This window comes from Ixodes scapularis, unplaced genomic scaffold (genome assembly GCF_016920785.2).
Source record: "Ixodes scapularis isolate PalLabHiFi unplaced genomic scaffold, ASM1692078v2 PGA_scaffold10__122_contigs__length_95168666, whole genome shotgun sequence".
NCBI classification, from domain to species: Eukaryota; Metazoa; Arthropoda; class Arachnida; order Ixodida; family Ixodidae; genus Ixodes; species Ixodes scapularis.
In genome coordinates this window covers 83,668,660-83,812,838 of record NW_024609836.1, presented here as the reverse complement: position 1 = coordinate 83,812,838, position 144,179 = coordinate 83,668,660, and the positions used below count along the sequence as shown (strand labels likewise).

At 47.2% G+C, this 144,179-nt stretch overlaps 2 protein-coding genes across 2 annotated transcripts; both read left to right on the top strand.

Annotated features, from left to right (window-relative positions):
• Window positions 1-33,426: 33,426 nt before the first annotated feature.
• LOC8035963 lies at window positions 33,427-45,382 on the top strand. Its single transcript, XM_029974278.2, has 5 exons — window positions 33,427-33,529; window positions 34,915-35,053; window positions 36,814-36,959; window positions 42,948-43,077; window positions 45,139-45,382. Exons 1-5 carry the CDS (start codon window positions 33,427-33,429, stop codon window positions 45,380-45,382), a joined length of 762 nt encoding a protein of 253 aa, XP_029830138.2.
• Window positions 45,383-65,568: 20,186 nt separating this feature from the next.
• On the top strand, window positions 65,569-127,486 carry LOC8035299 (protein pellino). The gene is made up of 10 exons (XM_029974238.4): window positions 65,569-65,710; window positions 104,066-104,320; window positions 107,016-107,145; window positions 109,320-109,421; window positions 111,983-112,183; window positions 113,712-113,897; window positions 114,558-114,656; window positions 116,243-116,461; window positions 119,410-119,525; window positions 122,415-127,486. Exons 1-10 carry the CDS (start codon window positions 65,691-65,693, stop codon window positions 122,539-122,541), a joined length of 1,455 nt encoding a protein of 484 aa, XP_029830098.1. The 5' UTR covers window positions 65,569-65,690; the 3' UTR covers window positions 122,542-127,486.
• The last annotated feature ends 16,693 nt before the right edge of the window (window positions 127,487-144,179 follow it).

The following is a 144,179-nucleotide window of genomic DNA, read 5'->3' as shown; positions in this document are numbered from 1 at the left end:
CGCCGGACAGTTTTTGCCCTGCCCAGTGGCGGCTGTTTCAGGCCCGGGGGGGGGGGGGGGGGGGGAAGGGGGGCAAAACATGCTTTGCCCCCCCAATCTGAGAACAGGGGGGGGGGCAAGCGGCCCCACCTTGACCCCCCCCCCCCCCCCCCCCCCTGTTGGTACGCCCATGATGACGACAGAATTACTCGCGGACACGTCTTAAGGCCCGTTCACACTCTTGCAACCGAGTACGACCGAGAAAGACCAAACCGGTTTTTAAGCCTCTTGCGATCTCTTAGGACCAGCTCCGCTCAGCGCATCCGGTCTCAAGAAGTCTTTCTCGGTCGTACTCGGTTGCAAGAGTGTGAACGCGCCTTTAGTCGCGTTCGAAAGATGTTTGCTTCACTCGTTTGTATGCTTTGAGCATATCTGCAGAGAGTCTTTGTATGGCCAGTGCGACCGTTCTATTAGCCCCGTGGATGGATGGATGGATGAATACGGCTGAGCCCTTTGGATCGGGCGGTAGCTTACGCCACCTAGCCATTTTGTTTTACCATTTTACCCGAGAAGTTCGCGTGACGCCACCTTACGGCGAACCGGGGTGACGTCGCGCCGAGGAGAGAATTTTTCCCCGACTCGGCCCGCTCGCCCTGTGGAGGCTGTGACGACGCTAGCCGTCGGCGCGCTTGTTTCTATTTAATTTTTTTTTTTGGCGTGTTTTTCGTAGGAAGTGTAAATTTTTATATGAGCCTTTATTGGGTATGGCCTGTAGCTACTGGCGAAACTTCAACCAACATTTTAAGCATGGTTGACAGGGCAAGCAACGCATGAATCACAGCTGGTATATGAAAATAAAGAAATATGTCCACAATTGCAGGAGCATCACTATAGATTTACATTTTGCACAATAAATGCTGCTGATGGTCTGATTGAATTGGCAGGTTATGTATATTATTTTTTTTTGTATCTCTGTTTTTAAATAAGATCGCCGAAGCAGAAAAGCTGCATGCTGCTCGAGCAACATGTTAAATACAGTCTGGTCCATGAAGAGATAATTACAAATAAGACAGCCCAAGTGCAGGGGCAAAGTAAAAAAAAAAAAAAAAAAAACAAGGAACATTTATTATATACATTGCTCGCATTTGACCTTTGCTGGATTCGGATAGTATTTCAATGGACTACACGGGTGGCATCTGTGGACTTGTTTGTATCAACCCTCAAGTAATGTATAACAAACGTAAGCGAAGGTGTCTAGCTTGTTATTAGCCCCTTTAGCCCTAAAACTGAGATTTTACTTAAATCGAATTGCCCTGAAGCGAAAATACCAGAAGCATTTCTCACGCAGACTGTCGCCCTTCACATGTTCCACATTTTCTGCTACTAGTGCTGCGTCTACCACTGGACACACGTTCGAATGCTTGCTTTTACTCCTGTTTTCCTCTGATGTCAGAGAGTCCAGCTCTAGGGAGTTTGGAGGCTGAGGAAGCTTTTGGGGATCTGCAGCAGTGTCCCTTTCAATTGGAAATGACAATTCAGACTAAACGGTGTATTTTCGGAATACCCAAGGCTGGAATAAAGAATGTCAGGAAAAAGTATAAACATTCCATATTACGGCACTATTGCCGTGCATAGTTTGGCAGTTCAATACATATCATACAGACAACTGGGGGCAATTCGACCGTTTTTAATGCTACCATACAAACTAACTTCCAGTAATAGTGCAGCTTCTAAGAAATATGCCTGCATGCGTGTGTAAACTATATAATTAATTCACGAAGAAGCTACATTTATTTAAAACAACCCTGTTCCACGAGCACTTTCAAGATCATCAGACGCAGGGCCTTTAAAACATCTGCGAACCAGCGCATGCGGAGTGGCAGCGCAGAGTCAGGGTCGCGAGCTAATTTGCCGACCACCCAAAGGCCCATGATATAAATGCCACTTCAAATGCCTTGAAAGCGGGATGTACTATCGTCTTAAATCATGAACGTGCAAGGAACAGAATTCCAGCGTCTGAAACACTCGCGCCACCGCTTCACCGACCCCTCGCAAGATTGCCTTGTGTCGTGTGGACGGACGGGGAGGTTCATCGGCGGAATTGCCTCCGCAGATAGCTTTCGAGATTTGTAACCCAATTTTAAAGGTAAAAGGGATAAGCAGGCTTATAAAATGTACGGAAGCACGTCAATATTGGCTTAACTGAACGTCTTGCGTACCAGGTAAACGAAGTCCAGCTCCTCGAAGAGCTTGCGGCACACAACGCCAAACCAGGAAACCGGTGATGGAAAGCGAGCCGATGCGAGATCGCGGAGCGGAGTACTCCCCCTGACGTTACGGTACACCTCACCTGCTTATACGCATCCGGGCGCGGCGACCGCAGCGACGCTTGTGTTCGCTCTCGGGGCTAATAAGGACGCCTCAGACATTGTCTGCTGTCTGTCTCTTGCACGATGAGGCTCTGTTTAAAGCCTCTGTGGCTCAGCATGGGTTCTGCATTTCTTGGCTCCGAGCTTCCGATAAATGTTCGCAGGGTACTGCATTCCACAATGTTCGGCTCGACCGGAGGTAGCAACGCAATCGAGCTTTCTAGTTGAGTGAGGTCGGCCATGTTGGCACCAGGAGAAAAACAAAAACAAATAGACCGAGAAATTAATGTAAGTCGGATACGCACGCGGGAGCTTTCCGCGGCCGGTGAATTACCACCAACCCCACTGGCGGTAATGAGCGTGCTGATTTTCGCTGATCTAGTCTTCGAAGGGAGAATTCCAGCACGTTTGCCCTCTACCCGCTTATGCCGGGGGCTCACAGATTCAACGCGCTAGTCCTAAAAACCCTAGATCTCGGCTTGGGACCCATATCGTTTTTTTTTTTTGTTTTTAACACATTTTGTGGAAATGTTTTCTTCATCGACACACGTTTCGTCGACACTGTGACGTTTCAAGCACACACATATACTGCGTCGTTTCGTCGACAACGTACTTTTGTTTTTAGTAAGTGGATTGGATTGGGGCTACTACTGGCTTCATTTCGTTCACCGGAAGAGATCTGACATCAGGCAAGGATGTCACGTGGGCGATTCATTACCAAGATCTGTTTTGTGACCCAATAATTGCCATTTCACCAAAAACTAAACAGCCCTCTTCTAAACAAAAATCTATGTATGCCTTCTTTTTTTTTTATAACAAATTCATTATTGAGAGGCTTAGGGGCCGGGGGGGGGGGGGGGGGGGGGGGGGAAGGGCGGACTTTTTGTACATCTTTGGATAGCCGGTATCTCTTCACTTCTCTGCTTCGCGTCTTTTACGCTGTGTGGCGTCGCCTCTTCTAGAGTTGCGAACAAAGGCTATTCACTACTGGACGCCATATTAAAGGCGCTGCTTAGAACGCACGATCAGAACAGGCTTACATTCATGGGCCGCTAATATCCGCAATCTTGATGGTGTGCAATGCACGTTGCAAACAGAACTGTAGAAGTTCCCCATCAGCACGCGCCCAGCAGTCGCGTATACAATGAGAGGTGTTGCTATCTCTACTCTCGGTTCGAACGGCAGTGTCCAGGGACGTCCTTCCGTTGCCCCGCCTCCAACGCGAGCTTCCTATGCCTTCGAAAACACTTGGACGTCTCGCGAACATCGAGCGTGCACGCACGCTCGATGCCAATGCACGAACGTGCGCGTGCTGAATGGAGGCCGAGCACGCGAGACAGACGCGCCCGTGTCCTTCTCATCCTGTAAACCGACACGCTGCTCGCAAACAAGTCGGCGTCTGCCCGCACCCTGTGGGCACTGCACGTGCGCATAAAGACCGCGCAGTCTGCGCATGCGCCGTGCCGACAGAGGCGCCACCAAAGCGGTATGACGTGATGGTGCACGGTGCCGTATACGTCTGGGCCCCGTGTTTTAAACGAAATCGGAAAACTCGCCATGTGGCGTGCGCTTCCGCTCGTGCATATATACAGCCGATTCACACTCGAAAACAAGATCGATCTGACGACTTGCGCATTTGCGATCCACCTGCTACTAAGGTGTCGATCGGCTGAAAGTCCGAGGCAGACATTAAGCCCCGGTCACATTGCTGTACATCGTGCAAAAGACCGTCCTGAGACATTGTTTGAGGCATCTTTCTTCCTCGTGACGGATCTGTCAGATTGATCGTGCAAACCTTGACTGCAGGCATAGTCGAATCCCACAAATGAATGAAGCAATCATGCTTAAGACGTGTCGGCAGGTACTTCTGTCATCCTGTCTGGAGCAAACACCGCGTCTTTTGCTTCATGGAGCCATCAAGGTAGAGTAGCAAGTCACTTACTAGCTTTCTTCCATTTCTCTCTTATAAACATACTCTCCTACTCTCGAAACAGAATTACGAAGAGGACTCGTCCCGGAAGACAAGATGGTGGTCACAAACTACCGTCTGTGATTGTCTCTTGTATTTTTTTTCGCTTAACAATAAACCATTACTACTAATACTACGTTGAAAACGTAATTCGCTAACGGTGCATGCAGCAAACAAATATCTTCAGAAATAAACGCGCTCGACGGAAGGGTCGCTGCTAATCGTCTTCCGGGCCAGCGTGCGTCTGGAGCCGCTCGAAGAACCGTCTGGAGGACGACGTTTTCTAAACGACCTGGGCGGACCATCGACTCATCTTCTTTGGCGATGGCCTACAAAGCGGACAAATGTCTCCCTGTAATCGCCCTCCAATTTTAGATTGGTTCCAGAGAAGTTTCTAGTAGGAAGAACGGCTGGGAGATATCTCATGCCGACTTGGACATCAGGCATTGTACAGCGTGGGCAGTGAGACGGCTTCAAAAGCTATTAAGACGCGCGCTAGTGTAAATAAACAAAAATAAATATTGTATACTATACGTGTCGATTACGATCATCATCAAACCTGGTGTATGACACCGCACTTCCAAGCGGGCCCTAGTGAAAGAAACGATATCAGACGCACTGCAAAAGCACTGCTATACAAAGAGCTTTATGGGGACTCTTTGTCGAGGACAGGTTTCCATTCGCGGCGACCAGCGACCCTTCTTCGCCTCCGTACGTCATTACCGTTGCTCGCGGAAATAAAGGTTATCCTTGTTGGGTCCAGCCACTGACCTATATTATGGGGGGTCATGGGCTGCCATATTGTGGGATGTTTACATGTAGTTGAGTCCAACGTCTTGCACTCGCAGAATCTATTACAGGTGACAGAAGAGAGGTCGGTGGATGATGAGAGCGTAGAAATGCTTAGACCTAAAAGCAGGGGTCAGACTGCTCATACCATCCTACAAAAGACAGTCTGCAGACACGAGTCACTGCAATATCCGTGGTTAGAATGCCGCCTGGCAAGTTTCCTCCTTGAACTCATATAGCCATGCGGCATTCGAAGCACAGATCTCGCGGTGACTCGCCTTCGAATCTGTATGCAAACTGCCTTTTGTATGATGTATAAGAAGTGTGACCCCGGTGTGACGTTGCTAATAGACCATACCAAAGACAATCTGCATACACCGTCTGAAGTGCCTTTCTTTCAATTTTATTATTTACTATTGTTAATCTCAGACTGCGACCGATTTGGTTTTTGAGCACCGCGGTCCCGGTTATACAGCTTTTACACCAAGATACGGCACCTTAAATCACTTGGTTACGTCCATAGCCAGTTACCCGACTACGTTCATTTACTTCTTATTTGCCTTCCTTTGCCTTTGACCCTCCCTCATCATCATTATGTTAGAGGAAGTTCGCGTAACATGTTACCATTTGTCGAAGGCGTCAAATGGCGATCGTATTTGGCGAGGACATCGACAGTCCCTCCGCGAAGGTCGCCAATTCGGTCGTCTCATTCACACCCGTCGGCTCCTTTGTGTACTCGTACTTCCCCTTGGGTCAGAGCGGTCAGAAACGATAAAAGAGACGCGGCTAGACGCGGCCAATGGGATGGGTCCGCCGTTTCGAAGCTGCAATGGCGTCCCAGAAGGCCTTAATTTAAACGAGGGAGCAACTCGAACCATGGACAGCTCTTGCGGTTTGATGGTGGGAGCCTCCTGTGCAGCTTGGGTGGATGTGCGCATGCGTGCGTTGTCAGACGGTGAGGAGAATAGCGGCCGGGGGACTCTCGCAGACGATGGACGCTTTCGCCTTCTCCTCGCCGCTTGAGATGCAAACGCGGCCCCCTAAACCACGTGACCCCGAAAGAAAAGTTGGAAACACTCTCGAATCCGGGTACCCGCCTACGGCGTCCCGCTGGCGGAAACGGCGTCTAGCTTCGCGGCAGCGGCTCGAAATTGGGTCACCGGGTCCAGAGGAGGGTAGATCAGAAAGAGAGCGAAATAAAGAAAAGGAGAATGAAAATAAAGACCGGGAATGGCTCGAAATGCACCGTATAAACTGGCCGAGGGAAAGTCGAGGAAAAGCATTTCTCCGCGAGCAGTCAGTGCCTTCGAAAGCTGGGCCAGGACAAGACGACACTTTTGGGTGTGCGCCGGTCGCCGCACGACTCGATCGCTGCTGTCGTAAGGACAAACGTTCCCTGTCGCTTTCGAAGACGGCCCTCCCTCGACAGAGGGACTGTTGCCTGCTGAAGACCGCCTGCTAGACCTGCCATTCGGCAGTACCTTTTTGACGGATCGGCTCTTAATTGTACGCGAAAACCGTTGTCCGCCGACAACCGTGCACCGGCACGTCTGAAGGAGCTGTCTTCCAATAAGGCCCTTCTGCTACGAGAGTTTCCGGCCACTATTACCAACTGCAAGCACACTCGCCTGGTAGGGCCACCGCCTGCCAAGCGTGCCGTTTCCCAAGCGTTGGTCTTCGCCAGAACTGCTATATTTCTAGGACTTTCGTCCGCTTGTATAGTGCCGCTACACTGACAGCTCCAAGCGCCGTCTGCTGTCGTGTCCTTCCAATACTGCTTGTCGTCGGGACTCCTGTCTTCCCGCGCTTTGCTGAGACAGACTCACCTCCTCCTACGAGTGGTGCTCTCTAAGACCGGTGTGGTGCTTGTTTTCTTCTATTGTTTTTCGTGGTCTCCAAGACGGATTACTCGCTTCCGGGACGTGGTGGTGAAGGTACGCGACAGTCACGACGCTGTGGTGTTGGTTATCGGACATCGTGAGGAAGTGACTTGTCCGGAAAGGGATCTTTGCCCGCCGTTGGCGCTTCGGACTTGGGAAGTAGCGACCGATCTGGCGAGGACGGAAGTCATGTTTCTCCAAGTCAGCCTCGTGGTTCTAGGTAAGTTCGTCGTATCTGCGGACAGAGTATCGCAGTCGTTTGCCGTCGCTGACAGCTGAAGAAACGTAAGACGTGGCGAGCTCCCATCGTATTATTATCACTCAGCACTCACTGGGATTCGGACCGATAAAAACGTTCAAGAATACATTACCAAGCAAGAGCGTGGAGGTAATGAATCACGCCCTGAATTTATTAATAAGCTTGTAGTGACTATGGAAGATCACAGTAAAAAAGAATATCTCGCGACAGAGGACGAGCAGTACAAATGCAGACAACTGAAAACTCTTAAAAACAAATCGGTAAATATATGTCAGTATAGTATGCGAATATTATATATGCAGCTGTGATAGAATAACACTTCCTAATATACGACATAAAATTGGACCTTGTCTATACGCCTTTTTCTCAAAGATAAAGTGCCGGAAGTAATGCAGCGTAATCGCTAGGTAATTGGTTGACCCGGAAAGGGAGGGGGGGTCTGCCGCTGAAGAACGACCATTATGTTTATTTTAACCGAGCTATAATTGGCTTTGAACATCAAAAACATTAAACAGGACAGCGGCGCGGTGCGCAATTTACCATCGACGAATTTGCTGACTGGGTTTAAAGCGACAAGAAAAGGTGCATTGAGTACCGCCAGGTGGGTCATTAGGATGGCATCGTTACAGCGTCGGCAAGTGGGCACGAATTCTGTGATTCATCACGAAAGTCTTTAATCTGCATACCAACGGGAAACAGAAATAAGGTGCAGTTTCTCTGGCGCAAGGAACGCTGGCGTTGAATCACGTGACGTCATGGGCTGGTTACAACAAAACGGCCCTAGCTCAGCAGCATGACGTCATGCACTCTGGCATTCAGCCGCCCTTGGTTCAAGGTTACCCAACTCGTGACGTCACGGCACTCGTGTTTCTCGAGGATCGTCTGTAGAGAACAGGAGACAGGTGGCAGCCATCAAGCAGCGGCCATCTTTGATGGATATATTTTCGGTTGTGTGTGTCACCCTTTACGTTTACCCTCCTCTTCAACCACCTACTTAAGAAATCCGCTATTCGTGATAAAAAGAAAAGAGAAAAAAGGAAGTTATCCTGCTCTAACCTGAAAAAAGCTAGAGCAGGGGTCGACAACCCTAGCAGCACAGATGTCCTATACACATCCACAGGACATCCCTGGAACGTCGGGACATGCTGAGGATATCCGGAGGACCATGTGTGCTGCTTGGGAACCTATGGCCCGCGGGCCGAACCCAGCCCGCGAAGCAATATTAAAGGGCCTCTGACACGCCAAAAAAACATTTTTTTTTTCATGCTGGCGTTGAAATGGCATGTCAGGACATTACAAAAAAATTGTTTCACTATAGAGGTGCGTAGTTTTTTCTATAAAAGATAGAAATACGAGGCCCGACTCAAAGTTCCCGCCAGTGCACTGTGACGTAACAGTGTACCGCAAGGTGTCGGGGCGGTCAGAAGGTTGGCATCGCCGGAAGTCACGTGAGTTGTCTCCCTCCTCGGGCTTACAGCCAGCGCGTGTAATATTTTTTTAAATAGTTTTGTTATTCTCCGCACCTCCACGAGCGATCCAAGCAGACAAGGTTTCTTTTGTTTGCTTTCCATCGCTTAATGTTGCTGTAAAGGTAGAAGAAGAGGAGTCAGTGAATTGACGTGATCAACTACAGTGCCTAGAAGGTGCTGTGTGAGGGACTGTCCCGGTATTTCAGCAACTGAAGAAGAGATCACACTGCATGCATTTCCGAGAGACGGGAGGCACCTTCAGTCTGGAGAGTATTCGATGATACGACGACCTCGGTGTCCGAAGCTTCAGCAATGCAATTGGACGTGTCGTACGCAAGCAATCCCAATTTCTGCGAGCGTTCTAATTTTTTTTTTTTTCAAAACTTGATAGCTTTTTTTTTTTGTGTGTGTGCCCAGTATAGCTCTGTATAATCGGACTGACGGCACGGCACTCGTACACTGGCTTGTACTCGCAACGCTTTCATCATTGACCTCCATCACGTCGATCCATTGACTCTGCGTCCTCAACTTTTACAGCACGCAAACTAACCAACGGTGCAGCGATAAAGAGCTAGTGGAAATGAAACTTCGTTTTCTACAATCGCTCGTACAAAGAGCAGAAAATAAAAAATAAAAGTCGTAGGCACGGTCGCGGAGAGCACGAGGAGTGAAACTCACGTGACTTCCTGCGAACCCACTTTTAGTGACGTATGTCGATGCCTTCCTTCTGACCGCCCCGACACCTTGCGGTACACTGTTACGCCACAGTGCACTGGCGGGAACTTTGAATTGGGCCTCCTATTTCTATTTTCTATAAAAAAGCTACGCACCTCTATAGTGAAACAATTTTTTTGTAATATCCTGACATGCTGTTTCAACGCCTAGCATGAAAAAACATTTTTTGGCGTGTCAGAGGCTTTTTAGATGGCCCCTGGCACGCCACCAAAAATGACCCTCGCCAAAACAAAACACACACACACACACACACACACACACACACACACACACACACACACACACACACACACACACACATACAGACACGCACACGCACACACAGACACGCACACACACACATGCACACACACAGACACACGGACGCACGCGCACGCACACACACACACACACACACACAGAAAAAGAGAGATAGAGAATATTAGAGCCACTAAATGAGCTGCGCTTAGAGTATCGGCACTCCGTTCCCCGACATTGTTGTGGGCGCCGCCATTTTGGCTCTTATGCAGAGCAGACGCAACTGCCGATCGTCATGATTCAAAAGTGCGACTTCCTCAGCATTATATTCAGTTTTAGGAAGGTCATGTCATATTGTTTTGCTCTGTCGCGAACTGTTTAAACATTTGTAAAGACCGGAAAAGCGTTTCCTGTGATTTCAGATAAAGCTTCAGATAACTGGCAACCATGATTTTAAGACACAAAATGGCCAAGTGTCGATACTCTGAAGCGTAGCTTATTTAGTGGCACTAGCTGCACTCCGTTCCCCGACATTGTTGTGGGCGCCGCCATTTTGGCTCGTATGCAGAGCAGACATAACTGCCGATCGTCCTGATTCATAAGGGAGACTTCCTCAGCATTAGACTTGGTGTTAGGAAGGTCATCTAATATTGCTTTGCTTTGTTGCGAACTGTTTAAACATTTGTAAAGGGCGGAGATGCGTTTCCTGTGATTTCAGACAAAGCTTCAGATAAATGGCAACCATGATTTTAAGACACAATATTGCGAAGTGTCGTTACTCTGAAGCGTAGCCTATTTAGTGGCACTAGAGAATATGGCAAGAGGTATGTTTGGTTGCAGACGCTACATAATCAGACGTATTAACTCAAAAGATTTGACGGACGGAGTTCGCTGATCAGCTGATCCCCTAACAGCTGAAGCATGCATTTGCATCGAAAGACATCGTTAAGATTTCCGCGGGCCCCCCCTGAATTGAAGTTTTTAAATCTATGCAATATCGTAGTGGCATTGATCGAGGTGTTTGCTACATCGCGAGTATCATCTGCGAATATATTTTCTCAGGATGAAAACCGTAAAGCCAAACGTGAATCTCGAGAATTAAAAATGAGCGCGTCCAAAATGTTTTTGCGACTCTCAATATATGCGAGCAATATTGAACACCAATATTTTCAGAGACGGGGCTCAAGTAATCTTACTTTACCTGTTCCTGTTTCAAGAGGACATCTTTGTATACGACTTCGGGTATATGACACCTTTTTTTTTAAATATATTTTATTACCAAAAGGTCCTTCCTTTGCACACCGCATCGGATGTGCAAACACGGTTTTCTAAAACTCTCTACACAGTCTGAGGCTTGTTTCTTGCTTGTATGACGGTCACACGTTGGTCATACAGAAACTGTTTGCAGGCAAGTTCGAAGCATTGATATGGTGTGAAGCAAAACATGCTTCGGGGCATATGCTTCGTGCTTTTCCGCAGATAATATTCCGTCGACGTGTAAGCAACGATGGGCGGTGTTACGGCGGCCTAAACGATTGTGCGCAAATGAATTTTTGAGCTTGACAGCAACAGGAGTACGATTTGTTGAACGTTATGAATTCCATTATCCCCGTTATTGTATCCTCCCTCCCTCCTCCACTGACTGCTAAAAATAAACCCACCTCGCTTCACGGTAAGCCACTTTCGCCGAGTTCGCCGTTCGGAGCGCGGCGATCCGTGAATTCTCGGATTCGTAGAGTGAAAAACACGAAGAAACAAGAATCAAGCAAAGAAAGAAAACAGAAATAGGCAAACCGAAAAACAAAGAAAAAAGCGTATGTATAAAAAGAAAAAGAAAAAGCGTTACCCCCGTCTCTTCCTTGCCGCCGTCCTGATTTTTTTTTTTTATGTCCCGTTTTTTAGTTTGTTTCAACCACCGTCATTGTCCAGAGTCGGTCTTTTCGTGTAAACATTTCAATCCTTTTTTAAATTAAACATCACAAATAATGAGAAAAATACGAACCGGTTATGACATCGTTGCGAGGCGTATACAAATCATATTCGCAAACGCAAAAACGCACGCATAAAAAAAAAAGAAAAAAAAGCGGAATGCAAGCGATTTAACGTGGAATGCTACGTATAGCTTCTGGGCGTACTACATTTGGCCCTGGACGTTGTGTTTGTCTTCCACAGTACTCCCTTTCTAAGAGTTTTTTTTTTTTTTTTCTTGCTGGGAGTTGCGTCGCGATGCTGCGCGGGCTATTTCTGTCCGTAAAAAAGATTAGGACAGGCCCAAAAAAAGCCCGTGGAGGAAAATTACGTCGCTAAATGTGTTGAATAACGCAGACGCCATCGGCCGCCGTGAGATTGGGTATGCCGCGTAAATCTAATCTTTCCGAAGGGTTATAAAAATCGGCAACTTACTATTGGAGGCATCGCACCCCCTCTGCATCGACCTAGTTTCTCTTCTATAGATAATCACGAAAAGTGCCAGCCCTAGACACAGACGCATACCAAATGGGCGTGTTACGTTGTTATGCATCAATATACCCTTCAAAACGTTCACCCGTTTCGGCTGCAAGAATTCTTCACGCGTAAATTGTTGCATAATAGTATAAGGTGAGCTTGACTCTAAACTGGAGTGAAGGAAAAAAAAATAAATGGGGCTCGGGAGAGTCTCGACAGCGCTATGTTAAGAAACTAGGAGATGCCCCTCACGCGAAGGCCTACCACTCTTTCCACTTTAGCAGGGCGAACGCTGGAGAGGGGTTCAGTTCCTCCTCGCCTCTTTTCCAGCGGTGGTGGGCGTGACCATAGCCTCCTTTATGCTTACAAAGCCTGGCAGTTCGACGACGGAGCGATAGAGTGCCTGGTCGTAAATTTGGAGTGCGAGGATCTGGTAGCACAGAGCATCAAAGAGCCCTTTCTCGGGGAACCAGGACGTCAGCGCACAGCTTTTGCGGCGGCGAGGACCCGAAACACACTTGTTCGCTCGGGAGAAGCGTGTTTCGGCGTCTCGCCGCAGCGGGGCGCCAGTCACGTGGTGGCTCTCCTCTCATCCGTTGTTTTCCGCTCCACCTTTTCCATTTCGGCGGCCGCTTCTCGTGGCGATCTGCCAGGCTTTGTCAGTATATAGGAGTCTATATGGTGTGACAAACGCCTTAACTGCTGCAGGTCGATCTGAAGCCTTGGCAGTTCACCGAAACTTTCGGCAGCCGGGAGTTCGAACGCCGCGACGACCTCGACGCTCGCATTCACTTGCCCTTTTTGTTGGAACTTCTAACGTCAACCGCCAGGATCGCGACATCTGACAGCGTGACGCGTCGGCATCCGTGACGTCATTTGTTAACACACCGGTCGTAAACGCGTTTTACGGCAGCGAAGTCGAACGGCTGGTGACCGACAAGACGACAAAGGCTTACATCTTCCCAGACAACGCGAGAGAGAGAGAGAGATAACCCGGACCGGGGCAGCAGACGGTCTTCTGGAACACGAGCAAGAAGGCGCGCGCGCGACTCGTTTGCGTAAGCGATTCCCCCCGAAGGCGACGTTACGATGTGGGTTTCTGGGATGGCAGGCGGCTTGCAGCGAGTGCTTGTTCTACCGGCTTCGATCGGTCGTCGCCGACTTGACGTCGTTGCCTCAGAGTACCGCCGCCGCCGCCGTCGCTAGGGCGGAAAGTGGACCAGTGAAACACGCACGCGTCATTAGTGGGCCTCATCGACTCTGCGCGTTCATTGGTGCGCTCTTCTTGTTGACTCAGAAAAAGGAGTCAACGAACCGACGTCCTTGACTCGAGAACGTGCACGGCTGTCTTTGTTGCTTCGTCTTCCCATGGACTCATAGAGTCACTTTTTACGTACAAAATGTTTTAGCAAAGATGAAAATAGAATTAATAGAGTTGGTGAGAAAGAAATTTACTCTTTTTCGGGAACAAACTGCCATCCACGGCAAAAAAAAAAAAAAATTCCCTCAAACTTATTATTTGACTTTCCAGCTGGAGCTAATAAACGTATGGTTCCAATTAGAAACTTGCGTCATTGGAAACCTTTAAATCAGTCAAAATGTGGATAATATTCTTCTTATTCGCGTTTTCTCGTCACTGGCTTTGCGCCTTCTGCACGAGGGGCAACTTTAGTGCACCCCCGCGCTTCGCCGTCCTAAAATTGACTGATTTAGGGGTTTCCGTTGACAATCACCATGTTTCTAATCGAAACCCTATGTTTATTTTCACTAACTAAAAAGCTAATTAGTAAATTTCGTGAAATTGGTTTTTAACTAGTGTCTAACTGTTTCCAAAATTTTTTTTTTCTCACCGACACTAGTTTTTAGGAATTTTGGGAAGTCTTCGCAGAGACATAGTCCGAGGGGGGGGGGGGGGGGGGGGAGGGAGGGAGGGAGGCAACTCCCTGTTGCATTTCAGAAATGGTGAAGAGCGTGCGACGGTGCACGGCTTCGATCGGTGCTCAAGGTGCGCGAGTGCACGGGCGCCGATATTTATGGCCTTATAGACACGAAACGTTAGCAGCGAGTACACTGCTTCAGAGTACACCAAGAGCTACTAATGAAGCTCATGTAGTGGCTCAATTAGTGGCTCTAAGTACACCGTAGTGGGCAGAAAAAACAAAGAACATGCTGGCGGGCTGGTGAACTTTCAACATCTTGAATACCGGAGACTTGAGAACAGAAATGTTGACGACACATACACATATACACACAGGAGAGACCTGTGTCTGTATTGTCTTTTTTTGTAACCAAAGCTGTATGTTGGGCTAGTTGGTATTGGTCTTGGGTTGCCAAAGGCATGGTAGCGCTTTTTTTTTTTTTTTGGACGAGGACAAAAGAAAGAAAGACAAGACAGACACGAGCGCTGACTGCAACTATTTAATCAACATGGAAATGAGGCATATATACACGCTTCGATCCTATCAATCAACCAACCCCAGGCCTAGCCGCCACTTGCATGAACTGCACCTCCTTATCGAAAAGGTCGATGGCCACCTTTCAATGCATTGCCATGACTGCGGGTGCAAGCCTTTGTTTGACTCATGCTCCGTACTCGCTAGACATAAAAATAGAACTGTTAGGGAGATTATCGAAGCAGACGAAATAAAAAGGGCACGGCTGGGGTGTGTCAGCGTTGCATCTATCGACCTTTTCGATAAGGAGGTGCAGTTCATGCAAGTGGCGGCTAGGCCTGGGGTTGGTTGATTGATAGGATCGAAGCGTGTATATATGCCTCATTTCCATGTTGATTAAATAGTTGCAGTCAGCGCTCGTGTCTCTCTTGTCTTTCTTTCTTTTGTCCTCGTCCAAAAAAAAGCGCTACCATGCCTTTGGCAACCCAAGTTTGTAACCAAGTTTCGGGTGTTCAAGATGCTGGTGTATTGGACTTGATCTTGTTCAGGTTTTACTGCCATTTAACGGAGACATCACCCGTGAGCCTAAAAAAATATGTGCGGCTTGTCTTTCAATTCTCGTCGTTGTAGCGGCACCGATCATGCATGAAGTGGAATAATTAAATGTCGTCGGGCGTTTGTTTTGTATTCGTTCGTTCGTGTTTTCTTTTTAGCATTATAACGCTTGTTTTGACGAAAACTCGTTGGTGCCTTTCGTTTGTCAGTTGACGCGTGCGACGCTCCCATTGGTCCGAAGCGCTGACGTAAGCACGTGTCAACCTCTCCCTCTCTCCCCGGCGCTGACAAACTGACAGACACCGCCGGGTCTCCGCCAAAACGAGCCCTTTTGTTTTCGGCAAAGACACGCGGACAGCTGGCGGGGAGCCAGAGAGGAGGAGGTGCCGCGCAGCACCTTTTAGATAACAAAGCCGTAGTGCTGAATGAGTTGGCTTAATCATAAAAGGCCAACGCTGGACGCAGATTGGAAACGAGTGCTGCGTCAGCACTCGGCTTCGAGTCAAGTTTGAGCCGAACGTTGACGCAATTGTCGCGTCCAGTCTGTGCCCAGTGTTGGCCTTCTCTGATGACGTCATCTCATTCAGTACTAGGGCTCTGTTATCTAGGAGGTGTTGCGCCGCGGCGCGCAGGAATGAGGGCATGCTCAGTTGCGGCTCTACTGTCGCCGGTTGTTCTTCACTCTGGGTTTCCGTAGTAGCGGTGAGTGGGCTATGATATCTGTGCGTAGTTAAGACGATGGATTCGGTTCACTCCACGAGTGATATAGATGAGGTTCCTTCCAGGAGGGGTATGGATGTGGTTCTTTCCACGTGTTATATGGATGACCGTATCCAAGGGCGTCGACGTACTCTGACAGGCAGAGTACAAAAAAAGGGCGCGAAAAAAATTACAGGAAGATCCATTGGTGGATTTTTGGGGAATTAGTTAGCATGACTCTTGGGAAACGCCACACACCTCCGTTTTTGGCAAACGCTAACACTGACCCCGTAACGAGGCCAAAAAGAGGCAGCAAAAAATAGAGAGAGCAAAAAAGAAAGTCAGAAGAAAAAAAGGAAGGGGTCAGCTTTAGCGTTTCCCGAAATGGACGTGTGTGGCTTCCAAGGGTCATGCTAACGCATTCCTGAAGAATCCACACATTCCACCAATGGATTCTCCTGTAATTTGTTTTTATTCGAAAGGCTACAAGTGTTAGCTCTTTGCTGAAGAGCGCACGCACGTCTTCATGAGTTCTTGCGAAGATTTCGCTGTGGTACATCTTAGAAAGGACGGACACTGCTCAAGCAAACAAGGGCTGCTTTTCGATGACCCGACATCACCAACTTCTTGGGACATCAGCGCCTTGCTAAAGGAACTAAAATTAGTATTTCAACTGAACGACAACAAACATCGCAATGTTCCCCTGGAATATTTTAGATGACAGTCATAAAATATTAATTAGAAGTATTTAATCGCTTGGGCGCGTATAGTTTTTATTCCACTGCTCTAGTTGCTTGCATTGAATCCTATGGTCCACATTCACGCAATTATCAATAGCTGCTTTTCTTGACAGAAGATCGTAATGTACTCCAGGACTGTATTTGCCTCGTTATCATAAAACGCAAATCAACTATAATTTATTTTGATTTCCTTGAAATGTTTTAATTCTACGGAATGTCCCAGAAGGTCGGAAATGTAACTTTGAAAAGTGCTGCTCGTGTGATAGCGGCGAGGTTCCTAACATAAAGGTGAACAAAAACTGGGTTGTGTGTATGTTTATACAACCTAGAACTTGGTCTGCCTCAACGGGCGACGAGTCTCCCAGCAGTAAGATGAACAATTTAGCCAGTGCAGTACAACTGGTAGCCTGGGGTCTTTAACGTGCACCACGCAGTAGTGATCATACCTCGGCAAACCTCACTCATGAGGGCCCTCACTCACCCTCACTCACCCTCGTCTTCACAGGTGAGGTGAGGGTGAGTGAGTTTCTGAACCAGGAAAATTCATGAGTGTGAGGGCGAGTGAGGACCGTGAGGGCTGTGAGAGCGGTGAGGGCCGTGAGGGCCGTGAGGGCTGTGAGGGTGGTGAGGGCCGTGAAGGCGGTGAGGGCCGTGAGGGCCGTGAGGGCCGTGAGGGCCGTGAGGGCGGTGAGGGCCGTGAGAGCGGTGTGGGCCATGAGGGCGGTGAGGGCGGAAAGGGGTATGAGGGCCATGAGTGCGTGAGGGGCGTGAGGGCGGTGAGTGGCGTGAGGGCCATGAGTGCGTGAGTGGTGTGAGGGCGGTGAGTGCGTGAGGGGTGTGAGGGCCATGAGTGCGTGAGGGCAGTGAGTGGCATGAGAGGAGTGAGGGCCGTGAGGGCGGTGAGTGCATGAGGTGGTGTGAGGGCCGTGAGGGCGGTGAGTGCGCGAGGCCCTCTTCAGATCGAGCATCTTTCTCAGCAATTTTGGTGTTAATGGCGGGTTGTTCTCTAGCTTTCCCTAGATCGACACGAATTGCTGAGATCGGGTCCGGCTCGAAATAAGCAAGCAACTCGGAGCAATTCGAATACGTTTGAAGCGGCTGCATCTAATCAGGGACGCAAAATTTTCACGTGATACCTCGTGCCGGTGATGATGACACCGAAAGACTTGGTTCTCGTTTGAAATCGATCGTTTTTTTAAAATAAACTGTTTCAGAAAGGTGCATTAGTATTCTTAACGAGATTTAAATGCATAAAAACACGTTTATAACGCGTAATTGTGTCTAAATAGTGCAAGAAAAATAAAATTTTATGATGACGATGGCAAATTGCAGCAATTGGTTGCTGCGTGTGATCGCGGGCGGCCCGTGTTGCTGGTGTTGCGACGTAAAGTTTCTGGGCGAAATTGCCCCATCTGAAGCTGGCCTGAGTGGCGTGAGGGCCATGAGTGGCGTGAGGGCGGTGAGTGGCGTGAGGGCTATAAGTGCGTGAGGGCCGTGAGGGCCGTGAGGGCCGTGAGGGCGGTGAGGACGGTGAGGGCTATGAGTGCGTCAGGGCCGTGAGGGCGGTGAGGGCGGTGAGGGCCGTGAGGGCCGTGAGTGGCGTGAGGGCGGTGAGTGCGTGAGGGCCGTGAGGTTCAGTGAGGGTGAGTGAAGTGCTGAAGGTGAGTGTGACTGTGAGGGTGAGGGTGAGTGAGGGGCTGAAGGTGAGTGTAGCTGTGAGGGTGAGGGTGAGTGAGGGGCTTAGGTGAGTGTGGCTGTGAGGGTGAGGGTGAGTGAGGGGCTTAGGTGAGTGTGGCTGTGAGGGTGAGGGTGAGTGAGGGCGACCTAAAATGCCGACCTCTGGTAGTGATACACGACCGCACGCCGGTACGATGCTCATCCAGATCGAAACGGGCAGAAGTGCGGATTGAACCCAGGACCTAGGTTCTGCAGCGGGAGCTTTCGCTCCACGTGCTCCGAGCCGGCGTGCGCTAGCCCACTCGGCCACCGATCCCCCACATCAAGTTGAAAAACCTGCGAGCAATGCGTTGCCATTCGTCTCGAGTCCCGTGACACAGATCAGCTCTCACTCGCTGTGTGTGTGTGTGTGTGTGTGTGTGTGTGTGTGTGTGTGTGTGTGTGTGTGTGTGTGTGTGTGTGTGTGTGTGTGTGTGTGTGTGTGTGTGTGTGTGTGTGTGTGTGTGTGTGTGTGTGTGTGTGTGTGTGTGTGCGTGTGTGCGCGCTCGCGTGTGTGTGTGTGTGTGTGTTTAAGCATGGGAGTGCTTTTAACGGAACTTTCCGATCCCAAAATTTCATCCGTCCGTCTGCCCGTTCGTCCGTGCATTTCCCGCTAAATTTAGCGGGGAAATTGATGTCACGTGACCTATACTGCAATTTATTTTCCTGCTAAATTTAGCGGAGAAACTGAACTGGTACATAGGTCTCGTGACGTTGCTAAATTACCCAAGCGTCAAGGAGAATGCTGGGATTGTAGGTACACACGCCGAAATAACCCAAATAAGGCGTTGACGAACGGGCGTGCAATATGCCATTTGTTTTAAGCTTTTGCTTTAAAACAGTTACTGCTGCAGACGCCGGCCCGTGCAGCGCGTGTGACTACACTCGCGTCAGGCTCCTTGGTGCTTGAGTAATTTAGCAAAATGTGTATTTTCAGTTACTCCGCTTTATTTAGCAGGAAAGTAAATAGGTATATACGTCAGTTTTTCCCGTCTAAATTTTGCGGGAAGATTGACGTCAAGTGTCCTTCGTACCAAGACAGTTTCTCCGCTAAATCTAACGGGGAAATTGATAAAAATATAGGTTTTTTTCATTCTTCGAAACAATATTTTTAACTCTTTATTTTCTTCTATACAAATGTAAACGGTCGCGCCTTAGATACTGCGTTTTATGCATTATGGAACTTTGAAAATAAAAAGAGAATTTTTTTCCTCAATGTATTTCTTTTTCGTTTTTAGTATTTTCCTGTTTGTTTTCACGCGTCTCCGCCTCCAAATCAACTCTGCGCGTTCGCTGGATTGCGCACACGTATATATATATGCCACGGCCGTTATACAATCACAGACGTGCGGTTGCACGCGCTTGCAAAATCCCGTTTTGTGCAATCTCAAAATATCCGCCAACGACGAAATGTCCTGCCGGTGCTTGGCCAGGGCGGTCACCGCGGGCATCCGGCTAACCGCCATAATCAATGCAGGAAGGTCTTAAATTGCCCGCAAGCATCCGCGCTGAACGGCAAATAATGATTGCGGTGGCGTGCCTCTGGGTCAGACCGTGAAATACCAGGATGTCGAAGCTCGAGACTAGAGTCCAGTGCCTTTAAAGCCGTCGTCCCCGTACAAAAGACACTGTGTTCGCTGTAGACATGGTGACAGAATCGTCTGCTGACACCCTTCGAGATGATGTTTACCTCACACATATGTTTGCTTCGAACATGTATGACCGACGAGACGGGGGAGCTTCATACAAGGAACGAACAGGACAGTGTTTGTATAGACAGTCTTTTTGTATGATGTCTGATAGCAGTGAAACCGCGGTTTGATGACTCATTGACATAGCCATTATACGCTGAGGGCACACTGTAGCTTATATACATCATACAAGAGACAGTCTTGACCATCGTACCGGCGTGTGATCGTGTATCACAACTGCGTGCACGTTAAAGACCCCAGGTTAGTGGTTGTATACTGCAATGGCTAAATTGCTCATCTACAGCTGAGACAGCAGAATCCCACTGAAGCAGACTAACATTCGGCGGTATAAACATACACTACAATAGTCTTGAAGAGACAGTCTGCAAACAGATTCGAACGGGATTCACCACGAGATCCGTGCTTCGAATGCCGGATGGCAGCGAGTTCAAGGAGAAAACTTGGCACGCGGCGTTCGAACCACGGATATTGTGGTGACTGATGTTTGCAGACTGCGTTTTGATATAATGTATAAGCAGTGTGACACCGGCTTTGAAGGACTTCGTTTAATTTTCAACTATGTCGCTGGCACTTTCGTATCAAGCACTTGAGCGGTTGAACACGAACAGCGCTTCCATCTACTGTCCGGCCTAATGTTCCTAGATATTTCTTTTACAAGCAACGACAACCAATACAAATGACAAAGCACTTTCCGCTGGACCAAAATGGCGGCTTTCAGTTCAAATCTCTTCTGTGCGCCGCCATTCGCTTCCTAAATCCTACACCGTCACGCAGACGGCGCTTCAAAGAATGTCGCTACATTTAGGAAACTCTTATCCGGGGTCTTTAGTTCGACCGACTTCTGCAAGCTGACATTGTGATCAACTGGAGCAAATCTGTGTTTAGCATCGATGGCTTGAAGTTTTTGTATAATGACCGATGCGGAAGCTCCATTTTTGAGAACGAGCGTTTAAATAGAATACGTCACCGATGCGTATCGGTGCCGGGCACGAAATGGCAACAAAGGAAAGTACACACGCGCTCGCTCTGTCATCGCACTTCCTTTCGCCCATAGCTTTCATCGATGCCGAAGCTACGCACAGGACGACGTCTACGGGAGAAGCGTCGATGCGAGTGTGATGGCTCTAACGCTTCTTGGTGTACGGAGTGGACGGTGGTTCTTTGAAAAAGTTCGCGATACTCTTGAATGTCTGTGTAGAACTCATTTTCTATCTTTGCTCAGCATCAATATATTTGTTTATTTGCACCGCGAGCTTTTTCTTCAGTCAAACGGCTCTTCGAAGAGTGTCGCTCCTTGCGAATAAATCTGAGTATACGAAACCACGCGAAGACAGCATGCAGCCCGCGGTTGTCGATAATGTGGGCCTCGATCTATACCACCTCGAAGACTAAGGCCTGCTCATGACGTCATCGGTAGTTGACGCCCGACCCGCCACGAGCGGCAGACACGTCACAGCTCGACAAGATATACGCCGAATACGGCAGACGCGTCCGTTTTGGCGACGCCACGCGTGCTCTACACCGTTTCACCTTATGTTGTACCGGAGCGAAGCCTAGAAGCGCGAGCTCATATCTTTGGCAGCTGCCCTTAATGCACTAGAGCTTGTGCCCCCGAGATGTGCCCCTAGAGCACCGTGCCCTAGAGCAAGGAGCTCGTGTTTGTGTATAGCCTTTCCTGCGGTACATGACAATTTCATAGGTAAAACAGAATACATCGTCGCGCTAGTTGTGAAACGCTGCGAGACGCTGCGAGTGGACCCACTTCTGATGACGTTGGAGGGGGGGGGGGGGGGGGGGGAGAAAAGGGTTTTCGTCTTGTAGATGGTATTGGCCCGATACGAGCTTGCGCACTTTTTTGAAAGAGGCCGCTGTTGCGAGGAAGGAGGGCACGCGAGGGTTTTTTCGGTCATTCGCATGGTTTCCGGGTAAGCATGCATAACGTGTGGAATGAATCGTCTCTCAATCGGTGTTACAACTTACAAGCGTTCGACTCCGCCTTTTGCTGCGGTCACCTCACGTTCGAACCGAGGAAAAAGAGAAAGTTGTCGAAGACCAAGACGACATTGTATGCTTCCCCTTCGCCCCAGCGTGCTTTTGACTGTCAACGGAGGGGCTGTTGCTCTCGGCCAGCAGGATAGCGTTCGAGAGACGCGGCTTTTTAATGCTGATATTATAGAGGGGATCCTGTTCCATCGCACACGTCTGACATCCTCTGTTCACGCGCACTAACAAAGCGTTTTAAGTACTAAAAAAAAGAACTAAACTATTTAATAAAACACCGAAAAAAAACCGCAGTAATAATTTCCTTCCCACTTTCTTTTTCACACAAATGTATATTAATGTGGGCGAGCGTTGTGACACAACCAAAACGCGACCTAAAAATATCGGAATTTGTTAGCCCGAGGCGCTGCTCAAGATTTGAGTGCTACTGAGCCCTACAGGTTATACTCGTCCAAGAGCACATGGACCAACATGCGACTTTGACGTCATGTGCCGCTGTAGTGGCGCTATACTGTCGGCAAGACGCATAACGCAGGCTTGTTTGACCTGTACCTCTCAAGTTATGAGCAGCGCCCCTGACGAGAAAAGTCGGATATTTTTAGGTCGCGTTTTCGCTGTGTGTCGCGTTGAGGGTTCTTTCAAACGCTCTATTAATGCCTTTGGAAAGACGCCAAGGGACAATGACAGACGCTGCAGTTTGTACCCGTGGATCCTGCGTGGTGGGACGCTAGCGCGTTGCGCTTCACGTCAGCTCCGAATGGTCGCGTCTCCCGCGGGGAGGCGCCACTTTTGTGGTCGCGTCTCGTGAACGCTCCCTGCGCCCCCATGGCCGGGAGAAACAGGCCTATGCGGAGCGCAAGTTCGTCTGCTTCTTTTTGTTGTTGTGACGTCAGAATGCCGGGCTCTGATTGGCTCTGATTGAAGGATAGTGGTAGACCTCAAGGCTTCGAGGTCTACCCACTATTCTTCAATCAGAGCCAATCAGAGCTTGGCGTTCTGACGTCACAACAACAACTTCTGCAAAAGAAGCAGACGAACTTGCGCCGGGCTCTGATTGGCTCTGATTGAAGGATAGTGGTAGACCTCAAGGCTTCGAGGTCTACCCACTATTCTTCAATCAGAGCCAATCAGAGCTTGGCGTTCTGACGTCACAACAACAACTTCTGCAAAAGAAGCAGACGAACTTGCGCCGGGCTCTGATTGGCTCTGATTGAAGGATAGTGGTAGACCTCAAGGCTTCGAGGTCTACCCACTATTCTTCAATCAGAGCCAATCAGAGCTTGGCGTTCTGACGTCACAACAACAACTTCTGCAAAAGAAGCAGACGAACTTGCGCCGGGCTCTGATTGGCTCTGATTGAAGGATAGTGGTAGACCTCAAGGCTTCGAGGTCTACCCACTATTCTTCAATCAGAGCCAATCAGAGCTTGGCGTTCTGACGTCACAACAACAACTTCTGCAAAAGAAGCAGACGAACTTGCGCCGGGCTCTGATTGGCTCTGATTGAAGGATAGTGGTAGACCTCAAGGCTTCGAGGTCTACCCACTATTCTTCAATCAGAGCCAATCAGAGCTTGGCGTTCTGACGTCACAACAACAACTTCTGCAAAAGAAGCAGACGAACTTGCGCCGGGCTCTGATTGGCTCTGATTGAAGGATAGTGGTAGACCTCAAGGCTTCGAGGTCTACCCACTATTCTTCAATCAGAGCCAATCAGAGCTTGGCGTTCTGACGTCACAACAACAACTTCTGCAAAAGAAGCAGACGAACTTGCGCCGGGCTCTGATTGGCTCTGATTGAAGGATAGTGGTAGACCTCAAGGCTTCGAGGTCTACCCACTATTCTTCAATCAGAGCCAATCAGAGCTTGGCGTTCTGACGTCACAACAACAACTTCTGCAAAAGAAGCAGACGAACTTGCGCCGGGCTCTGATTGGCTCTGATTGAAGGATAGTGGTAGACCTCAAGGCTTCGAGGTCTACCCACTATTCTTCAATCAGAGCCAATCAGAGCTTGGCGTTCTGACGTCACAACAACAACTTCTGCAAAAGAAGCAGACGAACTTGCGCCGGGCTCTGATTGGCTCTGATTGAAGGATAGTGGTAGACCTCAAGGCTTCGAGGTCTACCCACTATTCTTCAATCAGAGCCAATCAGAGCTTGGCGTTCTGACGTCACAACAACAACTTCTGCAAAAGAAGCAGACGAACTTGCGCCGGGCTCTGATTGGCTCTGATTGAAGGATAGTGGTAGACCTCAAGGCTTCGAGGTCTACCCACTATTCTTCAATCAGAGCCAATCAGAGCTTGGCGTTCTGACGTCACAACAACAACTTCTGCAAAAGAAGCAGACGAACTTGCGCCGGGCTCTGATTGGCTCTGATTGAAGGATAGTGGTAGACCTCAAGGCTTCGAGGTCTACCCACTATTCTTCAATCAGAGCCAATCAGAGCTTGGCGTTCTGACGTCACAACAACAACTTCTGCAAAAGAAGCAGACGAACTTGCGCCGGGCTCTGATTGGCTCTGATTGAAGGATAGTGGTAGACCTCAAGGCTTCGAGGTCTACCCACTATTCTTCAATCAGAGCCAATCAGAGCTTGGCGTTCTGACGTCACAACAACAACTTCTGCAAAAGAAGCAGACGAACTTGCGCCGGGCTCTGATTGGCTCTGATTGGAAGGATAGTGGTAGACCTCAAGGCTTCGAGGTCTACCCACTATTCTTCAATCAGAGCCAATCAGAGCTTGGCGTTCTGACGTCACAACAACAACTTCTGCAAAAGAAGCAGACGAACTTGCGCCGGGCTCTGATTGGCTCTGATTGGAAGGATAGTGGTAGACCTCAAGGCTTCGAGGTCTACCCACTATTCTTCAATCAGAGCCAATCAGAGCTTGGCGTTCTGACGTCACAACAACAACTTCTGCAAAAGAAGCAGACGAACTTGCGTCGGGCTCTGATTGGCTCTGATTGAAGGATAGCGGTAGACCTCAAGGCTTCGAGGTCTACCCACTATTCTTCAATCAGAGCCAATCAGAGCTTGGCGTTCTGACGTCACAACAACAACTTCTGTAAAAGAAGCAGACGAACTTACGGTCCGCATTGTGTCTCGCCGCAGCGGTCACCTCTTTGTCCATCCTGCTTTAGGACAAGGGCACGCCGCCGTTGAAGTGAAGGTGACAACGCGTAGATAAACGAGCTAATGATGCGTACAAATAACACTATCTAGCGCAGATCACTTGTTCTAATGAGACGGCGAAGGCCTCGCTCCGGTCGTGGAAGGTCTCCACGCCGAGTCGCTTTCGCACTGCTACCCAACACCACCTATAGAGGACAAGGCCTAGCTGCACCTCTCCCCCCCCCCCCCCCACACGTCATCAAAGGGGGTGCGGGGGGGGGGGGGGAGTCATCGTCGAGCTTCAGCGATTTTGCCGCTTGGAGCGGTTCGGGGGTCCACCAACGATGACGTCATTTGGAGGACTTGTCTTTGACGTGCGTACGGCACGTGATGACGTCTCGGTCAGTCGGACACGAGGATTAGAGCGGCCCCTTATCTTACACGGAAGCCCTTGGCTCACCTGGCGCTTTACATTTTTTTTAATTATGGTCGCGATAAAGCGTACGGAAGGGTGAACGACCTCTCCCTACAAGATCGGCCGTCAAAACAAACAAAAAGAAAAGAATGAAACTTGTGGGGGGCCGTTTATTCGGTCCAGTGCGCCGTGAACCGCAGCGCCGGTATAGTGGCACCAGCGACTGGAGCGAGCGGTGGCTCGACGAGAGAACAAGCAAAACAGGGAATCAGATGATCGGCCGATAAAGGATCGCCGGAACGGTTGACGAGAAAGAAGAAAAGGAAGCACGCGGCGCTCCAACAGGAAGCGAGCATTTTTATCGATATAGATTCGGCGAGGGATCCGAGACCTCCGCGACTGCGAGATTGGTTTGCGTGGCGTGTGCAAAAACTACAAAACAATCGACGCAAAAAAAAAAAAAAGGTTCATTTTGATATGTTGCTTGAGAAACGCGCAAAGCCCTCCGCTTTTTCCATCTTAGCAAAGCAAACGCTGGAGGGAGAGGGGGAAATCATCAGTCGGTGGCGAGGGGGGAGCTTTGAGGGAAGGGCTTGCACGGTGTTTATTAACTTGCAAGACTATCGCAGACAATATAAACTGTAACAGTTCTTGATCCTTTTTTTTTTCTTTTTTGTTTAGCCGCCAATTAAAAAAGAAAATGAAGGAAGTTTCTGGTCTAATCTGTTCGGTGCAGCGCGAAGCTTAGGTCCCATTTTTTTTAACTGCCAAACTGGACGTTGCGACCCATATGTTGTCCGCGGGTGCACTTCCCCACGTGGTTTGTCCAAAGGTAACTCGCTATAAAACACGGTTGCCATAGGTCTTTCAATACCCGCAACACTTTCTTCATGGGTCTTTTTTTTTCCTTTTTTTTTTTCTTTCCTCGCAAAAACGACAACGAGTTCGATGCATCGGCGCTACTTTGGGAGTTGGGACAGAAGAGGAAGTGAACTCGTCGCTCTTGCCCCCCGGTTTCTTGCGTGGAGCCAGCCGGAAGTGCGAGTGGGCGCCGTTTCCGTCGAGAGAAGACGCGAATAACAGCCACCCGCCAATACGAGGAAAGTCAACTGCCCGAGAGGATCTCTTCTTTCCGTTCGTTTCCTCGCTATCCGCCCGTGTCATCGCCGCATAGGCACACTGGCCTATGCCTAGCGAGAAGAACATGTAAGGCCTGCACCTTTGCCCACCAAACGTCATCACTGGATGGATAGATGGATGAGGCTGAACCTTTTGAAACGGGCGGTTCTTGTAGAGCTTCAGCGTGTTTGCCCCTTGGAATCTACTAACGATGACGTCGGGCGATGGCCTTGTCTCTTAGGTTGTATTGCTCTGACGTACGCCGTGTTTTGCGCGCCCGTGCGGGAACATACGCGTCGTTGATGCAAGGAAGTTAGAACGCCGACGACTGAACGCTTCTCTCTGTAAGGGCTTCTCTCTGTAAGGGCTTCTGCAGTCGACGCTGTTTTCAGCGTTCGTGAGAAGCGACGAATATGCATGCGCGCATGCTGGGCTGTGGAGATCGCACGTTGGACTGTGGATTTGTAGACCATGAAATGGTGGATATCTGGCGCGCTTTTAAATACGTCAGAATTTATTTCCCTCGTGCATGCTGCCGTCTTTAGTTTGGACGGTCCTGGCTTGGACTGGTCTGGTTTCACTCGATACGTCCATTTTATTTCTTATGTAAGAGGTAAGTCTTCTCCCACGCTTCCAATGACGCGCTGCATGCTGTTGACGTGCACTCCCATAGCCTTTTTATGGAGCGCCCGGTTGCCGGAAAAAGGCCAGCACCACGCAGCGGCCTCCGGTCTCTCCGCGAAACACAACTGCGTTTGGATGTCTGCATTACCTCTGAGATCATAGTCCACCCCCAGGCGCGGTCAGCGCGGTGAGAGAAAGAGAAAGGAGGCTATGAAAAGAGGCTACCGGCGCACGGAGAAACGCGAGAAGGGCGGAATAGTTTAGTATCGACGCAAAATGTTATCCTTTCCTGAAAAAAAAAAATGACCGTGTTTGTGTTTCCAGATTTTGCCGCTGGGGTATTGTTTGGCGCTTCCTGACAGACCCCCTGCGCGCGCCCTCTTTCCCGATCTTCTTTCCCCTTTACAGCGGCCACGTTCTTTCGCGATTTGACGGGCTTTCTAGAACAAAGGGGGCTATGGCACTGCTCGATGTTCTTCTTTTATATAAAAATTTAAAAAAAAAGGGTGTGAGCACCGTGTTTTCGGTTGACTTGTTTGCGAATTCAGGCAAAGAGGTGTCGGTGCAGCACTGAACATCTTTCTCTTTCGTCTGCACCAGGGGTCTGGGGAGGTTTATGTTTCAGAGCTCGGGTTGGTTCTATCAGGAGCGTGTAACGCGACAAGGCTCGTTCACGCACTTGCGTTTCCTGACGACAGAGTTCTTGGTCTGCCTCAACGGGCGACTTGTTTCCAGCTGTAGATGAGCAATGTAGCCAGTGCAGTACAACCGCTAGCCTGGGGTCTTTAACGTGCACCACGCAGTAGTGATACACGACCGCGCACGCCGGTACGATGCTCATCCAGATCGAAACGGGAAGGGGCGGGAAAATTGTCGTTCTTTTAACATTAACAAAAGATTTTTGAGATAAAAAAAAAAGAAAAAGAATGACGCGCATAAGAACGAGAAATATATGCGGAAATGCCCAAGAGTTCCGTGGTTATCCAATAAATTGCAACAATACATATGTTGTCTCGTTGAAAAAAGTACTAAGAGGTTTTTGTGAGCTCGGTTGTAAGCAGTCGCAAGTGTGCGAACCAGCCTTTAAAAACCGACGTATATACTTCGCGTTCCACTTTTTCTCACTGTCTCATTTTCCACATTCTCACCCAGATTTCAACCCATTGCCTCAAATCGCACTTAATAAGAGGACGGCGCTAAGAGGATTACTTTCTCTGCAGAAAACCGCGGTTGTACCACGTCGGCCTTTGGGCAGACGGCGACTCAATCTAACGCGTGACGGGACCACTCGTACCCATCCATATTTTACTGCGTCTTGTCTTTCTCTTCGTCCCATGCACGCAGGTAGCCGAGAACTTCCCTCAATGGGGTAAAGGGACGAGCTAGTATAGTGGATAAGGTAATTTATTGCAGTAAAGCGCACCCGACCATGCCCCCAAGTGAATGAGGCGTTGTCGTAGCAGTTCATATATATAGGTCCGCTTCTGATCATCTATATTTTATAGGTATCTTTGGTATAATAGACCCTTTTCAAAACACCATCAAGCAACATTGGTGGTCGCCATATCTTGGGCCAGGGGGCGCATGCTACCGCCCGTTACAAAGGGTATAGCCATTAACATCCGTCCATCCAAGCATCGGGCGCGAAACGCTGGATTGTACCCGAGTCTTCTCCAAACGATTTCATGCTTTACGCTGGTGCAGCCCCCTTTAGAGTTAGTTTGTTACTCCGTGAAAAAGGGGTCGGAGGAACAGAGGGAGAAAATATATAAAAGATAAATTTAATTCAATGTTTATTTGATGAAGTAAAGCTACTTAAAATTGAAGAAATTGATAGGATGCTGATATGTGAGCTAGAATTATGATATGTGTGCTCAATTAATAAAGCACTGAACTATGCCCATACACTCATAAATCATAAGAACTTACGGAATTATACTGCCCGATTAAAGCGTATGTACAATAAATGATATAAACGACGATATACTATTTCAGTTCACTCTTGCTGACACACACGTTGAGACGTGTGTCAATGTATATTCACACTTTCCCGCAACTCACTGGTATGTTATATACCGCTGACGTTGCACACTCCACGCATTGCTTAGCGTGTTTCTTCTGACACACTTTACCCTCTCCACGCTATATTCACACATAAACCACAGCGCTGCCTCAACGCTATTAGTCAGAGCTAGACGAAAAAACAACAAAACAAAACTGACCTTGTTGATTTCGCGTTGACTTCTCGCTGTATTAGTGATACAACTCTCACGGTACAGCTTTGCATCAGCTCTATTCCAAGTATTGATTTAGCGCTGGCGAAGTACCGTGAAGCGCTTTGTTTGCCATTCTAGGTTCACGATTGGATGTATGTTGAAACATGGTCACTCCCGTGAGGGATCATGTTCATTTTTCCACCAAGACCACCAAGAGGTTTAGTGTTAACCCCCGGACGAAACAAAATGGCGGTGTGTGCTTAGACGAACGCTTGTGAAATTTAATCGTAATCGCGTCCAGCGTTGCGAGACGTTTCGTTTTCTCTTCATGGCGAGACCCCAGTTTGTGTCTACACGTTAAATGGATAGTACGGGAGTCCGAGCGCTTGTAAAGCTTGTTTCGACTCAGCGCGTCGGTGTACGCTGGAATGATACCTTTACAGGGGCTAATAGTGTAACCAATATGAAAAGTTCCCGAGGAATAAAAAAATATTTATGTCATTAGTGAAATTTAAATTTCGGTATGTGGCGTGGTCTCATCACGCTCTTGCAGTGCTCGGAATTACGCGTTTATCTATTGTGGTGGTCAGGCGTTCCAAGTTTTTCAAATGGTGTTCATAGGATGAAATCTATGGGGCCCGGGAATAAAAAGCGTGCGTTCCTGAGTTTAATTAGTCTTAGTTAAAATTGCATTATTGCCGTTTATAATATACTCCAGGGAATATTTCTACGTATGCCGTTTTTGTACTGGTACGCGTGTTTTACAGAGTTTGACCGAGAATTTCCGAGAGAGGGCGCAAGAGGCCAATGTTGCAAAATGTTGAGGATGTCTATACCCGAGGCTTTCCCCGTGTCTGTCCTAATTGGCTTTAAAATTTCTTTTTGAATTAATGTCGGCCCCTTGTTGGGTAGTTTTACGGCGAAACCAGAAAAATTACTACGTGGCTTGCACGTGACATCATAACTATAATGCGCGAGCTCTCTACACCTCGCTTCAAAGTCGGCCATCGAGAAGCGTAACGCGTATCGCACTCGTGACGTCAATAGTTCCTGCACTGCCAAGGGTACTGTAGTTGCGAGCCTTGTTGTTAGTTTTCATGCCGCAGAAGTAGTGGCTCGAGGAAACCAGGAAGTAAAAGTAACCGGAGGTCCCCACATCCTCAGGTCAAGCTCCTACCTCACGTCTGCAAAGAACGGCGATCTCGATGGTGCAAAATGCACGTTGCATTGCAGAAGCGCCGTTGAGCTGAGACTGTTGCCGATGCCGCAACCAGGACAGCTCGTGGTCGCTGCTTTGAAGCGTTGTTCTGCAAAACGATCGAGCGCTTCGCGCTATAGACGCTTTGCAGCAGCTGTGCATGGACGCCGCCATAACTGACATTCAGTTTTTGTTTTCTCTCAATTTGTTTATTTCATCATTACCATAGCAGGCCAGGTTATTGCCATATTAGCCTCAACTGTGTCCTTTTCTAAAGCATCGGCCTTTGCAGAGGATCGTCAACTACCGTTTCAGTTGCTCGGCATCTCGGTAAGACAAGAGAAGGTCGGCAATGGCGGCTGTAATTTGGCGCGTGGGTAAAGCGTCTATAAATGCATGGCTCAAAACAAGGCGCGCGGGCTAGCTCGTGCTTGTAGCTTTGACTGCATGCAGTCTCAGCTTATGAGCGTTTCCTCCTTCCTCGTATGACGGAACACTTTGGTAATACAAAAACTGGCTGATGTTTGAAGTATACAATATATGAAGAAAACATGTTTCGAAGAGGCCTGAAACGGGTCCGCAAATCCTTCTGACATGACGATGTCGCAGCGAACACTTTTGTATGCCATGTGAAATGACCAGCGTGACTTTAGGCTGTCAGCGACTGCGCACACGAGTAACGCCGGGACGCAGTGCTTAAACTAAATTACATATCATGCACATATACCCCCCCCCCAAAAAAAAAAAAAAATGACGAACAAAATAAGCGAACGAAAACACACACAGAAAAAACACGGAATCTTTCATCCAAATCGGATGGCGAAAAGTCATTTTTTTTCTTGTTGTTGTTGTTTTTCTCGCATTACGTCGTCCATGCACGAAATGTTTGCGTGCCTTGTGCACATGAGCCGTTCTTTAATTTTCTGGTATCTGTGGGTATATAGGGCCAGGTAAATATTCAATTCTGACCCAGAACTCTGTTCCTATGCGTTCGTTTTTTTTTTTTCTTTCTTTTTTTGTCAAATGCGTGTTGTTTTGTATTCAGTGCGGATGTTTGTTTTTTAAGTAACTCGGCAGTACGCCTCGATAGTCGGTGGCTGCATAAGACCCCAGTGGATTCTGCGCCTCGAGCGCGAGCTGTCTGCCTTTGATAATACTTCGTCGCACGCGCGGTCAAAGCACGGCGGAAGGTAAAGAGCGCATCCTCGAAACTTATACTGGGTTCTTACTTCACCGACTCTAGACCAACTCGACTCTGTCACGCCACGTCGGTGGTGCTGCTGTCGGCTCTGAGCATGCGCATGGATGCGACATCTCTCGCAAGGTAGCTGTGAAGCAGCGAAACGGCTCGCGATCCCAACTCTGTGCGTATACCACGTGAAGTAAACGCTGGACCGCCGATCCAAGAGTGGAGTATTTCTTGGCACCCGTATCGCTCCAAATAACGCGATTAAATGTCCTACATAAGAAAAATATATTGACCTTTTTTGTTTGGCAAGAACAAAAAGCGACTCCAGAGATGGAATCACGCTGCGCATAAATCCTACAAAAGACGGCCTGAAGCATATTCTGAGCATGTTTTCTTCATATATATGATGCGTACTTGAAATATGCCTGCAGACAGTTTGTGTATGACCAACTTGACAGGGCCATCATTCAATGATGAAACACGCTTCAGACAGAATGTGCAGACTGTCTTGCATTATAGCGAACCTGTTTATTGCTGGGGTTCCGTGGATTTTGTCATGTGCGCCAACGAAAACTCGCAGCGCCCTCCCTTAGTCGTCGTTCAGCGCTTGCGTGCCTATAGTTTCCTTCCGCTCTCCCGGGGTGGCGGTCCCGTCGCGCGTGTCTACTTTCCGCCGGGGGGCGGTACCGTCGCGCGTGTCTAGGTTCCTCCGGCTTCTCGGGGCGGTGATGGTCGTCCGCGCGAATGTATATATAAAAAACCAGAAAGACAAGTTGCCGTTCTCCATTCTCAATTTCACTTCTCTTGTCGTAATGGGGAGGCCGCGTAGAGTCCGGACATCGTGAAGGGCAACGCGCTTACGAAGAGCAACGGCGGGAACGGCAACGAGGATGTCAGCAGCGGCTGGTGGCAAACACCACCGATGAAGATCGTGCACAAAACGCCAAGCGCATGGGGCAAACCAGACAAGACGACGAACGTTGCGGGGCGGAGAACGCATCACAAAGACGCAGGTACCAAGATGCTAAATTGGACAACTTTTATGAAGCATACGCTACATTCAAAAGAGACTTTCTGGACAGACAGTTTGAGTGTCTGTAGGGTGTGTGATCGGCTGTGGTTCGACAACGACTTAACCAACAACGGCAATGTGCGGGATCCTGCAAAGCGGACTCGTGCGCTGCAAGAGTTGTCGGTGACCGCTTGATCGATGACCACCGATTTAGACAATAAATGTGTTCGTACCTTTGTTCGAAATTCAGTGTCACGTTTCGTGTGCTAAACAGCTTCACTGATCATTCACTTCACCGAGTGGAACGGCTCACGATTTTTTATGCATTAGCTGTGAAGACACGCGGTCTGCAGATGTCGATATGTGTTCCCGGGAAACGGAGTTGTTCCAGACAAACAATGAGGTCAGGCGGTCCCCCCCGCCCCCTTTTTCTTTTTTAACTTTTTGCGCTCCAGCGAAACGCACTAGAACGAATGCGCCGAACGGGAAACCAACAAAGGAAACGCGTGCATCGCTATGCGGAGCTTTCCGGGTGCTCGGGTCGCATAATCTTCCGTCGATGTTACGTGCGGGGCATGGTTAGTCGCGGTCTCGATGCATCGACGTGTGAGCGTCAGTGGTGGTTACGCGCACATCGGAAGGAAAGGAAATGCACGTTGCGGCTCTAACGGCCGTCTCAAGACGGGTCAGGGCAAGTGTGGGTCTTCGGTCTTGCTGCGGTTTGAATAATTTAGCGCCTCACCCGGGAGGCTGCAGCTACAGGGGACGGTGTTGGACACCGCAGTGTGATACGTCGAACGCAGACTTACCGGTTGCGGGTCGTCGATCTTTACAGGGGGATGGCTTTCAGGTTCGTCCGTAATGGTTCACTTACCGGTGGCACGCATGCGGAGTGTTTCTCTAGACCCGGAAGACGTTAGACGAAGCGTGCTAAATGTCCGTATGATTTGTCGAAGCCTGTCTTTCTACCGAGCTAGGGCATGAATAAATGCCCTATTCTATTCTCTCGTTGCAACGGATACAATGAGTAGCTGCAGTATCTCGAGTGCTTGAGGATTGTCGCGCACAACCTGTGGCGAATCAGAACGGCAGGGCGTCCCTTCCGATGCCTGACCTCCATCACGCGCCCGATGCCTTCCGCCGTGCCTTGGCCGCCCGTGCATGTTGGAGGTTCGCGAGACGCCTTCGAAGAACCTGCCTGCCGTTCTAATCCTGTCAGTGACCATACATAGCTTTCACGTGACGTCATCACATCATGCTGGTGGTCATCCCTGCTTGTTCTTGCCGACAAAAAACTAATTCGGTGACGTACAATCTCTGCAGAAGAAGGAGTTGACGTCCATGGAAGCCATGCATACAACAGTATATAGTTCAAACTCAAAGGCCGCCGCCGCCCGCCCTGTACTTCTGCGTGATCGGCGGTATATTTATTTATTTATTTTACCCTCAGGGCGTGAGTATTACAGAGGGGCAAGGGTTTGGGCATGAATTATTGAAAACACAGACACCCACACATGAAAGTACGATCAGTTTAGATTAGAAACAAAAAAAAAAAAACACAAAAAAAAACGATGAAAAGTTTTTTTTAATCTTTTCTTTACATAAATTTGACCATTACACATTAAACAAAAAAGCGTCATGAGGGGGAATCGGAAGACGTTGGTGCGAGCTTATGGGATGCCAACTTTGTGTTGATGGTCGAGTGCAGGTGAGACATAAATGGAAGGTATGATAAGCTTATTACGCCGCTTGCCGTTAATGAAATACATTTCATGAAACAAACTTAGACGGGCTATTTTTCTACGGGTTAATAATTGAGGAAGAGAAAGATTAAATTTCGTTGTGCATACGCTGGATGTTCCATGGTAATTAGAAAACATAAATCTAACGGATCAATTTTGGACAACTTTAATCACACCAGTTAGTATACACTGACCAGGGTCCCAAACAGAAGGCGCATATTCAGGCTATGATTGTACGAGAGTTTTATATAGAATTAGTTTCAAAGATAGGGGTGCTAAATATATTTTCTTTTTTTTTAAAGAAAAGTAAGTGATATCGAATGTTTTGCCCTCCCCACAGGTTTGCGGCTGGTGGCAGCGATCTCGCTCAAGCTGGGCTGCAATGTGGAGCTGTTGGACAAGTGTGGCGCAGACCTGGTCATCTTCGGCACTGGTCCCAAGGTTCCTGAGAACACCAAGGACCTGTTGGCGCAATGCGAGTAAGTTCCTGGTCTGGAGCGGCTGAACACGCGCCGATATGTCATCTTTCTTGTACGTGTCTCTGGCTAAAATCGATGCCACTGCGCATGAGCGCGCGAGTCGTTCGTGACGTCGGGAAGCTCTTCTCGTTCGTTTCTCCCATTCCGGCCGCTGAAGTCGTCGCCGGAACGCAGCCAGCAGCGTTCACGACTCGGGTAAAAAAAAAAATGGCGGTCGGTTTGCGACTGACTCCACGGACCCAGCCGAGCGTTAGGCTTAGGACAGCGGTAGGCGATTTGCCATTTTGTTACTCTGCTTCATTTGAGAGGTTGAACCATATCACTTCAAGGACTGCGCACAATGGTAAGATATCGTGAATGCTGTAAACTGCGCATATAGTATATTTTTGCGATCTGCGGGCAGACTATAGCTGCCGTCGCGACCGCGAGCAGACGAAAGGATTTGGTTCAACGGCGCACAACATAAACGATCGTTCAAGTTCAAGATGTCGGAGACACACCACATACCTTTACGGTCGTTCAGGTACGTTTTACTCTATCTAGTTTCGCAGTTCTTAAAATTCCAACCGGCAAATGTTACCTCGGTCGTCTTGTTTACATCAGTCGTACGCCGGAAACACGAGCCGCCGCGTATTAAACGCTGCAGAATGTTTCACATATTTACTAGAAGATGGCGCCACTGGTCAAACACAATCATCATCATCGTCTACATGGTTGCGCCATTTCTACGATTCGCTAAAATATGTCAACTTTCACGTACGGTTTCCCGGAACGGACCAGCTGCACCGTTCGTGATTTCGGAACCTTTGGCTCGAAAAACGACTCGCTAAAACTCCGTTTTGTGTTGATCGACGCCTGAAACTGCTCCTAAATAACCATTGCCGCCGGTAAGAGCTCTCTTGCGTTGGTACACACTTGTTGTCCTTAATGTCCTCGTTTTTGTGCGCTCCTCTGCAAAGCTAAACCGATTCCGTCGACAGAAATTATATTTTGTTTGAGTTCGTGAGCTTTTCACGAATGTCCGTGGACGTGCACAGGTCCTGTAAAGCGAAAACGCCTGCGTATAGACAATTCTAATAATCGCGTTCTGCGCTCTGCGTTGGCTACTGGGCTGTGAAACGCATTTTGAGCATGCGCAGTAGCTCTTTTCTGCAGAATATCAATCAAACGACTTGCATGCGTCCACAAGACGTTTGCAAGCGGCCTCTTGGTGCTGCCACCTTGCTGCTAGTATGGGTAGATCGTCTGATAGTCAAGCATTGATGATGCATGCCCACGGCCTCAGCAATGCTTGACTATCAGACCATCTACCCACACTAGCGGCAAGATGGCGGCGCCCAGAGGCCGTACTTGCAAACGTCTGTGCGGACCGCAAGTTCGTCTGCTTCCTTTGGGGGGCTATGGTGGCGACAGAACGCTGAGCTCTGATTGGTTCTGAATGAGGGACAGTGGGTAGACCTTAAGGCATCTTGCTTTGAGGAGTACCTTCTATCCTTCAATCAGATCCAATCAGAGGTCGGCGTCGTTCTGACGTCACCACAAATCCTGCACAAGAAGCAGACGACTTGCTCTCCGCATACACCAACACACGGCCCTGACGTCACGCCGCTGAGGTGGCGCTGTTGTTGTTCCGCGGCGCGTGCGCAGACGCTCCCGTTCGTGCGAATCTGGTTTCTACGCACGCGCAGTGCGTGTGTGCAAACGCTGACTTGTTTGTAAACATGTCGGTTGTGATGCCCCTCTTTGGCCCTCGTGACCAGGGTGGAGTTTGCAGCGGGGGTCTGCGCGCGGCAGTTCGCCAACCGGTGCCTGCCGCCCCTGCCCCGGGGCATGGTGGTCGTCATCCTGGAGGGCATCAGCCAGGAGGTGTCCTCGAAGTGCAACGTCACCAACCCGCTCCACAATGGTGAGCCCTCCCTCCCGCGGCCCAACCTCGTCACCAGATGATCAACCATGGGGCCCTAAGAAGGACCCTCGGCGCGACTTTCGCCGCTTGCCGAATGCGATTGGCCAACACCAAGGTCAAGCGTGACGCCAGTCAATCGCGGCGTTCGGAGCTCTGTTCAAATGATCTCACGCTCTGAAGGCGCCACACGTTATTATTCAAATTATAAGCTGTCTGAATTTGACGTTTTCTTTTCTTTTTTTTTTTAAATTCTTCTTTTTGTTAATTGTACACTATAAAATAAAGCATTATTTTATGAGGTGTTCAACACGAGCTAGAACTCTACATAGCAGGCACCAGTGATGGGTCCTGAAGAGCATTCGAAGAACACAATTGCCTCGACATATTTTCTAATGAAATCAAAATTGCCAACTGGCAATGAGTCTATCTGCTTTAGCAGTAGGCTGGTTCATACATTTGTGTCAGTTGCGTTCACAGCAACCGAACTGACGGCAACGACAAAGTCACCGGTACAACTGTTCTCCGTATACATACACAACGTGGCAAGCAATGCAAGATGTAGCTTCGTGAAACAATCACGAGTCACGGTTGTTCCGATGTTTTGGTCGTTTCTGTCGTTTTCGTTGTTGTGGACGCAACCGTCGCAAATGTGTGAACCAGCCATAATTTGTATAGACCATTTTACTGTTTACAAACATGAACTGCCTCCTGCGTCCCCAGCGACTTCCGGTCGCTCCGTCTTTGCAAGCATGTCGAACTTGCTTTGTCACCAGTGCTGGAAAGCAGAAATGCAACACGGATAACAAAGTTGGAGATTTAGCGAGGGCCTTAAGTTGTACGATGTACCGTCCTGGAGGGGACAAGTTGGTTTATAAGAATATTCGAAAAATTTGATCAGATCTTGTATGGTGGGAACAGCACAAAATAACGTGGTTCATTGACTTTTGGGTTATTTTGGCGTTCACCTGGAGAATTGGTGGTTAAATGTTTCAAACAAAAAGCGCCGAAAAAATACAGGGACACAGACAAAGGGAAACAGGACAAGGCGCCTTCTCCTGTTTTTCTTCGTCTGTGTCCCTGTATTTTTTCGGCGCTTCTTGTTTGCAATGAACCAACTGGCCCAAATTTCCACTTTAAATGTTTCATCGATGTTTCAAGCAGTGGTGTTAATGAGATACTGAACCGAAATTAGGATTTCGTAAAATAAGGACACAGAAACATTGAACGGAACGCTACGAACCCCAAAACATCACTCATACATCGAGAGAGAGAGAAATGGTTTATTGAAAGACGAAGATGTTAACCTAGCTGTATGATGCCGGTTTGCTACTTCGTACTGGGGAAAGGGAAGGGGAAATAAAGAATCGAGAGGAAGAAAAGAAGAACAGAAAGAAAGAGTACTCGTGATAACATTCACGCACACATAAATTAACTAAACATAAAAAAAAAAAAAAAAATTAAAAAAAAAAAAATATTGACCTTAAACGCAAAAGTGGAGGAGCGTATGCGTCAATCGCAAGTACAAAAGGAACAGAAGGTGTAAAAAAAAAAAAAAAAAAAAATGATTGGCGTGGTCGGTTCTTTCCTCTTTGTCTCTAAAGTGTCCTGTCCAGCCGGGTTTCTTTTAGATACTTGGTCAGCGCATTTGTTGCAACCTCAGCTTCTCCATAAGTTTGCCAAGGGCCAAGGAGTCGCTGCAGGGATAATGGTTGTCCGGATAGATGCAATGCCTGAGCCATGGTAGCACGTTCCTTCTCGTACAATCTGCATTCGCACAGGAGATGATGTTCGTCCTCAAGTGATGAGCACGGTTGGCAGAGTGGGGATGATGCTCTGCCGATCATGTGAAGATACTTCTTGGTGAAAGCAACACGCAGGCGTATTCGGTGAAGTGTGGACTGCTCACGCCGTCCAAGTCCTCGCGGTACACGAAACTGAAGTTGAGGGTCAATTTCATGGAGCCGCTTGTAGTGATAGTTTGGGCAAGACCAGAGGGAAGAACGGATGGCGCTTCCGATACGATTTGCCAATCGCCTAGCGTCTGCCTTTGAGTATGGAATACGTATGATGGAATCTGATTTTCTTCCGTTTTTGGCAGCAATGTCTGCTGATTCATTTCCGGCGACTCCACAATGGCTTGGTATCCATTGGAAGAGAACTGTGTGTCCAGTCATGATTGTCTCATTGTGAAGGTGCTGTATTTTCCGTACTATTTGGATGTTCGCGCTTTTTACGTTTGGGTTTATCATGCTTTGCAGCGCCGCTCTAGAATCAGTGAATATCGTCCAGCTGGCTGGAACTTGTTCAATTATTAGCCTCAAGGCTTCGCGAATCGCAACTAGCTCTGCAGCTGTGGAGGACGTTGCATGACTAAGCTGTGCCTCAAGTGTGAAGTTCATCGACGGAACAGATATTCCTATGCCTGTGCTGTCTGACGCAGTGGATCCGTCAGTAAAGATATGTCGTCGTTTAGAATGGCGTTCCTGGATTATGGTAAGAGCATGCTGCTTAAGAGTTGTTAGTGCGCATTCTTTTCTTGAGGTAATTCCTGGAACATCAATATAAATTTCAAGGTCCGAGCGTAACCACGGAGGGAATGAAAATGTCTCTAAAGGTTCGAATCCATCAGGAAGCTCACTACTGAGAATGTTCAAAACCTGCGCGAAGCTTGAAGCCTTTCTAGTGCTACCAAGAGTGGCGAGATGATGTGCCTTATGGCGCGTGCTTTGTCGCAGGTGTGTACATAATATTTCCTGTGTCCTAAGAATAGCGATGGAGAACGCTCTGGCTTCTGCAACGCTTCCTGTGTTAGATGTGCAGGAAGGAAGTCCGAGGCATGCGCGAAGGGCCTGAGCTTGCACAGATTCAAGCTGCTTCATGCTAGAACGTGAGATGTTGTACAACACTGGCAGACTATAACGCAAGAGTCCCACGAATAAAGCGTTGTAAAGTCTTTTAAGGGAGGGGACGGAGGAACCCCACCTGGTGCCACTAATAAATTTGAGTATGTGTACTATGGTGACTAATTTTGCTTTCAGACGTTTCACATGAGGAGACCAACTTAGGGATCGATCAATTACTATTCCTAAGAAGGTATGTTTTCGGACGTAAGGGATAGCAAGGCCATCAATATATAGCCGGTACTTGTCCGTGTCGCGCCTCGTAAAGGCCATTGCCGCTGTTTTTTCTGGTGAAACTGTAAGTCCTCGTTCTTTTAGGTAAGAAGATATGATGATAATTGCTTTCTGCAGACGGATACGATTAAAGTGTTGTGAGATGGAGGATGTCCAAATACATATATCATCTGCGTAGAACGATGTTTTTGTAGACTTTGGAATCTTTTGTGCTAGTTTGATAAGACATATGTTGAATAGGACGGGACTTAAGACACCACCCTGAGGGACTCCGCGAGTGACACTGTGCATTGTAGTATTTCCTTCTGTAGTTGACATATAGATAAGGCGGCCATTCAAGTAACTTAATATCCACGCGAGAAGTCGTCCTTTTATACCAATATCACGTACAGCAGCGTGTATTGCCTCGTGCATAACATTGTCAAATGCACCTTTGACGTCAAAGAAGACAGCTGATGTAATTCGTTTTTCTTTTTTGGCTTGCTCGACGGATGAAACAAGATCTATTACACCATCAACGGAATTCCTTCCACGTCGGAAGCCAGACATGCTTTCAGGATAAATGTTCCGTTCCTCTAAGAACCATTCCAAGCGTCCTAGTATCATCCTTTCCATTACTTTACATATGCACGAAGATAGCGCTATCGGGCGGAAAGATGTTATGTCAAGTGGAGACTTTCCCGGCTTCAAAACAGGTATAATTCTCGAAATCTTCCAGCTCTCAGGTACTACTCCAGATTCCCATGATTGGTTATACAAGTTGAGTAGTCTAGACTTTCCTTGTTCACCAAGATGAGCCAAAGCTGCATACCGTATATTATCTGGACCGGGCGATGATGGTCGATTGGATAAATTGAGTGCTTCATTTAACTCACTTAAGCTAAATAATTCATCAAAAAGAGTGCGGTTCTTTGAGTAGACTAAAACCTGGGCATTGTAACTAGTGCCTGTGGAGTTAGATGTCAGTTTCTGACAGTACTCTTCCGCTATTGCGAGCTCTGGCTGACGGAGACTAAGTGCTAGCGCCCGGAAAGGATAGAGTTGCTGAGGAGCTGTTTTCCGACCACGAGCAATTGACCAAATCTTTGTAAGGCGCTTCCGAGGGTCAAGGCTTTCACAAAGCGATTTCCATCGTTTCCACGAAAGTTTTCCAAAATAGCGCTGGATCTTTTTTTGAAGGCGTCGTGCCTGTCGCGTATCATCAACGCTTTTTGTTTTTCTGGCGCGTCGTTCAGACTGGCGACGAAGAGCGCGTAGCCTCTCATAATCTCCGTCGATGGATACTTTTTGATATGGTAGTGTGTACTCTTTCGTGGACATATCATTAGCGTGATTCAAGGCAGCTATGAACTCTTCGTTCGTAGTCGCAGACTGAGATGCAGTCTCCATTATGTTGCTTAATGTTTTCCAGTTAGTTCTTTTGACTGTATTTCGTGGAAGCGCCGAGTGAAACCCGTATATTAGTGTGTATGTGGGAATGTGGTCGCTCCCATGTGTCTCGATGTCAGCAAACCAGACAGGAGTTCGGGCTAATGATGATGAGGACAATGTTATGTCTAAGCAACTGCTTACAGAATTTCCTCTAAAAAAGGTAGGGCTTCCATCATTAAGAACTACTAGATTGTGTTGCTGAGCAATGTCTACAATATCTGTTCCGCGACAGTTAGCTTTCTTGCTACCCCACAAAGGGTGGTGTGCATTGAAGTCTCCAGTCAGTATGTGGGGTGAAGGAGTACTGCTGATGAGTGTGGCAAGCAAGTTTTTGTCGAGAGGCGCCCTTGGTTCTATGTAGGAAGCAATGACTGTGATTGTGGTTTTGTTGCAACGGACTGTTGCAGCAACATATTCATTGGTTCGATTAGGCGGAACACTGTGATTAATGTACGTCAAATCTTTACGTATGGCTAGCATAACTCTGCTTGGGTCTATTCCTCGAGGGGAATGAAATATTTCGTACCCTGAAAGACGCAATGTGTTTGGAACTCGAGACTCGGAAATGGCCATAACTGGAAATCTATACTTATAGGCAAACTGGCGGAAATCTGAAAGGCGGCTGCGGAGGCCCGCAGCGTTCCATTGGAAGATAGTGGCTTTGGCGCGTACTTCTTCTGTTGTTAAATTGAATTAATGTTTTGTAAAAGGATTACCTACTTGCACCAAGAGGTGACAAGAGGCAACGCTATATCGATGATGGCTATGACTGCTTGGCACAATGGAGACTCGATGGAAACAAGGAGGTTGCGTACCAGGGTGGCGATTGTGTAGACAGCGCTCCCTAGGTTTTGAGTTCTCGGTGGTGAGGAGTGCGATATTTCAAACGGATGGCCGTACTTCTGGAAAAGAGCGGCGCCATCAAGCGAGGTCTTTGACGTCATTGTCCTCCTGGAAAATTTGAGAACGAGAGGAAGCGGCCTCGCTTCTCTCCTCCTCGCTTCGGTTCACCAGCTCGACTGGACATAGCGAGGAGGAGAGGGAATAAAAGTCGTGACGTGCCTTCTCTCGTCGGCTTCGTCGGCCGCGTTCAATCGCAGACTCCTTTTCCTAAAATACGGCGACCCGTTAGAGAGATCGCAGTATGAGTGATGTTTTTTGGGTTTTGCAGAGATGGACGGACGGATAGGTGGGACGCCTATCCGTCCAGCCTTGTTTTGTGAGCTCGAAATTTCGGTTCACTAACCCTTTAAGGTGAACTTTGTTCGTTCTTTTTATGAACCGGAAGTTTGCTGGGACGTCAAAGACTGCAGCCCCGCCTAATGGCGTTTGCAAGGAAAATGGTCTATACGGTTTCTTGTAAATAGCGAGTGATTGATTACTTGATTGATGAAATGTTTCCCCTCCCCTCTGACTCCTGCAGAGTTCCTGAAATACGCGAGTTGCATGAACAAGGTGGGCGACGCGTTGCACAAGTGCATGAAAAAGCTCACTCTCAGCCTCGACTACAGCGCCAGCATTGAGCCGCATCTCAGGGTGGGCCGATCCTGCTGGTAAGTGAGCCGGTTACTTGGGGCCTACGGTCAACGGAGATCGCTACAGGAAGCATATAAAAAATGACAGCAAACACATCTTTCATCTATCTTTATTTTTCTTTTTGTTTCAATCATTTTGGCAACGTACTCACTAGTTCATTTAACGAAGACGGTTTCGGTAGGCAGGCTTTTATGTGTCACCGTCGAAAGCTGCTCGTATTCTGGCCGTTCAAATACATGACTCTCATTTACGTCACATAAGCGGCCATTATAGTTATTATTTATGAATGTATTATTTCATAAACTCTACTGTCAATAGTGATGAGCCGACATCGGCTGCAAAACGAGCCGAGTGAAGGAAGTACCGCCTGATACCTGAAAGCTAGCCTTTTCAAAAGTTAGTCAAGCAACCTCATATGTCGGCATTTCTTGGGGCACGAAGCGTCTGATTGGATCCGACGTTCACGTCGAATGCTGACGCGGTCCTCGTGTGCAGTACATGGTCAGCACATGCCGAAACAAGCTCCCGTGAGGAATTAGCATGGCATCGCTCACACGTTCAACCCCACTGTTTAGAAACACTGGAACGGTAAAATTCAACACAAAGCGGTACTAACCTTCAATGTTCCCAGATTTCGTTTAGTAACTTCTCCAAGATAATTAGGCTCTGTTTTTAGATGCCCAAGATATCGACTTTAATAGCAAGCAAATGAAAACTATGATATGACTTTTTATGGTTAAAAAGGAAAGATCAAGGAAGATTCTGGTTAAAAAAGGTAACGCAACCCTTCACCATCATCCACAAGCTCCACTTGACGCATCATCAGTTTCGCCTGTTCAAAATTATTGCATCATCATTAGACGTGGCGCTGCAGGCTTTCGTGTTACGGGCGACTTCTTATTCTGTAATTAGAGCGAGAGCTCATCCGAGCTGGGGTACATTTACAATCTTGTTGAATTACCCGAGACTGGGGCGAGAAACTAGAGCCATCGACAGTGGAAGAGAAAGAAAGAGGTGACGGGAGGACGAAGGCTCCAACTCAGCTAAAATTTATTCAGTAAACCTCTCATATACAGGGAGTTCCCGAGAAAAGAGAACCGTGTTTTTCGGCACGGGTAAATAAACTGTGCATCGCAGGAAGCTCAAACTCCGTGAGAGCGTGACACTCGCGGTTAGCGCCTGTCCTGTTTACTTCTTGTCCTTGTTTCTGTTGCGCTATTTTATATGTTTTACCAGAATGTGACGTTACCCGGATCAAAAGATAATTGAGGAAAACGAAACTTTTCTGTGAGCCGACGTCCACCTAAGCCTAATATCGTCAAAATGAAAACTGACCTTGTTGGCCCTTGTGGGATTAATATTAGTGAAAAAGACTTACCAGCAAGAAACATGTTATTGTTTTCCTTCTTGCTGGCAAGTTTTTATCACGGACATAGATGCTGCAGACGCCCACAGTGTCAGTTCTTGTTTTGACGATATTAGGCTCAGGTGGACATCGGTTCATAAAATATTTTTTCCTCGGTTAAGATTTTATTTAAGTAACGTCATGGTTTTCAAACTTTCGCGTTGTATCCCAACCACGAGTATCATATTCTCGCGGAGTTCGAGCTTTCTGCGGTGCATAGTTTATTTAACAGGACCGAAAAACACGGTTCTCTTTTCTCGGGAACACCCTGTACATCCTACCCCCAAGGTCGTCTTTTTTTGCACTGAAAATGTCTATTAATTTACTCAACTCATACCCTGCAGCAGGGTTTGAGCTGAGTGAATGGAGTGATCTTTTGCATGCAATGGGTGGAGACCTTGGGGGGTAGGATGTATGTAAGAGAAGTTTGCTCGAATAAATTTTATCTGAGTTCAAGACTTCGTCCTGACACACTTTGCTTTCTCTGTCACGATTGCTGTTTCGAGGTTTCTTCAGTCTCAGGAAATTCATCAAGATGGTTGCCTTTCTGCGGGGCCGAGACTGTCCCGAGCGAAAATAAATACCGATATCAACAATCCAACGCGGTCACGATAACCCAGCTCCCAGCCTTGAATATCTGTGTGTATACAGTGAGCTACACTTGCTTCCGCAGCAACTTCGCCGAATACCTGACGTGCTCGGGCGACGCCATGAAGAAGGAGTGCGGCGAAGAGGCCGAGGAGTACCTCAAGAAGCTGCTCACCCGGTCCGCCGGAGACTTCATCGAGATCGCCTGCATCAACCACCGCACCGACTTCGAGTCGTGCAAGTCCTCTGCCAACGTCGTGGACATGTCCACCACCCGAATCACCTCGCTGCTGTCACCCATGGCCAAGCTCGTGTCCGCCGAGGGCTGATGCTGCTGATGCGCTCGTGCGTCCGTATACATGGCTTGCACCAGCTTTATTAGATCAACTCAGTTGCGGAACTGCCCATGGACGCCGCTTCCAAGAGCAGTACCCCTCTTTTCCCCCAAGGTCCACCCCCGTCATTCGACGCGCCATGGTTTCTTGAGGGGAAGGCTACTATGGAAACGACAGGTAAAGGGGTTTCGATGCGCGCTTCACCGTAGCGTCTCCGAAGAACAGTTTTGAAATGCAGCCTCTTGATGGCGCTTCAAACGACGGGTGGCGGACTTGAGGTGGAGAGGAGGGCCCTCCGCAGGAGTTCCACAACTTCGTTGATGTAATAAAGTTGGCTTGCATCGACGCCACAGGAGATTGCGGTGGTCTTGATGTCGAGCGCGTACCGTGCACAGTCCCACGTTTTCCACCAGCGAATCCGTTTCCCTCGGCAAGAACAAGTAGGTACGACCCAGTATGACCAACAGCATGGTGGGATGACGTCACGTGCAAGCCATGTATACGTGCTTGAGAGGACAAATTGAACACCGGCCTTGTGCCGCGTGGGGGGTCACGTGGTTCGAGACCGATGGCTTTATTGGCCCCGCGTTGCTTGTCGACTCGGTTGATGGCCTGTTGGTGGGGGATCTTCAAGCACTCAATTTGGAGTCCAATGTGGAGCGGCTTCTTCCCGAAGTCAGACAAAAAAAAAAAAAAGAAAATGCGTCTGTTCTGGGTAAAATAGATACGAAGTGATATGGCAGCGCTAGCTCCTTCTATAAAGTCTTCCATTCTTTCCATTTTGGCAGGACGAACGTTGGTAAAACCTCCCAATTGCAAGGCCGTAGGGCTGACGTCCCTTAAAGGGGGCTACACGGTGCACAGATTGGACACGAGTTATGCTTTAGCGTTCGGGCGGGACCCGTGTCCAATCGGTGGAAACCCGAGTCCCAGCCGAAAGGTGACGCGGCGCTCGTGTCCAATCCGCACCCTCCTTTACATGACGCTGAAACCAATGGCGTTCTCGTCGTTTGCTTTTCTGGGTATGTATCGTACTCGTCTCGATACGCAAACGGCTGCACCAAAGTTTACCTTTTCTTTTTTTGTACGTTGATGTCAGAAATTTTGCTACGATCCTACGGAACCAATCAGGGAGAGCCAAAAGTTCATCGTCATGGCACCCATCATCTTTGTGCATTTGCCATCATCGACGAATTCGATCAGGTACAGTAAATGCTCCGCAATCCTGCTTTGTTGTTGTTGTTTGTTTTTCTTTTTTTCCCTGTGTTCTGGTTTATCAGGATGTAAGAAACCCACAAAGACAGCGGGCGCCGTGATGATGCACTTTAAGTGCTCCCTGAGTTGCTCCCGCTGCAGTTGGTGTTAAAGTGAAACTAGGTATAAACTTAGAAATGGCCTTAAACTTGACCTCGCCCTGGCAGCACAAATAAAAAAAAGTTCCGTGGACGTTCTAGGGACGCGTTCTAAAGTTCTATGGATGTTCCGCGGACCTTTGTGCCACCAGGGCGGGACACCAGGACGTCAGTGACCGGGCGCGGGTATATACGTGGTCGCGGGGTTGCATGCTTCCGTGGCTTCGGTGTGCGGGGGACTAGAAGGGACGGGGTGACGATAGCTTCCCCCCGTGTAGCCGTGAGTGGGTCTCTACGTCTCGTGCCTCGTGTATCTCTATCGCCATGGTACCAGATCTGTAAGTAAAGCCCCTTCATGTTTCAAAAGTAGCGCAAGGTGCGTTGATGCACGAGGCACGTGCAACCTGCAGCCCTTGAGAAGATCATGGAGGCACAGCGCAGCACTGAGCTAAATTTCAGACGCCATGTTCTTCCCAGGGGTGGCACGCGGCACGTACCTCAAGCAATTCCACAACAATGAATGACGCCACTTTTCCCAGGATAGAGGGGCTCTATCTGTAAGCCGGCGGCAGCGCCACATCGGCAAATACTAGTGAATTGTTTAGAAATTTGATTTCAAGTAAAGCGGAGCGGGTAAAAAGAAAATATTGAAAATATAAGGGGGCCGTGTTTAGTGTGAGATAAAATGCTCAATGTGCCCATTTTTGTTAGCATTTGTCGCATTTTCTAGCTCTGGGTGGCGCTGCTTCCGGAATACCGATTACGCTGCGCTTTATGCAACGTTACTGGAGCAAGCTCAGTTTCACAGCTTCGCCTGCGACGTGGGCTCAGTGGCGGTCACGAGAACTAGCAGCGCTGCAGTCGAGTCTTACTTCCGGGTTCTCTAGCCCGCCAAGCTTTAATAGCAATACTTGAGCTTGGGCGAGTTGGCAATTCATACTAACGCTTCACAGCGCAAGGAAACAGACGCACAAAAAAATAAATTTTAAACATTCTCAAAGAAAAAAACACTCACAGTGCGCTGACTCTGTGGCTTCATCTTCATCATCTTTTTTTGCTATTATACACGTGAAAAAAAAAAAAGAAAGAAAGAAAAGAAAAAGAAAAGGGAGCTCTCAACGCGGTGGTAGACGCGCGAGACAGGGAAGCAAGATCCGACTGCAGCGCCGCTAGTTCTCGTGACCGCCACCTGGGCCACTCGCCTCTGCAGGCGAGAATAGGGAGCTGCGAAACTGAGCTTGCTCCAGTAACGTTGGCTTTATGGGCATGAATCGCGGGACGCCCGTGCGATCGTCCCGCGTTCCCTTCAGACCCACCATAGCTTCAGGTCGTCGGGTAACTGCTGCGAGAGTCGCGCTTCGCCCCCTTTTGTTCCCTAAGGACCGCACAAAGTGCTATTTCTTTTTCTCCCTTCGGCCGCGTGTCGTCGATTTATTTGCTTGCCTTCTTTAAGTGGTAACTCGCTGGTTTTAGAATTATTAAAGCCCATCCACTGGTGTGGTGGAAATATTCCAGTAGCAATTGTTCTCTTGTTCGGAACAGAACAGCAACTGACGCTGTGGGAAGTTGGCGCAGCTAATAAACGTGCCCGTGTTTCTTGCATGCCTCACCAATTCATGTTTACAAACAAACCGGAGCGCCCCTAGCGGACGCCACCGGCGCCGCGCATGCGCGATGGAGTGTGGGCAAGAAGCTCGCCGTCGCCCATAAACAAACCTTTGAAATGCGATGTTGTCAGCGTTGGTGTGTGAGTCCCCCTGCCCTTTTTCGCGTTCGAATTGTTGATTCTGCGTCTTCCTGGGCAATGTCTGACCACTTCAGCGGCCTCAGCGAAGTTACCGAGGCTCTTTACACCGCGAAACTGTGAATAATGTGACATGCGGCGATTCATTTCGCGTGGACGCCGCAGAATGGGCGCTAAAGCTTGATTCGCATGATGAGATTTTGCTCGCAAGTTTCAGTCGCGACGTCACTCGGGCTGCAAAAGCGTGAACCGCAGCTGAGGTAGTCGACGTCGATTCTGAAAATCGCAAGCAGAATCGGATGGACCAAGTGAATCAGGCATAAGAAGTCGGTGATGGCCACTGGTAACAATGATCAACATCTCCTTGCATCTACTGTTTACATCGAGCCTGCTTACCAACCTTAAAACTGAAGTCTTTTTAGGCCCGCACTTACTTCTTATCGCAAGTACCGGGCCAACATTTGGTCTACGGGCCGGTACCGCCTAAAAGAGCAGACGACAAGCAGAAACGTTTGAAAGAGCAGACGACAGTTTGAACGATCAGGCGGCCGTTTGAACTTGAAGACGCACTAAACGTAGCCCGCAGGTGGTCCGTGCTACTTGACGGTTTTCCGGCGTTCATGTTGGAACAAAACAAATAAATCTGATGACCCCAAGTGTCCGTGAATTCAACCCAAAAGTGCTTCCCGCCCAAGCAATCGTGGTACGACGGCGTCTGGTTCTCCTTTTTCACGGCACATATCCCGTTCTCGGACGAACCGAGCACATAAAAACTGACCTTCAAATCTTTCTCGACTTTTTTGGTACAGCCCCTATCATGGCATTTTGACGAGAATGCAGGTTTTTGTCTGGTTCCTTTCAAAACAACGCACGAATACACGTCTCAAATGGGGACATCCGCCCACAGCCCCAGACCGGAAGTGCGCCCGACGCGCCACCACCGCGCCGTGACGTAACAGAGTTGAGTTCGTGTCACCTTACTGTGTAAGAATATCCAGGTAAAACGAACATTTCAGCGTAAGGTTCCTAAATATTTTTTCTGTCACATTTTCTTTTTTAAATTTAACAACAGTAAACAGCGCATTCAAAACGACACAAGTTTGTCGAAACGGTTGTCTGTGTGCAGTTGTCGTGCGGTACTAGCGCTGGGTGTACTATGCAAGGCACCAAATGGCGGAACAAATAAGGATGAATATGAGCGCCACGCGGCGCGCAGCCTGGGAGTTAAGGTCCTCTGGAAACCACTGATCTCTATGACGATTGCTGGATCGCATTTCCCCGCTCCGCGAATGGCCGAATGCACCCACCGGACGGCCATCTTGGAACGCGGAAAATCGACCTTTTGGAGCGTTGCGGAGGCTGGGCGGCAGCGTATTGCACGTTTTTTGCTTGTTCGTCGTCATTCGCCGAAGACTTCTTTTTTTTTTTTTTAATCCTTAATTGTGTAAACGGTGAGAATTGCCTTTGAAAACACGTGAACATTTTTACGAAAGCGGAGCACTGCAGGAAAAAAGGCACAACTCGTCGCACGCAAGTCTCGCCGGTCTCGCGGCGTGATCGAAGCTTCCTTGGCACGTCGAAGTGCTGCGTTTCCGTGCCTTCGCCCGCTTGGACACTTATCAAGAATCGACGCCGTGGAAAAGTTTTGAAGGTGTGTCGCGCGTAGATGTATTCTGGATCGCCCAGCTGTTCCGGCGAGTTGCTATCAATAAGGAAAAAAAAACTGGTTGCTACTAAGCACGATTAACAATGGCTATCTTCCATATCTACTCTAATGGATCACATGACAGCACAAATAGAGCAACGCTGTGGAGGAAGGTAGGTTTACGAATGCAAAAATATAAAACGGCGACATCTATTTTTTTTTTCTTTTAACGCGGCTTATATGTTTGCTTGCAATCTGTCGCCGTCGCCGTACCCCCTTCTTCTGTCGCCAATGGATCAAGCTCGTTTCTGAACCGCGGGTGCCGCAAGTTATAAATACAGTTGTAAGAGTAGAGTAAAACGCTGCTCTATAGGCACATACATCTTCACGCATGTTGCATTCGCGAAACAAATTCACACGGCGTCGATTCTTGATCGGTATCCAAGCGTGCGGAGGCAGAGACGCGCAGCACTACGGCGTGCCAGGAAAGCTCTGATCACGCCGCGAGACCGGCGAAACTTACGGTCGACGAGTTGCGTCTTTTTTTTTTCTGCCGTGCTGCGCTTTCGTAAAACACATGTCCTAGTGTTCTCAAAGGCAATTCTCACCGTTTACACGGGGTTTAAACAAACTTCTTCGCCGTATCACGACGAACGAGCAGGAAACGTGTCTTCAGCAAGCTGCCGCCCTGCCTCCGCGACGCTCCAAAAGGTCGATGTTCCGTGTCCCAAGATGGCCGTCCGGTGGCCGCTATTGCGCTGCAGCGACACAGCGGGGATGCGCGATACAACAGATTGTCAGAGAGATCAGTGGACAACCTATATTCAGTGAGTCTACCTTTTACGCCTGTGGGCAGTACTATCAGGGGGTGCAAAAACGTAATGCTGCGAAACTCCTTTTTTTTTTTTTTTTTGCACTCGCTCAATTAAAGCACTATCCAAAGCGGCAAAAACAGAAGCTACAGTTGGAGAGAAAAAAACAACAGCTGAAAGTGGTCAAGTACAAAGCGATCCTGTTAGCGCAGTGTTGGAAGGGAGGAGAAACCAGGCTTTGAGAGTTTTTGGTAGGTCGTCCCCCGATAACTCCGACAATAGAGAGTTTTAGTAGAGAGTTTTATTAGATCGTTCCCATGACTCCGATAACGATATCCCGATACTTCGCCACCGCCTCCCTTGCGCATGCATAGTATCGTTATCGGGGCTATCGGAGGTATCGGAACGATCTACTAAAACTCTCTAGTAAATCGTTCCCATGACTCCGATAATGATACCCGATAATCCGCCACCGCCTCCCTTGCGCATGCATAGTATCCTTATCGGGGCTATCGGCTCGAGGTATCGGAACGATCTACTAAAACTCTCTAATGATCCCGATAACGATACAGTGCATGCGCAGAGTCATCGGCGGAATATCGGGTATCGTTATTGGAGACATATTCGAACGATCAACTCCCTATTCGTGTTGGGCCCAAATCGGGGCCTCAACCGTCGACTTCTCGAGACGAACTCCGATACTTGGAGGATTTAACCATGAAGGTGGACATAATTGATCCTGGGCGAAAGTCACAAAACTTGGTCGCCAGACATGACATACAATGAGAACGCCGTAAGTGCCGCGCCCATTCCGATAGAAGTCGACTGTGTGGAGGAGGTGTAACCCATCCAGTCGCATGTTCTGCTTGCGACAGAGTGCGTGCTGCAGCAGTCCAAATGCAAGGAACGCCTCAAAAGGAACTCTGGCGTCCGAAGCTTCCTATATATAAGGTTATAGGCACGGCCGGACTGGATTCGCGCAACGTCACCTTTTCCCCCAAGAATGCGCTGCTCAGAAATACAATAGAAGAGGAAGATCAAAGCAAGTTGACCACGCGCTCGTGCGTATACGCTTCACCACCATATCTTCAGTGCTCTTTTTTCGACCCGGGTCAGGAGAAGGCGAACTAGATGGATTTGGCAATCCGACAACGGCTTCGCTACTCGCACTTCCGATCCCGCGTCCGCTCGCTCCGGGAACTCTGCCAGCGCTCGCTTGTGTCCACGAGTTCTTTGTACCGCTGGAAACAGATGACAGACTCTCTACCCGACGGCCTCCGCCGCAGTATCTGCGTCTTGTCTTCGGAATACTTCAGCGGCTGCTCGATCGATCTCTACCTCCACTGGATCTTCACTAAGAACGGCCAGCCGTCGTACAGGGTCAGATGTTCCTTGGACCAGCAGCGCTACTTGGCCGTCAGGGCATCCGTAGGCACCAGCACGCTTCGCACAGACGATGACTTCTGGAGGTGGTCGAGGCTCAACCACGCCAACCTCCTGTCTATCCTGGCGGTCGCCGTGGACGGGGTCAAGGAAAAGGTCTTCGTCATCACCGCTCTGCCCGAAGACGCCTTGGAACGGTTCGTCAGTCAGCTCTCCTGCAAGTTCCTTTGTGTTAAGGAGAGATTTCTGTGGAAGTTCCTGCGGCAGCTCTGTTCCGTTCTGCGGTACATCGAGCTCGAAGGGCTTTCGGTAGAGGACTTTGACGTCTGCAATGTCTACCTGCGCCAGGGCGACATCATGCTCAACAACACCCTGACATGGAAGCAGAAGCCTCGTGGAGCGAGCAGTCTACCTGGGGATCTCTGGAAGCTGCTCTTTGGCAGCGCGTGCTCGCAGTTCCTCGACGAAGACCAGCGCACGTCTTCGTCTGTGGGACTCGTGCTGGCACAGCTGGTGGTTCTGGCCCTTGCCAAGAACTCGGCAGCTGCTGACCAGGGTGGGCAGGCACAGGAACGACACAATTTGCACGGAGTGGAACTGGCCGAAGCGCCCCTGGCGTACAGCGACAAGTTCATCAGGGTACTCGCGGAGCTCCACATAGCGCCGACGCTTTCGCTGGACGTCGCGGAACAAAGAGCCGCTGACATGGTGGCGTCTCTTTTTGGAGAAGATCCGCTTCGGTGCCCTCCGTAACATCGGGCCAGCTCTATGGATCCTGTAAAAGCATGCTGCTCACGAACCTGCGTTTCTTTAGCACGTTATATATACATATATATCGATTTTGTCTACTGATTTGTAAACTGAAGACTGCGGAGTATAGGTGGTGTATGGCACTAACAACAAGCTACGACTACAATTATAATAAAATCATTCGATTCACGGTTGGCGGCGAGATGTTTCGGTGGCTCCCTGAAATTGCTCTTATTTCCGTAAACAAAGCAGGATGAATCATACTCAGGACGTTGTATAGATAGCGTTTGGCCAACCGTGGAAGGTCAGCCACAGCGATGATGCTTTTAGTTGCCAACGTTGCCAGTAGTTGGATGAGAGTTTGGTCGCTCTGGTAGACCTTTGGAAAAGTACTCTAATTTCGGCTTAAATAAAATCCTACTATACTCGTTTTTACTTTAAGTACTGTAGTAGAAAACGTCAGACTCTTCACGGTGCATTACTAATTTTCCCCTTTAACTAAATAATTAAGGCATGTGTAAGTGCATTTAAGACTAAATATATATGCTATCTTATCAAGACAAACACGTTTCAAACGCAAGCATCGCTTCTTCCTCCGACAACCAAATCTTGTAAGAACAACTTCGCGCGGCGCATGAACAATGCGCAAAATTTTCTATTTTCTTGAGATAAAAAAGAATATAGCTTTACTTTTTTTTTTCAGCTAGGATTAATTTCAACTAACGTATGATCAAAAAGTTTTTGTCTTAGCTTGCCGAATTACGCCATGAGAGAAGCTGCGTGACTTAGCTTGTCTTAGCTTTCACAGAAGCAAGGCAACTTTTCTTTTTTAAAGTAATATCCGCGGTCAACTTAAAACGCGTCTATGAAACCCGATTAGGAACCAAGCCGCGGCGAATGACTGTCTAAGAACGCCAGACACCTCTTATAAGCCATCGTAATAACTAATTTTCTGCAGGCTCGTGAAATGCACAAGTGCAAATTCGTCGCTAGATTAGTTTTTGCTCGCGAATGCTCATGTCAACGAACCGTGGCAGAGGTTTGATTACCCCACTTCCGTGCGCAAATCTTGCAAGACTCAGCACTCATACATAACTCAGACACCGACCATTTCCCCTACCATTCTAAAGGATTAGAAAGCTTTCCGGTTTAATACGATGCGTTGTCAACCGACAGCGAAAGAGGCAGTGAAGAAAAGGAACGCCAACACAAGAATTTCGTAATAAATACCCTCTATTAGTTATTATTAGGGCTCCGTATTTTCGGAGTTTATTTTTCGTCAAACTCGGGGGGTGTTTTTCGGAGTTTATTTTTTGCCGAGGATTCGGAGTTTATATTTTTTGATTCCCAAATCTCCGAAATTCGGAGTTTAATTTTGCTGTGTTTCCTATCAAAAATAAGTAAATAAATAATAACCGGATGTAAACGTATGCCAGATAAAAAATGAAACGCGCTTGTATCAATCGAACTATCTTCAGTTGAATTTGGCGTTGGTGTCATTGCCAGTGACAATACTAATTTATCCACGACAACTGTCACACACAAGTGGCGCTTCGATAAACGCCGATACCTTATAATCAATAAACTCCCGAAGGTAGTCGCTAGGAAGCTCGTAGTCATCCCGTCCTATCACAATACAATACAATACAATACGTCAATCTAGCCCGGGGCCGCGCGAGGTGGAGTGGTTAAGGAGGTAATAGAGAGTTTGAACTGCCCCTCTTCCCAATTTTATACAATCCCTATGGTCCATAGCTTTCATTGTTACTAAAACATACCCTTCCCTTTCTCTAAATCACAAATCGCATGGCCCAAACTGGAAACCAAAAGAGTGGCTTTTGTCGTGACCCGAATGTACAACGAACGACCTGTTGCCCTGAATCAACCTTGAAGAGACAAGCGGCAAGACCCCTGTTGACAACGGTCCGAGATTTGAAAGATAATTATGGTGGAATTTTCCCAGGACCATTGACTCTGTGCTAATCAAACAGGCTGTAAAAAAAAAAAAAAGAAACATTGACACATAGATATTCGGAGTTTATCGGATAAATCCGAATTGACCAAAATTTTACCGGCGGGTGTTTTTCGGAGTTTTTTTCGGATTTATCCGAAAACACGGAGCCCTAAATATTATTTACACGACATCGGTAAGTTATGACGCCGATCATAAGTATAGAGAGGTTTAGAATACGGCGGCCCCAACGCGTGGGTGCTTGGGGGGCCCCCATACAGAAAAGAGTAACCCTAGTCCCAGTCTGCGCATGAGCGCGAGCATATAGTTTGAATTGCAGATGACACTTCCGTAAGCTGCGCTCCTGAGTTTTTGGGTTTGCCGGCTTGGAGAGCAGCAAATGGCGTTCTTGCCATGACCTTCCCAGTGTGCTCATACAGCCAGTTCTTGAGCCTTCCTCCAAGGTAAGTTCATACACCTGCCGCTAGGTGCCGTCTTTACGCGAAAAAGATTCTTTACCAGAGATGTCTCTCTCTGTTCATACAGAAAACACAATCCATGTTAAAAGTTCAATTCACGCAAAGACACAATTGGCGTATATATGTCAAGATCGGTTATAACGAAGTCAACGAGAATCGAAAATCACTTCGCTATATCAGGTATTTCGTTATAACCGATTTCGGTTAACGAAGGGAATGGAAAATCGTGATCGCTTCGCTGTATAGACACTGTTTCGTTATAACCGACTTTGTTATAACCGGTCTTGACATACGCTACCAAGCAGAACAATGTGGCGAGCTGACCCACTAACACCATAGGAATATACTAACGGCGCCCCATACCAAGCCCGTGTGGTCAGCCAATACAACCTAGAACAAGGGTCGGCCACCTTTTGCAGCGGCGAGCCGAGTCGTCACGAAGCCGACAAGGAAAGGGCCGGACAACAAGTGGCGAATGGGAAAGGGGGGGGGGGGGGTGCAAGCGACGCCAAGTCGGATGCGTCTGCCGTTTTGTGGTGTTGAGCTTGAGCGTGTTTGCCGCTTGGGGCGGGTAAGGAATCCACTAACGATGACGTCATGAACAGGCCTTGTCTCCTAGGTGGTAATGCTGGTACTCGCGGGCTAAACAGTTCGTTAAACTTTTTTTGCCACCCATGCGCTTGATCGAACCAAACTTGCCGAGCTTTGCAGTGGTTTAAAATAGGTGGTGGGACGCGCCACGAACTCGGCGTGCCACACGTACGGGCACGCGCGCTTGAGCACGTGCACTGCGAGCGCTGCGCGCAATAATAAATGAGTCTTGCTCAAAGCTCTGACGGCGCCTAGACGTCTCGTTCTTGACGGGTCTTCTGGGCCGCAGACAGCGTCCATCCCCGGTCCCACGCGAGTAAGCCGGTATCAACTTATCCCGTGTCATCTTAGGCCCATCCTCACTTTATTAGCAATTAACGTGGCCCCGATCTTCAATTACTACAAGGTTCTTTGTGAGCGAAGTGCACCTCGCGTACGCTGAAAGGCACGTTTCACTGAGCAGCCCGAAGAAGTAGCGCGGCTGAAACTCAAGAAAACGGGGTTCAGCATGCCGAACATTGGAGGAACTTCAACGCCAGGTGGAAGACTGGAGAGAGAGATGACGTCCATGTTCGCCAGATCTGTTTTGTTGGCCTAATATTTGTCATGTCACAAAAAACTAAACATATCTAAAAAAAATTGTATGTCATGTAAAAAAAAAAAAAAAAAAGGCTGCCATTCGGTTGACATTTGTAGTAATAGTGGGCGCGTGAAGTCCGTGCTGCAAAGCGCGAGAGTTTGGCGCTCGCCGGAGACTGACATTTGAGCGCGCTCTTCGTGCACCGAGTTATGGTGGGCTTGAAAGGGAAGGTGTGAGTGTGACGATCGAGCTAGCGAAATTGACTCAGTGATTCAGTATGCGGAGCTCAGTGGGAATATAAAGTGAAAGAAGTGCATCGAGGGGTTTCGCAAGCCCACCATAGCTTAACTAAGTCTTCATTGCATCTAGCTCGATGTGCCGCGCCCAATTAGATTATGACTAACAAGGAAATATTTATTGTGCGGCTCTTCACGATTGTGATCAACAGTCAAGACATTTTCTTTTTCTTTGGTGTTCACAGTGCGACGTAGCGCCGTTGTGGTGCTGTTATACGTGCATATCGATGCTAACTCGGCGTACTGAACATCCTTACCATTTTCTCCCGCTGGAAGAAGCGAGCGATGGCCACACCTCCCGTTCTAGCCCACCATAACCGAGTATTTCTCGGAGAGCGAGCGACTTCTTCGCGCTCGGTGCCGTCACCAAGCCACGTTCACAAACAAGATGGCTGCGCTGACAGAAACGTCTGTCAGTTGTCGTAAAGCCCCTTGATAAAGGCCTATTTCTACAAGTACCGCCAACCATTGTTGTGGAAACGCGCGAGACACGTGCCGCGAGCGCGTGCTCCGCCGCCATTCGCTTCCAAGGGCAGCTCATTTCAGTGCTGCACCGCCATTTGCTTCCAAGGGCCGCTCGAGACATGGGCCTCGTGCACTCGCGCATTTGACGCTACTTGCAAGACACGTAAACAGATCGAGGGGCTTTAAGTTGTCGAGACGAAGGGCGCCCCCTAGCCGCTGCCCCTTTTAAAGGAGCGATGCAACAATTTTTGTACTGTGCACAAATACCGCTTAAATCGGATCCCTAACGTTAATGACCTATGAAACACGCGTTCGTTTTTCACCCCACGCAATAGAAGTCCCAGAAAAAAATTTAAGAAAAGCGAGCGGCGTTCACCCCCTCAACTCGCAGCCAGAACAAGCGGCCACGTGATCTGGAGCCGATTATATGCCGCCAGTGTTGATCATAGCCACGCGCAGGGGTTGGCAAAGCGCAGGACACGCGCTGAGTTCCAGACATTGTTATGGCTCGGCTGTTGTCGTCGTTGCAGCGATTGGACACGGGTCACAACCCGAATGCTTCTCGAGCTAGCAATTGTCACGAGCCCAAGTCGAGTGCCCACGCAATGCTCGGGTCCAATCTATGAACCGCATTCAAATATCGTCACTTGGGTGTACTGGGATCCCCGAGTTACGTCATCAAATTTTGCAAAGGAGAGATTGAATGAAAATGATCGCTTTTGTCCTTGAAATTACACCACAACAAAGGAGTTTCTTGGCCAATGGTGTTGCGTGTGAGTATCCTTGAGTCCGAGGTGTGCCAGTAAGCTAGTGTAGAGAGAAAAACATTCCAATTGAATATCGTTGCACAGCTCCTTTAATGATTCCAGGCTGCTTCTTCTAAATGAACATTCACGGGAAAGGTGACCCATTTCGAGGATCGCTTCTTTGGCCTTCATTGGTATACACTGTCAGAGAAGGATATTTTGTTGAGAAATACCGCGCGCCCAGTTTTCACCACCGCAAAACAAAACAGATTCGCGGGTGTCGATATGCGTCTTTCTCAAGGTGAGGGCGGCCTTTGTTGTTGAGGGGGGGTGCTGTTTATACAGCCGGAACTTAAAAAGGAGCGATGCAACAATTTTTGTACTGTGTACAAATACCGCTTAAAACGGATCTCTAACGTTAATGACCTATGAAACACGCGTTCGTTTTTCACCCCACGCAATAGAAGTCCCAGAAAAAAAATTAAAGAAAAACGAGCAGCGTTCACCCCCTCAACTCGCAGCCAGAACAAGCGGCCACGTGATCTGGAGCCGATTATATGCCGCCAGTGTTGATCATAGCCACGCGCTGGGGTTGGCAAAGCGCAGGACACGCGCTGAGTTCCAGACATTGTTATGGCTCGGCTGTTGTCGTCGTTGCAGCGATTGGACACGGGTCACAACCCGAATGCTTCTCGAGCTAGCAATTGTCACGAGCCCAAGTCGAGTGCCCACGCAATGCTCGGGTCCAATCTATGAACCGCATTCAAATATCGTCACTTGGGTGTACTGCGATCCCCGAGTTACGTCATCAAATTTTGCAAAGGAGAGATTGAATGAAAATGATCGCTTTTGTCCTTGAAATTACACCGTAACAAAGGAGTTTCTTGGCCAATGGCGTTGCGTGTGAGTACCCTTGAGTCCCAGGTGTGCCCGTAAGCCCGTGTAGAGAGAAAAACATTCCAACTGAATATCGTTGCACAGCTCCTTTAAGTTTATTAGTGCTTAATGAAACAATTTGATTTGAAGGCCAAGATAGCAATTAGCGTCCAGAAAAGGTTTGTTCGTGCATCTCGCCTGAAAAAAAATTCACTTATCAAACGGTACAGAAAGTTTGTCGAGATTAGAAGACATTCTGACCGCTATACTTTTTAGAATGCTTAGCCCAGCGAATAAAGACACTTTGAATGGAAAGCCGAAAAATCAGTTAGTGTTGCAGAAAAGGTTTGTTCATGCATCTCGCCTGAAAACGAACTCATCTATCGAACGGTATACGTGCCGATAGCTCAGCGACAGAAATATTCTCGAGATGAGAAGACAGTCGGACCGCTGCCCTTTTTAGAATACTTAGCCTGTAACCCTAGCGAATAAAAATGACTGGAAAGCCGAAACATCAGTTAGCGTTCCGAAAAAGGTTTGTTCGTGCATCTCGCGTGAAAACGAATTGACGTGCTATCTAAAGACCTTTCAATGTTTACAAAGTCACAGTCCAGCGTGCGATCTTCGCAGTCCAGCACGTGCGTATTCGTCGCTTCGGAAAGCGAGCAAACCACGCGCCATACGCACGAACACTCAAAATGGCGCCGGCCACACGCTCTTTTTTTTTTTTTTGAAAGGTCTACTAAACTGTGGGGTGCCGGGATCGGCGCAGCACATCAATGGGTTCCGTCTCGCACTGCAAGACGGAACCATGGAACATCTGAAAAGTTTGACAGTTTCCTGCGTCGACAAGCGGGTTCACAAATGTTGTCTTTCACTTATAGGGAAACTGAAGCGGTTCTCTGTTTGAGGAAATCGTCTTAATTTGGCCTCCAAGATCACGAATATCGAGATCATTTTTCAATTTGGTGCATGGACGCTGCAGAAATTCATTTTTAAAGTATACCGCTGAAGCCCTTTCTTCCCGGGGCGTACTAGTTTTCGGAATTCCTGCTCTCGCGCATCTTCAGCGCCTGACAAAGCTATGCACGCGCACTCATGCTATTTTCAAAAAAAAAAAAAAAGAAATCCAGAAATAGATGTCACGACTGGCGTCAGTGCCGAAAAATATACCTGGCAAGCTTGCAATTGCACGCACTGCCTGTTGTGTCCAAGAGTAGACACACGGAACAACGAGGAAGAAGCATCGGTCAGCTCGATGCTGACCGATGCTTCTTCCTCAGCATCGAGCATCGAGCCAGCATCGAGCTGACCAACGCATCGGTCAGCTCGATGCTGGCTGCCGATACCAGAATTACCCTGATTGTAAATAGTTTTTTCTATGAGCACACTCTCAGAAAAAAAAAGGTGTATTCTTACACCCTTTGTCCCATATAATACACCCCAAAACTTCAGTTCGACGTACAGCCCACTGACGTCGATCTGACGGTACTAACTTTCACAAAAGGCTTGATAGTCGTGGGGTACAACTTATTAAAATAGCTAAGGTACGTGTTACCAACTACAAAAAAAAAAAAAAAAAAAAAATCGGGTTTTCTTGGTTTTACTGCAAAAACTCAGTGTTTGTTTTTTTCTGTGGTCTTTGATGCGTATTTTAGCCATTTACTAAGTTATATCGCACCGTTATCAAGCCCCTCGTAAAGTTTGGGGCCGTCTGTTCGACTGTAGTGCGCTGTACGTCGAATTGAAGTTTTGGGGTGCATTATATGGGACAAAAGGGTGTAAGGTGACACCCTTTTTCTTAGAGTGTACTGAAGGTTTATTAAGGACTACAATTACTCCATGCCCTTAGATACACGACACTGCCCACACGAGCGACACGCGCTTGGCGGCCCAAAGATCGTATGACGTCACGACTGGTTGGAGGTTGTAAATATATCAGCTTGAACTTTTAAATTAAACTAAGAACACGAAGAAAGAAATGACAGGATAGGACACACAGCTGACTACCAACGATGTTTTAGTGCAGACTTCTTCCTTGCGCGTTTGGTCCTTCATCAAGAGTCCCAAGTAGAGCACGATAAACCTATTATATAAATTACCGTATTCCACTAATAGAGATCACTACCGATGTTACACTTATACAAAATATACAAAGTATTTACAGGGAATTCTCTAAAAATTATTGTTTTTTAAACTAACCTGCCACAAGCTCGTGCTGTTGTTGTTTGGGACATGACATTTCGTAGGTATAGGAGGTATTTACTGGACGACATATTTGAGGGCGATGTTTAGAGCGGATGCTCAGAACGAGCTCACATTAATAGCCTGCTAAGACCGGCAACCTTGATGGTGCTAAATGCACGCTCCAAAAGTACTGCGGAAGCTCGACGTCAACACGCGCTCAGCAGCAGCGCACACGGATATGGCCGCCAGTTAAAGGAGCTGTGCAACAATTTTTGTACTTTGCGCAAATACCGCTTAGAACAGATCCCTGACGTTAATGACCTATAAAACGCGCGTTCGTTTTTCACTTCACGCGATAGAAGTCCCAGAAAAAAATTAAAGAAAAACGAGCAGCGTTCACCCCCTCAACTCGCAGCCAGAACAAGCGGCCACGCGATCTGGAGCCGATTATATGCCGCCAATGTTGATCATAGCCACGCGCTGGGGTTGGCAAAGCACAGGACACGCGCTGAGTTCCAGACATTGTTATGGCTCGGCTATTGTCGTCGTTGCAGCGATTGGACGCGGGCGACTACCCGAATCCTTCTCGAGCTAGTAATTATCACGAGCCCAAATCGAGTGCCCACGCAGGGCTCGGGTCCAATCTATGAACCGCATTCAAATATCGTCACTTGGGTGTACTGCGATCCCCACGTTACGTCATCAAATTTTGCAAAGGAGAGATTGAACGAAAATAATGGCTTTTGTTTTTGAAATTTCACCGCAACAAAGGAGTTTCTTGACCAGTGGCGTTCCGTGCGAGTATCCTTGAGTCCCACTAGTGCCAGTAAGCTCGTGTATAGTGAAAAACATACCAACTGAATATCGTTGCACAGCTCCTTTAAAGGAGCGATGCAACAAATTTTCTACTTTGCGCAAATACCGCTTAAAACGGATCCCTAACGTTGATGACCTATGAAACACGCGTTCGTTTTTCACCCCACGCAATAGAAGCCCCCGAAAAAAATTAAAGAAAAACGAGCAGCGTTCACCCCCTCAACTCGCAGCCAGAAAAAGCGGCCACGCGATCTGGAGCCGATTATATGCCGCCAATGTTGATCATAGCCACGCGCTGGGGTTGGCAAAGCGCAGGACACGCGCTGAGTTCCAGACATTGTTATGGCTCGGCTGTTGTCGTCGTTGCAGCGATTGGACACGGGTCACAACCCGAATGCTTCTCGAGATAGCAATTGTCACGAGCCCAAGTCGAGTGCCCACGCAATGCTCGGGTCCAATCTATGAACCGCATTTAAATATCGTCACTTGGGTGTACTGCGATCCCCGAGTTACGTCATCAAATTTTGCAAAGGAGAGATTGAATGAAAATAATCGCTTTTGTCCTTGAAATTACACCACAACAAAGGAGTTTCTTGACCAATGGCGTTGCGTGTGAGTATCCTTGAGTCCCAGGTGTGCCAGTAAGCTCGTGTAGAGAGAAAAACATTTCAATTGAATATCGTTGCACAGCTCCTTTAATGCTCCTTATTGTCTTTCTTTTTTGTGAACAGTGATTGATGGGCTGCTGACGCAACCCTTCGCGTGCTCCTCGATGGCGAGCGCCTCGAGCATTTAGCGTGCATGAGGATTGTTGTTTCTGGCAAGAATGGTGGTGCTGGTTCAAAGCTACACTGCACTGGCATGTCCTCCTATGAGCGGCCAGATGTCCTGCCGCTGTTCACGCTGCATGCTCGCGGGCTCTGTCGTTGATACATCGGCCCGTTTGGCCAATGCAGCATTTCCCGCAAGAAAGGGGAATGTGGTACACCACACCTGTTGTGCATGGCAGAAACTCCGTTTTGTGGGCCGTGTTGCAGGATTTTGTCTTTCTTCTTCGGTTCAATTCCCTGCACATAGAGTAGACTTTGTTAGGCGCGGAGCATATATCTACTTGAACGTCATTTCTTGCGGCAATCTTTTTCAATTTGTGCGTAATCCCATGAATGTAAGGTAGCACCGCAATCTTCCTTCGAGTTTTGTCTGCGTTTCCGTTCTCCTGCCTTGTACGCTTCAAGTTTTTGCAGATGTTCGCACAGATTGATACCATGAGACTAGTTGGATATCCCGAATCTCGTAGGCGGGACATCTGTTTTTCAAAATTTTGCCCTATTTGATGTTCACACGATTTGTGTAGGGCAGAGATTAGAGCCGTGCTTGCGACACTTCTTTTGATGGTTCTTGAGTGTCCAGATGTGAACGGCAGAAACCCTTTTGCTGACCGGAGTTCGTACCTCCAGCACACATGTCCCTGATTGAAAGTCAGAGCGATGTCTACAAATTTTATATTTTTGTCGACTGCTGATTCATAAGTGAAAACTAAGTCAGGGCAACTTTCTTGGAAGCATCCAAGAACCGTATTTCTGTATAACTTTACCTGGCCATCTACCTCCGTAGCATTTAGTATTAAGAAGTCGTCCACATATCGGAAAATCGCCTTGACGCTTGTTCACGTTTCAGGTTGTTTTCGATGATCTTGCCGCATGCCGCCACGTACAAATCACGTAGGTGGGGCACCACCCGAGATCCAATACATACACCGCTTTTATGCACCATTTGTTGGTCTTGATATACTACCACAGTCGCGTTTAGATATATACCTATTAGTTCTAAAAAGGTGTCTACATTTATTCCTGCGGCGTTCTGAAAAGCTCTGGTGCCTTGCTTCTCAATGGCAGAGCGGAGAATCGCCATAAGGTTTGTGTGCGGAATCGAATAGTACATGTCTTGAATGTCTATTGAAAATCCAGATATGACACCGGCTCCATTTCCTTGAATATATGTAATTTATTGTTCCGAATTCTTTATTTTGTATGGATCATCTGATTGTATCAAGGATATGCGATTGGATAGGAACGTCGACAGATGGACTTGCCTGGTCTCTTTTTCCGACACAATGGCCTGAAACGGTTGTAAATTTTCACAAAAAAAAAAAAAAAAAAACTTGCAGTTTTTTTTTTGTTTTTCTTATTTTTGTGCAGAGACTGTTCAGGTCGTTATTATCAAGGAGCTTTAGAACTGCTTGTTCAATATTTTTGTTTCTTTTTGCGTCCACGTCAATGACGTTCTTTGCCATGGCGGCAGAAGCTTTCTCTTTGTATGTGGCTGAATCTAGTTGCTGCGCGCGGAGTCGGAGCGTCGGAGTAAGGAGCAGCAAAGCACTTTGAAAACCGCGAAGTAGTTTTCTAACTAGCTCACTAACACTTTTTTACTGGTTGTGTGCTATAACGGACACGTTTGTATCACTAAAGTAAGCGAGAATGTCATAAGACACGAAAAAAGGCGCGAGTGCTCCGAGAACGAAACCAACCAAATTAAAGAATGGCGGCGACCACGTTAGCGTCCTCTATCCGCCGGTCGGGTAACTACTGAGAGGAAACGTTTCGGTCGCGCCATAGAGTTATTATAATATACGTACATTATAATAACTCTATGGCTCGTGCCAAGCGCGGCAAGGTATTTTTGTCGCGCAGGTGTAGAGCAGTAGAGATTATAAAGAGCCTAGATTCTAGAGAGGATCCATCTCAAACCTTGGGGAGCTTTTGCATTATAGTGGCGAACGCCTCCCGCGCCGATTGGTTGCAAGTGCGCACGCGCTATGTTGTTGCGTGGCAAACGCCTTGTTCACCACCTCGCATCTTGGCAAACGCCTTCTTCACCTCCTCGCAGCTTGGCAGCTTGTATTGCGAACGCGGCTACGCGGCCCGAAAATCACGTGACCCCGATCAAGCAGTTTGGCACTCTCTGTAATAGAGGCTCTCCAGTAGAGCGTAGAGAGCACTAATTACAGAGAATTTCCAACTGCTCAATCGGGGTCACGTGGTTTATGCAACGCATTTTGCAATGCGACCTGCGAGGAGGTGACAAAAGTGTTCATTGTCTGCAAACGTCCCTGCTTTTCCTCCTGCTTTCCTTCACGCCGAGCGAAAACGGAGCGCATGCGCACCTGCGAGCGATTGCCACAAGAGGTGTCCGCCATTAAACTGCAAACGATCCCCATGGTTTGTGATGGAGCCTCTATTCAATCTAGGCTCTCTAGAGTAAGGAGCCTGGTGAGGTGGCGCCATCTACTAGTGGTTTGTGTAGTCACGGCCAGACTTGATTCGCGCTCGCTCGCGAAATCTAGCATAGCGTGAGCCTAGTCCGGCCGTCCCGCTCTGTAGTGACGCAAAAGCATGCATAAACTCTCGAGTTTTCGCTCTAACCCTCTTTTGCCGCTATTCGTTGGCACCGTCTTGACTTCTCACAAACCGCAAAAATGAAGCTCCCGACGTCACACCCAAAGTCGGAATCTGATGTAACGAACGCGCCTCCGGCACCTTCGGCAACAGTCGTTTCCGGCTTTCATGGAATCCAGGGGGCGCCACTTGCCTCAAGCGGACGCAGAAAGTTGTGTGTGGTGTTGATGCCTGATGCCTGACAACCAAAAGCTGTAAGTGCATCGAAACTCCTTATCACTTATTCAAATAACGCTTTAGCAGTCAATTAAAGCTGGCTTAGGACCTCACGGGACGCCCGCCCCATCTGTCTCGGCAGCGATGCTGCACAGCTCGTGTCAGCCGATCGACAGCACACCGAATACAGCGCTCGCACACAAAACGCTTCGGCGTTTTTCCGGTGATCTGTGCTCGCAGATTTAGAGATTACGAGCGGATTTCTATTTTTTTCGGTCCCACGTTTTTATATATTTTGTGGGATACAGTTAATCTCTCGTGCCCGCGTCCTCAAACGACCACGATATCTCCGCGACGAAGGACGCAGAACGGAGCGACTCGAGGGAACATTGTTCGCCGTTTCTTTTTTGTTGTTTGTTTTGTTTTTCGTTCAGACCGCGGACTCTCGGTTTGGTTTGAGACCAGCCACTGCATTATTCGACGCCGAGTCCTACAAAATCTCGGAGGAACGACGTTATATATTAACGACGGCTTTCACACCACATCTACCTCCCACCCGTCGGTTTCTGGACAACGCACAACGCTACGTTCCCGCTGCAATTCGAGCTGTGTCAGCGTCGTCGCTGATAAAGTGGTCGGCATAGACCACTTATGAAATCTCTCGATCGTAGCGCTCTTTCAAACCATTCCGACTAGGATCATAGTTTAGCGCCGCCTCCGCGCGTTGGAAGATGACCCGTCAAGACTCTGTGCATTGTTGAGTCGTCGAGTTACAGCACGTCTGTGCGTGCGTGTGCACGCGTGGGGCTTTGCAACGCCGCTCATTCATCGAAAACTTTTGATTGACGTTCCGGTGGTTCCTTCCTCCACGCCGCCGTGACCACGGTGGGTCAAAAGTTCCCGATAAAATTTTCTTTCTTTTCGTTTGAACTGCGACGTTTCATTACCGATGCAGTGTTCGACAGACGCGGTTTCACGGGCTTTGCCGTCCTAGTTTTTACGACATGATATGCCCACGTCGTTTCGTGCGCTATCCCCAAAGAAAAAAAAACAAAACAAAAACACGTTTGTACCTTGGACATATGTTCACTCCATTGTGCGCGTTATTTATTTATTTTTGCTGCCAGCTGCCGAAGCCAGGCAGCTCAAAGTGTCCGAAGTTTATGTGGCACAAAGGTCTCGATCCCTCGTGAAGACTCTGAACAATATACTCACTGGGCGTCCTTCAGTAACCGTTTTCCGACGATTTTAATAATAAGAATGATACGTTCGCAGTCTTTATAGGCCATAAAGACTGCAAGCAAGGCGATAAAATAACTCGCGATCATTTTTAGTTGGTCCGAGCTGAACCAGTTCTTTTGTTGTTGTTTTTGTTGTTCTGTTTGTAGCGTATTTTGCTCTTTTTTGTTTTCTGCGGAGATCGTGTGTGAGGATGCAACGTGCACTGAACTGTTCTGACTTTTCTCCCGGAACGCGAGTTATCCGATGAGGAATTTGTTTTTTTTATTGCTTACGTTTTGTTTTTGGATTGTTCAGGAAAACAACTTCTGGCGGCGAAAGGTGATGTTTATGCGAGGTCTATCGTGATGGAATGCTATTTCCTGTTTCTTTTCATGTTTTGTTTGTTTTTGTTTTGTTTTTAGTTTTAGCGTGAAGCATAGCGTCATTCGTTGTTCTAGAGTAAAGTAAAGCATAAATACATGAAAAAATATATCCACGCGCGGTCTCTTTGCGCACTCTTTTTTTTTACGTTGTGCGTATATTCGTTACCGAAAATGAACCGTTTTCCGTCGCGGTGAAACGTGCGACTAATGATGAAAAGTGCTCAGTGCCTCTTTTTTGTTGACTATTTCTTACGCTGTTGTGTTTGTCTCTTCGAGAATCTTTTTTTTCTTCTCGAAAACATGGGATGGGGTAGGGGAATTGAGAAAAACCGGTAGGTGGTTGTTTGCCGTTTTCAAGAAGTTGACTATTTTTATTGTTTCTTGTCTGTGTCGTGTAACATATCTCTAATTTGCGCCTTACAACCTTTGCAAACAAGAAAAACGGGAAAAAAAAAACAACAAAAAAACTGTCCTAGATGCATGCAGTTTCGTTGGGAATAGGGTGCAAGTATTCATTTATTCATTATCTTGGCCATCCTCTTTAGTTTCTCCCCCAGTATGATGTAGAACGCGAACTAAATCGCCGAGGTCGACAGCGTCGTTTCATATTTACTGATAGAATAGAATAGAATCACGTGAAATAGTAGATACAAATTGTGCTGATCTACGAAAGGAGGAACTGCTTGCGTCAGTAAAAGATAGAAAAAAGAAAACTAGGCTAGAATAAACAAAACAAACGTTCTGGAGTAAGTATATAGCCATCAGAACACTACACAAAGTACCGATCAGTCGTAAAAATAAAACATTCATATGTGCTAGCAATTCAACAAAAATAAAAAAAAATCACCTCTTTTGTTCTTTCCGCAACAAATTATCAAACTGTAGTCGTATTTCAGATATCGATATCATTACCAAATTATTAGTAATGATATCGATATCCAAATATTGATTGACATTACCAAATTATTGACAAATGATGCGCAGGATGATTATGGTTGTGCAGAAAACCGAGAGAAAAAGAGTTGAGGTCTTACTCCCGGTCCTTGTAAACTTCTCACAGAGGAACTACAGACGCAAGTTGAATGAGTAGGATTGCGATATTGCGTGTGGGAGAAGCTTTCTTATTTGGGAATATTTATATCGAATGGTGGTCGAGATGTTTTGCTCAGGAGGTGCGATCGTCGGAAGGAGCGTCCACGTTCGCCGGGGAAAGCTTTGAAAAAGAAGATATTTAGAATGGATGCTACGGATATAATTTTAATTTCCCTCCACTAGTGCGAATGCCGATTTTTGTCTCGCGACGGAACTCCAGTTTTCTGGCGACCCGAGCAACTTTCTTTCCCAGTATGGCCTGTCCACAAAACGAGTTCTCCTGTGACCAGCTGAAAAGGCCCCCTTCCCCCAGAAAAAAAGATAAATACATAAGGGGGTATTTTGGCGATTTTTTCAACGGCGCGGTGGTGGCGCGTCGGGCGCACTTCCGGTTTCGGGCTGCGGGCGGAAGTCACCATGCAGGACGTGCTTTCCTGTGTTTTGGAAGAAAACAAACAAAAACCTTCCTTCTCGTCAAAACGCCGCGGCTGGGGCTGCTGTACCGAAGGAGTCGGGAAAGGTTTGGAGGTCAGGTTTCTTGTGTTTTACGCCTGCTCTGTTCTTCCGAGAACCTGGACAGGGGCCATGAAAAAGGAAAACCAGACGCCGTCGGACCACGATTGTCTGTGCCGGAAGCACTTTGGGTTGAATTCACGGATACTTGTGGTCGTCAGATTGATTTGTTTTGTTCCAACATGAACGCGGAAAAACCACCAAGTCATACGGACCACCTGCGGACTGCGTTCAGTGCGTCTTCAAGCTCAAACGGCCGCCTGATCGTTCGAACTGTTGTCTGCTCTTTCAAACGTTTCTGCTTGTTGTCGTCTGCTTGTTCAATCGACAGGGGTCCGTAGAACAAGCGCGGACCCGTTAATTGCGATAAGAAGTAAGTGGAGGTTCCAAAGGACTTTTACGTTTGAAGTTTGGTTGGGGTTAGTAGGCTCGGTTCAAACAGTAGAGATGCAAGGGGATGTTGATCTGTTACCAGTGGCCATCACCTACTTGTTATGCCTGATTCACTCGGTTCGATTCTGCTTGCGATTTATCGACATCGACCATCTCAGCTACGGTTCGCACTTTTGCAGCCCAACCGACTTCATGGCTGAAAATAGCGAGCAGAATCTCATCATGCAAAGCAGCCTTTAAAGTCCATTCTGCGACGTCCACGCGGAATGATTCGCCACATGTCGCATTATTCACGCGACGTTAATTTCGCTGAGGCCGCTAAACATTATTCGCGCGAAGTTTTGCGGTGTAACGAGCCTCGTTAATCTCGCTGAGGCCGCTCAAGTAGTCAGACATTGCCAGGAAGACGTAGAATCAACAATTCTAACGCGAAAAAAAAGAAGCACGGGGACACACATCTACGTCGACAACATCGCATTCCAATGGTTTGTTTATGGGCGACGGCGAGCCTCTTGCCCACACTCCATCGCGCATGCGCGGTGCCGGTGGCGTCCGCTAGGGGCGCTCCGGTTTGTTTGGCTAGGTGGCGTAAGCTACCGCCCGATCCAAAGGGCTCAGCCGGATTCATCCATCCATCCATCCAAACATGAGTTGATCTATATTTTTTTAATCACCGACCTTTACCCTTTTTGGTATGCTATTTAGTATCGCGAAATTCGGCATATTTATTGTAAAATAGACAAAAGAAAATGATGCCATAGCCAAGATTCAAATATACCCGGGCTTTTTAGTGCCGTATCGTCAGTGGCAGGCAGGCTCACCAGTCGAGCAGGCAATCTAAAAAAAATGGACTATGTCGAGCATTTGATGTCTACCGCTGCACGGTTACTGTGGCGAGTTTCCGAAGCATTCATTTGACATTGAGAAACTGCTTGTAATCAGTTGTTCCCAACTCCTACAGTCCAAAGAGTGAACCTCTGCCTTCCACTGATATCACGTTTTCGTTGTTGCCACTATAGACTAAGCTTCAAAAATACGACGAGGACCGAAGTTGTAAGTTCAATAACTTGGCGAGAAAGAAAAAATAGTTTCACCTAATATATTTGGGATACTATTGCAGCGATGTGGTGTTGGTGTGTTTAGAAACTTCGGATAAATCGGGGGCCATGAAGAAAACGCCGGAGTACCCGATTAACAAAGTCGAAGATCAGTGCGCTGGTTGGACGTGACTGAAAGTTTACACCGAGACGGCTGTCAGATTCGCTTGAAATAAAGCTGTTGCGCATGCGCAGTGCCGACAGCAGCGCGCCGCCGCCGCAATGACGACTCAGAAAACGACACATGTTGTTTCATTTTGTCCGCTCTTGCGTGTATGCGTTCAGCAAAATCACGTTTTTTTTGTGTTTTGTTTTTTGTGTGTGAGTGTTGGCGCAAGCAGCGTTGGTTTCTCCTCGATCGAGTACGGAAAGGCCCTCCGAGTGATACGCTTTTTCTCTTATGCGATGTCAGTGGGACCAGGTTTTCCACGAAGGCCAAGTGTCTCTCGAGGTCGTCGCGGCGTCTCAAGATGTTCCCGAAGGACCTGTTTTGCCTAGACGTCCTTATCGGGGTCGATGGGTATCCCCCCCCCCCCCCCCCCCCCCCCCTCCCCCCTCTCTTTTCAGCCCTCACTCGCAGACACTACTTCGGTATATCGCTTTCGCTGCACTGCAAAACGATTTTCCATTCGTTTCACTTCCTCTCGCTGCCTGCTCTCTCTTTGAACGTTGTAATCAGGGTGCGCAGACTCTTCCTGTGTCCGTTTTTTGTTTTCTTTTCCGACACCTGCGATGCCCTCGGGGACAACTTTCCGTGGCCATGCTGTGCCCGCGCACTCTTTTTCCCGTTGAAAATTCCACCGAAAGTTGTCCCCTAGTGTGGTCTTGCCTCTGGTCGTTGTCGTTCGTGTGGATTCCATTGGTGTGAGGGCGCTTGATCTTCACCAGGCGCGTGTGTGTGTGTGTGTGTGTGTCTAAAAACCATAGATAAATGAAAGCACGCGATCCACACAGGGAGAATTTGTAGCTCCCTAACTAAATCCGCGCACAAACTGCTCGTATAGCTCATACAAACGACACAGTATGCAGAGTAAACAAAGTAGAAAAAAAAAGTTTTTATCGTTTTATTTGCATGCGTGTGTTCACTGAAAAACTGCCTGTGTTTCTACCTCGGTAACGCTCGGGCGTCTCGTGGGCTTCGAGCATGCACGCGCAGCCAGAAGCATGACGGAAGGCACACATCGGGCATCGGAAAGCGACACCTTGCCGTTTTCATCATTTCGAAAGCCACTCGCGCGTTTGTTTTATGCTTTTTTTTTTCTCATTACAATTAAGTAAGTTGCTTTGTCGTAATGACAATTATAACTTCGTCGTTATTACGGCGATGGAGATATCGCGACCGGCACTCCGTGTCAGGTTCCACGAGTGCTGTTGCAACAAAACCGCTGCTGTTTTTGCGAATAAAAGAAAGAAAGAAAGAAAGAAAAAAAAAGGAAGCATGGTTTTCTGCGTATATGTACGTCACGGTGACGTCACTCTCACGCCAATGCCTGCTGTTATTCGAGATTTCGTGAAAAACGAGAAGCGCGCGCGCGCTTTTTTTTTTTTTTCTTTTTTCTTTTAGTCGATTGGACGAACGTAGATCGCAACGGAAATCGGCGTTATTATCAACTGTTTTTTTAGTTTCTTTTTCTTTTTGCGTCCGGACAAGTTTAAATTTGGTCGACGCCAAACTGGCCGTTGACGCAGTCGTTGGGACTCGATTTGCCGTTCCATATAATCGGTAATACACGTCATTGTTCGTTTCGTGCCAAGAGCAGTATTCTGTATACCACTCATGGTCGTCATGAGCTATAGGACTCTAACCTACAGTTTTTTAAGAAATGGGAGGCGCCTACTTCCCCGCAACACACCCCGGGAGCCTGGGAGAACCAACCGCCGCAATCTGCGGAGGTGGATCGGCGAATGACGAGGTTGGAAATAGTGTTAAACATTTAAACATGCGCACGCGCACACACACACACACGCACAGACGCAGAGAGAGAGAGAGAGAAAGAGTTTGCAGGTGACATTGAGCATGGCGTTTCGCGTGCCAGCGTGTTTTTTTTTTTCTTGAGTTTTTCTTTGTTTTGAGGTTTTTCGAAGATGAGTTGTCACCAGCTCGCCTGTTGTTTGGTATTTCATCGTCGTATCGTTATCGGAGGTACCCGAACGATCTACTAGAATTCTCTAGTTTCCAAAATGGGACATTGACGTTCCCTTCGTGGCCCCCGTTTAATGGAACGCACTTCCAGGCACAAGAAGCTCGGAAACGCGACTACTAACCGAGGTGTGATTGTAGCCGAAGGGAGTGTGCGTTGTAAACGGAGCCCAGTGGGGAGTAATCCATCCCGCCGCGGCGCTGAATGATGGAAGAAATCTGGATACCTAATCCCCTTTTTCGTTCCTGAGAGAAAGAGAGAGAGAGAGAGGTGGTTGTCCGCGCGGCTTGACTTCGGGAGGGCATTGCCCGCGACCGACAAAAGACTCCCGAATGCTCCTTATCGACGGAAGGACGAGGTTGACTTGACGCAGCTTTGTTCAAAAGTCAAAAGGGAAATTCGTTTGCGGGGGCGGCTTTGTTTGGCCAGCAAGAAGTTGGTTGTCTCGTTTGTGTGTCTACGCGAGATAGCCGAACTGCGTTTCTACCAATTTTCCCGTACCGAAAAAACCGAAACTCTCCTGGAACGCTTTCGAAGAGTGAGTAGACGCAAATGCACCTAGCTAGCTTAGCGTCACTCCATTAATCGTTCCAACCAGAGCTCGAGTTGCTCAGGGGCGGATTTAAGGGTGGTGAGGACACTTTCCTTTAAGACCCCATGTGCCGCTTTCTGTTTAGGGGGATAAACAACATTTATTACACTTTTTGCGAAGAAACGCACGTTTAGATTTTTGGTGAAATTGCAAATATTAGGTCAACGAAAAGCAGATAGATGTGGCATCGCCTGGGATTCCTCATTACCACCAGATTTCTCTGCAGGCCCCAAGCCTGACGTCACCGACGTTACCTCCTCACCCTCAATTTGTACCCGCGTAGTTTGATTACTAGCACGAACCTTACAAAAATTATCAATGCGTTTCAATCTATACCCGTTTTCACCCCAAGAAAACAGTAAGTTTTGCGCATTGTTCATACGCCGCGCGAAATAGTTCTCGCCAGATTTGGTTGTCGGAGGCACAGGCGATGCTTTTGGCGTTTGAAACGTGTACTCCTTGATAAGATAACCTGTGTCGACTCTAAAGTGCTAATAAATATATCTTAAATCTCCACCTAAAGGTGAAAATTAGTAATCATCCGCGAGAAGCCGGACTTTTTTTCCTATGCTTCTTGAGGTGAAAACAGGTATAGTTTCTAATGTATTCAAAAAGAATACATTGAAAACTCCATTAAAACTCGTCGGTATAGACGCTTTGCAGCAGCTGTGCATGGACGCCGCCATAACTGACCTTCAGTTTTTGTTTCCTCTTATTTCGTTTATTTCACTTCATCATTACCATAGCAGGCCAGGTTATTGCCACATTAGATTCAACTGGGTCCTTTTCTAAAGCATCGGCCTTTGTAGAGGATCGTCAACTACCGCCTCAGTTGCTCGGCATCTCGGTAAGACAAGAGAAGGTCAGAAATGGCGGCTGTAATTTGGCGCGTGTGTAAAGCGTCTATATATATATATATATATATATATATATATATATGTTTTTTTTTTTTTTTTTTTTGTAACGGGAGCGTGTTGTCAGGAGCTTTACTAGTAAAGTATTTGGTGTTGTTTTGGATGGCGCTTTCGTTTCACGAGCGCGCCAGTTTGGGTACTTTGTGCCCGCTCTTCGCGCTCTCCTTGTCCCGCGGGGACTTCCCTCCGGGTTGTCGTAATCTTTTGTTGTGGATCGGTGCCCTTGACCGGACCGGTCGCCGCCGTTGCGCTTTCCGTGTGTGGCACGCCCGCCGAAAATCCTCCTCTCCCTCGCTGCGGCTCGCAAAATCTTTTATGGCCCGGTTCGCGGCCCTTGGACGCCGACGACGACGGCTGTCAAGTTTGTCGCGCCGCCTTCTCCCAACTTGGCATCTTCCTTCCGCTGGTCGGAAAGGTGTCGGCAAACATCCTCGGCGCTGTCTGCGTCGGCGAAGTGAGCAAACTCTCCCCTAACTTCTTTTTTTTTAGACGTGGTTGGGACGCGAGACGTTGGACGGCAACATTTGGCCATTTCCGGACGTTTCCGTAGGTTTTCCGGTGTTTATATTTGAGATAAATCGACGGGTGTTTTTACGTGTTTATTACTTACTCTTTTTTTTTGTTGAATATCGGTGTATTTCGGTCATTTGTTTGGGATAGACGCTAAGAACGGTGATCATCGGCGACAAAAATTTAATTAGAACGTTGGAGTTCAAGCTTATATAGGCTTATTCACACATTTGCGGGTGTTAACGCCCGGAGAGGCTTAATTCTTCAATAAAAACAGCGCGAAAAGAAAAAAAAAAAGGAGAAGGAAGACGATAGATTAATTAAAGACCTGAACTGGACAGACCAAGTGCTGATTTACAAGGTTTTGCTATGAAGAAAACACAAACCCGCGTAATCCGCGTTTTAACATTCTCCGGACGCGTACGACCGGAGAGGCTTTTTTTAGCCTCTCCGCTCCGTTCTACAAAAAACCGACTCAAAAAAAAAAAAAAATAAATAAAAAAATAAAGAATTGCAGAAAACGGCATTTTTCGGATTTAACCGATTTTGTACTATGACACATACGGATCGGTGCTTTTTCTCTTTTTGGCTTGACCGACATTTATCGGTGTTTTATATTTTTGGCGCCATCGGACATTTATCGTTGTTTTTCGGTTCAAACAGGAAAATCTGCGGCGTAGTCCCTGGCTCTGCACCCAATTGCTGCATTACCCGATAACCGACGAATAAGATGAGCAACGCAATATATTGTCATAAATAGCTTTAAAAAAATCGTTCAGCCTTTCCACTCTCGTGAAGAAGGAAGACCAGAGGAGCTGTACTCGATACACTGTGTGCTTCTTCGTCGTCGTCGTCTGTTTTTCGGGCTGTTTCCTACGATGAATTCCCACCAACGCGCCCAACTATCCATTCTTCTATTATAGCTGGAAAGGTTGGCGCCATCTACGAGCGACGGCGGAAACCACTGGTTGTGTGCTTGCCGCCGTCGCTTATAGATGGCGGTAGCTGTCCAGGTAGGTTTGTGTCGACATACACGGACACGATCCTGGAGAACCTAGCCCTTAACAGCTCCGCTGTAAAAAAAACGCAGTGCGTAACTCAGCATGTTCGCGCTTCGTGATTGGTTCCCCGGTGTTCCGATCGGCAGATGCCGCAGTCTGATTGGCTGCGGGGCGGTAATGAGATGCTCGAGACTCGCAGCGTTTCCTAAAGTGTCGGCGACAATAGTCACTGACAGAATGAGGACGGATTGATTGCGCCAAACTGCGCCGAAGCGAACAAAGCTGCCAACGAATTGGCTTTTGGAAGAGTTTTCGTTTTCGCCTGGCAACTGAGGCGATCCAGTGGGTTTTGGCCATCACAATCCAATCCAGGTTTCCGCCTCCGCGGCATTGTTTCGCGGGTTTCGCACCAATTTTTACCGACATTCCTGACGCAGCGTAGTTTTAACAGTTTTAGTTGCATTTCGAAGCGCACTACTGAGGATTAGCAAGCACGAGTAATTTGCTCTTTCTGCTCGCACAGGAATGTGTTCGCACATGGTTCCCATTTCGTTAGCATGCTCGGTCGGGACTGCTTGGCTACAAATTGTTTCCTTTTTTTTCACGTCAAATGATGTCAATCCTTGATCGTACTACTCGTTAAAATATTTATACTTTAGGGAAAACCCAGAATGCTTTATTAATTATTTGCTCGTTTCACGTGATAATACTTTGTATAGTACCAATTGACCACTCTATCTGGAGCAGGGGTCTTGAAACCCGGGCCAGCGGCGCACTGCTACAAAAGCAAAAATAAAAAAGCATGAAAAAAAAAAGGGGGGGGGGGGAGGGGGGGGGGGGAGGCGGCTTTGCGACGCGCGAAGATACGCGAAGATATAAAAAAGAATGAGAAAATCTGCATCAAAACGCGGGTTCTCTCGCCATAGTATTTGTGGGGCATTGTCATCAGCGGCATCCCTATATTTGTAGTTCCCTGTTTCATGCCTGTGTAACTATGACCTGTGTCATAACTCGCATAATCAAATCTAGCATTCTCAGTCTTTTTCTCTGTGTTAATATATGCACTTTGATTTATGCCAGGTGAGTTCTCTGGGTCACAATTAGTTTGTAATGCCATAATTAGGTGCATTTAACAATAAAGTATACATGTAATCCACCACCTCACATGTTTTTTTTTTTTTTGTTTTTAATTTTTGTATTGAAATGCTTGAATTGTTTATTTATTATTGCCTGATTTATGTAATCTTATCCATTTTCTGACCCCGGAGACTGCTACAGGTCCCCAAACCGGCGCCTTAGCCAAAAGGTAGACACCTAATCTAAAGTTAAATTGGTACTCTACATCGACTTCTCAATGGTTATACAGGGGTGTGACATCTGCGCCAATTGCGCCATTTTGATACAAACCCAATTTTCTCCGCCTAGTTGCGCCAAAAACGCGAAATCGGTCGAAATTGCGCCACACTGCGGCAAAGTAACAAAAAAGAAGAAAGTTTGCGGCGACGTTAGATTTAGCGGGAAACGAGAGCTTGGTTGGCAACATTCAATCTCCTCGTAGTAAAGTACACGGCGCGGGTACAGGGTGGCGCAAGCAACCGCCGGATTCGAAGATTTCAGCTGTAGTACCCTTTTCTACCTATGATACGTGGTCTTTTCCCGATTTTCCTACTATTTATCGCTGTCATTTGTGACTGCATGCTAACGGTGCGCTGTCACGCGGTCTCGCTGTCTGGCCGCGGGAGGTACGAAGCACAGGCTATCTAGATGAGCAAGTATTTCTTTCGTTTTCAGAGTAAACCTTTTCTTAAAAGTGCTATTGAGCGCCTCCATTGTGTAATTGTTCATTCGTGTCCGTAATCTCGTAAAAAAAAAATAGACGTCGCCGTGAGTATCACACACGTGCTTCCAGTGCGTGAGCAATCGAATGAATCGGTCACACAGGTATTTAGCGCGCATGTGGTGCTCATAGGTTTTCTACGAATTCACTATTTACCTTGTGACTCACTTTTGTGGGGAGTTTTTTTTCTATCTGCACGTGCTTTCTACGAGCGTCCGATCGGCGTCTGTTTGTAGTAAACCGTGCTTCCTTGTTCATGCTCTTGAATCACCGCTTTAAAAAGTTTTGCACTACAATTGCGCTTTGGCACCAGTTCGTATAAGCTTGAGGTATCTGATGCCCACCGGAATTTGCAGCAAGCCTGTTTTTTTTGTCCTCATCTATGTGCATAAAACTCGCGTTTGCCTTTTGCGTTTATTTATTTTATCGGCGCTGATGACTTATTGGAACCAGGGTGGACAAAATAACGATTAAAAAAAGAAAAATCTGATTTATGTGATTTATATCAGATGTTTTATTATTTAAATATATGATAAGCTGCTCTAACATTTTCTGCTCCTAATCTGCTCCAAACTGTATAGACTTTTGTGCTGCGAAGTTGCTCCAAAATGCATAAACTGCTGCTCCAAAACAAGAATCTTGTGCTCCTAAGCTGCTCCAAAATCCAGATTTTTCTGCTCCAAAAATTGCTCCAAAACCTGTTTCACCTGTCTCACCCCTGGTTATAGTTTACATCAATCCTGCTAATCTATGTCTTCTGACACTAATGAAAAGAAAACACGAATCTGACAGAGCTTTACGGGAGTCGAAGGGCGATGCAACCATTTTTGTACTTTGCGCAAATACCGCTTAAAACGGATCCCTGACGTTAATGACCTATGAAACACGCGTTCGTTTTTCACCCCACGCAATAAAAGTCCCCCCCCCCCCCCCAAAAAAAAAAAAAAAAAAAAAATTAAGGAACAACGAGCAGCGTTCGCCCCCTCAACTCGCAGCCAGAACAAGCTGCCACGTGATCTGGAGCCGATTATATGCCGCCAATGTTGATCACAGCCACGCGCCGGGGTTGGCAAAGCACAGGACACGCGCTGAGTTCCAGACATTGTTATGGCTCGGCTATTGTCGTCGTTGCAGCGATTGGACACGGGTCACTACCCGAATGCTTCTCGAGCTAGCAATTATCACGAGCCCAAGTCGAGTGCTCACGCAATGCTCGGGTCCAATCTATGAACCGCATTCAAATATCGTCACTTGGGTGTACTGCGATCCCCACGTTACGTCATCAAATTTTGCAAAGGAGAGATTGAATGGAAATGATCGCTCTTGTCCTTGAAATTAGACCGCAACAAAGGAGTTTCTTGGCCAGTAACGTTGCGTGCGAGTATCCTTGAGTCCCAGGTGTGCCAGTAAGCTCGTGTCAAGTGAAAAACATTCCAATTGAATATCGTTGCACAGCTCCTTTAAAGGTGGAGTTTAAATTAAGAGTTTAGGTCACCTGTCACCAACTATAGTACTGTATGACTGCTAACTTGGTTTTTTTTATTGGGCATCACGTAACTGATCGCATGCAATGCATGCCGGCATCGCGAATAGGAAACCGCACCGAATTGCTCCAAACTTACGTATGTGCTGCTCCAATGCTGCTCCAAAAAGAGATTTTTTTTTTTTTATTTTTTTTCTAAGACTTTGCTTTATATCGTGATTTTTTTTCTGTTCCAAAAATTGCTCCGAACTCAAAGCTGGCTGGACCACCACATGACCACCACTGATGTGCGATAGATTCTTCCGGCCGTTCGAAAGAGGCGCCGATCGCAATTCTTTTATTCTGACTATAGACCGATTTCACAAGGGCGCCGCCATCTTGAATTGTCGTCACTTATGGGGGAAAACTTCGTTCTGCCGTCGCCACGACAATAAAAAGACATTGAGAATATAAGCGTGACCGTCGTACATTCTCGTTTTGCCTCCCCTCTATGTATTTTTTTTTTTTGAACTATTTGCAGGTTGAAACGTTTTATTATTTTTCCGTCGTCCATACCGGATACAGGCTGGGGCGAGAGTATACACGAAAAAGGCCTATAGCTTTATTACATTTGGGTCAAGCTAATTGTAACTGCGACTATAGATAGATAAATATCACAGTTCAGCTCGTGGGACTCGCCTAATGTTACTTCTAGAGCTCTGGTTGGACGCGAAGCGTCTCCGTGTGGACAGCCAGACAAAGGTGCGTCGCGAACCGCGTCCGTCGCCGCCGCGCGTCGGACGCGTCTTGTCGCGTTGGCGCACGTGGCCCGCGAATGACGTCATCATTGGTGGACCTCCGACGTGCTCTAATCGCCAAGAAAGCTGATGCTGGTTTGTATATCGGTCGGACGCGGTGAGACGCGTCTTGTCGCGTTGGCGTCGGGTCGTCGCAGCCACAAAAGGCACCCATCGACTCGAATCGGCGCGCGCCGGCCATCGGAGTCCTGCTGGTGAACAAAAGGGGCGCCACGCGATGGCGCGCTCCTCCTGGGCGACGCTTGACCGCGTGAATGCCCTCTGTCAGAGGCCCGCTGAAAAAAAGATTCGGCGGTGTGGCGACGACCGGTTCATGTCTGGAAGGACGTCGTTTTCGAATATCGCTTGGACCTTGTCACAAAAGATAGACGAAAATTGGCGGTTGTAATTTTCGCTCCAAGACAGCGTGCCTGAAAATGTTCCGTACGCCTTATTTTACGGTTTACCCCCGGAGGCAATATGCATGGGCATTTTTCTGCGTCTGCCGTCCCCATTGCGTTCTAGTACAGGGGTGGCCAAGCTGCGACTTTTCGTATGTTAAAGTGCGGTCGCGGCTCCCTTGTAAACCTGCCCCTGCCCCCCCCCCCCCCCCCCCTCCAACCCCTCTCTCTCTCTCGCCTCCCTCCCGGTTACACGAGCACTTCCCCGAAAATAGAAATGGAACGCGTTTTATATCGAAAAGACAGGTTGCGGTTGGGTAGTCTTTTGTCACTGCTACCTTACGTACGGTGGGACTGCTTTTGACTCGAATAGATTGAAAGTAGTTCAAGTCTTGTTTATTGATCTGGACAAAAGTTTACCCTCCTCCTTTTTCTGCCTTTCCTCTTTGAGGCGGCTCTTGGAAGTTTCGTGGTTTTGTTTGCGGCTCTTGGGCCGGGTCAGCCTGGCCACCCCTGTTCTAGTATCTCTCAGTGTGTCAAGTAGTCCGAAGTGTGGGACCTCAACTTTGCACTCCATTCCTAGTTCGGACCACAGCCGTTGAAAAGGCCACACCAAAGGAGCACGAAGGACTTTTCAAGCTCGTATTGTCCGCGACAGTACCCATGGAAGATAATATATATATTTTTAATTTAATAAACTGGCTGTTCTATGCCCAGAGCAACCGTGCATTTCATAAGACAGAAGCTTGGGCGAGTTGGTGATAAGAGCGCTGTTGTACTAATACGAACCTACATTAGGGAGTTTTAGAATAACGTACACAATTTTAGCGCACGCTAGCGCTAGATTTAGCGCTTGTATTAGCGCACGCTACGCAAGAGAGTTTTAGAATAGCGTTTCTCCGTCGCGACGCAAAAGCCCTATCAGCTCGCGCTTGCGACGCCACCAAGATACAGTAATAATTTTTATTTCACACAAAAAAGGCTGTAACTTTAGAAAAAACAAAACAAGTTTTTTGGTTAAAAGTTTTATTTTAGATTTGTTTAGACGTGAGAATGCGACGCGAGCGGTTGACCGGTCGTGTCCGCTTGCGTCGCCTCGGCAAGAGAGGTGTCGTGTACTAATTTGGCAACCTTCGCACATCGCACCTTCGCCGCGAAATGTTCGCGCGTCGCAAGGATCAAGTTGCCGGTGATCGTTGCCAAACCGCGTACAATGTCGTCCCGTATTGAAAATCGCAGTCGCGAGGATGCCGCCGACGTCGCACTCACGACGCCGCCAAAGCAGCCGCCGACATTTCAAATTCAAATGTGTTTATTTCCACCTTGTAAAAAATGCAGATGGAAGGGCTGTGGAAAAAAAGCTGCGCTTAGCAGCTTTACGTGCCCACAGTCCCTGTATTAATGGCAACTAAGCAGCACTACGGTGGGAAGAATGAACATGCATAAAAAGGATAATGACAACGAAAACGCCAAACGCATACAAAACAAAAATCATACCCCCATGGTTACAGACATTGCACGGAGTTCACTGTACTTACAGGCGGAATCCTGGAAGCCGCCATTTTTTTAACTCCGCTCGTCTTGGCTTTAGCCAACTTCTCATCACGAATCCTCCTTGGAGTAGTGCAAAGACTCTTTGAAAACTCACGTTATTTCCGAAAAATAGCGCACGCTAAAATTGCGCACGCAAAGCGCAAAACATGCTTAGCGTTCGGCGCATGCGCAGTGGCGACGACGCTATTCTTTGCGTACGCAAAGCTTTAGCGTGCGCTATTCTAAAAATCCCTATTTATGCCACGAAGTGATAGCGGGAGACCTTGCATATTTAAAAGTGTCCCGGAGCGATTCATGGCGCCGTGCTGTCGTCTGGATTGGATGCTGCGACTGTTCCGACGCTTCCGCGTGGTACACGTTTGGGAGAAAAACAAAAATGCGGAAATTTGACGAAGCTTGTCGAAGGAAGCGGCGAACAGTAATTCGAGGCTGCACCCACGTCCTTTTGCGCGGCTTCTGCGCTTCGTATCAGCGTAGCTTAGCAAAGAGCAGGAACGCTACGGCCCCCTGGAGCCAATAGGGAGTTTTCGTAGATCGTGTTTGTTATCCCGCAACACTTTCCGCTACCCGCTACGCTAGCCGGAACTCTACAGTCAAGGCCATTGGCGCGCAGGCGCAGTAGCGGCTTCTACTTTGCGGGTGGCCATAGCCATAGCTTAGCGGAGGGGTAAACGCGATCTACGAAAACTCCCTAATGAGAGCGACGGAGCTGAGCACGTGACTGCTCTAGCTCGTCGTGCTACATGGGCAGCAGTAGGTGACCGCCAAAATTTCACGATAGGCGGCGCAAGCTACCGCCCTTTACAGGGTGCAACATCCGTCCGTCCGTTCATTGGGCGTCGCTTCCTGCGCGAACGGTGTGATTGTATCCGATTTCACCCCGAATGCTCACGCATCACTCGTGTCCGGTGCGTGCTCCGAATGGATTCCCAGAATATGGCGGCCTCGGAGCAGCTACTGGGAAACGCTAACTGGAGGGCGCGTACATCTGGAAAGGGTCCATTTTATGGTCGGTTGTCACGTGCCTCACTCTGACGCGCCGATGGGCTCCCTGGGAACCATGTAGCTTTCGCCGTTCTCCAAATTAAGGCTGGTTCACACACGTGTGACCACTTACGACCGTGGCTGCGTTCCAAAATTTACTCGATCCGACTCCGGAGTAAAGGTTTCGTACCGTGGCGTTTCAAAACTTACTCGAGCTTACTCGATGACGTCAGAACTCGCGTTCCAGAAGCGGGTTGTTTACTCCGGAGTAATTACCCACGTTACCCTCCTCGATTGGGGGCTAACGCCGGATCAAATCGAGTAAATACGTCATGTGATCTGTTCGTCGTCTGCTTCCTGCGCCGACAGCCGTCAAAGCTCGCTTGCTCCGTTGGCTTTTGCGGCAGACGTTCGAAATAACAAAGAATGAGGTGCAGCCATTTATGTGTGGTTATTCCAACTTGCTGTTTTCAACGCAGGAATGTATTCAGACCGTGTACCTTCCCTCAGGAAGATATACTTGTTATTGTCAGAGTGTGAGCGTAAACAGGAGCTTCTCCGCATCCTCGTCCTCAGAATTGGAGGGAACTCCGTATTCTTACGTTAAAGGATGAAAATGTTCGCACGCAGTACATAGTGTGGAAGTTTTTGGGGTTTTTTTTTTTCTCCCCAGAGTGTGTGTAATGAGAGGATTACGCTTGTAAAGCAGTGAAGGCATCGAAGATTTAATGTATACGTGCAGTCAACAACCCCACCACATTTCCCTCCCTAATAAATTGTCTATAGCGGTTGCGAAGTGCTCTCTGCCATTTTATAATCATATTCGCGTCAAAGTGAACGTAAGTTACATATCATTGTTGAGAAAGCCCCATGTGCTCTACCGCTACACCGTGTGGGAGCATTATCCGCAAAACGCAATCCGTGCTAATTACGATGAGTCTATGCTGTTTATGGCACCTGGACAAGACTTACTGCGATCGCGCAGATTAATAAAAAAAAAAAAAAAATTCATGTCTAACTGAAAGGAATGAGTAATTTTTATCTCAATATGCGGCCCAAAAGGAAGGTGAGCAAAAGGAGCTGGTGGAGCCAATAGGGAGTTTTAGCAGGTCGTTTCCACACGAACGGTTCGCCCTCGAACGCATCCGCGACGCCACTGCGCATGCGCGCGCGAGTCGTTCGGGAAGTCGGAAGGCTCTTCTCGTTCGTTTCTCCCATTCCGGCCGCTGGAGTCGTCACCGGAACGCAGCCAGCACCGTTCACGACTCGGGTAAAAAAAAGATGGCGGTCGGTTCGGCGACCGCCTTTGCCGACCCAGCCGAGCGTTAGGCCTAGGGACAGCGGGAGTCGATTTGCCGTCCTGTTAGTCTGCTTCATTTGAGAGGTTGAACCAAATCATTTCGAGAACTGCTCACAATCGTAAGCGATTGTGAATTCTGTAAACTGCGCATGCTAGTAAATTTTAGCGATCTGCGGGCAGACTAGCTGCCGCGGCGACCGCGAGCAGACGAAATGATTTGGTTCGATGGCACACAACGTTCACGATCGTTCAAGTTCAAGATGACGGAGACACACCACATACCTTTACGGTCGTTCAGACATTTTTTACTCTATCTAGCTTCGCAGTTCTTGAAATTCCGACCGGCAAATGTTACGTCGGCTGTCTTGTTTACATCAGTCGTACGCCGGAAACACGAGCCGCCACCACGGTGTCCGCCACCTTCGCCACTGATTTGCACGTTGCAGAATGCTTCACATGTTTACTAGAAGATGGCGCCACCGTTAAGCAAGATCATCATCATCGTTTACACGGTCGCGCCACTTTCACGATTCGCTAAAGTATGTCAAATTGAACGTACGGTTTCACGGAACGGACCAGCTGTACCGTTCGTGATTTCGGAACCGTGTGCTTGAAAAACGACTCGCTAAAACTCCCTAATATCGTCTCTATCGGAGCGGTTAACATTATCGTCTCTATTTGGTTTCTCCGTGATCAAAAGAGATCGTCTGCTATTTTCCGCCATCGCCGCTATGTTTTCTTTTTGCCGTAGCCCAAGACGAAGCCAATCCGCGTAGTATCCAGGTGATTATCCCGGCCGTTCCAAAATCGAGTTGCGGATCGTTTACTCGCGATGTCACGTGGTATTACCCGCTGACGTAAGTGGCAGGTTACTCGGGTAAGATTAGAGAGAACACAGTGGCGCCTTCTATCAGGTAGCCGCGGAACAAACGGCGTTTCCGTAGATTTCCTTCTCTTTTTTCGGGAATATATTCTTCCTTAGCTTGAGATATATTTTGTTTTTACAAATTTCCTTTTATGTGTACTCTCGTCCCCAGCTGCCTCATAGGCGTATCCGGTATGGGCTACGAAAAAATACTGAAACGTTTCGTAAACAAATAAGAGAGAGGCCAAACGTTAATGTGTGACAGTTACGCTTATATCCTAAGTACGGGTGTCGCGAACCGGCCGCGGTTCGAGTTCGACCAGGTTCGACTTTTTCGAACTTTTAGTGGAAAGTTCGTCGAACCTTGTATTGAGGTTCGACTCATGTGCGCATGCGCGACAGGCTGGCCAGTTGGCTTCGGATTGGATGGTAATGGCTAAGAGATGAATTAAGTGCAGCGCTGATCGGCTATTTCAGTGAATACAGTACTAAGATTTAATTTATTAACTTCTTCAGTGAATAGAATGTTTCTTTTAATTGCAGCTGTTCACACAATAAAATAACCCTTTGCATAAAAAAAGAAATTCTCCAAACCTAGACATGCTTGTATCAAGGTCTGGCCACACTGTCCATAAAGTCGAACCGGTCGAATCTGGTGAAAAGTTCGAAGGTTCGTCGAACCGGTTCGACCCAGTCGAACCCCGAAAGTTCGACCAAAAAATCTGGTTCGACAAAAGTTCGCGACACCCCTAATCCTAAGTGTCTTCTACTGGCGTGGCGACGGCAAAACAATGTCTTCGCCCATACTGGAAGTGACGACGATTCAAGATGGCGGCGCCCTTGAGGAAAGGCTGTTTTATAGTACGTACACATTTGATCTCACAAATGCCTCTAGTGAAATGCAGTTCCAGGACCACCTCATAGATAGCGCCAGCGTGAGGTGGTCTTGGAACTGCATTTCTCTAGAGGCATTTGTGAGATAAATGCCTCTAGTGAAATGCAGTTCCAGGACCACCTCATAGATGGCGCCAGCGTGAGGTGGTCCTGGAACTGCATTTCCCTAGAGGCATTTGTGAGATCAAATGTGTACGTAACTATCTACAGAGCCTTTCCTCAAGGGCGCCGCCATCTTGAATTGTCGTCACTTCCAGTGTGGGCGAAGACATTGTTTTGCCGTCGCCACGACAGTAGCCGCCGCCACGCCGGTGTGTTCTCATAAAAGATCGCAAGACCTGGGTCGTAAGCAAACCCCAGTGTGTGAACGGGCCTTTATGGTAAAACAGTAGCGAAGTCCCCTCTGGGCAGATTTGGCGCGAAGACGATCTCGGAGACCTTGGCGGAGAAGCGGCGGCGTCGTCCTTGGGGCGACCGCTCTAACGACTTCGAACGAAGGGAGCTTCTGGCGACGACGACGACCGACGCCCCCGTCTTCCGTGTAGCACGTGCCCCCGAGGGCGCCATCGGGGGAACGGGCGGAATACCGCCTAGAGGACAAGGCCTAGCTGCGCCTTTCCCCCGATGGAGGGATGAGGCTGAACCCTTCGAATCGGCCAGTCAATAGAGAGTTTTAGTATATCGTTTTTTCGTCCCGATAACGATACGATGCATGCCCAAGGCCGCCGGAAGGGAGAGGAGGTATCGTTATCGGGGCGAAAAAACGATCTGCTAAAACTCTCTAATGAAAGGAGCGGGCAAAGGCCAGGGCATGCACCAGACGCCGAAAGAGGGCTTGACGTGCGCTCTCTTGGCTAATCGGAAGCGGAAATAATGCCCTAGCGGTGGTAGCGAGAAACAGTTTTAATAAGTGCGTAAGAGCGAAATGGAGTAACTCTTGATGGTTGAAAATGTGGTGCACGTGATGTTTCGATTATCGTCGTGCAAAAAAGATGTGGGAAACGAATGGGCCGCTCGAACTCTGTTTTTGCTCGGACGCGGATTCTGACCGTTCGGACGGCAGATTCCCGACCCTTGGTGCCTGGCGTATGTTATTTTTTTTAAAATTTTTTTATGTCCAAATACTGCGACCTCAGTGGAGGTCATTGCAGGAGTGGGGAGAACATTATAGAGACAAAATCACCCTAAAATTAACAGACATACAAGGACAGTCGCATAATAATTAAAAGTAATTCTGGAAATGGATGAAACAAATGCATCGTAGGGAAGCGTACGAATTGACCCGCCTACTTTATTCCAAAGTGTTATTGTGCGTGGGAAAGAAATAATTTTTGAAGACTGTTGATGTGAGGCTGAAATGGAATAATGTTTAAAGGGTGTCTTGTGCGTGTGCTAAGTGAGAAAGAAATGTAGTTAGTCGCACTACGTCGATCGTTCTGCTAGTCGCGCACGCTTTTTATATAATCTATACTCCGTTTCACCTTATGTTGTACCGCAGCGAAGGCTAGAAGCGCGAGCTCATAGCGTTGGCAGCTGTCCTTATTGCATGAGAGCTTGTGCCGCCGAGATCTGCCCAGACCATGGCCCAGACCAAGGAGCTCGCGTTTGTAGCCTTTCCCGCTGTACATCATAAGGTGAAATAGAGTATAAATATCTGTATATATCCTCCACCGGGATTGTGCGTGACCGTCATGGAAATATCACGTGCACCATATTTTCGCTCGCCGAGAGGTACTCCGACGCATGCTCTTATTAATTTCGTCTCTCGCGACTGGCTGGCTACATTCGAATTTGTGAAGACGCCCTGGAACACGCCCATCCTCATTTTTCTCCAATACTTCCCAATGAATGGCCAAACTCTCTATATACAACTCTAACGCCACCTGTTTGTTTTTTTCCCAGCGTTGTTTAGTTTGCGTTATGGTAATGCAAAACTATTGATAGCGCTATCTATACCGTCAACAGTGGAAGCCAAATTTAACTTTCGATAGTGAAAAAAACAAACAAAAAACTATCGATAGTCATCTATCGTAAAACTATCTATACTACTATCGAAAATATACTATAAAAAAAAACTTTTTTGCGCGACACAAGAGCCAATCACGAGGGAGTACACACGGAGACCCGCAACTTTCAACTAGTTTATTCGTGCCGATCTTCGTGGTTGATCGGCACGAATAAACTAGTTGAAAGTTGCGCTTGTCCGTGTCTACTCCCTTGTGATTGTCCCTTGTGTCGCGCAAACAAACTTCTACACTGAATACTATCGATAGTCGACTATCGTAAAACTACCGATTGTCGACTATCGTGAAACTCGATAGCGTACTGTCAATAGTCGACTATCGTGAAATTGTTTGTGGTCGAATATCGACAAGCTATCGGTATCCAGCTGTCGTTATGCTATCGATAGAACCTCCCTGGAAATGTTCGGGTGGCTTGGAGAGAAAACGCAGCTCCACTTAATGGCTTCCGCGTAATCATCGAGGAACGATCAAACGGTAGAAATCATCCTTAGAAACTATTGACAATAAACTATCAAAATATCTATTGTATAACTATTGGAATACGAATAAAAGATATCAACTTAATAAATTGTCGATGTATCTTGTTTTTTTTTTTGCTGTTTTTGCTTATTTTTTGGAGTGTGCCCTTTGCTTCTTATGAGCAAAATCGGAAAAATGGATATTGCTGTTGCCCCTGATCAGTAAACTACATATCTGTTGCATAAATCCGGGACCCTGCTTGAATATAATGCTCACGATTGTGATCGAATGTGCACGTATGGAGACGTGACCTTACCCGGATGAAAAAGTAATAAGAGTGTCGTTTTTGTTTTGTTTTTGTTTTTTCTTCGAAACAAAGAGGTTGCAAACAAGTAAGAAAACAGTATTGGAGTTCGGATTCACAAGCCTTTTTCACTAAAATAATGCCTAATTGCGAACAATATTGTTACTTGGATCATGAGAAATTTTCGTTTTAATCACCTATTTTTGACCCAGTTAACGTTATGTTCTCAAACTTATTCTATTCGAAGAATGGAAAAAGCATAAAGTAACTATGTCTTCTTTTTACGAGCTTTTTATCTGATAATGTTGAATTAGGCTGCACAACAAAATCTCTGTAACATTTATCGATTCAAATATATTTATTTATAGATTATGTGACGGCTTGTGTATTTTAAAGTTGTATTTTACACCAACAGGTGAATATTATCCCAGCCACCGTTATTAAACTCTGCCGGAATAGAACCGAACAAAAAGTGGCAACATATCACGGCATACAAGCCTTAGTGCTTTGGTCAACAGCTAATTCCCAATTTTCGGGAATTCGCTATAAATAATCATTACGAAAAAAACCAAAAATTACCATCCCGAGCAGAGCAGTCCTTTTCACCTGCCAGTGGTCAAGGCTATCCATATGTACAAGTGGGAGTAAATAAATGAATTGAATTGAATTGAATTGAATATGTGTCAATTGAATAATAAAGGAAACACAAGCGTGAAGCAAACCTGTGACAACCCCGATACTAAATGTCTTCAGCGAGTGCCCCAAGACAAACAAAAAATAGTGAATATGCCGAACAGTTTTACAAATGCCTGATATCTGAGCCCCATGAATATACAAAATATGTGCGCAGGAAAATTAGTAAACCGCCATTTCTGTTTTATCCCCCAAACCGCGCGTTGTCTGCCGGTACACATCCAACGTCATTCCCTTTTTTTTTTCTAGTGTTTTAATTTTTTTAACACTCGATAGATTTTTTTTTTTTAAAGCTGACTTTCATTAGCATCAATGGTGGACTGAAAGCTAACTATCGAGAGTATTATCGATAGCAGAGAGTTTTATGGAACCGTTCGTGCGCATCCGACACGGTACGATGGGCCTTCCGGTACGAACTGCGCATGTGCGAGTGTCCTGCGGTAGCGAACGTGCAGTTCGTACCGGAGGGGCCATCGTACCGTATCGGGTGTGCGCAAACGGTTCCCTAGAACTCTCTAGTACTATCGATAGCCGACTATCGATAGTCAATTATCATAGCCGACTATCGATAGTACTATTGTTTGCCGCTTGGGGCGGGTCGGGGATCCACTAAATATGTGCGCAAATGGATGGGGAGCAATGGGCACGCAAGGTTTTCAACTATTTATGCATGAGGAGTGTAGACACAAAGTGGAGACAGCGCACTAGGAAATTAAGAGGGAAGCTTTTGGGCTATAGCGAAGATACGGAAGAGCAAGTCTCAGTTAAGAAGAAAGTTAAGGCCACAGAAAGAGATCGGTGGCTAGAGGGAATGCAGACAAAGACGGCTCTGGAAAGCTATAGATTAAACAAAAAAGTTATTGCCATAGAAAGCATTTATGACAATTCTAGGGGAAGCTCATTGCTGTTTGAGGCGAGGACGGGTGTTCTGCGAACCAGAACATACAGAGTGAAGTACCAGGAAATTGATACAGTGTGCACTGCTTGTGGAGAGGAGGACGAGACGGCTGAGCACTTGATACTCTACTGTAAAGGGCTTCACCCTATGCCTACCGAAGACAACATAGATTTAATAAAGTCATTGGGTTTTAGAGACAGCGAAGGGAGAGCGGATTTCAAGACTGTAGAGATTACCAAGCAAAGATTAAGTGAATGGTGGCAGAAAGCGAGAGAAAACTAGGTATTTTCCTATTCACTGATGGCAAGGGGGTTTCATAGCCTCACTTTCTTTGCAGTGCGGAGTGAATATAGATTTCACATTTAAATATTCTAAGCTTAAATGGTAAAACAAAATGGCTAGGTGGCGTAAGCTACCGCCCGATCTAAAGGGCTCATCCAGATTAATCCATCCATCCATCCAACGATGACGTCATTCGCAGGCCTCGGACGGCGTCTGCCTTTACGTCCGCCTGCTACAATGACGTGGCCTGGACTTTCGACCATTCCTTCAACTATCTTTTTGGGATGCGAGAAAGCACGGTTCGGTTTCCTCGCCTGGCACTCTATGCGGAAAAGAAAACGAATCCCATTTTTAGTTGCAGACTTGTCGCTAGGCGGAGTAATATGGGACCAGCTGAAACGCCGGTTATATTCCATAATCAGCGCTTTATAAATGCGACTCCCCCACGTTCCCTAGCGTGTTGTTTACGTTCCTCTTCGGGTGGCCTTTCCCTTTCTCTCACGGGACCTTCTTAACCCGCGAAGCTTCCTGTCTCCAATCGAGAGTCATGACGCAGCGGTCTCCCAAGACCGCCTAGAGAACCCAGATGTAAGAGTGGGAGCAACTCGTACCATGAAGACGGACGCCCAACGGTCTTCATGGTTCGAGTTGCTCTCACACACTCTGAAATCTAGGCACACGCAGACCGCCCGGGCCTGAAGAAAAATATGGCCCCCGACCGTGCCGTTCTTGTGACACACTCCTTTGCGCCATGGGCGAGCATTTCCCTTCACGCCTGTTGAGGCTCGCTTGCGCTGGTGCGCACGCAGCCTAATCGCCGCTCAACTCCTTCGCGCTTTGAGGGTTCCTGGTCACGCACGCCGGCAGGCTTTTGCGCGCCTCCCTCGGGGCACCACGCCCTGTTGCGAATGTGGACGACGCCATCCCTCCAGAGTCGAGACTGCGCGACGGCTTTCGCTACGCCATACGCCTACCCTATTCCCCTAGCGGTAAACTCGTCCCGTGTATAAAGGACGCGGACACGTTTTGTGTCTTGCCGTAGACGTGTAGTTGTGGTCTTGTGGACTTGGACGCGTGACCACGGGCAGAGCTGAAGAAGAGTTGGTCGACATCGTTTCTTGCTGTTGTTGTCCTGGATCCGGCTGTGGTTGGCCAAGTCCGTGGGCTAGCGGAGAGATTCCTCGTTGTCTGCATCGACCTGTTCGGGCTGCTGGCGAGCGGTCATTGGAAAGGGATCGGACCCACTGCCTTGACTCAGGTTCGCGGATTGAGACAGTGTGCGCGGTGAGAGAAGAAGCCTCTGGTTGTGGTCGTATTTGGACGCAGTTCTACGTTACTCAGAAGGATTCCTGTTCGTAAGAACTGCGGAACTATCCGGAACGTGAATGTTATCTTGGCAGCGTGCGCGAAGAGCTTGATGATCGGAGTGAAGTTGGAGCCCTCGACGTAGTTCATCTGTGAAGGGCTGACTGGAAGCGTATCACGGATCTGACAGACAGCAAGAAGGGAAAGTCAGACGTACTTGGAGCTTCGGAGCACGTTCTGCAGCGGGCCGGGTGTTCAACGGACAGAAACGGCAAGTCCGGCAGCGGAACGCGTCCGTTCGGCAAACGTCTCTCCTGGCGTGCCATCCGTAGAAGAACGCCGACGAGAACGCAAGTACAGCGCGCCCTGCAGCAGAGAGAGACGTCGCAAGCTTACGCCAGCTGCATCGAGCGGCCCTCCGAGGGGACCTGTCTCGTGGGGACCCGTCCCCTGCAGGAGCCGAAGCGCCCGGAAGAAAGAACCGTCCAGGAACCGGGGTCCACAAGCAGGGCGCGACGACTCCGGAACCCTGGAGCAGTACGGAGCGCTCACGTCCCTGGTGCGCGCCGCGACTCCGATGTGGGACGGTCTCGTGGCCCTCGTGGTGAGCGTCTTCATCTTCCTGGGCGCCGTCCTCCAGCTCTTCTGGAAGTACGTGGTGAGGAGGAACGCTTCTCCCGGTACGGCCACCGCACCGGCGGTTGGGACTTCGCCGCAGCAAGGCTCCAAGAAAGCGGAGTTGGGGTCGCCCGTCGTTCGGAAGGTCCGTTCGGCGTCAACGGCTTCGGACGACGGGCCTCGACGGGACTCGGGCGAGGAGGACGTTGACGGTATCGCCGAAGACGCGGACGGCAACCCAGTGCCTGTGCGTCGAGGCTCCTCCGTCCGCCCCGTGTACAAGGAGCCGGTAAGGACGTCGCGGGCCGGTGGTACCACCGTTACAACACCGCTCTGAGGCGAGTTCAGACAGATCACGACCGTATAGTTTGAGCAAGGAAGCGCGGGAAAAGAGAACCCTCTGGGACAGTTATGCCGCTGTCACGCCCAGCGCATACATCGTACAAAATACGCGGCGTATATGTATGCTCCGGATATCTCTGCAGACAGTTTTCGTATGACCAGTGTGACAGTGTATGCAGACTGCGTCTTGTATGATGTATGGGTGGCGTCGTGACCGCGGCGTCGTGGTGTCCACAGCCGACGTTTCTTCAAGAACCTTCTTCAGCTCTGAAGAGGTTGTCTCTCGGTGAAACGTCGGAGATCTGGGCCCCTCTGAGATTTCCGGGGGCTTCCTTTTTCACGCTCCGGGCTCTACTCCGCGGGCGAGTTGTTCGTGGTTATTGTCGTTGTCGTTACTTTTGCTGTTGCTTCGTGGTGTGGGTTCTGCCTAAAGGAACCCTTTGTGAGGCGTTCGGCCGCCCAAGGCTTCAATAGTCAACTCGCTTCATTCATTTCGTTTCTTAAATATATATTTTTTCTTGTAGGCCGTTAAGTGTAAAATTGCACGCGAGCCGGAGGATGTCCGACCTACACAGTCTGGTGAAAGGTTAAAAATGAAGTCGGACCTTTCTCTACTTTAGCGGAGAGAACGCTAAAACAAAGGCACCCCCTCCCCTTCACGGTGGATGGAGGGATGTATGTACGCGGTGCCTTTTCGCCACGAAGTGACTCTGTCAAAGGTTCGCTCCCATTTCTGACGAACGCCGTGAAATAGCGCAGCATGACAGCAGCTGACCTTAGGAACGCGACTACACCTGCGCAGAGCCTCAGCCCGACACTGCTCGTCTCGGGAGATGCGGAAAACCCGAGTGGAATTTTGGCCCCCTTCCTGGCCTTGTTCCGACACCTCTGTCTGCTTTCTACCGTGTCCTATAGCTTTCGCAACCATTTCCTTCTCGTTATATAAAGTATAGTGGTTTATGCAACAGCCGGTCTGGGCCGAAACATTTTGTAAGGGAGAGACAACTCGAAATGCCATGGTTCAAACGCAGCTGTGTCCCTCTCCGCTAAAGCAGACCGCTGCATCTTGCGTTCGTCGACAAGCTGCGTTTTGTGTAACCGCAACCTGATCTGTTCGCGTACTCGTGTATACGATGTAATCTGAGCTCAGAATGAGCCTGTATTGTAAACCAGTCGTTGCTCTCTAGCATGAATCCCATTAATGTGGCTTTGTAAACAAAGATTTCGGGAACTAACTTGGTAAAGTTACGGTGAGCGCGAAAGATGTCTCGTCTTGTCCGTCTTTTTGTTTATTCTTTCTGATAATTTAACTTGGTAAATACACCCATTTCTTTTATTGAAGGGGGGGGGGGGGGGGGGGGCTGGCGAAGGTTTGCATAATAACGAAACATCACCGTATTGCCGCCGGTGGTGGTCTACGCAGTTACCGCGTTGTTTGCGAGCTTTGCCGCGAAGAGATAAGCCTCTGCCGTGGACGGCGAGAGCCAGATTTTTGCTGCAAGCTTAGCTTCGGCGTCGTTGTCGCCGTCGACGGGCGTGACCGTGAGGCGCCTCGTGTACCTCGCACTGTCCCCTCCCGTGCGCGTACTTCGGGCCAGGGGTTGATAAGGCGTTTCCAATGTTGACTCCGGGCACACGGGCGGAGGCCGCTGAGCCGCCATATTCTCGTACTGCGCCATTCATTCACAGTGCCTCAAAGTTGTGTTTACTTCGCCTGGCGGTGGCGTCGGAACAGGAGGGGGATCCTCCGGAGAAAGCTTCAGGCGGATTGGCTGATGGCCACGTCAGCATACCTTGCGTCTTATGTTGCCGCAGCTTCCTAGACACTAGTATATGTCTTGTGGGGTTCTAGTCCGATTCCCCTGTCTCCTGATGAACGTGGCACAGCCACGCGTAACTCTCGGCAGAAAGGTTTATTCCACTCACATTCTGCTAGGGGGTTTCGGGATAGGGAAATGTACACACCGCATCATCCTGGAGACGCCGCCGTCGACGGATGGATCCCGGTTTCTGTGTCCGGACCGTGTTACCGGGCCATCTACCGAGTGGACGTCGCGGTCGTCGCCACCATGAACGTCCGCCGCGGCTCGTTCCCCGCGCAAAAGTCCCCTTCCAATCTCCGTCTTAAATCCTCCTAGTTTCTTCCCCATTGTCCCCTCTGCCGCCGCGTGCTAGACTGGCGAAAGGCTTTCTCCCCAACGTGGGCGGTCTGCCGCTGGAGCTCGCCCTCCGGCTCTGCCGCCACACGTGCAGGCCCTCGGGTGCCGACGCTCTTCCGGAGGGCAGATGTTCACCGCCGCCGTCCTCCAGATGGGTCTCGAGAGAGGCACTGGTGGCGCCAAAGGCGCCGTCTTCGCCACAGACGCGACCGAAAACAAGTCTCCAGGCGCCGGCGCTCGGTTGTTGACCAGATGGGGGGACAACGAGACCCTTCAGTCTTAAATAAATTATCATCGATTAACGAAGTGGAAGTCCTCTTTGCTGGCTTCGCAGCGTTATCCTGAGCCATAAATTGGGAGACAGAGGACAGGGGAGAAGACGGCGCTGGTGACGGAAGTGGTGTTGACACAGATTAGTAGGATGGATGGACGAATGGTGTTAATGACCAGACGTCCCGATTTAGGTGGGACAGGTCTCGCTTTTGCGTCTTTGGTCCCCGCTGTCCCACCGGCGTGCTTGTTTGTGGGAGTGTAGGAACAAATGGTCCCGGAACTTTCATCTCGTCATGACGCGTGGTGGTAGCAAACACAACGACCGGAGCTCGCAAAACATTTCTGAGCCTCCCAGAAAAAAATATCAAAACAGGTCGAGTTCGTGCAACCGGCAAGCCTCGAAAATCGGCGAGTGTTAATGGATTTTATTAAATTTATCCGAAAACGCAGAAGCCGCATTGGCGATATTTATCTCGGGCCATTTTTTTCTAGTTTGTACTTGGATCCATTAGTTCCGGGACCATTTGTTCCGGGACCATTTGTTCCGTTTCCCTGTTTGTGGGACGGTGTTTTGTCCCGTTTCGGAGGGAGGGAGGGAGGGAGAGAGAGAGAGAGAGAGAGAGAGGGGAGGGAGGGAGGGGGGTGCTTTCTCTGATCAACGAACAATATATGGACGGCAGAGAAGACGAGCTGCAAGAGACCACTATTAAAGCGACGGTGAAGGTTAATTGGCGCATGGCACGTGAACAGTACTATGGTCGTAATATCTAAAAAAAGAAAAGTAGAAATACTAAAATGTATTTCTACTAAACCAAAATGTATTAGATGTGTGCGCCGAGCAGCATGCAAACTGCAAGGGAAAAAAAATGTGCACGGTGTATTCGAAATAATAATAACGCAATCCCCCCCCCCCCCCCTTTTTTTTTTCTTCTGATACGTATCCCGCAAAGGGAATAAAATTACGGTCATTGCGCAGGCGAGCTGTTGAAAGTTTGCCGTGATTACTTTGACCCGAGACTGGGCAGAGGGAGGACCTTTTTTTTTTTTATATAGTTGAAGAGAAAGTAACAGGGACAGCTGAGTTAGAGACGGTGTCTGTCCCTGTTAGTTCCTCTTCAGCTGTAAAAAATAGTTTCCTCGTTCTGCTTTAGTCTTGGGTTAAAATAATCATGGGAAAGGGAACAAAGTTCACAGGCTTTAGCATATTGAATAATGCTTTATGAGCCTCAAGGCAGATCATTTGACACGAAGGGGCATCGGTGTTCTTTGATCGCGTGACTATGCGGCCCTCCCGTAGTTCACGTGACATTGACATAGCATTGAATGGGCTGGGCAGTACATTCGAAAAGCGTGATTTTCCGTTGCGTGTGCTGTTCTTCCCGTCGTCGTGGAAGTTTCAGGTACTACTTTCTGCGGTCTCTTTATGCAACAACCTGCGAGAGTCCATCCAAAGTAAAAGTGGTGGACACGGTAGAGCAGGTTCCGTACCCTTTATTTACCGAACCGGCGTCGTGAATCCTGGGGCTCTTTTATTAACGGAGAAAATAAAATAAGCATGAGATGTCAAGAAAACATTGGCTGCCGCTTTTTATTGTGTGTGTGTATTTGAGTGAGGTATTTGGTTGTTTTTTAGACGATGTCAAGTATCCTCGTCGCAGTGTGCAATAGGACGCGGTAATTTGTATTGTTTCTATTTGCAGCCTGTAATCACTGTAATGTATGTACAAGGGGCCTTCCTCGTTGAAGGGGTCATGAAACGCTTTTCCAACTTTTTCCTGTTTCGCTTTCCTCCTCAACTCATAAATCGCGCATTCCCCCAAACAGTTCAAGAAGACGAAAAGAAGGGAGGCCCCTCTCGCTCGGAACCTGGTTTGTGTAATCCGGACAGATTCATTCTCCCCCTAGAAGATTAGCCCGTCGCTCAAAATTTAGACAAAAGTTTCTTTCCCTACCCCGTTCACCCCTAAGCTGACAGTGCGGTGGAAGCTACGTGCTCCTTGGGTTAGCCACACTTTTGCCACGTGAGTGTGGCAAATGTGGCTGCAGAGAATGAGGTCTGGTGATGAAACGGAGGCGGCTGATTCTTCCGGCAAGCGCGTAGCTTCCACCACAATGTCAGCTTAGGGGTGAAGGGACTAAATGAGGTCCGGTTTCGTGTGACGTCAGTTTGGACCCGAGGACGCGCTTTTGGGACCGCGGATGTATCACAGTGAAAAGGCAGAGAGGTTACGAAGGGGAGGAGGTACGAAATAGTCCGCTCTGTTTTCAAATTTTCGCACTGAAAGTCAGGCTTTTGACTTTCTACCTTTTTTCTTTTGGCCCACTGAACGATGTGCTATTAGTAAAATCCCAATCTAAAATGATTTATCCCAACCCAAAAATCGTTTCATGGGCCCTTTGAGGTCTATGATTGCCTTGCTGTATTGGGGTCAAACGTCTGCCATGCCTTTCCACTTTTTTTTTTTTTTATTTTCGTGATAGCTTTTGTCGAGAAAACAGCCGGTTTGACTTTTGTCGGAAGAAATCTGGGGTAGTGTGCTTTTTTTTCCTTTTTTTTTTTTGTTCTTTCTTTTATGATGCGTGAAACGGTCTGAGCGTGTCCGATTTTAACAAAAAAAAATGCTGCTAAAAAGCTACAAGCAAGCTCGGGAATCTTGTACAATCTCGCGGGACGGTGTGTCGTTAAAAAATAGCGACGCGACAGAAATCGCGCATGTCGAAGAACGAGGAGTTTGAGTGGTTCCGCTTGCCCGACAGGCAAAGAAATTGCTCAAGTAAACGAGAGAAAGAAGGAACAATGTCGACTGCCAACAAGGGACACTTCAAAAAGTCCCGACGCCCCGCAGTTTATGCCGAAGAAACTGGTTTCGGTTTTGTTTGCGAAGGTGCGTCTGTTTGCCGTCGAGTGGCGCACCCTACGCAGCGAAGCGATATGGGATTCTTTACCACGCTCCATTAATTCCGAATTTAGAAGTGTACTGTTAGAATGCTTAAGCATAATAGCTTTTTTATTATTCATTTTTTTTCTCTAAACGCAGATTAGTTGATCGTTCAGATAAAAGCTTGGCTAAGTAGTGCAAGTCGCCGCCCGATTAGAAGGTTCAGGCAATATTGGTTCAGGCCACTCTCGTCTGCTACTGTTTGCTAATGTCTGCGTCGTTCTAGCGGCGCTTAGCAACTTGCCTAGCCCCTTTTTCTGTTTGTACATCTTTATTTGCGTCACTTCTACGCTTCCCTACGCGAGGGAAAGGGACCGAAGCTAGTAAAATTATAGATAGATGTAAGTATAAAGACGAAAGTAGCAAAAGCGGTTTGCCGTTACTAAGTTTAGGTGACGCGACCCCACGGAGGTTTTGCTCTTTGCCTCTGCGATGCCGGTTCAGCGGAGCTTGGCGGAACCTCTCGTGTCCGTTCCGCGTTGGCGGTCGGTGACGACAACACTGGTTTAAATGAACTGCGTCCGAAGCGCCGGAGCTGCGTCGAGCGGTTTACGTTCGCGAACGCCTGCGTCGGTCATGGTGTGGGAGCGTGCGACGCCGCCGATCTCGAGAATGCAAGTGGCACCATCCTAAATTACCTTTTCACTTTGGCTCTTCTCTGCATGATCGTTTGGTGCACCACGTAATGTCGTTTTTTTTTTCTTTTTGTTGGGGGGAGGGGAGAGTGGGGGGAGGAGGGTGAGACCGTGGCGCACGTTAGGATGGGCAATGCGAGCCAGTCAGGACACCGGCAGCGTGGATCACGTGACCTCGAGTCATGCTGGTTGGAGAATATAACTTGTTACTGGAGTGCGGTTCGAGGCTATGCTCACCGACTCCAGTCCAAGAAATTGTTGTGTTACGTCGAGTTACTGCAGCTCCTACTTATACAATTTTGTGCTTTGTGGTAGAATGGTGAAAAGCTGCTCTGGAGAAGTAGATAGGCAAGTTGTGATGCTTATTTAATTTTAAATATTCATCTGGCCATCTGGTGTCTAGCGGTACAAGCGCGCCTTTTGATATATTTGACTGCAATCTCTATAGCGCATAAAACTCCAGAAAAATTTTAGCTCCATACATTACACATTTGGATTTCCTTAAGTAAAAATAATCATGCCATACTTTTTTCTTTTCTTCTTTAAATCTCTGCACATGCTTTGAAAGTTTTTTAAATCCTGAGCATGAGGTTTGATACTATCGAAGTGCAGTCCTCGTGTTGTCCTTTTAATATTTTTTTTATTATTTATTATGCAATTTATGAGGGTCATATTGCGGTGTTTGCTTGTACTAGAAGCACCTTTAAGCCGGAGTAACACTGCTTATACATCATACAAAATGCAGTCTGTAGATGTCAGTCACCGCGATATCAGTGGTTCGGATGCCACATGTCAAGTTTCTCCTCAAGCTCGTTGCCATGCGGCACTCAAAGCACGGATCTCATGGTGACTTGCGTTTGAATGTGTTTGCAGACTGTCTTTTGTATAATGTATAACCAGTATGAGCCCGGCTTTAAGGAAAATATTACAGTAGTGAGATATGACCCCCTCGCAATGATTTTGCCAATTTTGTTTTTTATAAACTTGGTGATAATTGTAGGTACTGATTGAAGGGGTAGGGCATTATCTTGTAAACGTCTAGGTTTTGGCACATGTAGCACAGATTACCACATCCCGTTATGCACCTTGTGATGTAACTTAATTGATATGCAAACAGGCAATAAGATCTCAAGAAAAATAACTCTGGTTTATTTATAAATTGCAACCTCATTCTAACCTTGCTTATTCGGTATTCCAACTTCCAACCTGGCTTATTTGCAGATTTCAAGCCTTGAATTTTTTTTATTAGACTCAAAGTACTTTGCGATGCAGTGGCTTCGAGCAGTTTTTTTTATACATTACCCTGTCTGTCATAGCAGTCATAGTCATGCATATGTTGACCAGGAGTGGCTGTAGAAACTTCTCGATTACAATCCTAAAAGTTTTTGTTTCATGGTCATCTCTTGCTGGGCACACTAGAAGGGGGCACTTCTCTAAATACGGCAAAATCAGTGCTGTTAACTTTTTAAACACTCTGCACTTTCTAATATTTGGAACATCAATGTCAAGAGCTTTCTTGACAGTTACCAGCGCTGCCACAGGTGGCGAGCGCATTGGCAAATATCGGCGTTGGTCGTCTGCAAGCACATCTGCCTTTCCTCCTCCTTTCCTCCCGACCACGCGAAAGCACTGCGCATCTGCACTTGCCACCAATCGGCGCGGGAGGCGTCACTAAATTGCAAGTGCTCCCCATGGTTTGAGATGGACGTCTCTTTCTCTCTACAGTCTAGGGTCTCTTTGTAATTGCAGCGATAGCTACGACACCTTATCGAACCCTCAAGTGTCCTTGTGTATCTTGCATCTTACGTGGAGGAACCATTGCCAATGTCTGCTCGGAGGGTGACGCACTCATCCATAATGATAAAGCTATCCAGATAGATGATGTCACACGACTACTCGCATAGTTACGTGATGTTACGACGTCATGTGACACTATATCATGTGACAGTGTGCTGCCACATCATTTTGTGACGTCGCAAGACGTCATGAAGTCACGTGACGTCGCGGTGTCGAGTGACGACACAGACAGCCTACATCATTTTGAAAAGAGGAAGAGCCCTTACCAGCTATTGCTGTGAAAATGCACAACGCACGTAAAATGTGCTTTGTAGAAAGCTGTTTCGGCAAATAAAGGAAAACCAGTTCGGCAGTCCTACCAGACCAACCTTTTCTTTTTTCCCCCCGAAATCCCAACTACCCATTTGGGCGGACCAGGAAGTTAACGAAAACAAAAAAAGACAGCGGAGCCCAGGTAAATGCAAGATGAAGCCCGACGACGCGACTGACACCACCCACCCGCAATGCCTGTGATGCTGACTGCTTGTCGCTCTGTGATGAATAGGAGGACGTCGCCACCTCGTGGCGTACAACGGAGTTAGCACAATTACGCTCGTTCTGCTGGGGAGCGAGTCGAATGGGGCGGTCGGAGAAGCCTTCGCGCGCGTCTCAGAGGCCATGGAGCAGTGTATGAACTATATCCGAAACTAGCTTTTTTTTCTTGGGGTGATGACGAGTATGTATGGGAGGATAACAGATTGCTATGTATGAGCTCTACAGTTATCTGCTTTGCATCATTTAGCAGAGGGTGCAATCTGATCGGAAAAGGAAGTGTGCGGCCAATAACGCTTGCCTGACTCGTGTGCTCTGCTTCATTGAACTTGGCAAGCGGCGAAAGCTACAACTCAGTGAGCCAAACAGAGTGTCAGAACGGGACATGTGACAACGCCTCCCATGAAAAGCTATCTCACGCTTTTCTTTGTCTCTCTGGTTGGCCCATGGGAGTTGTAGCGTTCTCCCAATGTCAACTTCTGCTGAATTGCCAAGTTCATCGGGGCTTGGAGATTCAACACCAGGATTTTAATTTTATTTTGGTGCCCACAGCAACACCATGAAACACATTATTTACAGAATGAGCAATTTTTAAGAACATTATATTGCTAGTAACAGCTTCACACATTCTTTTTTTTAATAGTTTTTGTTTTGAAAGCACGAAGGGCAGTTGGCAGTGATGTCAATGGTTCCTAACGTGGAGCCATCAGTCAGGTAGCCCCGGATCGCTTTCAATCTGCGCATATATTTCCTAACTTTTTTTACACACCATTCCTTTACCATGGGCTTGAAATAATTGTGACGCTGTTATAAGTGACCGTTTCTCATAGATGGTGCATAGGTTTGATCCCTCAAATACTGCAAAACTTTCAGTCTAGATCTTGTTTCACTTTATGTGCGAGCAAAGCCAAAGAAGCTACAAGCACGTTTCCCTGAAAGACGCTTTCACTGCACAAACACACATGATTGGCAGGGATGCTGAAAGCCCAAGGCTCTCTCTCGTAGCTACTGCTATGCTCATGCTTAAACATACTTAAAGCACCACGGAGTTTATTTATATGCAGATGAGAAGTGCTCCTGGGCTGTCTTTTAGATGCTGCCAGTCTGCCGCTTTTTTTTCTGGTTGCAGGTGATTGCGAGCGAGCGCGCGTGTGTTGAGTTCATTGAGGGGATCTCATGTGCATCCTTGTGATCGTTCAGGACGGGATTGCACGATAGCGCCGTCAATGGGGTAGCCCTGGAACTAAATTTCACTAGAGCAAAGGTTCTGCAATATTTGCGAGATGAAATGTGCATCCTACCTATACTCGTCGTCAGATCATAAAACAAGCAAGTTCTGCTTATTGTTCCTATGCCGCGCGAAGTAGTCCTTACAAAAGTTGGTTGTCAGGTGAAGAAACAATGCTTCTGGCGCTTGAAATATATGTCTCAGCAAAATAGCACGTCGTAAATCTGAAATGCACATGGACAGGACATATCTTAATTCCCCTTGTAAAGGGATAAATTAATAATGCTCTGCGAGGAGACGGACCTTTGTTTACTGCGGTTTTTGAGGTGAATTCAAGTATGGGAAAAATGGTTGTTTATGTCGTCAAAAATATTTTTGTACGGGCCAATAAACAACGAATGATTCGCGAAAAAGAATAGGAAATATATGCGGAGCGCAAGTTCGTCTGCTTCTTCTAGAAGGGTTCTGGTGATGTCAAAACGCCGGGCTCTGATTGGCTGTGATTGAAAGATAGTGGGTAGACCTTAAAGCAAGCTGCCTTGAGGTCTACCCCCTGTCGTTCAATCAAACCCAATCGGAGCTCGGGGTTCTGACGTCGCCAAAACCCCTGCAAGAGAAGCAGACGAACTTGCGCTCCGCATAGAGATGCTCAATGTTCCACGTCTACCCCCAGATGATGTCCTGTTCCCGTCCTCGTCCTCTCTGTTTTATACTTTCAAGTTTTGTATCCCCTAGATGGTTTCCGCGTGTTCTCTCGTCAAGAGGCTTTAAGGTTTTAAGGCACACGGTCGTAAAGGCTGGTTGACACACTTGCGACTTCTCCATTTAAGCGAACGCAAGCGTGTGCACCAGCCTTGAAAAGGGCACTGACACCTTAAAATGTATGTTTTTGTTGTTGTCTAAAGCAATGCAAGGTGTAGTCATAGACACACAAAAAAATACCGCATACAAAAAAATAAGATTTCTCGGGCGAGTTTTTTTTCTATTTTTGCCGTTTTTCTCTCTCTTCTCACCTCCTTGCTTCTTTTTATTTGTGACATCAAAAACTATTAAATTTAGATGCTTTGTAACTGACATTTCTATAATATTTAATAACGGCATTCGTAAGACATGTATTTTAACGGAATTGGAAACGCACTACAGTTCTTTTTTTTTTTTTAAATACCGAAAATCGGAGACCGGAGTGATGTCGCCTCCTTGCTACCGCAGTATCCTGGCTTTTTATTCTCCCTCGGAAAACATGGCGGTTCTGCGGTGCCCAACACATGTAGCACTGATGATAATTGGGGAATCGGACGAAGTTCTCTTTTTTAGATGCCCGACGACATCACAGACTTTGAAAAGTAAATTGTCAGACAGTGAAAACAACCTGGGTTTGGTGTCTGTAGCGTAGTTTTGGTTGTGACTTTGCCGGGGCAGACTTTCACGCAGAACCGGCGCAACGTTTTCCCTTACGTCACTCACAAAATTCCGCCATGCATTCTCTTCAAGCTCACACAGTTTCAAAGAATGCGAGTTTGCTGAAAGGGCCCTAAAAAAACTTAAAGCTCGAAAGTGGAGTGCCGTTGCTCACAGCGATAGGCGACAGGCAGGGAGAAGAGCGTTTGGTCTGGGACGCGGGTGAACGCGACACTTCAGGTCGGGAGGGATCAAACTTTGGAGGGTTCAATCTTTGACATCACTGCACTGGCGAGGATCTCGCGGGAACTTCAAATTTGACTTTAGGGAATTGTTTTTTTACTTCACAAATACTGAGTTGCCAAGTTCAGAATTTTGAGGGTAGCATCTAGGCTTCATTTTCAATTGTTTAAAAAAAAAATATATATATATTTTGACCTGTCAGTTTCCCTTTGAAGCGCACGGTTGTACGCAGCTGCAAGAGTGTGAACCGGGCTCGAAACTGAGTACCGTTTTGGTATGTGACCGACGCCGATTGTGACGAATGGTGTGTGCAGGGCCGACAGCAGTTCTACCACCGGCGCCAGTGCCAGCTGCCGCCCCCCGCGGGGCCCGGTCTTCCCCGGGCACTCGAGTGAGGCGTCGAGCGGATCCTCTGGGCCCTCCTCGCCCCACCAGGACGCCCCCAGCGAGGAGCAGAGCTGCCCCAGCGACGCCCTGCTGTTCTGCCCACCCCACGACCCGCCCCCCCGGCCACCAAACGGCCAGCAGCCCCCACCCCCGGTCAAGTTCGGCGAGCTCGTGCTCCTAGGGTGAGCTGCTGTCTGAGCGCAGGCGTCGAGGCGTGTCGCCACGGAAACCGCCTGTGAATGTTAGGACCGGTGCCGTCGAGGGTTACTGGAGCACCGAAACTACCGACTGTCATTTCAGAATCGCGGCACTCGCATCAACCGCAAAATCTAATCGAACCGGTGCGGTCAAACCTGTAAGAACCAATTCGTGAGCGTGCAGACGGGCCGACGTACGGAAAGCCCTGAGCAAAAGCCAACGCACCTGTCGCTTTTCAATTTTGGATTCATTTTTTTTTCTCCCAGTGTCAACGTGGCTGACTTAGGCCAATCAAAAAGCGCGATGGACTATCGTAACGGTCAAGCAGGTGCTATGAGATGCTGTGCTCTGGGAACGCTTGGTGGCAATGGCTAGAGGTTGCAATTCTGGTGGTTGAAGTCGATTCACGGTGGAAACCAGAACATGACAGCCCGGCTTCTTCGAGCTCGTATTGATCTTTGGCCATGTCGGAACTTCAAATGGCCGTCTAACAACTGTATCTAGCTAGGAGTGTAATGCAACCCTAGATGTTTCTATTGCCGCATAATTGTGATATTAACTTTTGCATTGGTGAAGGTGCCAAAAGGTTCAGAAATATATGGGATGTTTCTTTTTAAGCTGAACAGAGTTGTTAAAAAAAGATACGTAAAAGCTATGCCAGTGTGGTTTGTGCAGGTAACTTGTACGGCCAGGGGGACACAGTGTAAGGGGCTAATGGTAACAATGAGTCGACTGATTAACTAAAGTATATTAATGTCTGAATTGATGAAAATAAGCATATGGCTCTAATTAGAAACTTGCTGAACGTCATCGAAAAACACTAAATCAGTCAATATAAGCATGGTGGATTGCTCGAGTTACCACTCCAGCCGGAGTGAGGCTACTTGTGCAATAATGCGCCTGCGTGCTTTTCCGTCTCTTAATCACCTGCGTTTTCTGACCCCAGCCTTGTGCCTGTTGCACAGGTGATAACTTTAGAGTTCTTGCACGCTCAGTCTTTGTAAGAAATTCTGATCTAGTGGTTTTTGATAATGCTCAGCAAGTTTCTAATTTGAACCATATATCTATTTTTACTAATTAACAAAATTTTGATCATTATTCGACCTATTGAGACGATTAGCACACTATGTATGTCTCCATGTCCGTATAACTCGCCCGTGTGCATTAGTGTGTCGTTCACGGCTTTTTTTAAACAAATCTGCAAGGCCTAGAAAGAAACATCTCTGAGTTTGCTTCATAAGCAAATGTGACATACAAGAGTAGGAGAGCAAGCAGCCTTGACTTCAGAAAACAGGGTTTGTTTCTTGTTAAAAAAGACTCTGGCTGTTTTTCAGAATTTTCCCTGTACATATTAAGTGAGGTTGCTCCTTGCTTGTCACAGATGGAACTTCGAAGGCGAGTTGCCAGATGTTGCTGGGTGCTCATCTGGGAACTTCTTGGGCTTGTGTTGGCTCTCTATGGCTTTGATTACATTGGCAGTCAGCATCTAGCCCACTTATTTTTCACGCATGCATACACTAAAACTTGAAGTCAAATGTTCCGGGAAAAGTCCTCGCTCTTAGGCCAGTTCTGCCCGATGCTCACCGTGTCGAATTCTGAAACAGCCGAGTTGGTGGGAAGCAACAAATTGTTTTATTTGCCAATAGACCAATCTCACAGACAGTCTCATTACGCCACCTCCATGGATTATGGGGACTGAAGTCTTCCTGCGTGAGTGATGACAGGAGGGTCTGTGCGAGCAGAGCACAAAGCAGGACGCGCTGTCTCGTGAACTGGCGTCTGTCTCCTACAAACTACAGTTATAGCGCCATCACGCAGGCGTGGAGCGCTGCTTAGTGAGATTGGTCTGTTGGATGGACCTGATTCAAAATGGTCTCACTACTTCATAGCTGTGTTGTTTCCCCTGACTATTCTTTCTTTGTTATAGTTCTGTGCCAATTCTTTGTTTTACTTTTCATTTCTCGCCGTACCTACCGTAACATTCCGAAAGATTTCCCACCCGCGAAAGATAACCCGACTCCTACCTTTAACATAATTGGCTTTTTTTTTTCTTTTTTTTTTTTTTTTAGGAACGCAAAAAGGTAGTTTTTTTGTTTTTTTTAGGAATTGCAGTGCCCTGGCCAATGGTGACCCTGGCCAAAATGGGGTTAGTTTGCTACGGTGGGAGATAAGCAAGCAAAGCTAGGTAATTAGGAAGGACAATTGTCTATGCTCCTTTGTCCCTGAAAGTGAAAACAAGTTTGGCAGTTCTCAAGGTAGAAAAATGTCTTTTTTTTTTTTTAAGCTTTTCTTAATTGCACATTGAATGTTACCCCACTGCTCATTGTCACCCGATTTGCTCTCACGTTTAGGTAGGCCATCTCCCGGGATATTACGGTACGTCCGGTATCGGTCTTTGCCTTAGGTCGGTTCCACCGTAGTGAGTTCCAATATGAATAGCACCTCGTTAAAGGTGCACCGCCATGGAAAACTCCCGAGCCCATAAAAGAACTGTGGCGACGGGCTGCACGTCGGGTCAATTCGTTGCCTCAACAAAAGTAGAACAGTACCTGCGTCGAAGTGAGGTACGCCGTGAATAGACACGATTGGTTGAACGACGTGTGGCGGAAGTCGAGCACCGACACGACCGTGGGAACGAGTGAGAACGAGTGAGAACGAGGCGCCCTTGTGCCCTTTTAGGTACAACGGCTTCCTACCGCAAGGCGAAAAGGGAAGAAGACGGAGCAGGTTCGTCCTGCAACGGCGGCCCTTTCCCAACGGCGTCAAGAAGTCCAAGCACTACGTCGTCAAGACGCCGCAGTCTTCAAAGGTAACGTCCTGGAAGTACGGAGTAAAAATGCCGCGTCATAGTCACTCGCGACGTGAGAACGGCGGGGCTTGTCTCGTGCGCCTGGAGTGCACATGTGCATGTGCGTAGCCAAACCCCGGCGTGGGGCACGGCATTTGTGCCGGAGGCTGGGTGTTCGAGAAGCACGCCCCGTGGCTCTCGTTTTGTCGGGGACCATCGAAGCCACAAATGCGTCGAGCTGTTCAAAGCGAGGTTGAAATAAACTGCTGCGTTTCTTATTTATTTATTTATTTATCGCACCTACCAGCACCCATGTGCCTATTATGGTGGAGCACGAAAAAATGCTCGGAACGCAATGCTGCACAAACGCTCCATAATGAGAGTGCAGCACTCCTCTCGAGCGACGAGAGGTCATCGTCAAAGATGTCAACAAACGACGTGTCGAGACGATCGAAGAAGTTCTGAACGCGAACTAGCGGGGAGAAGCAATGCGCGCGATTGATGGCGAACTTGTGATTGCAGTGAATATGTTTCGGAGGAACGTTATTATGTATGCGAGATACGAAAATTTGGAGGTCGTAATACGCACGTGGGCACTTGAGCAAAAGCATTAGATCGCCACTTTCTCGTCTAACTCGGTCAAACCCAAAAAGTTTTAAGTATGTTCTGATAAGAGTGGGGCTGAGACGAGTTTTGTCTGGCGTGAAACATTCTCGTTCTTACGTCGCCGCAGCGGCGACACTGACTGGAGATTGTTTGGAATAACTGGTGCAAAATCTAGTTTTTCAAATTGACGCTTCTGAACGAGACTTAAATACAAAATGGGTCGCGAAACGTAGAACTGAGTTGAGTGGCAATACTCTAAAAGATGATAACAGGATCGAACAAACATGACTATCGAAGTTGAGTTCCTCACCAAGCATTACACCTACGTCACGCACAACCGATGCTTGCTTTATAATAGCGGTACCGAGATATAGTGATCTGAGAAAACGGGGGGAGTTTTGCGTGAGAACGTTAGCACTCGTGATTTTCTAGGACGGTAGTTATGGTCTAGCATTTTGGAGGCACTCCGTGCCATATTTTACTTTCCTCGGCTAGCACCCGGGTGTCTCAGCTCGTATTGCTGCGGACCGTACGTCTTGAATTTTTAAACTCGAAGTGAGTAGCTTATGTTTTCCCCCGCTCCTGGGTTACCGTGTCTGTTCGTCGGGAGGATCGAAAGTGTTAAAATCGTCCGTACTAGACACCAATTGGAAATTTGAGGGTGCAAGCACGTTTCAGTTACATCGTTCAAATGGCCACAACCTATCCGCTATACTGTATACTGGTTGCTTGCAACCGGAGAGGCTATGGGTGCCCATATACAATGTGCGCGCCAACTCAGGGAAACTAATGGCTTGGAAGAAAACTAAGCGCAGCGGGCTTTTGCGTAACTTCACAATCAATTCTGCCCAATGTCTGACCAGTCTTTGACCTCACGGTGTTATTCGTTTACCCGGCAGGACGATTTGAATCAATGCTCAAGTTAATATTCTGGCCGTAACACGAGCGAGTGAAGTCACATTTTGACAGGCGTAACTTCGCTGACATTGCGGTTTATTTCGAACAAGGACAGAAGTCTTCCTAACGTGTCGCAGCCATTCGACTTCCGACGCATATAGAAAGGACAGTGACAATCAAAACAAAGAAATTGTAATGAAGCTAGGTATGTTAAGGTAACTCTGTTCTTACTTTTTTTTTAAATGTAAAGGTTGGTTTACACACTTGCAACTGGTTACGACCGTATGCCTTCAAACCCCTTAAAATTTCTTATCACGGGAAAACACTTGGCATTTCTGTATATTTCCTTGTTTTTTTTTTAGGTTATCGTTCTTTCTTGGCTTGAAAATCTTTTGACAATGTTATAAACAAACATTTTTCATCAATTGTATGTACATTTGATCTCGCAAAAACCAGAAGCCTTCACTCTAATGAAATGCAGTTCTAGGGTCACCTCATATACGGCGCAGCGTGCCGGCGTACACGCCCGTCGTAAGAGATCGCAAGAATTTGTTCGTAAGCAAACGCAAGTGTGTGGACGGGCCTTGACTCGTCCATAAGTGTTTTTTTTTTTTCTTTTGTTCGAGGCTACCAAAGAGGGAACAGAAATTCTCGCGACTAACCAGAGGCATTTCCATCGTGTTGTTTTGCAGGCTGTGCTGGACACGAAACAGCACTCCATCTCATACACACTGTCACGGACGCAGGCGGTCATCGTAGAATATGTCTTGGACGAGGAGACCGACCTGTTTCAGGTGAGCCTGGCCGAGTATGGTGTGGAGTCACTCAAAGTGGCTCCCAGAGTGCCGCAACTTATTGTCCCCCGCCACTCGCCTTCACATTGGCTGGGACGAATCCTGCTGGCACTTCGCCGTTTTTGTTCCCGACGCAAGTGTCTGAAGAGTCGCAGAATTTAGTCCAGTCCAATAGAGAGCACATTGCCACCGCACTTTTTTGCGTAGGTGATGAAGTTGTGGCTTGCAGATTGAACGAGCCTATTTCAGAGGTTTTGGGTGGGATAACTGCCTTCGTCGACTGCTGCGAACTCAATCACTACGAAGTCAACACAACTGTCATCGTTGCCGGCTGTGCCGGTTGTTTGCAAAGCAGCATAGATAGAAACAAATTGCCGCGGCGTCTTTCGCGGTCTTGGAGATACAGGATGAGCCAGCGTTAAAGGGGGGGTGCAACGATGTATCAATTGGAATATTTTTCACTTTACACGAGCTTACTGGCAGTAGTGGGACTCGAGGATACTCGCACACAACGTCACTGGCCAAGAAACTCTTTTGTTGCGGTGTAATTTCAAGGACACAGGTGAGCATTTTCCTTCAATCCCTCTGTCGCAATACTTGATGACGTAGCTGGCAGTCGCACTATCGCCCAGTGACAATATTTGAATGCGGTTCATGGATTGGACCCGAGCATTGCGTAGGTACTTGATTTGGAAACGTGATAATCGATAGCTCAAGAAGCATTCGGGTGGTGGCCCGTGTTCAATTGCTGCAGTGACAACAATAGCCGAACAAAGCTATGTCGGAAACTCAGCGCGTGTCCTGTGCCTCTGCCAACCCCAGCACATGGCTGTGTTCAACATGGGCGGCATATAATAGGCTCCAGATCACGTGGCCGCTTGTTCTGGCTGCGAGTTGAGGGGATGAGATCGTTTCGTGAATATGGGCTCGGACCTTTTGATTCTGGCTGGAGCAGCCACAATAATCTCTCACGTGGAAGATAGATATCCGTTGCTCTCTCGCTGGGAATGGTGGCCGTCACTGTTGCTAGAATAGAACCTTTCCAGGCTTCAGTCTCGCCACCTTGGTCACTATCATCATCCGAGTGTATGGCATCTAAGCTAACGGCGATCACTTCCCGCAATTCTTGGGCATAAAATGGCGGACCATTATACGTGGAGCATGTACGGTTACTGCAGATACCCCTTTGAGCGATTGCCCCTAAAATACCAAACATGCACCCATGTTTCAACAAGCACCTGCCCGCTACTTTTTAAACATTTTAATGGTGGACGCTCTATATTTCATTCGCTTAGATTTAAAATTTTTAAATCTAAGCAAACAAAATATAGAGCGTCCACCATAGACTTCTGAGCTGACCTATCAGTGGCATAGCCACTGCTAGGTCAGCTCAGTTTGGGAGTGGGCTGAAGCCCCCTCCCGAAATCCAGCCGACCCTTAATATACACATGCATTTTGACACACCCCCCCCCTGTTCCGCATCCCAATTCATGGACATGCCAGCTACTTGAGCCCCCTGCCGAAAAAGATTCCTGGCTACACCACTGTGACATAGCTAATTGAGATCCTCCCCTGCGTCGGCCACTTCTCCGAACACACTGCTGCAGAGCGGTGAAGCTTACCTCGCATGCACCAGGACAGAGTGGTGAAGCCCACCCTTCCTTGTGCCCCTTTTGCATTTTGGCTCTCGGACCTACCAAGCACCCATTCCCAATTTTTCTAGATAAGCTCTAGTTCTTGACTGGGCATTTGCTAGGTATTCTGCAGTATTATATTTGCCGGACTAGAGTCTGCAAACCATATACATGTTTGAAAGTTGAAATGTTTTGCAGTGCAAACTATGCAGGAATTTTCGATTTTTCAAGGTTGTTCGTTGTGACTAGACGTGACAAATTTTGTGAATGAAAGAGTATGTTAATGATTTCTGTATGATACGAGCTTCTTTGTGAACTAGGAAAGCGAACATTTGTCGAGGTATGCTGTGTATGAGGAGATTTATGTGCTGACTAAGCACCATGTGCGGACTTTCTTAGGAAAATCTTTTCTAACGAAACTTTCCCTTTGTGGACGATACACCGGGCGAAGACTATAGTTCGGTAAGTATGGTAGTATGGACCCAGGTAGCGCAGTTCTTAGGGTCAGAATTTGTTTTTTTTTCTGGAAATTTAGGGCCTTAAAAAGCCCAAAGATGCCAGGGTAAGGCCAAACTTGACCTTTTTTGGCCAGAGTCTGGCTACCTTGGCCCTAACTTGCCAAACAAGTACCAGAATTAGGCTTCACTTCTGGTTGTTCAGTTTTTGTGTGGCAACTTTGGGTCTAAATTGCCAAACAAGTGCCGAATTCAGGCGTTGCGCTGATTATTCGGCTCATATGGCACATCTTTGGCTCGAGTCTGGCACCTTGGCAGTTATGTGGAGTGCCGGGGAATAGTACCGTAGCACTAACTGGCATCTTGGAGCGAAACCGAGTTAGGCTCAAAATGGGCCCTTAGGATTGCCAAGGGTTTTGCCGCGATTGCAAAGGGCTCGAGCAGACGAGCCTTGTTCCTGGTGGGCGTGCAGATTGGCCGTTCGTCGGAGAGCCCCATTGACTTCGTGGTCATGGACACGGTGGCGGGCGACAAGGCCGGGGGAGGGGCCTGCCGGGTGACCCAGAGCACCATCTCGCGCTTCGCCTGCCGCATCCTGGTCGAGAGGGGGCGCTCCCACCGCTCCCACATCTTTGCGGCGGGATTCGACTCCACGCGCAACATCTTCCTGGGCGTGAGTCCATCTGCTCGAGTACTTCGCTCGGCCCCCTGCCGGCTCAATGTTTGCGCAATGTCAACCCGACGTTAGTGCTATGTTGGCCCAACTTGCAGTGGAGCATGCTAGAGCCACTAAATTAGCTATGCCTAAAAAAACACTCAAATCGTGGATTTTGTTTTTTCTGTAAAAAATATTTTTAGGTTAATACTTTTTGTTGCAAGACTCGTTTTGAGTTGGGTGAGATTCCAGAACATGCTTTTCTGATTAATAATATGAAGGGGGCTAGTGAAAAATAAATAAAAACTTGCAGCTTTTTTTGGGTCTCCTTGTTATTAACATATCCTCTCTGACAAGAATGTATGCTTCGATTAAATATGGTTCCTAGATGAGACAGTGCATGTTTGCGTAATGGCATGTCACGACGGTTGTTTCCAGTCTTCTGTGATGCGTATGGAAGAAGGTTTTAAATGTTTCAGCGTGCCTCATTTGGCATATGAGCCTGACAAAGTTGGGCCGAAGAGAATGGTGTTCGAGGGTGCAATGGGGTATTTTTGAAAAACTTACATTTTGTACTTTTTTTGTCGCATTTACCCCTGAAGCACCTTGACAATTTTATGAACAGGTCCAGCAGGTGTCCTACTTTTTTGCACTGCCCATTGCACTCAATCATTGCAATTTGTCAGTCTGCAACGATTTATTCCTTGAAGTTTGAAAACTGGTCCACTGGTTCAACGCATCAATTTTCAAACTCACCATTTAAAATTTTTTTTTTACTTGTAACTTACATTTGTTTTTCCTTCGTTGTAATTTTGTCAATTTCGTGTATTTTTTGTCTACTTTCCACTTCCTTCTGTAACACATTCTAGGCCTTTAAAGTAATTAAATAAAGAAAATAAAAAACTATTGCAGTTTAAAAAGACACTGAACCTAGGAAAAAATATTTTGTTTTTCTACCTGGTTAGGGCAGGCATAAAAAAAATTTGTTTGCAAAATCAGCATAACCACCTGTAACTCTAGCCAACAATTAAGGTTTTCCAATTCAAATCGCCCAATATTTATGTTACAATACAAATTTTTCGATTTGCGGGTGAAATCGATTCTGTACCCCTGCGGGATGATGCTGATTGCATTTGTACCCAACTAGTGTGCTCTCTGAGGCAACTCTGAGGTCCAGCGAACTCGGAGTGCACATTAGTTGGGGTACAAATGCTATCATCATAATCCCGGAGGGGTACAGTTTCGGTCTCGCCCGCAAATCAAAGATTTTGTATAATAACATAAATATTGGGCAAAAGGAATTTTTTTTTTTTTTTTCGAGAAACATTTATCTTGAAACATGCCTGTCCTAACCAGGTAGAAAAACAGAATCTTCTTTTCCTAGGTTCAGTGTACCTTTAAGGAAGGAAGGAAGGAGGCACCAATGACTCATCTGTGCACTCTTCGAATTTTGGAATTGTGAATGTTCTGGCGCGTTAGAAGTTAGTTTCAAGTTTTGCGCAACAAACGTAGACGATGAGGCTCGGGTGTTCTCGCTGCAACGCAGGAGAAGGCTACCAAGTGGCAGCACGAGGGAGAGATCGATGGCCTCACGACCAACGGGGTGCTCATCATGCACCCCCAGGGGTCCTTCTGCGGGGGAGCCACCCCCGGCATCTGGATGGAGGTCTCTGTCGGCGGAGGGGTGTACGCCATCAGGGAGTCTCGGTCGGCACCCAAGAAGGGCGTCAAGGTACACTCCTTTTCATCTCGGGTTTTTTTCTGGGGGGGGGGGAGCATTTGAGTTGCTCGGCCTCTGTTTTTGGTCGTTAGACTGTCCTGCAACGAAATGTCGTTGAAAGCACCGTTGCTATGCTCCTATAGCTCTTAACTTTGAGCAGCCCCCCTGGCCAGCAAAATCGGATACTTTAGGGTGACTTTTCGGTTCTGCGTTGTCACATTCTTCCACATTGACACGAATTTGAAAAATAAAGCAAGTACAAAAGTCGAAAGACACTAAATAGCATATTGATTGGATGCTAGAGGCGTGAGTTGTGCTGTTCTTTTGTTGACTTAGGCAATTTTTAAAAAAAAATCATTTTAAGCACTTGGTTAGCGCGCATTGAGAGACACCGAGATGCCGACGGACACTTGTAAGCATTGTCCGTGGATCGTGCACGATGGGACGCTAGGATGCTGCTTTGCGTCTCGCGTACTCTAGCGGAGGCCAGAGTGCCTTGCCTGTGGACGCTGCAGCGTCCCCTGGCCCAAAGAAACCGGCCCATTCGAAGGACAAAATTTCGTGACTTCGGAAGCGTTATGGCAAGAGTGGTGGCTATTCTGCGCGATGTTTGGCGAACGCGTGTGCGAGTTTGCATGTAGATTTTGATTTAGTGCCTCACGTTTGTTGCAGATTGAAGACGAGACAAACATGCTGAGGGACGGCTCCCTCATTGACCTGTGCGGAGCCACGCTGCTCTTCCGCTCGGCCGAGGGGCTCATGAAGTCTCCGGTGCGTAGCCCCTTTGCTTTCGCTCTCACTCCCTTCGCCCGCTCTTTTGTCGGTCACTCACTCTAACCAACTCACTTTGCGCTCACTTGTACGCTCACCCACTTTCAATCACTCATTTGCAGTCACTCACTCCCACTGTCTCATTCACACCCACCTACCCTTGTTCACTGCTCACTCTTGCTCATACTTACTTGCAGTCCCACTCACTGACTCGTGCTCAGTCACTCTGTAGCCCACTTATTGTATTTGCTCGAATATAAGTCGACCACGAATATAGGTCGATGCCTTTATAGGCCCGTTCACACTCTTGCGACCTCTTAAACCTGGGTTCCTTAAAACTTCTTAAACCAGAAAAAACACTGGCGCCATCTATTGGGAAGCAGTGTAAACTCGGCGGTCCGGCCTATTTTTTTTTTTATTTCTCGTGCATTATCCTTTCTTTCTTGGCTCGAAAAACTTTTGTCAATGTTATAAACGAGCCTTTCTATGGGTATTACGCACATTTAACCTCGGAAATCCCGCAAAACCTTCGCTCTTGTGAAATGCAGTTACGGGGTCACCGCATAGATGGCGCCACAATGCCAGTGTGTTCCCTCATTCTAAAAACATTTAAGAAGTTTTAAGAGAAATCGTCTCTCTCAGTCGTACTCGGTCGCAAGAGTGTGAACGGGCCTTATATTGAACTTGCCGAGAATACAAAAGTAATGTAATTCAAATATAGGTCAACTTTTCTTTTTTTGAAGGACAGAGGAAAGTTTAGGCAAAAAAGAGAAACAAACCTTTATTTACAGCTCACTCAGCTAAATCACAGTGCGATGTGAAAAGCTTAATCATTGTGAGAGCTTCAGGACATGTCGTTGTCGGAAGCCTCAAAGCAACAAAAGACAAAATACAAAGACGTGAACAACGCCGCGAGCCGCCATTGGCCACGAGAAGCAAAAGTAACCTCCGTATTTTGTTTTGCTGCGCGTCTGCGCAGCAAAACAGGAGGGCTGGAGGGAAGGGGGCAAGGTGCTTGGCGCCGCGCGTTTCCCTCCCTCTCCTTTCTCCCCCTTATGTCGCAAGGGGCATGCGCGAGCGGCGACGACCGCGGACGGGTGCAAAATACGACGTCTGAGCGACGCGTGTGAGTGGTGGTCATGGCGGGCCTTTGGCTGCTGATGTTTCGGTTGCTTACGTGCACCAAAAACTTTCCAAAACAAGAAGCGGCGCAACACTACGCAACGCTATGGCGACGCCGGCTCGGTGACTCGATAGCTTCGTGTGCTCGGAGGGGTCGTGAAATTTTATCATAAATGGGGGTCGAAATTCCCTAATCACGATTATAGGTTGACTCTTCATTTTTGACGACATTTTCAGAAAAAGTGGTCGACTTATATTCAATTAAATGCGGTAGATCTGTTTACTCATTTACTCATACTCACGCAGTCACTCTCATTCGTTGTGCCACACATCCACACTCATTCGCATCTCTTACTCGCTTATCCTCGGTCGTCTCTAACTCACATCTCAGGATTGTGCAAGAGCACAGTTACGCGTCGTTACAGACACGGTACTGACGGCGGCGCTCTGTCCGCTCTTTGCAGACGAAGCACCACTTGGAGGAGAGGCTGCAGGAGCTGAACGCCGGGCGCCCCCAGTGCCCCGTGGGGCTGAACACGCTGGTGATTGCGGCCCGCGCCACGCTGAGCCAGGCAGACAAGCAGCCCTACGTGTACCTGCACTGTGGCCACGTGCAGGGGCTGCACCACTGGGGGCTGCAGGACCAGGCCACCAACGAGCGCACCTGCCCCATGTGCCTCAAGGTGGGCACTGAGATTTCAAGAGCTGCGCGATGCGCCATCACGCCGGTTGCAACGCAGGTTGTCGGACGGCCGAGGTCCCCAAGGCCTGTTCACAGACCTGCTTTTGCTTAAGACTGAGCTCTTGTGAACTCTTAACCGGTTGGCTACTGTGCACGTCGCGCCCTGCCAGGCCGTCTGTACTGCACATTTTTCCCCTAAAACAGGGCCACACTAGGCGTGACTGTTTTGCTTGTATAATAAGCTTTTACAGTAAAACATGTTTATTTACATGCTTTAGTGGTTCGTTCAAGTCTTTAAATCAATAGGCCCTCACAGATTCTTCCTCGTATGAAATATCTCGAAGCGCTGCATCCTCGATCGCTTATGCGTCGCACAACCAGTGCGCTTTTGTCATGATTCGGACTCCGAAATGCTGTCGGGATCGCTCCCGTCGTCGACAGAAGGCTCCGAAAACTCACTATCCTCACCAGACGTCTCGTTATCATGGCTGTTGAAGAAGATATATATGATTTCACCGTCAGAAAGGCCACACCGCACACTGCACGCTGCCATCTTCTCTAAGCAGGCAGTGATCGAGCGGGAAAGACGGCACACAAAAGAACAAGCTCAAAGAAACACAGCGGACAGAACGGTCCTCTCCATCTGTTGGCAATGTATCTAACTGCACTACCCCAAGTCTACATAGCGCTCCATCTATGAATTACTCTTTAAAACAGAAATTCATGCAGACCGGCAAATCGCCGGCTTTGGCAATATGGGCCCTTACGGCACACCCGGCAATTCGTCAGCTTTGGTAGCAAATGGGTTAACTAGAGTTTCCAATTGCTCAGTTGAGGTCATGTGGTTTATGGGCTGCATTTGCAGTATGAGCTGCGAGGAGGTGACCAAAACGTCGGCGGTCGGCAAATGTCTTCGTCTTTCCGTCCTTTTTCCCCCTCGCTACGTGAAAACGCAGCGTGTGCGCACTTCCAACCGATCGCCGCGGGAGGTGTCCACCATTGAATTGCAGACGCACCCGGTGGTTGGAGATAGACCCTCTCTTCAATATAGGCTCTCTAGAGAACACACTGGCAAGCTGGCACCATCTGTGGGGTGGTCCTGGAACTGCTTTTCACTAGAGCGAAGGTTTCGCGGTATTTGCAAGGTCAGATGTGTGTACTGTCTACGAAAGATGGTCGTTTATAACAATGCCGGAAGTTCTTCGAGCCAAAAAATAAAGAATTGTGGGCTAAAAAGGGAATGTACAGAAATGATGAGTGTTTCACGGCTTCCCGAGAAAGGGTGCCAGTTTTGTTTGCTCAACCTAAAAGATTTTGAGAGGTTTTGAGGCACACTGTCGTAAGCAGACAAAGGTATGTGAATCGGCCTTAATAGTTCAATAAAGTATATTACTACAACTTACCAGACAATAAGGCCAGAGCACTGGGTGCCATGCATGCAGGGTATTGCAGTTAACTTATGCCAAAACTTGAAAAAAAGAAAAGTTGCCGCACGTTAAGCGTGTTGAACCAGCGCTGTACTGTTCGCAGTCCCATTGAGTGGGTCGAGATATTTGTTGCGATGTGCCCAGCTGGCTAATTTACGAACAGAAAGTCGGGGAGCAAACAAGCTGGTGAAGATTAGATTCTTCCACCTGTTGTGTTTGGAGTTAGTTACTGGCTGTAGTGGTACTGTTGTGGAAAGAGGGCGATTGCTTTTTTTTTTTGTCCGTGCAATTTTGGTCTCTTTGTGGCATTTCCTATTTAAGCACTTTTTGAGTGAAATAGAATTCAGCTGTACACTTTTCATGTATGTGTTGCCCTTTGCCTACTTGCAGTCTAGGGGTTGAATTATGGCTAATTAAAACAGATTAATTAGCCTTTTTTTTTCAATTAAAGGGTGCAAATTTTCTTATGCCAGATTTGGAGAGCGTGTTGAGAAACATTCCATTGTGTTGTTTCCATTGAGGTACACCTCGCGTGTCTAATTTTTTTTCGAGCTTTAATGGGGGACACTACCCCCCCCCCCCCCCCCTCCCAAAAAAAAAAAAATGAAAAATATATATTTCTAAAAAAAAAAAGTGATTTTCAAAAATGCTATATTTACATCACTAACATCTAGAGAGTATTCTCAGAAAGCCTCATTTGTTTAAATTACTTAGTTATTTTTTTTATAAATTATTTTCCATCCACCAATGCTAAAGAAAAGGTTGAGGTTCGAGCACGCATTTTTCTCCATTCCACTTTTTGGCATAAATTTCACTTTAGGGAAACTACCGTTTGGTCACGGAACAAAAGGAAATGCTCGCTTATTGTTTTGCCTAACTATAATTTAATGGGCAATGCAACTGTGGCATTATTTTTTTACTTTGTTGATGTTTTTTATAAAACATCTTAAGATTTTGTCAACAACATAAAAGTCAGAAAAAGTAGGATTTTTCACCGTGTGTAAGCATAAAATAAATTACTTTTTGGAAATTTTGCTTTCACAACTGCACTCTCCAAGCATTCTGCTGTGTATTTGATGAAAAGAAATGTCTGTGTGTTCCCTATAAAAACAACCGTAATTTCTTCCACAATTCATGTACACAGATGAAACTTCGCACTGCATTCTGCCTCACAACTGCCAGTATATACTGTAAATTTCATTCATATTAAGCCACAGGTTCAAAAGTTGACCCTTTCAGGTAGTGTCCTCCCTTAAATAAAGCGCACGAGACTGAAAGAAGTCCCACGTGACTGAGGGCACTAAGGTTGCAATTCGATACCAAGTAGTCACGTGGGACTTTCTAAAAATTCTTCACCCTTTTTTTAAAGCTCGAAAAAAGTTAGACACCCAAAAGCAACCTTAATGGAAGTGACACAATTGAATGTTTCCGTCGTGTCGTTCCTGCCACCTACCATTCCGTTACTTCCTCGTCGGACGGCACGGGATGACGGCGACGCGCTCTGCTGCGCCCTTCCGCTCAGGTGGGGCCTGTAGTGAAGCTGTGCATGGGCATCGAGCCGGCCTTCTACGTGGACAGCGAACCGCCAAACTACGCCTTCAACCCCTGCGGTCACATGGCCTCCGAAGAGACGGTCAAGTGAGTCCAAAAGCTGCTCTGTGTTCTAAGACGTGTTCTTCTAATCATCGCGAAAAATCGCCGCACGAGTTTCGGCAGTATGGGGACGATTGAGGAGAGTCAGCTTGCGAGCCGAATTGACCTTGCGAGCTGTTCGACGAAGTTTTCAGATGGTAAAGCCCTGGCACTCTGCTGGTGCGGTCGCTCACTTGGGTGAGGGCAGCGGGCTGCAGGACCAGGCCTAGTGGAAGTAGACAGCTGCCACCCCCGGGACATCCGTGTCCAGGGCTTGAAACGTAGCGCCGCAGTCGCCCGGTGTACTTCCCTAACCTAGTATTTTCTCTACACAGGTCTACTAACCATAAGCAACGAGTAGAACCTTGTCGATACGTTTTTTAGGGACTGTGGAAAAAGAAGCGCATCACCCGGGAAAACGTAACAACCGATAACGCTGTTGGTGGGGCTGCAGATGTGACGGGAAGCAGCCCTCACACTGGGATTTACTCCAGAATGACTTTTGGGGGTTCGGAGAACTACCATGGTGGTTACCATATAGCTGGGCATTCTTTTTCGGCACAGTTATTTAGAACTAGCAGTCAACCTATACCGGATCTACCCGATTAAAGAGCGCGGCCACGATTGCTACCTCGAGGGGCAACTTTTCATATTGCTCAGTGGGGAAAATAGAAGCGCGAATGTCGCGCGAGGCTAATAGAGAAATAAAACGGTACCTTTATCTTGCTAGAAATCGTTTTCAGCACGATTTTTGACAACTACGCTCATTCACGTCGAGCGGTGACCAAGTTTTTCTCGGCTCTTGCTCCCCTCCCGAAGTCGGAACGGGCGTCACACTGAGCCTGCCGCATTGTCATCAGTTCCATCAAAACGTCCGACAGGAACGATATCCGTTAAGATCCAAGAAAAACTAAAACACATGCTAGAGACTAGCGCGTTAAAAATTTGAATTCTTTGAGCTAAGTGAGCTATCTTAAACAAACTCCGATCGTGCCATCGCTTGCTTGCTAGCCGCTATCGATTCGAACGGATTTGGATTCGACTAGAGAATTCGAAGCATCCAGCAGAGAGGCCGAGAGGCATACGTTGCCAACAGAAAACTGAAAATCCACCGCGCGCGGCCCAGGAGCGCGGGTTCGGGAGCACCGAGGGGCAGATTTTGGATGCAAGAACCGATAAATCAAGCGCAACAGACGGGAAACTAGTACATGTTTCTCTATGGGAGTTAAATGGGACCGGTGTTCGTGAACGTAAAAGCATGGAAAACGTTTCAACCAGGAACATATCAACAAGGTTCTGCTGTATGCCACGCATGAAGTATTGGTGAAATGTATGAGATAAGTTTATGTATCCCTCAGAAATGTTGTCTATGATGGATTGCTTAAACAGCATGTGACACCTCAAAACAAAATTGAGTTTGTTCGTCCGGGAACAAAAGTTGTCCATTGTTGACTACTATTAGCGCCTTTGAGCGTGCTTCTTACTGAGCACCATTGCACTGAGGAGAAGCAACACCCGCGGAAGCGAGCTCCGTGAGTGTCTCTTCCCTGCAGTGCGCTGGTGCCCGGTAAGAAACGCACTCAACGGGGTCCACGAGAATGAAAGGCAGGGTTGTAGGCATTACCGAAAAAAATTGACGAAATACGTGACTCGTTATTGCAAATAAAAGAAATGCATTATTGACCTAGGTTACCCTAAAATAAAAGGCACGCATTATCGTTACCGATAAAAAGTGGCGCACATTACTTTTGCATTACTTCTTTTTTTATGAATGAAAATATTTTACTGTTTTGATGTTAGAGGTATATTTCAAGCTATGTTATGCTCATGCAGAAAACTAAAGAGCAAGAAAATTAGGCTTACCTGGACATGCTTCTTTAAGTTGGAGCTTAAGCACCTCATGCATTTTAAAGGGGTCATGAAACAATTTTTCAACTTTTCCTTTGTTTTTCTTTTCAACTCTAAAATCGTGCATTGTACCAAACAGTTCAAGAAGAGGGAAAGGAGGGACCCTCCTCTTGCATGGACTATCGTTTGTGCACCCGAACACCGCCATTCTCCCCTCAGAAGATTAGCCCGTCGCTCAAAACTCATAAAAAAGATGCTTTCCCCACCCTGTTCACCCCTAAGCTGACAGTGCTGTGGAAGCTACGTGCTCGATGGGCCAGCCACACTTTTGCCATGTGATCACGCTGCCTCGCACATATCTACACGCAGAGAATGAAGTCGGGTGAGGAAAGGGAGGCGGCAGAATTGGTCCGGCAAGCGCATGGCTTCCATTGTACTGTCAGCTTAGGGTTGAAGGAATAAGTGAGGTCCGGTGTTGTGTGATGTGCGTTTGGGCCAAGTGACGCTCTTTGGGTACCACAGATGTACCACAGTGAAAAGGCAGAGAGCTTGCAAAAGGAAGAAGGTACGAAATAGTTCGCTGTGTTTTCAAAATTTCGTACAGAAAATCAGGCTTTTGATTTTGTACCTTCTTTTATTTTGCCCACTAAACGATATGCTATTAGTAAAATCCCTATCTAAATTAATTTATTCATTTCATAGGTCGCTAGCATCAGGGATTCGTTGTAAGCGGTATTTGTGCAGGGTGTGAAACTCATTGCCTTCCCCATTTATAAAGCTATATCTGTGCAAACCAGTTTTGAAGCTTTGAAACGGAGAATAATCAACCCTACTCGGGTACTTTGCACACATGGTTCAATCTGTTTAGTTTTGTGAGACAGCCAGCATCAATAAAAAAAAAAAGAAAGTTTTACTGCTCGGCTTGACCGACGGTTGTGGGCTTACGGAATTCGAAGAAGGCCTTTGGTGACGCCTGTAGCAGAGGGAATTGCGGCGGGCATACTTGTAGGGTTGGTGCTGCCATCTAGGCGTGCTTTCTCGCACCAGGTACTGGGCTTCGGTGCCGATCCCCCACGGCACCAACGGCCTCCAGTCGGCGTGCCCGTTCTGCGCCGTCCCGTTGGAGGGCTACCCCGGCTACGTGCGCCTCATCTTCCAGGACCATGTCGACTGAGGGCGCCACGCGTGGCCCCCTGCGCCCTGCCGCAACGTTGGTGGCGCGCGACAACGGACGGCCGAGTCGCGCGTCGACCCCTTTCTTCCATTTTTGTTTCCTCGTCCTCTTCCTTTTACAGTGCGTGCGCTCGTGTGCGTACGGGGAGGTGGTAAAACGTCCCGACTCTGGTTCTTTCGCCGACGGGTTGGTTCCGTGTCGTTGCGGAACGTCGGTACACCACCCGCTTCCGTGTCGTCAAGATTGGCAAGCGAAAAACGACGGTCGTACCCGGCCTCCGAGACGTGATTTCGCCGGAACGCGGGTAGGGTCGTCCGAAATGGGATTGATGTTGAACGAGCCAATATTACCCAGAAGGCCAGGCCCACGCATGACATCGACGCTAGTGGATTACCGAACGCGTTCGCCTTGGCGTTGCGCTTGTTGTGAGATGCCACAAGGTCTCGTCTTGTCTTCTAGGTGGAGTTGAACAAGCACCGCACCGGGGGCAGTGGTAGGTTTCCGAGAGCGTCGGGAACATTGTTTGCACTTTGGATGACTGTAAATAACGGCTTGCTCGGTATTGTCAGTACCGTGAACGACCTTAGACGTGCGGAGAGCGCGTCCGGAACGCAGTTTCTCGCTCTCGTCGGAACACAACTGGGCGGCGATCGTAGATCGTGTCTGCACAAGCATCGAGGCGGATAGTAGAAATCCCACAACCGTACTTGCTACGTACTTGGTCTGGCCCCGAAATCGAGCTGCTGCTGTAGCATGGTGTGTCATTTCCTTGACCGCGGAGAGCTCTGTTGTTTGCAGGGCCGACAACTTTGCGGACAGTGTTGCGCGAAGGATGTGGGGTCTTTTTTTTCCGTGTTTAGTTACTATGACGTGCCATTCTAAGAGCCAAGCATTGCCAAGGTTGACTGAAGGGACCCGGGTTATTTCGCTGTTTGGATAATTTGCTTGAAAGTGTGAGTGCCTGGTTCACGCTAGAGTTTGTTATAGACGTATCGTCCGCCTTTTTATCACTCGGAGTGAGCTTAAAACTACGGCCACGGACGATCTCCCAGTTGACTTTATTAGCGCATTGTGGCTGTGTGATTGTGTAATTGTTTATTTGTGGTGTTTTATTTTTTGTTTTTATTTTGTACCATGGATTAGGTAAGATTGTAAAGAGATCAAGTCTTTGGCATACTTCTTTTGTTCAACTAAATTGAAGGGTAACAGGTCGCAACTCCATTCCTTGTTACTATTGATCTACAATTAGGTTATATATTGATGACTTAATTGATTTGAGCACTAGGCTATCATCGGCGAACCAGGAAAGCTTCGTGTTCTTTCGACCGTCATGCTTCCGTCGTCTTAAGTTATCCTGAAACGTCTCGAGTATTGGTCGTGGAATAGGTAGCGTCAGTCTAATTTCCAAATTTGGGAGTGTGTAATGTTGTCGCTGTCTACTATAGACGTTTGCCAGTACGGCCTCTGGGCGCCGCCATTTTTCTGCTGGTGTGGGTAGGTCGTCCGAAAGTCGAGCGTTGCTGAGGTGTACCCACGGTTTCCAGACAGGTGCCCGAACAAAGCGTTTTCCATCCACGGTGGCCAGACTAGCTCTTGAAGCGCGGCTGCTTGCAGACGTCTATAGAGCCTGTTTCGAGGGTCTGCGAAATTCGTGGCTTACCCGAATCAATCATTACTGTCCGAATGTCTAGAGCAAAATTTTACCGCACGTCATTACAAAACCTCCAGCACCGTTCCCAATGACCTTCAGACGAAACAGTCGCGCAACCACACGTATGTGTTTTTGGTGTGCACATGATTCTGCGGGCTGACCAATTCATATCATGCAGTCAGGTTACATAGCACGCGGGAGGTCGGTGGCATTAAGTGTGACACGAGGTTACCGCAGTGTCCAGAAGATGGCGCCACGCTACACGCGACAAATAATGACGCTATGAATAGGTCGCTCTCCGCTACCCCATTCCCGTTCAGCTTTCCCGAGAGTTTTCTTCTTTCTTTTTCAAACTCCCACGCTTGTAAATAACACTGAAGAGGCGGCCAGACGTCTCATTGAGCGTTTTCAAATGGTAGTTTCTCCGGTGCCGCGCTTTTGTAACGTGATTTCAATGGACGTCGCCGCGATGTACGGAGCGTGCATCTATTTTAAAGATTGACTATATTTTTTTAAGTGGAGTAGATGGATGCAAAGCGTCACGGTCGAGTCTGAATTATTTCTCGAAGCGTGCGGACAACCCTGTGATGCTTGCGGGATTTTTTTTTGAAGAGGGACATCATAGAGGATCTGTCGCGGTAGCAGTTTTGGCGGATCACAAACTCTGATGGGGCTTGAATGATGGAATAAAACATCAGGTTTTGGCATGACAAACGCTTGTGGATGTCCTTAGTTTTACATTAGGGATAACTTCAGTTGGAAAATGCATCCGATATGCCGGTGCAAAAGACTAAAGTGTCAAACTTGGACTCGAGCTTTTTTTTTTACAAGTTGATGTTTGGTTTGTTGTGTGCTAATATTTTGTATCGCTACTCTTTTCCCTCCAGTAATCAGAAAAGATATGTGTTTTCTTCCATAATATTGTTGCGAAACTGCGTCTATCCCAGTTCAGCGAAGTGTATGTTCTCTTTTTCGCGTTTTCAAATATAGCAAATGCAAATGCAAGTGTTGTACATTTGCCCACCTCGTCATCTACTGTTATACAACCTTTTTATAAACGTGAGCAAGAAAAAGAAGAAAAAAAATCTGAAGATCTCTTTTGTGGCGTAACGGCATGTTACTTTTTTTTTCCACGGAAGGGCTGGATTGTGAAGTAAACGTTCGCCCGTGGGGGGGACCAGATGGTTTTGAACTTTTGCAGGTGTTTTTGCCCGCGTGTACGGCGCAGTTTTTTTTATGCCGGCATTTCGTTTTCCACATGCTGTAAATACAAACACACATACACATTCACCTTCTTCCAGTTGATGTTTGTCGGAACGTGTCGCACACGGTTTGTAGAGGTTTGACCGACGGCACTGACCCATGTCGCCAAGTCTAAAGGGAACACTTTGAATAGGAAAGAAAGAATGCACCATTCCATTATTGACTCTTTAAAATTTGGTTTTGGTGTCTTTAATGTAACGTGATGACAGTGCGACGCACGCAGTTAACCTAATGCAGTAGTGGTGCGACACAACCGCAATCGACTTCACAAAGCCAAATCTTGCAGCTCATTTCGGAATGCGGGCTATGTCGCAAGGAATGTGCCGTTGAGTTTGTTAGGAATGTGCCTCTATGCTTTAGCCCTTGTAAACTGACTATGTTACGGCCAAGATTGGTGTGTGCTAGATGGACGCTCCTTCTGGGTACATAGCTGGTGGTGCATAAGGGCTTCAGTCTATAAACCAGCCATTTTTTTGTGTTGCAATTGTTCACAAATTTGTTCTGAAATTGGCTGATTATCGGTTGTGGATAGGTTACATTGGCGTATAATGCAGAACTTTCATATACCAGTAGATAACCACGAGTGAAACTTCCACCATGATGCTCGGAATTTGTGAAAGCGGAGCATACCACGACTTGCGTCGCCTTCGGCACAACTGTGAGGAAGCGGGGATAACCAGATTCCTCTTCTGCATGTGGCACCTCAACTTCTCTCCTTAAAATTTCAACTTCTCTTCTTAAAATTTGTTGTCTGGTCACCTCTATTTGTTTAATAGGCACTGCCATAGCCAATTCTGGGAACGCTGAGAAGTTTATTTCTAAGACTACAGATGCACGCCTGATTTGCTTCTGTATATTTTTTCTCGGAAAATTACGGTGCTGAAACTAGCAGGTGAAACTTTTCAACTCTTTTTGCAATGGTTTCGTTTTATCAGTGCACAAATTCAGTTACCTTCACGATCAGAGGCTACACCAGGGCAAAGTTTCCGAGTTTCATGTTACACACTTGGTAAAATGAAAATTTATTTTGGTTTCATGGGTGCTTCTTTTATTACCATTCCCTCCCTTTTATTACCACGGAAAATTATTTGTAGTTGTTCATTATATATCCACATCATATCCCATTCGGTTCACTTTCTGTAACGTGCAAGTGTTACAATGTTATTAAAATATTGCTTTTTTTTTTCTTTTTGGCCGTCGTGGCAGAATGTGGAATGAGTGCATTTTTAAAACTGCAGATTTCTTGTTATCTTAGAAGAAAAAGAAAAAACATTTTGGTGCGTAAATTTACATGGTGAAGAAAAAGGCTATGCTCAGGCAACAGAAATTTAATGATCGTAGGTCCGGGTTTATATTGTAGTTGAGTATTTAGTGTGGTGCTTTGATTTTCTTACGGGTTTATCGAAAGCAAATGGGTCCTCTGGGTACTAAGCTTTACATGTATGCTTTCAAAGAAGGTTTGTTGGTAGAAGCATCTAAATGTCGTCCGACATTTTCCTAGAAATGTAGATAACATGGTGCGTACATACCGCGTGCTTTATCTTTCATGAAAGTGGCGGCGTTTAAGTGTACTTCGAAATACCGGCCTGTAAAGACGGCCTGACACAATTGATCTGGACAATGCATAGTGCTGCGGGACACTCAATTTAGGTAAGGTGCTGCAAGTATCACAAAAAATAGTGCCGAGTTGTGTTCCTTGAATGAAGACGTTGGACAATTGACTGGGGTGTAGTCGTTGGGGTTTTCACACTGCACCAAACACCCTTCTTTTTCGTGCATGCACTAATTTGTTCCCTTTTTTTCTTTGTTTTGCCATTTGAGGAAAGAAAGGACTGATCCACTGGACAGTGTGCGGGAGTCCCTACCTGTACCTTTTTTTTAGTTTGTGTTCGATACCGTTTGGCTGCGGCCGACGACACTACGTCCTGGCTTGACGCTATTTATCCACTGTAAGTAAATCTGAAACTGTAGATACTTTCTCTCGACTGGTATTCTATGTAACATAGAATAAAAATCAAGTTTTCGATGACACGTCTGACTCTCTCTCATTTCGCAACTGCAGATGTAGCGCAACGCCCGTGGCCCATCGCACATTTGCCGTTGGTTGCCCGCGACTCTCTGGGACACAGCCCCCAAGCATCAAGCAGCTACTGACCCCCGTTTTCATGTCCCGAGTTTTCGAAGTTTATTTTTCGTGAAATTCGGAGGATGTTTTTGGGACTTTATATTTCGCTAAAGATTCAAGGCTTATCGGAAATCTTTTATTAGAAAATGTTTAATTTTCTGAAATTCGAAGTTTAATTTTACTGTGTCTCAATTGCTTTTCTTTCTTTCTTTTTTTTCCCCCAATTAAAAATAAGCATAAGTAATATCCGGGCACAAATGTACCCTAAATTCATACGAACTCACCTGATCGAATGATGTCTCCAGCTGCACTTGGCATTAGTGCCCTTGCCATTGGTAATACTGTCACACGACAAATCTTCAATATGAGTGTTGCTTCAAATAACGGTGGTACTTGGATATAACTAGGGTTCCGTATTTCCGGATAAATATGAAAAATACCCGCCGGTCAAATTTATACCAATTTGGATTTATCCGATAAAACTGAATTTAGAGGGGTCACAATGTCTAAGCAAAAATAATAATAATAAATAAATAAAATGGTTATGTACAAATAGGTTCGGTACAGGGTCAGTCAGTGATCGTGAGTAGAGGCCACTTCAGTTTTCATTCCAATCTCGGACCATTGACAAAAGGGGGTATGCTGCATGCAGACTTGTACGTAACTTAAATACTCTACTCAAGTTACTGTATCTTAAATACTTTTGTGAGTAACTTGGTATCTTGCAAATATTTTCGAATGTCAGTATTTAGTACTCTAACTTAAATGCTTTTTTTAAGTAACTTGTACTCGTTTTAAAGTTATTCAATTCCAGTGTTTTTCCTTTAGAGGTGTGTGAGGCGACCATACTTTTCTTGTTTGCGTTTATATGCTCTCTGAAATGTTACTAACAAGTGCACCAATGTATAGGCTTTGGCTGTTTTGGGGCATTCAAAATAAATAAACAAAGTTACTTCTAAGTTACTTTTTATTTTTTATTTTCTTTAGAGGCGGAAAGCTTGAAGATGATTGAACTCCAGTGATTTTGGCTAGGCGCCCTGCCATTGCAGATACATTTCGTGCCAGGTAATCCAGTGCACTTCCGTTCTTCTGTTGAAAGAGGTGACACGGAGAAGCAGGTGTCGCAGCCTCAACCCGAGAGCGGTCGTGCGTCGTGTCTTCCAACTGCAATTTGTTCGTGGCCAAGCCCAAGAGCAACATAGATTCCGAAGCAGAAGGGCATGCGGGTGAAAGCATAAGATGTGTACAAGGCTACAAGCCAGATAAAGGGCACTTGTGTCGGAGAAAGGGCGGGTTCTACAAGCGTCTGGTAAGAGTTGACAGTAAACCGTAGTTTATTCTTCTATGTTATGGAGTAAAAGCATATAAAAGAAAGCCTTCCAGCTTCACAAATGCCTCTGCATCCGCACGCTGTCGGACACACCGCTCGTTCGTTTCACTAGCCTCTCTTCGCACACAAGACTCGTAAGACGCGACTACACGGCTCCAGTCCGGAGGCCCATCGCTCGCGGCGTACGCAGCATTAGCGAGTTTTAGTAGACCGTGTTTCCCCCTCCGTTAACACTCCCCTACGAAGAAACCGCCACTGCGCCTGTGTGCCGATGGCCTTAACTGTAGAGTTCCGGGTCGCGGAGGGGGAAACACGGACTACTAAAACGCGCAGTGGCGGTTTCTTCGTAGCGGAGGGGGAAACGCGGTCTACTAAAACTCCCTATTGCCTTGGGTAGCACGAATGACCGCCGGCGCCCACCACGGTGGCGCCCGCTCTCCCCTGGCCTGGACTCTCCGACCCCCGACTGCACGGCACCGCCAGTGCACTGACGGGAAAAGCGGAAATGAACACCCGACACAAGGGGAGTGTTGGAGGCGAGCCTTAGAAACTCCCTCCGCAGGCGAACGGGCGCCCTGCTGCCCTGGCCTATTTCCTCGCCATAGCAAAGGTATAAAAGGAAAACGTTTTTATTTTTGTTTCATTTGTAGTTACTTGGGATATCTTGGGACCTCCTAGAAGCCTGCGCGGCTGCCAAAGTCTAGCTAAGAGGTTTCGGTTGTGCTTAACAATGAATTGCAGAGAAAATTGTAACTTGAGAGTATCTTAAAAGTAGCGAGTTACTTTTTTGGAGTATTTTGTCCTTTACTGAATCACTTTACAAATTTGAGTATTTAGTGCTCTACTCAGTTACTATTTTTCGTGATACTCAGTTACTTAACTTAGATACCGTACTTTTAGTGAGTATCTTGTACAAGCCTGGTTGCAGGTTTATTTCCTCGGAGGTTCGTTCAGAAGAACGGGATATACTTCTGCGCCACGGCCCACGGCAAAGGCTACTGTTCCAGTTTAAAGTTTGGATTCTACGATTTTGGCTTAATAGAGGGCAGAGGGGTTCTGTTTTATAATACTTAATAGTTTAATTTAGAACAGTTAGTCATACCAATGGCAAGAAGGGCGCCAACACCGGATCCAACTGAAGAAACATTATTTGATTCAAGCGATGTTCTTATGCACTTCGTGCACTTTTACGTTCAGATAATTATCTGTTTGTTTAAAATTTTTGAATGATTGCGAACACAGCAATATTAAACTGAATTTTTGGAAATTAGAAGTCCCATCAAAAATAGACTCTGAATAACACTCTCCGAATTGCACGAAAAATGAACTCCGAAAACATGGAATCCTAGGTAACTATATAGTCGCTGGGAAGCAAAGGAGTTCCACCTGCTCTGTCACCTCCTTGGAAATCTACAGATTCAGAGCTTTCGCAAGCAAATATATTATGGTCCAAACTGGAAACCGAAACGGTGGCTTTTGTCCCATACGAACACTGATCCATTGTTCTGAACCAGCCTTGACGAGGAGATAAACAGGAATACTCCCTTTTGTCAGTAAGGAGTTTTAGCAACTCGTTTCTGGAGCACGCGGTTCCGAAATCGTGGACGATGCAACTGCTCCGTTTCGTGAAACAGTTTAAAATTTTCCGCGTTTAAAGAAATTTGTGTGTGTGTGTGTGTTTTCTAACTGTGTAAACGGCTGTAGCTGCCTATGAGAACCCGTAAAAAAATTTACGAAACTGCACTGCAGGGAAAAAGAACTCGTCGAACGGAAGTCTCGCAATCAGACGGCGTGACAGGTCATGCCTTGGCACGACGGAGGGCTGAGTCTTGGATGCTGGTGAAGAATCGACGCGTGGTAAACCTTCGGGAAAAATTCGGAAGTGTAACGTGCGTGAATGTGTATGTATGTCCCTCTGGAGCAGCGTTTCACTTCGACGACTGTAATTGTAACTTGCGGAACTCGCGGGCGAAAAACAAGTTTGGTTTTTTAAAAGGCCACTAAAATAAAAATAAAAAAATAATAAAAATTTTATTAACAGTTTGGTTGGGTCATTGGCTTGGCCATCACGTTGAGGTGGAGAGAGTTTTTGACCATTCTGTGACGAAATGGACTTTGCGCGCAGAATTTAAAAGAAATCTCGCAGCGTCAATATTGCTCTTACACATTTTTTTCTCATAATATTTATTTTTTGACACGCTGGTCCCAACCAGACTATTTAAAAAGCATTTTTGTTTTCTTTTCACTGGACAGTGTTATACATTTCATTTTCATTTCATTTAATATATCCTTATAGCGCCCGGTAGGGGCTTTACATAAAGGGGGGGGGGGGGGGGGGGGCAAAAACAACAATACACACATACAAATCAACAACACCTTTCCTCTTTCCGCTCTTTTTTACGTATTGTGAAGAGTGGCAATTGTGGAACGAAATCTAATGGACTCTTTTACTGTTATGATGTCGTCAGGGTGGGAATTCCAGTCTGATATAGATAACTGTAACGGACAAAATTTGAAGGTGTTAGTTTTAGGGGTGGCGAGCAGAAGTTTCTGTGAGTTGTCTGTGCGTGCCGACACGTGGTTGGCAGCTGGGCAATATTTTTTCTTTCTTTGAGGGTGAATGATAGTACAGGTGATGATGGGCAGTTAGTCGAATTATTTTACGTCGGTCTGCAAGAAGGGGTATATTAGTTTGTTGTTTTAGTGTAGTTATACTTGTACGGGTATAATTTCGGAGAACGAAGCGGGTGGCTCGGTTTTGAATGGCTTCTAACTTGTCGATGAGATAGGACTGATGCGGGTTCCAGATGAGATGCGTATTCCAGCTTGGGACGAAGAAGAGGTGTGTACGCAATCAGTTTTGTTTCCCGTGTTGCCAAGTGTAAATGACGTCTTAGAAAGCCTAAAGTATGATTAGCCTTTGCCGTGACGTGGTTAATATGTGGTTCCCACGAAAGATTGGGCGTGAAATGAAGTCCGATATATTTATATATGTGAGCATTTTCAATGGGGACATTGAAAAGGGTGTAGTTAAATTGTGTTGATGTGCGTTTATTATTGAAGTTCAGATATTTTGTTTTGGAAACGTTAATTTGCAACTTCCTCTCTTCACACCACGTCTCAAGAAACATCAGATCACACTGCAAAAGCGTACAGTCATCCAGGCCCCAGTGATGTGATTGCTGCGCCAATTGCGCCAAAGTGCGCCAAGGGGCGAACCCTGCTACATCCTGCTACATTTTGCCAAAGTATAGATAGCTGCGCCAAACCTGCACTAAAAAAAAAAAATTTTTTTTTGGTCGCTTTTTAAAACCGAAATTAAACCGAGTACCGTAATTGAGCATGCGTGGGTTATATGGCGCAACCGGCCACCCGACACAAAGTACCCTGCATCAATTGTCCATCCGGTCTTGCATGTTGTTTATTTTTTTATTTATTTTTTTTTTTGCCGTCTCGCGTTCTCGTCGTGTCGTGGGTCTCGTCTCGCGTCTTTTTTTTTTTTTTTTTTTTTTTTTTAAATACCAAATGTCGCAAAAAAAAATTTAGTGTTTTTTTTTTTTTTTTTCAAAAATAAACTAGGCATCGCCAAACGCTCATTCTCCGCCCAAAGGTAGTGCTAGAGGTCACAACCACTGCTAAAGTTTCAGCCCGATCCGATAACTCATTCAAAAGTTATTTTATGAAAATTTCAATGGGAAAATGAAGCCCATTTTTGCCCGTTTTCGGTTTCTGGTGCCATAAAGCCCCATGTATTCGAAAACTCCGTCGGCCGCCATTTTCCCATTGAACTTTTCAAAAAATCACTTATAACTTTTGAATAAGGTATCAGATCGGGCTGAAACTTTGGCATCTGGTTGTGACCTCTAGCGCTACCTTTAGTTCGGAGAATGAGCGTTCGCCGATTTATTTTTGCGGTAAAAAAAACACTAATTTCTTTTTTGTTGGTGACACTATATTTTCAGCAATAGACGCGGGTGTGTGCGGACGCTCCGACGCTAGCATCCCGGATACCAGCCATGCCTTCATGCTGTGAAACGAAAGCACGTTTTTGCGCGGCAGTACTTCGTGAGCTGAAGCACTCGCTTCTGAAAGCAACGGCTGTGGGAAAACTATATTTGGTCCCTTCCTTCCAGTCACTGTGGTCGCGCGACGTCGGGTCTTGCCGTCCCCACATCGCTGAAGATATGGCACTTTCTAAAATGAAACTAAGTACCGCATGTTCATCAAAACATTCCTTTTCTTGTTTTAATCATACGTCACTATAAAAATCCCTCTTTAACTCAAAGGTTGCAGTGTCGAAGTATTGATTACCTAGGTTTCTCTCGGTGGGCTTTCTCTCGAGAGGTACCCCGGTACGTGAAAAATCTGCCGCGAAAGAAAGTTGGTGAAGAGAAGTGAGCTAAACCAAAGAAGGCATCGCCTGCACGCTGAACCCGCACAGCGCGCTTGTTTGTCTCGAGTTCAGTCGTTGCACAAAGCGCTCCAAGAACATTTTGACCCTGGCTCGCGGTGTCTTGCATCGATGCGCTCAGGTTATTATTTTGTGTGTGTGTGTGCGCCTGCCCGGCGGCGGCGTCCGTGTTCTTTGGAATGATTTACAAAATACGCACTTCACTTTTCAGTTACCCTGCCTCTTGTGACAGTCATGGACGACATCGGCGAAAGCAAGCGGTGTCTCGTTGAAGGAGAGGACGTGCTCGAGTGCGGTCACGCCATCGAGTGCAGCGTTGCACCAGAGCCGACGGCGAACAGTGTCCGCTTCGTATAGCATACGTGCTGCAGTCCTCCGCGCGGTTCAAAAGCATGCTTCGAGCACTGCGGTACGCAGCGAGGTCGCACCATTTCGCTAAGACCAAATATGCAGCGAGGGAAACGATGCGGTGTACGCTAGGCGAGTGCTAGTGTCGGAGTTGTTTACCACACAGCGATTGTTTGTGGTGATAACAATGAGAATGAAACTGAGCCCCCTATAGTTCGATCTCCTTGCCAATAGCCAAAGGGCGTTTCACTTTAAAATCCACGGGGCCGAAAAATGACTGAGATATGTCACCACTCAAGCGAAAGCGCATGTTTGTATGAGGGCACTCTAGTTCACGGTCAAACGCAAATGTGAGAATCCGCCTTTCCCCTCTCCGGTATGCTATTTATTTTCTCTAAATTCAGACTAGGAAAATGGCAAATGAAGACGATGTCAAAACCAACATTCGAATTTCCGGGCTTTCCAAAGCCATGGCTTTATGGATAAGCACAAGAAAACAGTCTCTCTCTCTCTCTCTCCCTCAAAAAGAAAAAAATGAGCATCGCGCGCATTTGCATTTTGTTTTGTGCTGTTGACTGAGTGGTTAAGTGAGTTCTACCGCGGGAACTCGTGGCTTTGTCTTGTGTCTCATTCGTATGCGCTCCTGCTGCTAGCTTTGACACCGTTGGAGCACTGCTACGGTAGCACTGCGCGAGCCTTGACGCGCAGCATACGCGAGCCTTGACGGCGTAGCACAAAAAACAACAAAAAAAACGTTGTTTTTTTTTCGTTCTGTTTATTTTTTTCGCACTCCTCAAATTATAGTTTGAAAAATATAAGCGTGTTCGTAAATGTATTTAGCAACGCTGGTAACGCCAGTGAGTGCGCGTGGAAGAGGAAGAAGCACATCGTTCCATGACTGGGTTCCGTCAAGCAGTAAAACGCAGCCAAAAAAAGCGTATCGCTGGTAGCCCAAAAGCTCGCAACACAGGCAAGTTTAACTGAAATGTTTTTTCCACGGGCACTTTTGATCATCGTACGTGGTCTCCCAAGGGGAAATAGTCAAAAATATGCGGATGAATGAACCGTACACGATGTGGTGTACGTAATGCATTTGTGTTGTGAAGCAATGCGTACACAAGGGGAAGCTAACGGGATCAGGGAGAGTCATGAACGTGAAGGTTCTGCAGATCTCTTCCTGGTTAGAAAGCGACATAGGCGACGCAGGCTCTGACCGGAAATGAAGTAGTCATTCCCGACGTTTGAACTTCGGCTAAATTAGCTTATCAATGTTCCGGAGAGGAAACATTATTGACATTCAGGCAGACACTGAAGAAAATGAGGTACCCGAAGAGTGGCCCCGGGCGCTTTGGTTAGAGCACCAAAACGCCCTGTCTCCAGACCTTTATCAGTGTCTGAAGAATCTGAGTTTATCGCAACATTGACTGCCCTTGACAGGCTTTCAGGAGGCTTTATTTTTTGGTAGCACTACAATTTAGTATACAACGTAGAACAAGAAGCCTTTTGTTCTTCTCTTACCTCCAGCTGAAGGCTTTCCCAGCTAAAGATCAAGTCGGCAGGTGGCAGGATGTTCCACTCCGCACTAATTACTTGCGCAGATTCAATTGACTACCATCAGCCAATAGCCACTACCCTTGACTTGCCTCCTGAAGCTCACTGCGGTGTCGTCGAACGTAAACAGACGGTATCTCTTCCGAACGGCTAGAACATGGCTTGAGGACTGGGTAAATGTCCGCTTTTCGTGTGTGCGAAAAAATATATAAAATTGGAAGACTCGCTGAAAACAGCCCCGCTGTTCTGCATTTAATGTAGACTGGTATATCAGCTACGTTGGAAGTGCTGTACTGGTCAAAGCTAAATTTTCAAAAGACACAACGAAATATATCTCCCGAGTGGCGTCCCAAGCTACGTGCTTTAATCCGCTGCGACATTTTTTTTTTTTCTTTTTTGTTGAAAACTGCATTTTTAAAGGTATACTACAACAAAATTCCGGCGCTTATTTTTTGGTCTATTCGTGTTCAAGGGAGCAGTATCACATCCGACACACCAATCTAGTGTTGAAAAAGACATGAAAAGGAAGTTTAAAACGAATTAAACGATTAGCAAGGAGCACCTGGTGGATGTCGCGAACGCCTCGTTTGTAATGTCCGTCTAGGAACCTTGACGGGTAGTGACGGTGAGCCCGGTGAGCGTCTCGCCTCCGGCCACTACGAGAGAAGAGGGGAAGGAGGAATTCCCCTCTCCCCGAGACTCTCTTTTGTGTGCCCCAGACGTCGCTATTGTCCATCCACAAGATTATTGAAGATTAACCCATCACACAAAATACGTACAAAAGCAGCTTTGGGGTTAGTTGCGGTGGCCCGATCGCTGGCATGCTTCGGTGGCTGGAACACTGATCTCAATGACAATTGCTGGATCGCGCTTGCCGCTCCCGCAAGTGAAGCCACCGGACGCAACCCCGCTGGGATACGATTTCCCGTTTTGCTAGCCTTTTGCTGCGGTTTTCCAGCGTGCTGTAGACACGTGTTCTACTCGTTCGTCGTCATTCGCCGAGGAAGTTTTTTGAGACTCTGTGTATTGTTGAGACTTGCCGTCGTGAACACGTCGAAAATTTTACGAAAGCGCAGTGTCGCAGGAAAAAGGCACAACTCGTCGAAAGCAAGGGTCTGGCGGGGTGTTGAAAGCTTCCTTGGCACGCCAAAGTGCCGTGTCTCTGTGCCTTCGCGCGCTTGGATACCAACCAAGAACCGATGCCGTGTGAATGTGTTTAGCGAGTGCAATGTGCGTGAAGCCGTATCAAAAGGTACAACTCGTCGAAAACATGTCGCCGGTGTCGCGGCGTGATCAAAGCTTCTTTGGCACGCCGAGTGATGCATCTTTGTGCCTTCGCACGCTTGGATACCGGTCAAGAATTGACGCCGCGCCAAAGTTCTGAACGTGTGTCGCGCGTAGATGCCTTTAGATCATTCATATATATCGGCCACGGAGTTCTGTATCCTCCAGCTGTTCCGGTGAGTTGCTATCAATAAAAGGGGGAGATCTGTACGTGTTCTTATGTACTATATTAACCATGGCTATGTCCCAAATCTACTCTAATAGATTCCGTGGGAGCACGAATAGGGCAACGTTGTGGAGCCAGGGGGGTTTTCGAAAGCAAAAGTACAAGACGGCGAGAATGAAAATCTTTGAAGCGCGGCCGATATGGTCGTGTGCAATCTGTTGACCAATTACAATTAGGCGAGCCGCGCTCAAACGTCAAGTGCAATTAAGTAGGTTGATAATAAGCCAGCACTGATCAGTGATGAGGAGCTGTTGTGCACGGTATTGTGTAAATCGTCTAAGGACGAAAAAAAGACGTACCTTCCCCCTATCTTCCGTCGCTAGTGGACGCTGGATGAAGCTCGTTCCTAAACCGCGAGGGGAAAAGACGCTGATCGAGAGGCACGAACAGCTTCACGCACATTGCACTCGCTAAACACATACACACGGCGTCGGTTCTTGGTCGGTATCCAAGCGTGCGAAGGCACAGAGACACGGCACTTCGGCGTGCCAAGGAAGCTTTGAACACGCCGCCAGCCCTTCCTTTCGACGCGTTGTGCCTTTTTCCTGCGACACTGCACTTTCGTAAAATTTTCCACGTGTTCACAACAGCAAGTCTCAACAATACACAGAGTCTTCAAAAAACTTCTTCGGCGAATGACGACGAACGAGTAGAAAACGTGTCTACAGCACGCTGGAAAACCGCAGCAAAGGCTAGCAAAAACGGTAAATCGTATCCCAAGCGAGTGAAGTCCGGTGGTTTCACTTGCGCTGCAGCGAACAAGCGGGGAAGCGCGATCCAGCAATTGTCATAGAGATCAGTGGGCTGGAACGACTAGGACATCCTCTCGACATCAGCCTCGCCGCAGCTTCGCTCGTCCCGAGACAATCTACGTCACGATTGCGCCGGATGTCACGTGCTCTCTGCTGGCTGCTCTCCGAGCACTTGCCAGAGTGGGCCGTTTATAACGAAAAGTGCAGCCATCAGGCTTAAAATACTAACGTGCGATTGTAATTTACGGATATTGTGGATCGTATTCAGCCTATTTCTAAACACGACGGTTATATTTCGATTTTCGTTGAAGTATCCCTTTAAAGGACAATGCAAAGGAAAGAAACATATAAAAAATATAGCCTGGACGAGAAAAGGATGGCAACAAATGAATTTACAAGGAACAAAAAAATTTTTAGAGCTATGTTTACGGCGTGAAACGAATTTGTAGTGCGCTCCCGCGGGAGCTGTCGCTGGTCACATGCATGGTAGACCTGTGCGCCGGCGCGCCGCCGCCGTCAATTTCTAACCGGCGCACAGGCCTGTCACGTGGTGCTTGCGCACTTTCATGAGCTTCCTCTGGGCTCTTAAAGTTACCTATTAATATTCTTTTTTTTTTTTTTGTTGCACTTCAAATGAAGATTAATAAGTAACTTTTAGAGCCGATATGAAGCTCCCGAAAGAATGCAAGCACCACGTGACCATAGCGGTCACTTTTCCGCGGGCTCCCGCGGGCGCCAACTACAAATTCGTTTCGCGCCGAGAAAAAGAAAGTTTTGAAGTCTAGTTGGGAAACGCTTGTCGAAAAATGCCTTTTAGCGAGTAAAAAAAATTAGAGCAATATTTACGGCGCTAGATGTGATTTAGTTGGTGTAGTCACCTCCTTTTCACTTGTTTCCTCTGGGCATTTCGGGCGCGTGGAGGATAGGTGGATCGGCTTGGCCATCGGTGGAGAGAGGTTATGACCATCTCGTTGAGGTGGAAGGAGTGCATGACCATTCCGTGACGTCATGGACTTTGCGTTCAGAATTTAAAATAAATCTCCCGCCGTCAGTATTGCTCTGGAGAATTTTTTTTTTTTTTGCGTAAAAGTTATTTTTTTTTTTATTATTATTCGTGTTCCACTTAGACTGTTTAATTATTTTTTCTTTTCAGTGGTTTTTTGAGGATAGATCGGCTGTCTCCAAAATCGTTTGGAGCGTTCGTGGACAGAAAATTAATTTGGAACCTTATTTTCCTGACTGCTCTTTCAGAATGGAGGCCGCTTCAAAACGGACCGCCGCCTCAGTAAGTGGCACGGATATCACAGGGCCGTTCCTATTGACGTGTATTGCCTTCCTTCTCTGTTTCATCATTTATTTCTCAGTACTCGTACGTGATTAAGACACAAACTTTGCATAATGTGGAAGGCAATGAAAGGTTCTGCACATGGTATTATTTTAAAAAGAAAACTAAACATAGTCGACTAAAAAAAAAATCCGCAGTTTAGGTCACAGTTGTGCGGAGGCATGTCTGGGAATTTTTTACAAAGATTGGATCAACGAATAATAAATAATAGTAATAATGTCGTTTTACCTATTTGCATATATATATATATATATATATATATATATATATATATATATATATATATATATATATATATATATATATATATATATATATATATCACAATAAAAAAAAATATATATATAGACGCTCTCTTTGTAATGCTTTGATATTGAGAGTGATTCAAAAACGCCACAGACGACAATCGTCAAAACCTCGTGGTATCTTTCCCGCTTCTTTGAGATTTTTTTTTCCTCAGAAACTAAACATGCCAGGACATTAAAATAAAAAGGATTGTTCTTCTTTGAACATGCCGCACAAGATATAAAAATATGAACAAAATAAAAAATACGACGGCACCTCGTTGCCTGAAAAGCTACACTTATGCGGTTTGTGCAGGTGAGTTATACGGCCAAGAGAACATAGCATAGGGAGGTAGTCGCAACTATTAGTCGACTAGTTAAGTACAATTCGTTAAATATTTTTTTAATTAGTGCAAATCGACATATAGTTCCAACTAGAAGCTTGCTGAACATCATTGAAAACCATTAAATCAACTATTTTTGTATGGATATAACGCCGGGGCAGCATTTTACGGTTTTCTGTAAAAACGCTTCATTTCTACGCGTCTCTAGATTTCGGTTTCTTATCGGAGCGCATCTTTGCGCCCGCGGTCCTGCTCCCCGGTGGTCGCGGCGCGAAGCCACACCCTCGCCTCCCTCGTAGAATGGAGGGAAGTGGGGCGCACGTGTGTTGCGCGTCTCAGCCACTGGGGAGCAGGACCGCGGGCGCGTAGTTGCGCTCCGATAAGCAACCGGAATCTAGAAACGCGTCCAAATGGAGCGTTTTTACAGAACGGCGTAAAATGCTGCCCCAGCATTATATCCTTCTAAAAAGAGTTAATCTAGTGGTTTTCGATGATGCTCAGCAAGTTTCCAACTATAACTTAATGTTTATTCATAATAATTAGAAAGATAATTAACAAATTTTACTTAATTAGCCGACTGGTAGTTGCGACTATCTCCCTATACTGTGTCCCCCCTGCCGTATAACTCACCTGCACAAACCGCATAAGTGTAGCTTTCATGGCTTTTAATAAACAAATCTGAAATAATAAGAAAAAAAGAAACACCATATATATATATATATATATATATATATATATATATATATATATATATATATATATCTCCTGTCAACGTGCTCACCACACCCGAAACGTGTTGAAAGTTGCAGCGGTAGCAATTAGTCGCGATGTTTACTACTACTGGGTGATTCTACGTCAGTTGACGCAATGATGGTCCGAGTCATAGTTTAGATATTTTAGTTAAAAAATATACATGAAAGCCATGTTCTTAGGAGGAACATTCAGCTGTATATGAACGCCGTACCATTTGTTTTCGCTGAGATATAAAATAGAGAAGCTTGAGGCGAGGAAATTGAGAAGATTTCACTATGCTACTTTGCACCGTCGTCATTTCCACATTGAAGCTTTCACACCACCATAACTTTTTAATACATTTTACAAAAGATATACAATACATACACAACAAATGAAAAATATGAATACAATATTTCTATGCAAACCAAGAAATCAAACATGGCATAAAAACGGGTTTTAGAGACATATTCACACTTTTTTTTTCGCAAATAATATATTTTTTATAATGCTTCACAAAACATGTCGAAATGCGCGTCTTTAAATAATCTTTACGAATATGTAAAAGTTATATGCCCGCCACTAATTGTCTTTCTGTTATTAAAACGGAAACGCAGCCGATTTCTCAAAATGTGGCAAGATTGGGCGTCGATATTTTAAAAAACTCCATCTTTTATTTTTTTTAAACTTTCCTTGCCACTTTTCAGTGACTTGAACTAACTTTTAATGGCAGAACATTGAGTAACATATGACCTCCAAAAGGGGAAAGCTACGACAAACCTTCACTCAGAGCGAGCCGACGTCTTCGTCTTAGCGGCTTTGCCGCACAGCACCAAACATTGAGCGTTAGTTTTGGCATATATTTTATATTTATTAATTCTTTTTTTTTCAAAAGGAATGAGTATAACGGACGCGAAAAGGGACTTTGAGCTGGAATACCATTAATTAGCGTACAATTTGCAAAAACAAAACGGCCCCACAAATTCGTTAACTATGCATGCATAAGCTTAAAACTCTCAGTTGCTCAAGTGGCCATGTATACATCCGGCCTCTGGCATATGATGACTTCCACAGATGAGATGCCTGGATTCCTTTCACAGGTTTTACGGTGGTCCACTCTGCTTGCTTCACCACACGAAACTCTCGAACCCGTTCCGCAGACAGGTGGAACATGCAAGCATTTGTACTGTTTCACGTAGCATTTCCACAAAGTCTTTAGCGGTGACAATCGTTGAGTCGAGCGAAGATCTCAAGTTGGTGAGCGTTGCGTGGTGTTTAAAAACATCATCTATACTCCATCACAAGCGCTTTTTTCGTGTCCAGTGACTGAAAAGATCCATCTTGCCGAAGAGTACGGCTTCCGAGATAGTTCGTGCAATGGGAAGCGATTCTTGAAATGGCCTCTATGGCTAGAAGAGCGCGAGCTGTGTCATGCGTCGTGTCATCGTGACAACGGCAAAGCTTTGGGTGCCTTGCGTGGACCTAACCACACATGTGAAGAGAGGCACTTGAGCTTTTTTCCAATGAAAACTCTGCACTTCGGTTGGGAAGATTACTGTCCAATTTTCCGCAAAAATCGAAGTGGAACATCACTGCCTTGGGTGGTAAGGCGGTTCTTGTGTCACGTATCAGGCTTTGTTGAAGACCACGGATGTAAGAGACTCCAGTTCCCACAGGAAGGCGGAAGTGTCCATAACCTTTTTGACGAGTTCGCCGGCGTCTCATAACGCGAAACAGATCTCTTCGTCTTCGTCGACATGGAGCGACTGCAGCGAGATGGTCTGCATTTTTTGGGCACTTTTCGCAACAGAGCAGGAAGCAATCGTTCTGTGGAGCGCTGCAGAGGTAGATGCGCTTGAGGTCGTCTTTAAGAACTGTCTTCTTTGAGGCATTTGTTATTGCCGTTAAAAGCAACTGAAAATTGACGCAATATATGCATGCGCACACCTCGTGCTCGGGACTCTTTTTTACCCATTTTGGTCGTAGGGAATAAAATTTGGATATGCCTAGTTCTCGATGGGAATGGTCCTTTCTAAACAGCTGGTAAGCTTTTTTAATAGAGCGGGTCATAAACATTTTTCCGACTTTGGTCTTGTCGTTGATCATGGCTTTGACGACGTCCTTTTTGTTGAAGCTTTGAACAGAGCATGCGAGGTCGTCGCATGTGTATAGTGCTCAAGTGCAACCCTCACGTCTTCGGCATTCGCCTTTTTTCCCATGTAGGGATCAGGGGTTGCCCATACACCAGCTTTACGCTTCAATTTTCTTGTTTGATCAGTCATGTTGGCAGTCGCTTCTGGCACCAGACGCAATATTTCTTTTTTCAAGATGCTTGGTGGCGGAAGCGTGTCGCTTGCGTTCCTGGTGGAAACTGCATGCCTTCAGCGCTTCGCGGAACGCGTCAAACCAATCCGTGCAGTGCGCACAACTGTCTTCGCCGTTTTTCAAGCCATAAACGCTTGACAGATTTCTTCTAATCGAAGAACTCACTTGAGTTCGTTTTTTTCTTGAAATACGCTTCGCGCCTTTTTTGTTTATGGTTTTAAGTGGTTTCAATGGGGTTACCGACGGACTAGCAGCACACAAGTCTTTGCTCACTTCAGCCAAAATTTCATCAGAGTCCCGGAAACAAGAGTTTGATGTGCTCACGTTGTGCGGAGACGTAATCTCATTCTTGAGGTATTTGGAGCAATGTGGGCATAAAAGGTCAGATTCGTTCACTGTCCGGGGAACCAGTAGCTTTTCCAAACGCACTTTGTTGAGTGCGGTTGGGAAAGCCGGATGCATACATGGCCACTTGCGCAACTGAGAGTTTTAAGCTTATGTATGCATGGTTAGCGAATTTGCAGAGTGGGGCCGTTTTGTTTTCGTGAATTGTAAGCTAAATAATGGTATTCCAGCTAAAGTCCCTTTTCGCGACCGTTACACTCACCCCTTCTGAAAAAAAAAAGAAAGAGTTAATGAATATAAGATACATGCCAAAACTAACGCTCAAAGTATTTGGTGCTATCCGGCAAAGCCGCTATGACGAAGACTTCGGGTCACTCCGAGTGAAGGTTTGTCGTAGCTTTTCCCGTCCGGACGTCATATGTTACTTAATGTTTTGCCATCACAGGCTAGTTTAAGTCACTGAGAAGTGCCAAGGGAGGTTTAAAAAAATAAATAAATGAAGGAGTTTTTTTTTAAATATCGACGCCCAATCTTGCCACATTTTGAGAAATCAGCTGCGTTTCCGCGTTAATAACTAAAATACAATTAATGGTGGGCTTATACTTTTTACACATTCGTAAAGAATATTTATACACGCGCATTTTGATATGTTTTGTGAGGTATTATGAAAAATGGTTTATTTGCAAAAAAAAGTTGTGAATATGCCTCTAAAACCCGTTTTTATGTTATGTTTGATTTTTTTGTTTGCATAGAAATGTTTTATTAATATTTTTCCTTTTTTGTGTATGTGTTGTATATCTTTTTCAAAATGTATTAAAAAAGTTATGGTGATGTGAAAGCTTCGATGAGCAAATGACGACTGTGCAAAGTAGCGTCGTGAGAGCCTCGAGCTTCTCTATTTTATATCTTAGCGAAAACAAATGGTGCAGCGTTCATATATAGCTGAATGTTCCTCCCAAGAACATAGATTTCATATACACTTTTAGCAAAAACATCTAAATTATGACCCGGACCATTATTGCATGAACTGACGAGGAATCACCCTACAGCAGTCAATGACATCTTAAGAAAGGACGGACGCGGTGAGTCCCGGCCACCGTATACCGACACGGCGGCCGTCCAGATCTAAATGGGCAGGATTGTGGGTTGGGCCCAAGGTCCCTGAATTCTGCAGTGCGAGATTTCGCGCTGCAAAGTCCTGCAACTAAAGTTTTAAAATGGCAAGCACAAAAGATGAGGAGAACAAATTAACACGCCACAGACAAGTACTGCCAACTAGAGCCCAACCAACAAGCCAAGCTTTCAACCCTTTTGCAGATCAC

What these genes read in the sequence shown, in the direction of transcription:
- LOC8035963 (XM_029974278.2), top strand. Translation starts at nt 33,427, where the DNA reads ATGCATCGACGTGTGAGCGTCAGTGGTGGTTACGCGCACATCGGAAGG. An exon ending in CAAGACGGGTCAGGGCAAGT is followed by an intron (nt 33,530 to 34,914) that starts GTGGGTCTTCGG and finishes CCCTCCCCACAG; the next exon opens with GTTTGCGGCTGGTGGCAGCG. An exon ending in GACCTGTTGGCGCAATGCGA is followed by an intron (nt 35,054 to 36,813) that starts GTAAGTTCCTGG and finishes CCTCGTGACCAG; the next exon opens with GGTGGAGTTTGCAGCGGGGG.
- LOC8035299 (XM_029974238.4), top strand. Translation starts at nt 65,691, where the DNA reads ATGCCTGACAACCAAAAGCT. An exon ending in CCTGCCCCATGTGCCTCAAG is followed by an intron (nt 116,462 to 119,409) that starts GTGGGCACTGAG and finishes CCTTCCGCTCAG; the next exon opens with GTGGGGCCTGTAGTGAAGCT. An exon ending in GCCTCCGAAGAGACGGTCAA is followed by an intron (nt 119,526 to 122,414) that starts GTGAGTCCAAAA and finishes TTCTCGCACCAG; the next exon opens with GTACTGGGCTTCGGTGCCGA.